The following is a 120,909-nucleotide window of genomic DNA, read 5'->3' on the forward strand; positions in this document are numbered from 1 at the left end:
TGCCACCACACCCAGCTGACTTTTTGTATTTTTAGTAGAGACAGGGTTTCCCCATGTTGGTCAGGCTGGTCTCGAACTCCCGACCTCAGGTGATCCACCCGCCTCGGCCTCCCAAAGTGCTGGGATTAGAGGTGAGAGCCACCGGGCCCAGCCCTAGTCACCGTCCTAAATGCTAGATAGTAGCCCATCAGACATGTTTCCCACATTCTGCTCTCAGTAGGCTCCCAGGTTGCCTCCAGCTCCTTGTTACCCAAACAGCACTGCAGTGAATATTTTCACAGTGTCCCATAATGCCATAATGGACCTGTCAGAGAATCTCACTGGTGTATATATTTGGAAGATTTTCAGGGATCATCCCGGAGTGCAATGGCGCAATCTTAGCTCACTGCAACCTCTGCCTCCTGAGTTCAAGCAATTCTCCTGCCTCAGCCTCCCAAGTGGCAGGGATTATAGGTGCCCACCACCAAGTTCAGCTAATTTTTTTTTTTTTTTGTATTTTTAGTAGAGACGGGGTTTCACTGTGTTGACCAGGCTGGTCTCGAACTCTTGACCTGAAGTGATCCACCCACCTCGGCCTCCCAAAGTGCTGGGATTACAGGCATGAGCCACTGTGCCTGGCCAATAATATGCATTTTTTTTTTTTTTCTTTTGAGACAGAGTCTCCCTCTGTTGCCTAGGCTGGAGTGCAGTGGCACAATCTCAGCTCACTGCAACCTCCGCCTCCCGGGTTCAAGCGATTCTACTGCCTCAGCCTCCTGAATAACTGGGATTACAGGTGCCCACCACCACACTCAGCTAATTTTGGTATTTTTAGTAGAGACAGGATTTCACCATGTTGGTCAGGCTGGTCTCGAACTCCTGACCTCGTGATCCGCCCGCCTCGGCCTCCCAAAGTGCTGGGATTACAGGCGTGAGCCACCACACCCAGCCTGAAAATATGCACTCTTAATTCCACTAAATATCTTGCAGAACGTCTATTCCAATGTGTCCTCCCATCAGCAGCTTCTCCCACAACCTTGACAGCACTTGACTTCCTCCTAATGTTTGTCAATTGGATGGGTGTAAAGAGATGGCTCGCGCGTGTTTGATTTCTCTGGTTAGTCACTAGCGATTGTAAGCGTGTCTTCATATATGCATTAGAACCCCAGGCTTCCTCACCTGTGAACTGCTTGTTTATACCTGGTGCTACTTTTCCAGTAGGGTTCCTGTGGACTTCTTCGTCTCAGGCTCCTTCTGTGTTGAATGTCTTCCATTTGTCCTTCCAGATCCACTCTCTATCCTTCTCCAGGTTGTTCTGTGGCCTGGGAGGCTGAGCGGTATGACTGCATCAAATTGCTCCCTTGCCATCTGGCTTCCAGCCCTCCAGGAAGAGAGGGAAGTGAGGATATTAACTCCCTGGCCCCTCCCTGCAGAGTGGCTGTGGGCTAGCTGACCCCTGCAACTGAGTATCACAGCTGCTGTTGGGAGGTCCTCTCCCTGCGGTCCTGGAGGTGGTAACAGCTCCCCACTCTGGGATGCCTGGGTTCTTGCACCATTTCTCGTGGCTTCCCTAAGCCTGTTCACACCTTTGCAGCTAGTCCCTATATTATGAAATCTTGCGCTTACCCATTTTTGGGTGTGCCATCTGTTGCTTGCTGGGAGCCTACCTGATACACTGCTGTTGAACTGAAATTTATAATTTTCATGCAATTTCACAAATTTTTTTTGGCTTTTTGGAACGTGCCTTGGAGGCCTTATTTAACAAGCTCTTCAGCCGGGCGCGATGGCTCACACCTGTAATCCCAGCACTTTGGGAGGCCAGGGTGGGTGGATCATGAGGTCAGGAGAAGGAGACCAGCCTGGCCAACATGGCGAAACCCTGTCTCTATTAAAATACAAAAAAATTAGCCTGGCATGGTGGCTCACACCTGTATTCCCAGCCACTTGATAGGCTAAGAAAGGGAATCGCTTGAACCCGGGAGGCGAAGGTTGCAGTGAGCCGAGATCGCGCCACTGCACTCCAGCCTGAAGACAGAGCAAGACTCCATCTCAAAAAAAAAAAAAAGAAGAAGAAGAAGAAGCCCTTCTATACTGGTAGTATAGATTTTTCTTTCTTTCTTTGTTCCTACTAGTTCTGTAATTTTACATTATATGTTTAGGTCTTCAATCTATCCAGCATCCACCTTTGTCTGTGACGTTAGGTATGAATCCAGTGTTACTTATCTTCATAGAGAGCCAGTTTTCCCAATAATGTCTTTCTTCTACCAATTCGAGATGTTACCTTTATTGTATATTAAGTTTCCATGTATGCACAGTTCTGTCTCTAAGCTCTTTATTCTATAACATTGGTTTATCTGTCTGTTCTTGTATTGTTACTGTGCTATTTTTATTACTATGGCTTTGTAATCTATTTTAATGTCTAATAAGGCTAGTTCCCCCTTCCTCCAATTTCTCCTTTCTTCCCCATTTTGACTTTTATCTTGCCACATATACTTTTTTTAAAGTTGTTGCATTGTTTTTAAAAACCCAGTTGAGGCCGGGCGCAGTGGCTCACTCCTATAATCCCAGCACTTTGGGAGCTTGAGGCAGGTGGATCACCTGAGGTCAGGAGTTCAAGACCAGTCTGGCCAACATGATGAAACCTCATCTCTACTAAAAATACAAAAATTAGCCGGGCGTGGTGGCACCTGTACCCGCAGCTACTCGAGAGACTGAGACAGGGGAATTGCTTGAACCTGGGAGGCAGAGGTTAAAGTGAGCTGAGATTCTGCCATTGCACTCCAGCCTGGGTGACAGAAGAAGACCCTATCTCAAAAAAAAAAAAAAATCTATTGAAAATTTTATTTTTATTGTATTGAATGTATATGTTAATTTGGAAATAATTTTTTTTTTTTTTTTTTTTTTTTTTTGAGACGGAGTCTCACGCTGTTGCCCAGGCTGGAGTGCAGTGGCGCGATCTTGGCTCACTGCAAGCTCCGCCTCCTGGGTTCACGCCATTCTCCTGCCTCAGCCTCCTGAGTAGCTAGGACTACAGGCGCCCGCCACCGCGCCCAGCTAATTTTTTGTATTTTTAGTAGAGACGGGGTTTCACTGTGGTCTCGATCTCCTGACCTTGTGATCCGCCTGCCTCGGCCTCCCAAAGTGCTGGGATTACAGGCTTGAGCCACCGCGCCCAGCCAATTTGGGAATAATTTAAGTTTTTTCTTGTATGTTCTTCATGTGTTATTGTGGTGACAGCAGGTTAATACACGTGCCGAAGCCTCTCATTAGGTTGAATTTTTTGTTTGTTGATGGTGCTGATTTTCTGTATGGATGAGCATATTGTTTTATCTCTTCCTTTCCAATTCTTGCAACTTTTAATGTCTTTTTCTGTCTTGCACAGTTTGGCTAGCATGCCCAGGATGATTCTGAACAGCAATAACAGCAGTATAACGGAGGCTTCTAATTACCCCTAATATCAATTATCTCCTTCTTGCTACACCAGGGGTCCAGAAACATCTCCTATAAAGGGCCAGATAGCAAATATTTTAGGCTTACCAAGTCATACAGTCTTTATCATAACTACTCAATTCTGCTGTTGCTGCACAAAAGCAGTCATAAATGCCATATAAACAAACAAGCATGGCTGTGTTCCAATAAAACTCTATTTACAGGCCAGGATCCGTGGCTCATGCCTGTAACCCAGCACTTTGGAGGCAAAGGCGGGTAGATCACTTGAGCACAGGAGTTCAAGACCAGCAAGAGAAACATGGTGAAACTCTGTCTCTACAAAGAATACAAAAATTAGCAGGGTATGGTGACTTGTACCTCTAATCCCAGCTACTTGGGAGGCTGAGGCAAGAGGATCACTTGAGCCTGGAAGACAGAAGCTGCAGTGAGTCAAGATCATGCCACTGCACTCCAACCTGGGTGACAGAGCCAGACCCTGTCGCCAAAAAAAAAAAAAAAAAAAAAAAAGCTGGCCAGGTGCAGTGGCTCACACCTGTAATCCCAACACTTCGGGAGGCTGAGATGGGAAGATCACCTGAGGCCAGGAGTTCGAGAACAGTCTGGCCAACATGGTAAAACCCCGTCTCTACAAAAAAAAATACAAAAAATTTGCTGGGCATAGTGGCGCACGACTGTAATCCCAGCTACTTAGGAGGCTGAGGCATGAGAACTGCTTGAACCTGGGAGGTAGAGGTTACAGTGAGCTGAGATTTTGCCATTGCACTCCACGGAATGTGTCATGACAGGAGGGGCAAACATCTTGAAACACGTGATGGAAGCCATGGGTTGAAACGATGGAGCAACAAGGTGGAAACAGCTAGAGTCCAGAAAGATTTCGTCATAAATCAGAGCTGAACTTTTGCTGAGTGTTTTTTCTGCATTGTGTAATTGTTTTCTTTTGTACACCTTTAATCTGTTTTTCTGTACTCTCTAAATCTACTATATTAACATTAACAGATTTTTCTTATGTTAAACCATCTTTGAATTATTGGCATATATACTACTTGAACATGTTATCTTTTTTATTTTTTTATTTTTGTTTGTTTGTTTGTTTTTTGAAATGAGTCTGGCTCTGTCGCCCAGGCTGGAGAGCAGTGGCACGATCTTGGCTCACTGCAAGCTCCACCGCCGGGGTCACACAATTCTCCTGCCTCAGCCTCCCAAGTAGCTGGGATTACAGGTGCCCACCACCGTGCTCAATTAATTTTTTTTTTTTGTATTTTTAGTAGAGAGTTGGTTTCACCGTGTTAGCCAGGATGGTCTCCATCTCCTGACCTCATGATCTGCCTGCCTCAGCCTCCCAAAGTGCTGGGATTACAGGTGTGAGCCACCACGCCTGGCCATGTTCTCTTTTTTAATGCTGCATTTGATTTGATAGGCTAATATCTGATAAAATAATTTTAGGCCGGGCGTGGTGGCTCGTGCCTGTAATCCCAACACTTGAAGGTGGATCCAAGCAGGCGGATCACTTGAGGCCAGGAGTTTGAGACCAGCTTGGCCAACATGGCAAAACCCCATCTCTACTAAAAACACAAAAATTGGCTGGGCACAGTGGCTCACGCCTGTAATCCCAGCACTTTGGGAGGCCGAGGCGGGTGGATCACAAGGTCAGGAGTTCAAGACCAGTGTAGGGAGACTCCCTGAAACTATTGCTACAGAATAAAGATGAAATGCTCCTGATTACTGTAAATACAAAATTGCATGCAGAATTGTGTAAAGACAATGCCAGATTGGGCTGCCAGAATGAGCCAACAGCACGTGATGTGCTTCCCCCTGCAGAGATCTATGAATGGATGTGCAGTCAGGGAGGTTTCACATCACCAAGATTCCTATCCCAGAAAAGCAGATGTTCATAGCTCTGGGAATGGAATGCGACCCTTGTGTAGAGCCTATAAATGGACGCATGAGGGGCGCCTGTTCATATTCATAAGATAGGGTTATAAACGCCCTTATCTTGCCACAGCTCTTCTAGGTCTCTAGCATTAAGGCATACTCCTGAGAATTTTTGGTCTAACCGGTTGTCTAGCTTCAGGTCCTGTTTCTATTGATTGTTTGCAACCAGCTTTTGCTGCATCTGTTACTGCTGATTAATATCTTGCTCATCATAGGTTAGGGATAGACTGTGTTTCTGTTTTAAGGCTCTGTTAGAAATTGCTGACGCACACACTATATTGTAAGTTGTTTTCTCTGTACACTGTACTTCTACATACAGATGTTATGTTAAAGAATTACTTCATCCCCATGTGACCATCTCACCTCATAATCAAACGACCCTAAATCCCTCACTAACCTACCCCTGCCCTCACTAAACTTAATAACAAATACTGGTATATCCAGTGCATTTGCAGCATCACAGGACCAGAAGGCAGTGACTCCCTGGACCCAGCTTTCACTATTTTGTGTGTGTCTCGACCTGCCAATCCATTTGGGAACAATGAAGGAGTTCCGTTGCATTGTGGGTTGCTGGCCAGATCCTGCAATAGACCAGCCTGGCCAACATAGTGAAACCCTGTCTCTATTAAAAATACAAAAAATTAGCCAGGCGTGGTGGTGGGCGCCTGTAATCCTAGCTACTTGGGAGGCTGAGGCAGGAGAATAGCTTGAACCCAGGAGGCAAAGGTTGCAGCAAGTGGAGATTGCACCACTGCACATCAACCCGGGTGACAGTGTGAGACTTCATCTCAAAAAATAATAATAATGATAATTGGCCGGGCATGATGGTGTGCCCCTGTAATCCCAGCTACTCGGAAGTCTGAGGCACAAGAATTGCTTGAACCTGGGAGGCAGAAGTTGCAGTGAGCTGAGATCACACCACTGCACTCCAACCTGGGCAGCAGAGCAAGACTCTGTCTCAATTAAAAAAAAAAAATAGAATTTTACATTCCTGGTCATTATAATGAAAAGCCTCCATTTGGAAATTGTTAGAGCTTGATTAATGGCCCAGTATTTGCTAAATTTTTTGAGAATGTCTGAGTATACTTGAAAAGAACAGGTATTCCACTGGGTATGGGGGCTTATGGCTATAATTCCAGCTGTTTGGGAGACTAAAGCAGGAGAATCGCTTGAGCCCAGGAGTTTGAGACTTGCCTGGGCCACATAGCAAGACCCCTATCTCAAAAAAAAAAAGGGGGGGTATTTTGTATTTGACAAGTACAGTGTACTAAATGTGTCCATTAGATCATAATAGTTCAATCTGGGATTCAAAACATCTTTGTCCTTACTGTTTTGTCTGCTTGATCTATCAATTACTGAGAGAGATATTTTATAATCTATTATGAATGTAAACTTGTCTGTTTTCTTATACCCCTAAAATTTTTGTTTCACATATTTTTGTGGCTATGTTATTCAGTGCATGCATATTTAATACTGGTGTATCTTCCTGTTGAATCGAACTTTTTATCATTAGGAAGTGATCCTCTTTTTTTTTTTTGAGACGGAGTCTCGTTTTGTCGCCCAGGCTGGAGTGCAGTGGCGCAATCTCGGCTCACTGCAAGCTCCACCTCCCGGATTCACGCCATTCTCCTGCCTCTGCCTCCGAGTAGCTGGGACTACAGGCGCCCGCCACCTCGCCCGGCTAGTTTTTTGTATTTTTTTTAGTAGAGACAGGGTTTCACCGTGTTAGCCAGGATGGTCTCGATCTCCTGACCTTGTGATCCACCCGCCTCGGCCTCCCAAAGTGCTGGGATTACAGGCCTGAGCCACTGCGCCCGGCCAATCCTCTTTATCTCTAATAATACTTTTTGTCATAAAGTGTACTTCATGGCTGGGTGCGGTGGCTCACGCCTGTAATCCCAGCACTCAGGGAGGCCGAGGCGGCTGGATCATGAGATCAAGAGTTCAAGACCAGCCTGACCAAGATGGTGAAACCTCGTCTCTACTAAAAATACAAAAATTAGCCAGGCGTGGTGGCAGGCGCCTGTAGTCCCAGCTACTCGGCAGGCTGAGGCAGATAATTGCTTGAACCCGGGAGGCAGAGGTTGCAGTGAGCCGAGATCATGCCTGGGCAACAGAGTGAGAGTCCATCTCAAAAAAATAATAATAATGAATAAAAATAAAATAAAATAAAGTGTGCTTCGTATGATAGTCATTTGGTTGGAATTTGACCAATGTGTCTTTCATCATTTTGCTTCCAGCCTGTTTCAGATGTAGTTCTTGGGCATATAGTTGGATTTTATTTTTTATTCTGTCTGGAAAGTTTTTTTGTCTTTTAACAAGATAACTTGGTATTTTGCATTTAATAAAATCAGCAACATACGTGGATTCATAACCAACCTTTTGTGTTTTTTCTTATCTACCTCGAGTTTTTTTCTCCTTTATTCTGTTCCTTTAGTTTAATATTTTTTCTTCATTTTTCCTGCTTATAAGTTTGAAAGTTATAACCCGGCTTCTAAGAGATTTGCCTAAAAATTACAATAATGGCAGGAAAAACACTGTATTTGCTTTACTGTTTTAAATCGGGAAGTGTTATGTAATTATATCCCCTATGTCTCTACTTATGTAATCTTTCTCCTTTCTAAAGTTATGTCTGTGTCTCCTTTTTTTCTCCTTCATATTTATTTTATTTGCCTTTTTTTTTTTTTTTTTTTTTTGAGACAGAATCTTGCTCTGTTGCCCAGGCTGGAGTGCAGTGGCACAATCTTGGCTCACTGCAACCTCCACCTTCCTAGTTCAAGCAATTCTCCTGCCTCAGCCTCTTGAGTAGCTGGGATTAGAGGCGCTCACCACCACACCCGGCTAATTTTTTTGTATTTTTAGTAGAGGTGGAGTTTCACCACGTTGGTCAGACTGGTCATGAACTCCTGACCTCAGGCAATCCGCCCATCTCGGCCTCTCGAAGTGCTGGGATTACAAGTGTGAGCCACCACGCCCGGCCTTATTTGCCTTTTTAAGCATCAAATTTTACTTTTATTGACCATATGTACATTTTTATTTTCTAGTTCATTATTTCTGCTTATAATTTTGTAAGTTCTTTTCTTCTACTTTAGGGGATTTATCTTATTGTTTCAAGTTTCCTGAGTTGAAACAGCATATTTCAAGTCAGCCTTTCTTGCTTTTAATAAAAGTGTTTATCTTTGAGACCAGCCTGACCAAAATGGTAAAAATCCCATCTCTACTAAAAATATAAAAACTTAGTCAGGCATGGTGGCAGGTGCCTGTAATTCCAGCTACTTGGGAGGCTGAGGCAGAAGAATCCCTTCAACTCGGAAGGCAGACATTGCAGTGAGACGAGGTCACGCCATTGCACTCCAGCCTGGGCAACAAGAGCAAAACTTCATCTCAAAAAAATAAAAAATAAAAATTAATAAAAAATAAAAGTGCTTATCTCTACCTACATTTTCTCCCGATAACTACTTTGACCACCTCACGGTTTCAGCATATACAGTACTCTTGTAATTCATTTCTAAATCGCTTGACTTTTTCATTTCGATTTTCTCTTAAAAACTCAGAATTACTTAGGAAGTAATACAAAAAAAGATGGTGAGAAAATTGTATGTTGATAGATCTCTTCTTGGCTGTAGTTTCATGTTCATTTCTAACCTTATTTTACTGTGGTCAGAGCATTGTTCCTTTTAGGAATCACTTGAGGTCTTGTTTATGGGTGAATACTTCGGCAATTTTTGTTCACAATTCCATGTCTGTGAACGCTGCTTCTGTTTGCTGTAATGAATGCAAAGGACACCAGTGAGTTTCATTCAAAGTTGTTGAAGCACTCAACAAATTCGAATGGTTCTGCCAGGCGTGGTGGCTCACGCCTGTAATCCCAGCACTTTGGGAAGCTGAGGCGGGCAGATCACCTGAGGTCAGGAGTTCGAGACTAGCCTGGCCAAATGGTGAAACCCCGTCTCCACTAAAAATACAAAAATTAGCTGGGTGTGGTGGTGCACTCCTGTGATCTCAGCTACTTGGAAGGCTGAGGCAGGAGAATCACTTGAACCCGGGGGACGGAGGTTACAGTGAGCTGAGATCGTGTCATTGCACTCCAGCCTGGGCAACAGAGCACGACTATTTCACCAAAAAAAAAAAAAAAAAATTAGGGTGGTTCTGTTCCTGGGGGTATCGCTCCAAGTAGGATGGTCTCCAGTAAGATGGCTTGTTTACAGCTGGGACACAGAGAACAGAATAATTTGCCCAAACTCACATATCTCTAAATAACAAAGTCTGGCCATTCTGGCCCAAAGCCCATAGAGTTATCATAATGCTACAATGCCCGCCAAGGCTTCCTAATGCCAACCAGCCCACTCCTGCTTCCGAATCCCCAATAACCAGATAACTCATAGAACGTTTAGGTATATTTCTTTTTACTCTTAAAAAAAAAAAAAAAAAAAGTTGACAATGATAACGTGCAAACTACAGAAAGCGCCACGGGTTTCAAGCCCCCCACCTTCCCAACATCATCCTATCCTTCCCCTTCCCTTAAAATCCTACATGAAAATCCCCGAGAAAGCAGAAGAGGCCCCCAGACGGGCGGATTCCCAACCCCGGACCCCTGCGGCAGGTCGAGGCACTGAAGAAATAAATTAAAGGAGAGGTGGCTCCTGACTGGCCTTGTCCAGCTCTGTCTCGCAGACCCAGCGGTAGGGCCTCTGGCAGACGTCGTCGTTCCAGCGGCCGTCGTCGGTGAAGTGGGCACAGTCCTCCCCTCCCCCGAGCCCGTGGCCGTACCAGTCGTCCGGCTGCTCCGGTCTCCAGTTCCTGGGGACAGAGCCAGCTGTGGGCCCCAGGAGGTCGGACCCGCGGCCAGGTCGCTCCAGACCCCTCCGCCCAGGGCCCCAGGCGGGAAGGCGGCCGGACCCAGGCCGAGAGAGGGCGCGCACTCACTTGAAGCCCGTCTCGTAGTCCGTCCCGTCCACCCACTTCCAGGGCCCGTTTTGGTCGTGGAGGCCCATCCAGGTGTTCACAGGACCTATGTGGTGCTGGACAAATTTCTGAGGAGAGAGGAGGCGGGTGGTGATCTCTCCCCGAGGCCAGCCGGCCTCCCAGACCCTCCGGGTCCTCACCTGCTCCTCCCAGGACGTGACCACCACCAGGTGCGCGTCCTCCAGCCGGCAGTAGTTGTCGGCGTCGGCCCAGGCCTTCCCGGAGCGAGAGAACCAGTAGCAGCTGCGCTCGTGCTCCACCCAGTTGACTGGGCAGCAGGCCCTTTCTGAGCCTGAGCGGGAGAAACCGGGCGCAGGGGCTAAGGCGCTGCCCGAGGGCGCCGGGGAGGCAGAGAGCGGGCCGGGCTGGCCTCCTCACCATTGCCCTGGAGCGCCGCCATCTGACAGCTCAGGCTCCGCAGGTCAGACACGAACTGCTTCACGTGGAGCAGCAGGCTGGAGTGATCTGGGAAGACGGGAGGAGGGGAGCGAAAGGAGATGCGGGACCCGCGGGGAGGGAAACGAGGTCAGCCCCACATCCTCCTGCTGGGACCCGAACACCCATCGCAGTGCCACAAACAGCAGTGGAGTTGGCCTGAGAGACCCCCATACACACACACTCCTACACACACAACACACCCTTACACACACTCACACAGACACACAACTCATCCTAACCCCCATACACACAGACAATACACAAAACACACACAACACACCTTAACCCACATACACAAAACACACAAATACACACAACACACCCTCACACACAAACATGCCCTAACCCACATACACACGCAGACAACACACAAAACACAACACACCCTAACCCGCAGACACACATGCAGACACACAAAACAACACACAACACACACACACAACACACCCTAACCCACCCACAGACACAACACACCCTAACCCACAAACGTCCACAAAACACACAACACACCCAACACACCCACACACAACACACCCTAACCCACATAGACAACACACAAAACACAAAACACATGCAGACACAACACACCCTAACCCACATACACAGAACACACCCAAACACAGACACACAACACACCCTCACACAAATACACAGCCACACAACACGCCCTCACACACAACACACACGTACACAACACACACAACACGCCCTCACACACAACACACCGTAACCCACATACACACAGACAACACACAAAACAACACACGCATAACACACCCTAACCCACATACACACAACACACAAAACACACCCTCACACAGACACACCCTAACCCACATACACACCACACACCCTTACACACCCACTCACACACAAAACACCCACAACACACACCCTCACACACACACAGAACACACCCTAACCTACATACCCTCAACACACACCTTCACCCACACTCTCACACACGCACACAACACACACCCACACACACACCCAAACACACAAAACAACACACCTTCACACAGACACACACACCCTCACTACCATACACACATTCACACAACACACACAACACACCCTCACCCACTACACACACCACACACACACCCTCAGCCACATACACAACACATATATACTCTTTCACACAAGCACACACAACTCACATTTACACACAACACGCACATACACACACATAACATGCACATTCACACACATATACTTACACTCACGTACACTTACACATATACTTACAGTCTCACACACACGCAACACACTAACACACACACGTTCTCACACACATACACACACTGATACACACTCACATAAACACACAGACTCACACTCGCACACACCCATCCGCACTCCCTCTCATTCACACAGACTCACACACACTCCCGCTCATTCTCACACACACACACACTCTTTCACCCACACTCCCTCTCATTGTCACACACATCCACACACTCACTCTCATACACTCTCTCACACACACACTCCCTCTCATTCTCACACACATCCACATTCACTCCCTCTCATTGTCACACACATCCATACACTCACTCTCATACACTCTCTCACACACACACTCCCTCTCATTCTCACACACATCCACACACTCACACTCTCACACACTCACAGACTCACGCACACACTCCCTCTCATTCTCACACACATCCACACACGCACACTCTCACACACTCACAGACTCACGCACACACTCCCTCTCATTCTCACACACATCCACTCACTCACACTCTCACACACACACACACACTCCCTCTCTGACCTTCACTCAAGTCCTTCTGCTGTTTCTCCAGCTGGGACTCCAGCGACTTCATCTTTCTTCCCACATTGCCTCCTGCGGGAGAGACTCGCTCAGCGTCCCGACAGCCCCCCAGCCCCAGCCCCAGCCCCAGCCCCAGCCCCGCCTCAGCGCCCTCACCCTGGGTGCTCAAGCCCTTGACCTGGGCCTCGGTGCTCGCTGTGAAGTTGCTGAACGTCTCTCTCAGGCCCCGCAGCTCCCGCTGCAGCTGGGCGTCTGGCCAGGAGAGGGTGCAGAGAGAACAAAATGGGAGCGCTGTGTCCACCACCACCGCACCCACCACTCCTTCGCCACGGTACCCCGTCAACACCCCCCAATGTTGCCCCCTTCCCTGCCCACCCCTGGGGCACCCACTTTGGGATCCGATCACACAGACAACCACCAGCAGCAGGAGGCTGAGGCCCAGGGAGAGCAGGAGGAGGCGAGGGCCGGAGCAGAGACGCCGCAGGAGGGACTGCGGAGGAGGTGGCCCTGCGAGAGGAGGGGGTGTCAGGAGCGCGGGGACAGAGGGGAGCCTGGCACAGCTCCGGGGTCCTGAAAGGGGAGCAAGCTAAGGCGGCCCTAGTAGTCTAGGAGGAACCATGCACATGAAAAAATGCGGGCGGTGGGCGACCCTGCAGGGCCAGAGGCAACTGGAAATCGGGGAGAAAAGAGGGCTGGGGAGGGGGGCTAAGCGCTGAGCCGCCCCATCCCACTGAGGCCCTGAGCTTTTGCTGACACCTAATGGCATGACTGCGTCACTGCAGCCAATCCAGGAGCCTCGGTCCACCCCCTCCTCCCGCGCCTTGCAACGCAAGTGAGTGACCCGCGCCTCGGAGCCGCTGCTGCTTCCCCTGAAAGTGGGAAAAGGCGGGAGGTTTCTTTCTCTGTCCGTGAATTCCACTCGTCTTTGGCTGCGCGCAGGGAGAGAAGGTGCAATAGCTACCCTTCAGGCCCTCAAGTCTTCCACCCAGCAGGGGGAAGAGACACGTTAGCCCTGTGTCCTGAGAGTTGGAGGGTGGGGGGCCCGCCTGGGGCTCTCCCTGGCCTCTCTCCTCCGCTGCGGACCCTCCTTCCGTCAAAACGCGCTGCACCCCATCCCCCAAGATCTTCAGCCTTGCCCAGCCTAAACAAGTGCCTGCTCGGAGGACAAAGAAATGGGTCAAGGGGAATTTGCTTTTGAAGCAAGAGGGTGTCGTTCTCCCTCAGGTCAGAGATCCCTCATCCCCCGTCACAGAATCCTCAGACCCTTCGCAGAAACCTTTGCCCACTTCACCAAACTGATCACTGACACACACAGGCACGCGCACACGCACACACGCACACACACACGCACGCACGACCAGGGCTCCCTGGGTGGTGTTGGAAGGGGAAAGGAAGAGGGGCCTGACTTCGTCATAGAAAGCCAACAGTGACCTCATCTTTCCAACTTCCAGCTGTTCCCACACCCCCTGGGTCTACCCCCAGTGCCAGGAGGCACAGGAAAGCTTTGGGCAGCTGTCACCAAGAAAGGGAGTCCAACTCCACACCCTGCCCCTCTCTTGAGAGGGGCAGCTCCGACACTTTTTCCAGTGTTGGGAGAGGGAGACAGACGCAGAGAGAGCCAGGCTCACGGGCAAGAGTAGGAGCTGTGGCTGGGGGGTGGAGAACCGCCAAATTCTCGCCTTGTAGAGGCAGGGCAAGGCGGCCCTCACCTTTTCCGAGCTGATGGTGGTCACTCTCCTCATTGTCCAGATGCTGCAGGTCCTGATACTCCTTGGTCATGATAGGGCTGGTGCTGGAGCTGGGACTGAGTCAAGGCTGAGGCTGGGGCTGAGGTGGGGGCTCACGAGGACTAGAGCTGGAATGAGGGGCCCATCTTTTTACTCCCATCTGATTGACGGCTCCATGGAGACCTTTCTTCTTTCTTTCTCTCTTTTTTTTTTTTTTTTTTTTTTTTTTTTTTTTTTTTTTTGAGACGGAGTCTTGCTCTGTCCCCAGGCTGGAGTGCAGTGGGGCGATCTTGGCTCACTGCAACCTCTGCCTCCCAGGTTCAAGCGATTCTCCTGCCTCAGCCTCCCGAGTAGCTGGGACAACAGGCGCCCGCCACCACACCCAGCTAATTTTTTGTATTTTAGTAGAGACGGGGTTTCACCGTGTTGCCCAGGCTTGTCTTGAACTCCTGAGCTCAGGCAATCCGCCCTCCTCAGCCTCCCAACGTGCTGGGATTACAGGCGTGGGCCGCCGCGCCCGGCCCAGACCCTTCTTCTTTCCTCCGTCCACCCCCAGGCCTGACATCCAGAATCTGTCCTCTGATGTTTCCCACCAGCACCCCCCACACAGCCTGGCTTTCCTCCACAGCCCTGCACCCCCAGCCAGCCTCCCGCCGCCTCTCGACCCGTTTTACTTGCTCGGGGTCTCAGGGTCTGACTCCCAGGTTCTTCAGTGCTGTGCAGATGCCGGACTAAGGAGGGGGGCTGAAGCTTGGAGAATGGGGGTGGGTGGACAGCCGTGGACGATGGAGTGGGAGCGGGCAGGGTCCATAGGAGGGCCCTGGGCCCCGGTGTCTCTGTGTCTGCGTGTCTGTGTGTCCAAGCACTCCAAACGTGGCATCTCCAGTGCCCGGGACTTTGGACAGTAAACAGGGGTGGAAATGGATTGGGACTTAGGGGAGTGTGGGGGCGGGAGTGGGGGATGGGTTGCCTCTGCTCTCCTCCCCAGGGAGGAAAATCATGTTGCCACCACACAGGCCAGTCACCTTACTCTTCCGTGCACCGTTTGGGAGGGGTGCCAGGCCAGGAGGCGCTGGGGTGGGATTTGCCATATCCCCCCTCCCTCCCCGTTTCGCTTCCTGCCTCTAAATTCCCCAGAACTATTGGTGTCTCCAAATATCCCTGAACAGGATCAGAGGAACCGGTTCTCTGCTCTTGCCCAATCCAGGCCTGTGACCCTGGCACATGAGCTGCAGGCCCCAGTTCCCTGCGGGGCCGAGCCCCAGGCTTCCCAGCTCTGGCCTGACTTGCTTCCCTCTCCTGGGGAGTAAAGTCTTCCAAGCAGCATGAGGGCCGGTTTGGTTCCGGGAGAGGCAGGCGAGCCTCCGCTGGGACTGGTGCCAGCAAACCTCCATTCGCTGCTACTCTGTGCCTCAGGTCACTGCGTTCATGAACTTCTCTCATTATCCCCAGAGCACATCACATTTCACAGATGAGAAAGCTAAGGCCCTATAAGGTAAGAGCTTGCCCAGGGTCATGCTGCAAGGACGCAGCAAAGGGTAGACTAGAACCTGAGCAGCCTGACTTCAGGCACTGCGTTCAGGCCCCAAAACCACACCCAGAGCCAGGATCCCATCCGGTTGACACAGCTGGGCTCCAGTGTCCCAGAGATGCTAAACCATGGTCCCTTACAGCCCCACGGAGCTTCAGAGAGAGCCATGTGAATTTGAATTATGCTCACTTGGAAATCAGACAGTATTAAAGATAATCTTGGCTGGGCGCAGTGGCTCACGCTTGTAATCTCAGCACTGTGGGAGGCCAAGGCGGGTGGATCACCTGAGGTCAGAGGTTCAAGACCAGCCTGGCCAACATGATGAAGCCCCGTCTCTACCAAAAATACAAAAATTAGCGGGGCATGGTGGTGCATGTCTGTAATCCCAGCTACTCAGGAAGCTGAGGCAGGAGAATCGCTTGAACCCAGGAGGCAGAGGTTGCAGTGAGCCAAGATCGTGCCACTGCACTCCAGCCTGGTGACAGCAAGACTCCATCTCAAAAAAAAAAAAAAAAAGATAATAAATTTAAGCTGGCTACAGTGGCTCATGCCTGTAATCCCAGCACTGTGGGAGGCCAAGGTGGGCGGATCACCTGAGGTCAGGAGTTTGAGACCAGCCTGGCCAATATGGTGAAACTGCGTCTCTACTAAAAATATAAAAATTAGCCAGGTGCAGGCCTGTAATCCCAGCTACTCGGGAGGCTGAGGCAGGAGAATCGCTTGAACGCGGGAGGCGGACGTTGCAGTGAGCTGAGATCGCGCCATTGCACTCCAGCCTGGGTGACAAGAGCAAGACTTTGTCTCAAAAAAAAAAAGGTAATAAGTCTCACTTTAGGTCCAAATGTGAAGTCATCCAAATCCTACTTTACAGTTATTTCAGTGAGAAAACAAGGCTTGAATTTTGAGAATTTTCAATGATGTGAGATATTCAGGAACACATCCCTTGCATAAAATGTGACAGCTCTGTGTGTGCCCTCCTTTGTCTGTGTCCTGACAACCATTGTGTCATTTACATGTGCTGGGACAATGGCCAATGATTTTGTTGACTGTTGGGCTGTTAATTAAACATCCTCTAATATAATCACTTACAATCTGGCTTATTCAGGCAAATGAACCTACATTATTTCGGTCGGAATAGTGGTCACCTGGTTGGGTGCGGTGACTCATGCCTGTAATCCCAGCACTTTGGGAGACCGAGCCAGGCGGATTAACTGAGGGTCAGGAGTTCGAGACCAGCCTGGCCAACATGGCAAAATCCTGTCTCTACTAAAAATACAAAAATTAGCCAGGTATGGTGGCAGGCACCTGTGGTCCCAGGTACATGGGAGGCTGAAGTGGGAGAAATGCTTGAACCTGGGAGACAGAGGTTGCAGTGAGCCGAGATCATGCCACTGCACTCCAGCGTGGGCGCAGAGAGAGACACTGCATCTCAAAAAAAAAAAAAAGAATTTTTTTTTTTTTTTGAGATGGAGTCTCGCTCTGTCACCCAGGCTGGAGTGCAATGGCGCAATCTTGGCTCACTCCAGGCTCCACCTCCCGGGTTCGTGCCATTCTCCTGCCTCCTCCTCCCAAGTGGCTGGGACTACAGGTGCCCGCCACCATGCCTCCCTCGCAGAAATAGTGACTAGCCGAGAGCACAAGAGGCGCTTGGGGATGATGGAAAAGTTCAGCTCCTGGGTCTGGATGCTGGTTACACCGTGGTGGTGTTCAGCTTGCAAAACTGCAGAAAGCTGTGCACTTATGATATGTGCATTTTTCTGTTTGCACATTATACTAGAGTAAGAGACTTTCAAATCTGATTTCTACTCTATAACCCTCATTCCCCAAACTCATTGATTAGGGGGCAGGGCTTGGATCAGTGCTAAAAAACACCCTCCAAAGCCAATAACATTTATTCTATTATTATTAATATTATTATTAGAGATGAGGGTCTCACTGTGTTGCCCAGACTGATCTCAAACTCCTGGCCTCAAGTAATCCTCCCTCCCCAGCCTCCTGAGTACCTAGGATTACAAGTTCGTGCCACCACACTTGGCAAAGCAAGTAACTTTAGAACGGAAGTCAGAGATGGAAGGGAAACAAATAATACCATGTACCAGGCCACTAACTTCCAGGCCCTCTGCAAAATACCAGAGATAATACTGAAAACGAAAAAGTAGCTAAAAACAAAACTATGCCACAATGGCAGTAGATCGATGCCCTCTGAGAATTCACGCATCCTTTACATTTATTCCTTTAAGAACATGTTAGGCCGACTCTGGTGGCTCACGTCTGTCATCCCAACACTTTGGGAAGTCAAGGCAGGAGGACTGCTTGAGGCCAGGAGTTTGAGGCACACGGGGCAACATAGCAAGACCCCATCATGCCTGTAGTTTCAGCTACTTGGGAGGCTGAGGTAGGAGGATCACTTGAGCCCAAGAGTTGAGGCCACAGTGAGCTATGATGGTACCACAGCACTCCAGCCTGGATAATAGAGTGAGATCCTGTCTCAAAATAAGTAAATAAATTAATTTAATTTAATTAAAGATTATAGTCCAGGTGCGGTGGCTCACACCTGTAATCCCAGCACTTTGGGAGGCCGAGGTGGGTGGATCATGAGATCAGGAGTTTAAGACCAGCCTGTCCAAGATAGTGAAACCCCGTCTCCACTAAGAATACAAAAAAAAAAAAAATATATATATATATATATATATATATATATACACACACACACATATATGCCAGGTATGGTGGCGGGCGCCTGTAATCCCAGCTATTCGGGAGGCTGAGGCAGGAAAATCACTTGAACCCAGGAGGTGGAGGTTGCAGTGAGCCGAGATCGAGCTACTGCACTCCAGCCTGGGCGACACAGCGAAACTCCGTCTTGGGAGAAAAAAAAAAAAAATTATATACCTTGGTTAGGGTAACCACTCTGTGGTTTATCCCTGTGTATGTTAATAAATGTGAATGCCTTTCTTGAAAATAAATTTTTTGGCTGGGTGACAGGAAAACACACCTGTTATCCCAGCACTTTGGGAGGTCGAGGTGGGCAGATCATGAGGTCAGGAGATCGAGAACATACTGGCTAACGTGGTGAAACCCTGTGTCTACTAAAAGTACAAAAAAAAAAAAAAATTAACCAGGCATGGTGGCGGGCACCTGTAGTCCCAGCTACTTGGGAGGCTGAGGCAGGAGAATGGTGCGAACCCGGGAGGTGGAGCCTGGAGTGAGCCAAGATTGCGCCACTGCACTCCAGCCTGGGCGACAGAGCGAGACTCCATCTCAAAAAATAAATAAATAGCCGGGCGCGGTGCCTCAAGCCTGTAATCTCAGCACTTTGGGAGGCCGAGATGGGCAGATCACGAGGTCAGGAGATCGAGACCATCCTGGCTAACACGATGAAACCCCGTCTCTACTACAAAATACAAAAAAAAAACTAGCCGGGCGAGGTGGCGGGTGCCTGTAATCCCAGCCACTCAGGAGGCTGAGGCAGGAGAATGGCGTAAACCCGGGAGGCGGAGCTTGCAGTGAGCTGAGATCCGGCCACTGCACTCCAGCCTGGGCGACAGAGCGAGACTCTGTCTCAATAAATAAATAAATAAATAAATAAATAAATAAATAAATTTATTTTTTGGCCAGGCACCGTGGCTCATGCCTGTAATCCCAGCACTCTGTGAAACTGAGGCAAGCAGATGGCTTGGGCTCAAGAGTTCAAGACAAACCTAGATAACATGGCAAAACCCTGTCTCTACCCAAAAATACAAAAAATTATCCAGGTGTGGTGGCGCATGCCTGTGGTCCCAGCTACTCTGGAGGCTGAGGTGAGAGGATCGCTTGAACCTGGGAGGCAGAGGTTGCAGTGAACCAAGATCATGCCACTTCACTCCAGCCTGGGTAACAGACCAAGACCCTTTCTCTACATGCCTGTAGTCCCAGCTACTTGAGAGGCTGAGGCAGGAGAATGGCTTGAACCTGGGAGGCGGAGGTTGCAATGAGCCAAGATCGCGCCACTGCACTCCAGCCTGGTGACAGAGCGAGACTCCGTCTCAGAATAAATAAATAAATAAATAAATAAATAAATAAATAAATAAATATTTTTCTTTAATAAAAATTAATAATGTTTTCAAATATTGAAGAATTTTAAAGGATATGGACCTTGGATTTTCCTTGTGGAGAAAGTCTCATGTATTAATTTTGTATTGCTGATAACAAAGGAAGGCCCATAAAGAGTTGCAGTCGGCCGGGCGCGGTGGCTCAAGCCTGTAATCCCAGCACTTTGGGAGGCCGAGGCGGGTGGATCACGAGGTCAGGAGATCGAGACCATCCTGGCTAACATGGTGAAACCCCGTCTCTACTAAAAATACAAAAAACTAGCCGGGCGTGGTGGCGGGCGCCTGTAGTCCCAGCTACTCAGAGGCTGAGGCGGAAGAATGGCGTGAACCCGGGAGGCGGAGCTTGCAGTGAGCCGAGATCGAGCCACTGCACTCCAGCCTGGGCGACACAGCGAGACTCCGTCTCAAAAAAAAAAAAAAAAAAGAGTTGCAGTCAGGGCAGTGGTGAGGTCGGATCTGTGAGCTTAACAACAGCCTGGCCTTGGGGCGGGTGATGGCTCAGAGATGGTTTGCCCAGAGGCAGGGAGATGATCAGGAGGCTGCTGCGTTGGTCTCAGTGAGAAAATGTGAGGCTAGAGGCCAGACGGGGAGGGCCAGATGAGCAGAACTTCAGTAGAGGAATGACGTAGACCTGGTAGCTACTGAATGTGCACTCAGGAGGGGACCAGGGAGGCGGGGGACAGTGGCACAGCTGCCCAGGGTCCAGAGGCTACTGTAGATGGGTCTGGAGTCTGAAGAGACTTGTGAGCAGGAGCCTCTGAAAGCAGAGTGGGCGAGGTCCACGTGTGGCAAAGTGCCCCGTGGTGACCCCGCCCCGTGACAGGGCATGGTGGAAAGAAAGCAGCCGAGCACAGTCCCTGCCAGTGGGAGAAGCAGGAGGAAGCACCCAGGACTGCCAGTCATCCAAGCTTCAGGGCCAGCTCTGGGGACTATGAGTACCAAGTTAAATATTGCTCGGGAGGCCGAGTGCCGTGGCTCACGCCTGTAATCCTAGCACTTTAGGAGGCCGAGGTGGGCGGATTGCCTGAGCTCAGGAGTTGGAGACCAGCCTGGGCAACACAGTAAAACCAAGTCTCTACTAAAATACAAAACAATTAGCCGGGTGTGGCAGCGGGCGCCTACAGGCGCCCCAGCTGCTCTGGAGGTTGAGGCAGGAGAATTGCTTGAACCCGGGAGGCGGAGGTTGCAGTGAGCCAAGATCACGCCACTGCACTCCAGTCTGGGTGACAGAGCGAGACTCCATCTCAAAAAAAAAAAAAAAAAAATATATATATATATATATATAGAGAGAGAGAGAGAGAGAAAGAGTTAGGTTAGCACGATCTCAGCTTACTGTAACCTTTGCCACCCGGATTCACGCCATTCTCCTGCCTCAACCTCCCAAATAGCTGGGACTACAGGCGCCCGCCACCACACCTGGCTGATTTATTTATTTATTTATTTATTTATTTTGTATTTTTAGTAGACATGGGGTTTCACCGCGTTAGCCTGGATGGTCTCGATATCCTGACCTTGTGATCCGCCCGCCTTGGCCTCTCAAAGTGCCGGGATAAGAGGTGTGAGCCACCGCGCCCAGCCAAAAAAATATATATACATATTGCTAGGGAGAGATAATGAAATGAACTTCCCATGAGGGTAAATCAGGAAGAGTGGAGTATTTTCAGGTTGGGGGAGGCCTGAGCAGCTGGTGAACAGAGGAGAAGGGCTGGAAGCAAGAGGGCTTCTGGCTGCTGAACAGGAAGCTTGCTGAAGGCCTGAGGCTCCAGGAAGGATGCTCGTGCTGCAAAACCAGCCTGAGGCCCTCCATCAGCCGGACCTGCTCCACCTTGCCCTCATCTGGAAAATGGGTTCATGCCCGGCTCAGAGTGCTCATCAAGGTTAAACGGGATAATGAGTGAAAAGCACCTAGCGCAGTGCCGGCACACACCAGGTACTCAGCACGTGCTAGCTGATTTCAGTTTCATTCTCAGCAACACAGCCATGAGTTGCATTAGACCTCCAAGGCCTCTTCCAGTGTGGGAGGAGGAGAAAAGGGGGAAGATTGGGATCAGAATGGCAGAGGATGTCTGTCCCCACACCCCGGAGGGTGGTTAGCAACTTCGCTGGGACAGAGCTGGTGGCCCGGGGGTTGTCTGAGTTGAGACAGTCCCTTCCCCTGCTATGGAGAAGGAGGGTTCTGAGCTCCCTCAGTCACTGCCAACCCTCTCGGAGCACTTTCCAGCCTCATGGTTGGGATGGGCCTGTGCACCCAAGGGCTGAAGCTAGACCTCCTCCCAGGCCTGCAGGGAGTCTAACATCCGCAGAGCTAAAGAAGAGGCACCTGAACAAACAGGCAGGAGGGGCAAAGCAGGGGCTCTTCACGAACTTCCCAGAGAGGGCAGCCGATGGCCCCATATCCAGAAAAGGCTGAGCAGCAATTGGGTTGAGATGAAGCAGGGGAGGGTGAGGAAAAGGAAGGCTGTCCTCCAACCTTTCGGGCTGGAGGGCTGTGCACTGGGGCAAGGGAAGTGCGGGATCACCAGTGCTGAGAGGAGCAGACGGGCCTCTGCACACAAGTTTAAATCTGAGCTGACACAACCCACCCCAAGAGCTTCAATATCCCGTCTCTGCAGTTGACAAGAAGCTGGCCTGCAGAAATGGGTGCCCAAGCTCCGTGTCTCCAGCAGGGTCTCTGTCCTCAACACCACTCTGTCCACCCCAGGCACACCCACCTTTTCAACCTTGGGACAGCCAGGATTCTCTGACCCAGAACCCTCTCTACACCACTTTCCTACTTTCTTTTAGAGACAGAGTCTCACCCTGTCGCCCAAGCTGGAGTGCAATGGCACGATCTGGGCTCACTGCAAACTCCGCCTCCCGGGTTCAAGCGATTTTCCTGCCTCAGCCTCTGGAGTAGCTGGGATTACAGGCGCCTGCCACCACACCCAGCTTTTTTTTTTAAAGTAGAGACGGGGTTTCACCATGTTGGCCAGGCTGGTCTTGAACTCCTGACCTTGTGATCTGCCCACCTCAGCCTCCCACAGTGCTGTGATTACAGGCGTGAGCCACCATGCCTGGCCTGCTTCTTTCCTACTTTTTGAGGGTAAAACTTGTAAAAACTCCAAATGATTCCAGGCTTTAACTTTTGGGTTTATCCATATCTGAAAATAGACCAAGAGGCCAATGACAATAATTGCTACCATTTTCTACTATGCGTCAGGCACTGTGCTGAGGGCTTTACATGTACTTTACCATTAATTCCTCACAGGTATCCAGCAAGGTAGGTAGTTATTTCCATTTTACAGCTAGGTATACTGAGGCTTAGAGAGGTTAAGCTCTCCCCAAAGTGACAGTGACTCCACCATCATCCCTCATCCTAACCCCAGCAACAGCCTAGCTGGCTCTCCATTGCCCCCTGCTGTATATTCCCCTCCACACCTGCTCAGGGACAAACCCGTGTTCCCTTCACAGCCCTCCAGCAGCTTCTATGCCACTCTGAATAAATCCACGGAAAGTCCTGTGTGCCAGGCCTCTCTGACTTCTCTGACACACCTTCTGTTTCTCTCTGTCCTCCACTTCAATGGTCTCCTTCTACCCTTCAACCTTTCAAATTGATTCCTTCCAGACTGTTCCTCTCTCTACTTGGCACACTCTCACCACCCCAGTCTTTGTTGTCCTTCAGGCCTCAACCCAAATGCTGCTGCAAGGGGCCTCCCTGACTGCCCGGTCTAAACCAGCAAGGGCCATCACTCTCTTTGCATAATAGCACCCATCATTGTCTAAACGCTCTGTGTTCACTTACTCCCTATATAGTCTGTCATCTCCACTGGATGGACCCAAAGTTCCCTAAGGACAGGGATGTTGCCTTCCCAGCATCTAGAACACTGCCTAGTTCCAAGGAACATCCAAGTAAGTATTTACTGAAAGAAATAAAAAGTGTGGGGAGTAGAGGAGCCAAGATTTGAACTGACGTTGTTTGGGAGCCTGGGGCTCCAGTGCACTATATTACATTGCCTTCTCAAGCGGCCAGGGAAGAGCTCCCATGGCCTTGGAAGAATACAGCCCCAGCTGCAACCGTGCTTCCCCTGAGGAATAATGCGTGGAGGGAAACAGGGAGGGAACTTTTTTTAAAACAATATGTATTTCTATATTTATCTGAATTGTTGTCAGGTACTTGTATTAATTTTAATTTACAAAATAATGCATGCAGGCCAGGTGCGGTGGCTCACGCCTATAATCCCAGCACTTTGGGAGGCCAAGGCAGGTGGATCACCTGAGGTCAGGAGTTCAAGACCAACCTGACCAATATGGTGAAACCCGTCTCTACTAAATACAAAAAATTAGGCCAGGCGCGGTGGCTCACGCCTGTAATCCCAGTACTTTGGGAGGCCAAGGCGGGCGGATCACGAGGTCAGGAGATCGAGGCCATCCTGGCTAACATGGTGAAACCCCGTCTCTACTAAAAATACAAAAAATTAGCCGGGCATGGTGGGGGGCACCTGTAGTCCCAGCTACTTGGGAGGCTGAGGCAGAAGAATGGCGTGAACCTGGGAGGCGGAGCTTGCAGTGAGCCGAGATTGCGCCACTGCACTCCAGCCTGGGGGACCGAGCGAGACTCCGTCTCAAAACAAACAAACAAACAAAAAATTAGCCAGATGTGGTGGCATGCACCTGTAATCCCAGCTACTGGGGAGGCTCAGGCAGGAGAATTGCTTGAATCCGGAAGGCAGAGGTTGCAGTGAGCCGAGATGGTGCCACTACACTCCAGCCTGGGCAACAAGAGCAAAACTCTGTCTCTAATAATAATAATAATACATGCAAAATTATGTGATTCTACCCCTTCCAGGTCAACTATGTGATTCTGCCCCTTCTAGTTTAACACGCAGATGCATTACCTACACATACCTTCCTCAGCTCCTAGATTTCTCCCTTCTGCTCATGATAGAGAACATTATCACAGCCTCAAGCCATCTGCTATTACATAGAACCAAGCTAAGAGAAGGATTATTTGAAAAACATCCAGCGACAGGCACAGTGGCTCACGCTTGTAATACCAGCACTCTGGGAGGCCAAGGCAGGCGGATCACCTGAGGTCAAGAGTTTGAGACCAGCTTAGCTAACACGGTGAAACCCCGTTTCTACTAAAAATACAAAACAAAAAACAAAAAAATATAGCTGTGCGTGGTGGCGTGCGCCTGTAATCCCAGCTACTTGGGAGGCTGAGGCAGGAGAATCACTTGAACCCGGGAGTTGGAGGTTGCAGTGAGCCGAGATCGTCCCATTGCACTCCAGCTTGGGCAACAAGAGAGAAACTCCATCTCAAAAAAAAAAGGAAAGAAAAGCATCCTTTGAAGCAGTGCTTCTCCACCCAGTGAGACATCAAAATCACCTGGGAGCTTTCCAGAAATGCCGACCCCTGGTCCCCATCCCCAGGATCCTGTTGGACTCGGTCCTGCATGGAAAATTCTGCAGGGCAATCCATGGCTATTGGTTGAAGTGACACCCCTTCAGCGATCTCTGCCTCTATTCTTGGACCAGTTTAGGCTTGGACAGCCACGCCATCCACACAATCACTACCCCTGGGCTGGTCTATTGCATGCAACTCTCAACTTTAGTCCGGAGTGGCTACAAAAAATGCCCTTTTGCACTGTTTGGGATTTAACCACCACAACTTAGGGCCCTCTGCCTCAGCCTTACCCACTGGAGCCCCTGAAAATCAGAGAGAGAAAGGAATAGTACCCCAGCAGGTGCCCCCCAAGGTTCATCTGTGCCACAGCTGAGGCCTTCCTGCTGAGAGCTTACCAAACACATGAAGAAGGCAGAAGGCTGAGAGTCACCATTCTACATAGCAGGATCTGAGAAGCTTCAGTTAGGACTTAGGGCCAGGAAAATATGACTCCCTAAAAGAACTAAAATTCTTTCTCCCTTATAATAAAGAACTAGGTAATTGATCATTTCCTTTTTTGCCATGGCTATCAGGAAGCTCAGAGATCACATTTACCCTCATGGCTCGTATACATTTCTCCAGTTTTCATCTTTGGCATTTAGATTCTTATTTTCCTACCCTCATTATTTAAAAAGCTGCCTCAGATTTTTCCCATAGAGATAAGGCATAAAGGCCGGGCGCGGTGACTCACGCCTGTACTCTTAACACTGTGGGAGGCTGAGCCGGGTGGATCACCTGAGGTCAGGAGTTTGAGACCAGCCTGGCCAACATGGCAAAACCCCGTCTCCACTAAAAATAAAAATACAAAAATTAGCCAGGCGTGGTGGCAGGCGCCTGTAATCCCAGCGACTCGAGAAGCTGAGGCAGGAGAACCGCTTGAACCCAGGGGGCGGAGGTTGCAGTGAACCAAGATCGCACGATGGCACTCCAGCCTGGGCGACAGAGTAAGACTCTGTCTCAAAAAAAAAAAAAATCATTTCCAGAGCCTAGCTCTGTCCACAACTCCATGAACATGAATGAATGAAGTTTCCTCTCTATTTTCCTTTAGGGACTGTTATGCTACCCAACAGGGCTGAGACAGCCCAGCGGGGATCAGAGCTGGACTAAGTTTGCAGGGCCCCAGACAAGTTCCAGCCTCCCGTCTCCCTCCACACCCAGGTCCCAAATAACCAGGCCACACACCGAGTTTCAAGTATCTGTCTCTTCCTTTCACTCTCTCAAAAGAAAAAATAAATAAATTGCAGAAGGCGGCAGCATTTCCAGTCTTCCCTGGCTCCCGGACACCCGACCCCCGACCCCTGCCCCCCACCCTCCCTCCCGCATTTCCCACTCCCTAGACCCATCCCTCCCTTTTCCCCAAAAAAAATTCCCAGGAAAAAAAAAAAAAAAAAAAGCCACATTTAGACCTTCCACTCATGCAAACCGGCAAAGAAAAAAGGTGGGGGCGTGTGGAAGGCAGGGGCCCACGGTGGAGTCCCCTGCTTCTCCCCCCAAAAAACCACCTTTGAGAAGAAAAAAAGTGGAAAAAATAAATGAGAAATCAAGGGACATGGGGAATTGCGATGAGGGCAGGGGTGACCCCAGACCCTGCCTCAGGAGAGAGCGGAGGCCTGTGGCCCTGCATCCCTGCAGCGGGTGCTCCTCGAGGGGGCCCTGACTTCTGGAATGTGTGTGGGAGAAGATGGGGGAGGGCAGGTGGCCCCCGGTGGGTCTGTGTGTGCATTGGGGGCGGGCAGGGGCGGGGATCCTAAGGAGCAAGGGCTCGGAACCAGGAGCCCAGCTCCCCACCCAGACCCCAGGTTCCTGGCATTCAGGAGCCCAGTTCTGGGGTACGGGGATACATGCAGAGGAGTGTCCCCCCTCCAATAGGCTGGATCCAGTTAGAAAGGAAATAAATAAGAAGGGATGGGAGGGAGGCCAGGGGGAGCCAAGGGCTTGGGCAATTCAGTCCAGACCAAGGGCCCAGGTGATGGAGGCAGGGCGAGTCCAGGCCAAGCCAGGGCAGGAATCAGAGTCTCTCTCGGGCTGGAACCCAGATGTAGGGGCCTGAGAGGTCCTCGATGACACGCTTCACCTTGTGGTAGATCTCCTCAAAGCTGTCACCCTCCACGATGGCTGGGAGTGGGGTGGAGCAGGTAGTAAGGCCAAGGAAGGGCCAGAGGACACCTGGCCAAGGGAGTGGCACCAGCCCAGAGGAAGGGGCACCTCTTTCTAATTCTCCAAGCCATGAGCCATGAGGCTGTACCCGCCCAAAGGGGCACCTCTTTTTTTTTTTTTTTTTTTTTGAGACTGAGTTTCACTCTTAGTGCCTAGGCCGGAGTGCAGTGGTGCGATCTCGGTTCACTGCAACCTCTGCCTCCAGGTTCAAGCAATTCTCCTGCCTCAGCCTCCTGAGTAGCTTGGATTACAGGTGCCCGAAACCACGCCCTGCTAACTTTAGTATTCTTACTAGAGACAGGGTTTCATCATGTTGGCCAGGCTGGTCTTGAACTCCTGACCTCAGGTGATCCACCTGCCTGGGCCTCCCAAAGTGCTGGGATTACAGGCGTAAGCCCCCATGCCATGCCCACAGGGGCACCTCTTTCTAAACCATCCACTGGGAGTGGCGGGGGAGCTCTTTCTAATCCGAGCAAAGGCACCCTACCTGCTGGCGACAGCCTTGCTGTGGCCTCACCTGAGAAGCACTCTGTGAACTCCTGCTCCAGCTTGGTGGCTCTGTCGAAGGCTTTGCGGGCTTGCTCCTCTGTGATCCGCTTGTTAATCTCTCTGTGAAGAGGGAGGGAGAGCAGGCCTGAGACTGGGCCCACCTGACCCTACCTTTTACCTCCTCTATCTAGGAATGTTAAGTTACAACTAGTATTCTTCTATTTGGAGCACATAGCAAAAAAAAAAAAAAAATACAATTCCCAGTATCCTCTGGGGCCACAGATGAGACCCCCCCACCCGCAACCGCCCCAGCCAGGTGTGGCTACTCCAGGGACATTTCCAGAGCTTCATCCTTCCAGCCTTCAGCCCCAGAGATGGGATTCGGACTCCAACTCCCAACAGCCCCGGAGGCCCTGACTCGTCCCAGCTGGTATACCCCAGGGGCTGCTGGGAGATGTAGTCCCGTCTAGCCCAAGGCAGGAGAGGAGGGGAAAGGCCCGATTCCCCGCATCCTCTGGGTTCCAGGTCTCCTGGATTCCAGGTTCTGCTGGGTTTCAGGAATCCCCCTCTGGGGTTGCTGAAACCGCTGTCCAGCGTTCTGAAGGGAGAGTTGACTGCAGAGGCCTAGTGAGGCCCAGGGCCACATGTGTTGGGGGAGCAGAGGGGAGGCCCCCAAGACTATACTCACAGCACATTCTCCAGGGAGCGGGGGCGAATGAAGATGGCGATGGGGTGCAGGTGGGCCGCCTGCAGCCGCCGCACGGCATTGGCCGAGACATCGAGGATGCAGTGCTTCCCCTGGGGGCAGGCAGGGTGGGCGGAGGGGGGCCAGCAGGTGGCGGGAAAGGACAGACAGCAGTGCCGGAGGGACATGGGACGGGGAGAGGTGGGGAATGGGAGGTTGGCCGAAGGGGAGTGACATGGATGTCAAGAAACACGGGGGCAGAGAGTCAGGCAGGAAGAGGGCAGGGACAGAGTAAAAGACAGAGAAAGGAAAGGGAAGATGGAGAGCACGGGGAGAGGGCAGGGACAGGACAGAATGGAGGAAGGGAGGAGCACCAGGCAGACAGGGACCGAAGAGATGGTGGCAGAGCCGGGGCAGCAGTGAGTGGGGCGGGGTGTGTAAGGCAGAGGTGACACAGGCCGGAAGGAAAGCCAAGAAAAAGGAGAAAGGAAGTAGGATAGAGGGAGGAGGGAGGGGAGGACGGACAGAGGACAGACAGATGGAAGGAACAAGGAGACAGATGGGAGGGAGGGAGGCAGATGGAGAAAGGAACCGTGGAGGGAGGGAGGGCAGGGTGGGGAGCAGTGGGGAAAGGAAAGGAGTTAGCAGAGGAGTGGGAGAAGGGAGCGGGACCCCAGGAAAGGGTGAGGCAGGGGAGACGACCAGAGGGGAGTCAGGAAAACGGGAGGGACCCAGTGGGGAAGGCCAAGCCACCAAAGACAAGGCCATAGGAAGAGAGGAGAAATGGGGCAAGGAGGAGGGAGTGGGGAGAGAAAGAGGCCAGATGGTGATGGGAAATTTGGGGTCAGGAAGCGAGGGAGGCGGGAGAGAGAGCAGGGGCAGAGAGCAGGCGGTCAGAGTTGCCCAAGAGGAGATGGAGGTGGAGGAGCGGAGTCGAGACCCAGCAGGGAAAGAGACAGAGAGAGAGAGAGTTAGAGAGAGCTGGAGGGAGGCAATGGGGTGGGGAGAGGGGAGAAGGAAGAGGACCAGGTGCCCGCCAGGTCCTACCTGCTCTGCCACCTCTCGCACGGACTGAACGCTGGTCCCATAGAGGTGGCTGTTGTACTGGCCGGCCTCAATGAACTTGTGCGCCTGAATGTCCTTCTCCATTTTCTCCCGAGACGACACAAAGTGGTAATCCCGGCCATCTATCTCATACTCCCGCTTGGGCCGTGTCGTATCTGCCAGGAAGTCACCCCACCCCCCAAAGATCTAACCACCATCCCTCTAGCTTAAATCCTGCCTACTTCAATCAAATCCCCACAGTGCCCAGCTGGTCCTTTGGTGAAAGGGAGCTTCCAGGGAGACCAAGACTGCGGAGGGCCAGAACCGCTTCCCCTAGCACCCTCCAGGGCCTCCAAGTTTCTGGCCTGGGCATGGGTACTGTGAAATGAGAGTGTGGTTGAGAAGCACCCCTTCTTGCAGACACCCTGTATCCCCCTACACACCAATCCCCCAAAGGCTCTACCTATGGCCCCAGGGATGGGCCTCCTCCATCCCACCCCCACCTCCACCTTCTCCTCCATCCAAGGCCCCAGCACTCACGGGGAACACAGGATCCAAACTTGTCGGGGAACTCGGAGAGAAGATCATCGTTGGCGCGGTCCTTGGTGGGCCCAAGGATGATGATGGGGCGAGCATAGTGCACTGCGGAGAAAGCCTGGCTTAGGCCGAGCAGAGGGTTGGGGGAGCAGCAGGCGCTGGGGCCAAGGCAGGGGCCAGGGCTCACCTTCCATCTGCGTCACTGTCTCGTAGCTCAGAACCGAGTCTTCTCGACCTGGTGGGAGGTGGGGCATCTGCAAGGGGCTCTGAAACAGGGGACCTGGAGCCCTGTCTCCCCCTTGAGGATATCAAAAGCAGCTCAGTGCTTCTCTCACCCACATCTTCCCGAACTGACCCCACCTACCCTGTGATCCAGAGCTGGAGCCCCAGTCCTAGGAAGAAAAAGCAGGCCACGGGGTTAGTTACAAGCTCAGCTCCATGAGCCCTCACGCTTCCACCCAGGCTCACGCCCTCCTCCACCTACCTTGGCCTTTAACCTTGACCACTCTCGTCGCTCAACCCTGTGGGATACATGGAGAGATAGGCGGGTAGGGGAATGCCCAGTGAGGAACCCTGCTGCCCCCACGCTCCAGGCCAGCTGACAGCCCTGGGCACTGTGCTCCTCAATGAGGAGCTGTCCTTCCCAAAGGCTCATGGGAGCCAGGGTCCCCAGGAGGGCCCAGCAGACAAACCGCTAGGAGTTCAGAGGGCAAACGCATCCCCTGTTGGCTGCCCACCCTGGGGGACCTTGGAAACTTCAGTGCCTGTGGCAAGAAGGCTATAGAGCCCAGAAGCCTCACCGCCGTTTGCTGGGGATGAACCCAATGTCGTCGGTCTCACTGTCAGAGTGGACCCGCCGTGCCTGCCACCACTCCTCGTCACTAGCATCGATGACATGCAGCACGTCCCCAAAGCGGAAGCTCAGGGCCTGGCTCAGGAAGCCGCAGTCCTTGGTCTTGTCGTAATCAAACAGGGCCCTGGAGGGCAAGTGGCTATTGGTCAGAGCCCAGCTGAAGACTCCAAGAAGGATGCCCCAGTCACCCTTCAGTGACAGAGGTCTGCAGATGGCCCTCCCATGAGTGCAATGGATACCGAGGAACCCAAAACTGTGTGGGGACCAAACGCTGACTATCACTCATAATCACCACAACTGTTAGCCATCATTCAGTCCACACTGAGTCCAGTTTCCAGAGGGAGGGCTCGAACTCAATCCTCTCAAGAAAGCAGTTTGCAGTACACATGCACGTCATAAAGTCACAGGGGTACAGCCAGGCGTGGTGGCTCACGCCTGTAATCCCAGCACTTTGGGAGGCCAAGGCGGGTGGATCACGAGGGCAGGAGATTGAGACCATCCTGGCTAACACGGTGAAACCCCGTCTCTACTAAAAATACACACACACACGAAAATTAGCCAGGCGAGGTGGCAGGCACCTGTAGTCCCAGCTACTCGGGAGGCTGAGGCAGGAGAATGGCGTGAACCCGGAAGGCGGAGCTTGCAGTGAGCGGAGAGCACGCCCACTGCACTCCAGCCTGGGCGACAGAGCGAGACTCGCATCTCAAAAAAAGTCACAGGGTAACCTTCAATCTGCCCAAATTCATAAAAAAAAGAAAGGTCCCGTGTTTCCAACTAATGATTACCCTTACCAGTATCAAATCTCCATCAATAAGTCACAACCCCTGGGGTCAGAACCAGAGAAGGAATGAAGATGCGCAGGAAAGCAATGGGCCTGGAGAGGAGGGAGGAGACCCTGGGCCCCCTGGGAGTGTGACAACCACATGATGCTCCCCCTGGGAGCCACCACATAACCCCTGTCGTCACTGGGAGTCAGAACAACGTTGGGGACCAACTGGCCCCAAGCAGGGAGGAAGGGCAGAGCAAGGGCTCAGGTGGGAGCCAGCATCCGGGTGGCCGGTGATGCCATTCAGCAAGAGGGAAACTGCTGGCACAGCAGGACAGAACACAGTTCCACAGCAGGATGGTGAGCTCAGTGTGGGACATGTTGAGTGTGGGATGCCTGTGGGACATCCCAGTGGAGGTGGCCAGAAAGCAGATGGCCAAAAGTGCAGGTCTTGACCTCCAGAAAGAGGTCAGCCAGGGCCAACAGCTCCGAGAGACATCTGCAGAGCGGAGTGGCAGACGAGGCCATGCAAGCCACAGGGCCAGACGGGGAGAGAAGTAGGGGGTGACCCGCGGGGGCGGGACGGAGATGTGCTTTGGCAGAAACCTAAGCCACAAAAAGAGTCAATGGAGACGAACCCTAAGAGGGGAGAAAATGCCACTGGAGAGACGGGGGCAGGCACCACGGAGCTGCAGCCCCCTTCTCTGGAACTGCCCACAGTACCGCTGGAGAGACAGGGGCAGGCACCACGGAGCTGCAGCCCACCTCTCTGGAACTGCCCACAGGGATGTGAAGGCTGGGGCAACACTCCAAATACCCTAGAGGACCATGCTCCACCAAGCATTAACCTTCGAGAAGCCAAATTGTGCGGTGGCCTGGGAGTCCCGAGGAAGTGCTGGGATGACCAGGGGCTAGAAGGCAACTGGGATACTTGGGGTAGAGGCTATTTTCCCATCGACAGGGAGTATTTCAAACGTTAACCTGTGCAGTGAAGCCCATGAACCCCTGCTGCGCCTCAGGCCTGGGGTGGGGAGTCAGAGGAGGCAGGGTAGAGAGGAGGAGCGGCTGAGGCCTGGGCCAGGCACGGAGTGCCCAGGAACGCAGAGGGGCGGAGGAGCCCAGCCCAGGGAGCCTCTGACCTGATGTAGAAACCCCTTTTGGGGTTGCTCCGCAGGGAGGCAGTCCCTGAGCCCAGGCTGCTGTTCATGAGCTGTTCCCGGAGGTCGTGGATCTTGGCCTCGAATCGGCTGTACTCTGAGGAAGAACAGGGAGGTTCCTGAGCTCTGTCCCCATCCTACTGCCACCCCTGTCCTCCCGTACTGAAGCCATCAGCTGAGGAGGCAGAGTTCTAAGGGCCATTTTAGCTCACAAGACAGGAACTTCTGGCCTGGTACCTTCTGGTTTATACTGAGCGATGATCGTAACCGTCTGACCTGCATTCTTCAGGGCAATGGCGGCCTGCTCATGGCTGGCATTTCGGAGGTCAACACCGTTGACCTAGAGAGAGGAGGACAGGCTGTGTCACCAGAGACAGAAGCCAGCACTTCTGGGTCCAGGTGGAGCAGGGAGTGGTCCCGCAAGAGGACTCGGCTGCAGCCCACCCAGGCCCCTCCCCAAGAGCTCTGCGCTCTGCCCTGAGGGGAGGGGGTGGTGCAGGTAGGGGCAGGCCTTCCCTCACCGACAGGATCTGGTCCCCCTTCCGCAGCTCCCCACTGAGGTCTGCAGGGCCCCCGGCCAGGATAAAGGAGATGAAGATGCCTTCACCGTCCTCGCCACCCACGATGTTGAAGCCCAGGCCCGTGGAGCCCCGGTGGATCACAATTCGCCTCGGTTCTCGGGGAATGTCTTCCTCCCCGAGCAGGTCCTTGGCCACTGGGGAGTAGCGCCGAGGGGAAGTGGGGGTCATGGCTGTGGGGTAATCGGTGCCCAGGTAGCTGCTGTGACTGATCTCGTTGTCCAGGTGCTGAGAATAAGCTGAGGAAGACACAGGGCAGAGATGAAAGTGCCTGGAGGGAAACAGCATCCGCCACCCAACCTTCTCCCCAGGTGCCAGGAGAGCCAAAGTCAGGTGGAAGGGAAGTTGTTCTCTCAGAGACGCCGGGGTGGGGTGGTAAGGGGATATCGGATCACAGTGACGTCAGGGGTCAGGAATTTAGAGGTGACATCACAGGCTGGTTGTCCTAAGGGATAAAGAATTTAAACATTATATGTCCTCAGTATGCCAGGGATGGGGAAGTCAAAGGGAACATTAATATTACGCTTTGGGAGTTTTCTTTTGGTTCCTGTGTCACTCAAATCTCTTAATCCATAAAATTCTTCTCCCTCTTTTTCCCCCCAACTCTGCCATCCATTTGTTAAGAAAAACTAGGTCATTTCTCTAAAAGAATTTCCCACATTCTATGAGGGAAATTCTTTTTTTTTTTTTTTTTTTGAGACGGAGTCTCACGCTGTTGCCCAGGCTGGAGTGCAGTGGCGCGATCTCGGCTCACTGCAAGCTCCGCCTCCCGGGTTCCCGCCATTCTCCTGCCTCAGCCTCCTGAGTAGCTGGGACTACAGGCGCCCGCCACCGCGCCCGGCTAATTTTTTGTATTTTTAGTAGAGACGGGGTTTCACTGTGGTCTCGATCTCCTGACCTTGTGATCCGCCCGCCTCGGCCTCCCAAAGTGCTGGGATTACAGGCTTGAGCCACCGCGCCCGGCTTTTTTTTTTTTTTTTTGAGAAGGAGTCTCAGGCTGGAGTGCAGTGCCGTGATCTCAGCTCACAGAAGCCTCCGCCTCCCAGGTTCGAACGATTCTCCTGCCTCAGCCTCCCGAGTAGCTGGAATTACAGGCACGCACCACCACGCCCAGCTAATTTTTGTATTTTTAGTAGAGATGGTGTTTCACCATGTTGGCCAGGTTGGTCTTGAACTTCTGACATCAAATGATCCACCCGCCTATGCCTCCCAAAGTGCTGGGATTACAGGCGTGAGCCACCTTGACCAGCCTAGGAGGGAAATTCTTTTTTTTTTTTTTTTTTTGAGGCGGAGTCTTGCTCTGTCACCCAGGCTGGAGTGCAGTGGCGCGATCTTGGCTCACTGCAAGCTCCACCTCCTGGGTTCACGCCATTCTCCTGCCTCAGTCTCCAGAGTAGCTGGGACTACAGGCACCCACCACCACTCCCGGTTAATTTTTTTGTATTTTTAGTAGAGACGGGGTTTCACCGTGTTAGTCAGGATGGTCTTTATCTCCCGACCTCGTGATCCGCCCGCCTATGCCTCCCAAAGTGCTGGGATTACAGGCGTGAGCCACCGCACCTGGCCCTATGAGGGAAATTCTAACAGGGAAATTACTGCTTACCCTCCTGTGGTTTGTTTAGCCTATGCCTCTGCCCCTGTATCTCCTGTAAACTGGCAGTTCATGCTGGAGGCTTGATCAGTTTCAAGTTCAATTCAGAGGTTTTTTTAGTAAGTCCTGTATACTTCATAGGTAGCGCTATGTTCTTCCTACAGCATCACCACAGGATACAATGTCTGGTTGTCTTTCTGTCAGGTAAGATTAATGGTAGGTTCAGGGTCGTCAGCCCTGTCCATCCATTATATGGCGCCCCATCAGCCTTTCAGGTGAGTTTTAGCCACATTGACAATCACCGCCTGGTTCTGATATGTATCAGGGACTGCAAAACGGTGATATTCTACTTCTTTCTTTCTTTGGAGTGGGGAACATTTATTAGTGGGAATTCTTCTTTAAAAAAGAAAAATCTTAGCCAGGCACAGTGGCTCACGCCTGTAATCCCAGCACTGTGGAGGCCAAGGCAGGCAGATTACTTGAGGTTAGGAGTAACCTGGCTAACATGGTGAAATCCCGTCTCTACTAAAAATACAAAAATCGGCTGGGCGTGGTGGCTCATGTCTATAATCCCAGGTACTCAGGAGGCCGAGGCAGGAGAATTGCTTGAACTCAGGAGGCGGAGGTTGTAATGAGCCAAGATTGTGCCACTGCACTCCAGCCTGGGTGACAGAACGAGACTCTCTCAAAAAAAAAAAAAAAAAAAAAAAAAAATCCTCCAGCTTGGATAACATGGTGAAACCCTATCTCTACAAAAGACCAAAGTTAAACGTTACCTGAGCATGATGGCACTCGCCTGTAATCCCAGCTACTCGGGAGGCTGAGGTGGGAGGATCGCTTGAGCCCAGGAGGCGGAAGTTGCAGTGAGCCAAGATCATACCACTGCACTCCAGCCTGCTGGGTGACAAAGCAAGACCTGCCTCCAATGACAACAAAAAAAAACCAGCCCTGTGTCAACCTATTGGTTACTCTCTGAGGTAGTCTGCACACTAAAGGGAGGATAAATGCATGCCTCTCTCTGCATGCCTCTCTCCCTTTATTCACCAATTTCAGAATGAATGAGATTGCCTAGCATCCTCCAAAAAAAAATTTTTTTTTTTGGGGACGCAGTTTCACTCCTGTTGCCCAGGCTGGAGTGCAGTGGTGCAATCTCAGCTCACTGCAACCTCTGCCTCCCAGGTTCAAGCGATTCTTCTGCCTCAACTTCCCGAGCAGCTGGGATTACAGGTGCCCGCCACCACGCCCGGGTAATTTTTTGTGTTTTTAGTAGAGATGGGGTTTTGCCATGTTGGGCGGGCTGGTCTCGAACTCCTGACCTCAGGTGATCCGCCCGCCTCGACTTCCCAAAGTGTTGAGATTACAGGCGTGAGCCATCACGCCCGGCCAAAATATTTTTAAGTATTATTATTACCTTAAAGGTTTTAATATATTTAATGAGTTTTCACTGGCCAGTAGAAGCCTCTTCGATTTGGATCCTGTCTTTGCTGAGAACCTATTAGTCTTGGATACCTTCCTTGCTCTCTAGTATGAAAGAAGTTAGCAGCTCATCTTATACATTTATTGCCAAAGATTTTAAATTGACCCTTCTTCTGACGCTCCCAGGTTCCTTTTGGTAGGTTATGGTATTTAGGAACAGTACCATGTGATTTTAATATGGTTTTACAGTATTATTTCATATTTTGTACGGGCTGCCACACCTCATTATTCTTTTCCAAAATGTTTTAGCTTTTCCCCCACACAAATTTTTCCAGTCGAATTTTAGTATCAACCTTCCAAGTTCCCAGCAGGGAAACAACATTAAAATTCTGATTAGGATTGAAGGGAATGTAGAGATTAATTTGGAGCCGGTTGAGATCTTTAGCATATTAAGTTTTTCCATCCAGAAACAACAGTGTGACTCTTCACCCCTTCCAGTCCTGTTTTACGTCTTTCAGTAAAGTCTTGTCATTTTCTTCATACAAATCTTACATTTCTTGTCAAGTTTCTATTTCTAATAATTTTATAGAATTTTTTTCTATGGCAAAAGGGGACTTTTTATTCACTACATCTTCTTATTGCTGGGAAGTTACTAATTCCTGTTATTTATCTCACAAATAGCCACATTCCTTTTTTTTTTTTTTTTTTTTGAGACAGAGTTTTGCTCTTGTTGCCTAGGCTGGAGTGCAATGGCACGATCTCAGCTCACCGTAACCTCCGGCTCCCAGGTTCAAGCAATTATCCTGCCTCAGCCTCCTGAGTAGCTGGGATTACAGGCATGCGCCACCATGCCTGGCTAATTTTGTATTTTTAGTAGAGACAGGGCTTCTCCATGTTGGTCAGGCTGGTCTCGAACTCCCGACCTTAGGCGATCCACCCGTCTCGGCCTCCCAAAGTGCTGAGATTACAGACGTGAGCCACCGCGCCTGGCCTGTTTTTTTTTTTTTTTTTTTTTTTTTTTTTTGAGATGTAGTCTCACTCTGTTGCCCAGGCTAGAGTGCAGTGGTGCCATCTCAGCTCACAGCAACCTCCACCTCCCGGGTTCAAGCAATTCTCTGCCTCAGTCTCCCGAGTAGCTGGGATTACAGGCATGTGCACCACACCCGGCTAATTTTTGTATTTTTAGTAGAGACGGGGTTTCACCATGTTGGCCAGGCTGGTCTTGAACTCCTGACCTCGTGACCCACCAGCCTTGGCCTCCCAAAGTGCTGGGATTACAGGCATGAGACACCACACCTGGTCTTTTTTTTTTTCTTTTCTTTTTGAGATGGAGTCTCACTCTGTCACCCAGGCTGGACTGCGGTTGCACGATCTTGGCTCACCACAACCTCTGCCTCCCAGGGTCAGGTGATTCTCCTGTCTCAGCCCGCCACCACACCCAGCTAATTTTTTTTTGTAGTTTTAATAGAGACAGGGTTTCTCCATGTTGGCCAGGCTGTTCTCAAACTCCCGACCTCAGGTGATCCACCCGCCTCAGCCTCCCAAAGTGCTGGGATTACAGGACTGAGCCACCACGCCCAGCCAACAAATAGCCACATTTTAACTTCCCATAGGTATTCAGTTAATTCACTTACATTTTGATCTAGATGCACAGTAGTATAATTTACAAATAAAGATAACTTTTTTTTTTCCCTTCCAAATGTAACTATTCTTCTTGTCTTGTTACACTGTCTGAAATCTCTAAAGTAGCAATTCTCAACTACCATAATTTCGCTGGGGCAATTCTGTCACAACATTTTTTATTGTTATGACTGAGGCGGAGGAGTACCACTGTCATATGATAGACAGAGGCCAGGAATGCTGCTTAATATCCCACAAGGCACAGAACAACCCCCCACAATGAATAGTTATTGGGTCCAAAAATGCCAGGAGTAACACTGAGAAACCCTGCTCTATAGCAATGAAGGATAACAGCAGTGGGAAGAGGCATCCTTGCCTTCTTCGTAAGTTCACAGAGGCTGGGCACGGAGGCTCACGCCTGTAATCTCAGCACTTTGGGAGGCCGAGGAGGGCACATCACCTGAGGTCAGGCTTTGGAGACCAGTCTGGCCAACATGGTGAAACCCCGTCTCCACTAAAAATACAAAAATTAGTTTGGCCCGCCGGGCACGGTGGCTCACGCCTGTAATCCCAGCACTTTGGGAGGCCAAGGCTGGTGGGCCACGAGGTCAGGAGATCAAAACCACCCTGGCTAACATGGTGAAGCCCCGTCTCTACTAAAAATACAAAAAATTAGCCAGGCGTGGTGCCGGGCACCTGTAGTCCCAGCTACTTGGGAGGCTGTGGCAGGAGAATGGCATGAACCCAGGAGGCAGAGCTTGCAGTGAGCCAAGATTGCGCCACTGCACTCCAGCCTGGGCGACAGAGCAAGACTCTGTCTGAAAAAAAAAAAAAAAAAAAAAAAAAAACCATACATATATACATACATACACACAAAATTAGCTGGGGTGGTGGCACATGCCTGTAATCCCAGCTACTCGGGAGGCTGAGGCAGGAGAATCGCTTGAACCTGGGAGACGGAGGTTGCAGTGAGCCAAGATCACACCATTGCACTCTAGCCTGGGCAACAAAAGCGAAACTCTGTCTCAAAAAAAAAAAAAAAAAAAAAAAATTAGCCGGGCGTGATGGCGGGTGCCTGTAATCCCAGCTACTCGGTAGGCTGGGGCAGCGGAAACACTTGAACCTAGGAGGCAGAGGTTGCAGTGAGCCGAGATCGCACCACTGCACTCCAGCCTGGGCAACAAGAGCAAAACTCCATTTCAAAAACAAAATAAAAATTAAAATTAAATTTAGGCCGGGCGCGGTGGCTCAAGCCTGTAATCCCAGCACTTTGGGAGGCCGAGACGGGCGGATCACGAGGTCAGGAGATCGAGACCATCCTGGCTAACACGGTGAAACCCCGTCTCTACTAAAAAATACAAAAATCTAGCCGGGCGAGGTGGCGGGCGCCTGTAGTCCCAGCTGCTCGGGAGGCTGAGGCAGGAGAATGGCGTAAACCCGGGAGGCGGAGCTTGCAGTGAGCTGAGATCCGGCCACTGCAGTCCAGCCTGGGCAACAGAGCAAGACTCCGTCTCAAAAAAAAAAAAAAAAAAAAAAAAAATTAAAATTAAATTTAAAAATAAGTCAATGGACACACTGCTAAAATTGTATCATTATAAAATGTTCATTACCGGTTCCTGATAACTAGTCTTCACCATCCTAAGGAAAATTCCTCTGTTCCTAGTTTACTAAAAGCTTTCATCCAAAAGAGATGGTGAATTTCACCAAATGCCTTTCTCACGTCTATTTGAGATGATCGTATCGTTTTCTCCTCTCGCTCTGTCACCAGTCTGGTGGGCAGTGGCACAATCATTGGCTCACTGTAGCTTCCAACTTCTCGGCTCAAGTGATCCTCCAGCCTCAGCCTCCCAAGTAGCAAGGAGTATAGGTGTGTGCTAATTTTTTTTATTTTTTGTAGAGACAGGATCTCGCTATGTTGCCTAGGCTGGTCTCAAATCCCTAGCTGGTCTCAAATCCTCCTACCTTGGCCTCCCAAGTGCTGGGATTACAAGCATGAACCACCACACTTGGCCTCCCTTAACATTTTAATATATGAATCATACTGAGAGATTTCCTAATGTTGAGCCATCTTTAGTTTTCTGAAACAAATCCTATGTTATTTCCTTAACATGCTGCCATGTTTGGTTTGCTACTATATTATTATAAAGTCTTATATCTCTATTCAGAAGCAAAACAGGTCTATACTCTCCTTATTTTACGTTATCCTTGTGACCATTTGAACTGACCTTATAAAATGAAATGTGAAATCTTTTATCTTTCCTATACTCTGGAAGAGCAGAAGAATTATCTATTCCTTGAGAATTTCATAAAATTAGCCATAAAACCAAACAGGTTTTGTGCCTTCCGTGGGAGAGATCATTGACGATCTTTTCTAGTTCTTTTATGGTAATTGATTTTCCATCTCTTCTCTGACAACAGCAAGGATCAGAGGTTGTGGCTATTTCTTTTTTTTTTTTTTTTTTTTTTGAGACGGAGTCTGGCTCTGTCGCCCAGGCTGGAGTGCAGTGGCCGGATCTCAGCTCACTGCAAGCTCCGCCTCCCGGGTTTACGCCATTCTCCTGCCTCAGCCTCCCGAGTAACTGGGACTACAGGCGCCCGCCACCTCGCCCGGCTAGTTTTTTGTATTTTTTAGTAGAGACGGGGTTTCACCGTGTTAGCCAGGATGGTCTCGATCTCCTGACCTCGTGATCCGCCCGTCTCGGTTGTGGCTATTTCATTGGGAATATCTGAAGAGGGACAGCTACAGGGATGTCATGGGACTGCATGTCATGGGTTAAACGGGATGGGTCATGGGGAGCTTTGGCGTTTGAAGGGCTCTCACAGGTTGTGATGTCTGGGGGAGCATAGCTGTCACTCAGGTAGGCATTGCTGGGCTTGGCCACCTTTAGGTAGACAACATCATACGTGTTCTTCAGGGCTGCCACAGCATCTTCATGCATGACATCCTCTAGCCCCACACTGTTGACCTGGAGTCAAGGAAAGCAAAGCTCAGACAAAGCCACAAATGGCCCAAGACAGATGGACTGGGATGAAGTGATGAACTTGCGCCTGCCAGGGCTAGTAGGTGAGACCCAGATTTGGGCTAGAAAATGGACTAGATGGGGTCCTCACCGCCAGGATCTTGTCTCCAATCTGCAACCTCCCATCCTTGTGGGCAGCACCCCCTTCGATGATCTTTGTTACATAGATGCTATTATCTCCTGGGATGTGCTGGTTCCCTACGCCCCCTGCGATGCTGAAGCCAAGACCTGGATGGAGGGGAGGCCAGAGGTGGGTGCCCAGGTGCCCAGGAAGCAGGCTTGGGGGCACAGGACAGTTGGGATGGGGGAACAAAATGAGTTACTACCTTTAGGCCCCTTGATGAGCTTGATCTCCATGACCTTCTCAGCTGGGGGCTTCCGGCGCATGACATAGAGGCGAACGATGGAGCCTGCCTCTTTGAGGGCCTCCACCGCTGCCGAGTGGGTCACCTCGCGCACGTCCACTTCATTTACAAACAGGATGCTGTCGTTGACCCTGGGAGCAGCAAGGTGGGCCTGAGCCAAGAGCTTCCTGCTGCCCTGGCCCTCCCTCTCCAGGGACCAAGCATCCTAACCCCTGTATCCTCTCCTCACCTGAGGCGGCCATCCTGGGCCGCAGCCCCACCAGGAATGATCTTGGTGATGAAAATGGACGGGTCGTCACCGATGTGTGGGTTGTCAGTGCCACCTGCGATGCTGAAGCCCAGACCTGAGTTACCCTGGGCGAAGGAGGGGAAGAGGGTCAGCTCCCCTCACTGCCCAAGTCTGGCAAGGCAAGTGGGGTGGGAAATGGCTTGGAGCAGCCAGAGCAGGAAGGGATAGGGTGAGGGGCTGGCCACGCAGACCACATGGGCAGAAAGAAAGGTACAGATGGGGGGCCAAGGGGACTGCCAATGGAGGAGCCTGCTCACCCTTTCCAATGTGATTTCCTCGTATTCCATCTCCCCCTCGGTCCCGTTCACCTGCAACTCCAGCACGGGACAGAAACACAAAAGCAGTGAGACAGACATTCCTGCCTCACAACCTGCCCGTCATCTGCTTCCCTCCCTTACTCCCTCCTTCCTTCTGCAATGGCCCTAGCCCCAAAATCTAAACAACTCACATATCCTGGGGCTTCTAGGGTATCTGTGTTGACAATCACAGGGGGAGAATTGGCCTGTTTGGGGAAACAAGAGACAAAAAGCCACCTGAGCCTTGACTCGAGAGGGAGCCCGTAACGGAGGGTCCCATCAGCGTGGCTACCCTTTCAGCCTCTTAGCCAAGCCCACTCTGCCACGCTGAGAGCTGCTCAAGGGCCCAGTCTCACTCCACATCACACACACACGCACACGCGTGCACATGCGCACGCGCACACACACGCACAGATGCACAAGCACATGGATCTAACTCTGCCCAGCCCGGGGCCCCCTGCATGTGGAAGGAGGTGTAGGAGAAGCGGGAAGGGAGACAGCCAGACGGAGAGGGGAGCAGCAGATGGCAAAGAGTGGGGAGAGGGGGGTAGGCTTGGGGGAAGGGAGCTTCTCACCGGATGTAACACCACAGGGTGTTACATGCCTTATGTGCTACACATGGACAACCCAGGGATCATGTCCACCGGGTCCTGGTACCCACTTCCTGCCCCATCCCCCCCAATCCCCCCATAACTACCCGGATATTATCATAATCCTCCCCTAGACTTGTCCCTCACCTTCACACACATTTGCCCTAAACCCTGCACCCCGGGAATCCGGGGTTCCCCCAGCTGCAGACCCCTCCCTTGGTCTCACCAACCAGACGTCCAATCCACCCCTTCCTCTAGGGACCGTGTTGCCTAGCAACGGTATCTAGGACCAGCCAAGACCCGGGGAGACCCACCTCCAGGAGGCCCCGTCGTCAGGACAACAGGGGGGTGGGGCGTGGCCTGAGGCCGACCAAACTCCTGAGCGCAGAAGGTTTCCGCTAGCCCCGCCTCTTCTGCCCTGGGCCCCGCCCAGCGTTAGCCAGGCCGAGAGGAGGCCGGGCTGAAGAGGTTTGTGGGCGCAGCGCATTCTGAATAACCTGCCTTCCTCGCTCCCCTACGCCCCTCACCCTACGCAGTGCAAAGGACGTCAGGAAGGGGGAGTGGTGAAAGACATCCGGGTCCTATCCCGCTCATCTATTCCCTCCCCCAACTTCATTCGGGAAGGGGTTAAAGTGGGGCGTGCCCAGGTCCCTGACGTCAATCGCCTGGTCTCTAGACTCCCAGGCGGGGCCAGCTTTAGGCTGGTCCTAGGGGCTTCCCCAATTGCCAGGGCAACCGAAGCCACGTCTCTATGGCAATGGGGGGAGGCCGCCAAGAGCCTCCTTCCGGGGTCCCCAACCTACTTCCTCCTTAAAGAAACATGTATTTGCAGTAGCCCAAGCCCAAGGATTCCCCAGTCTCCTTCCCGCTCTCCCCGTCCAAAGGGGTCCCTCCCCTCTCCTAGTGCTATTTCCCAAGCCTACAAACTACCAACCATTTTCAAGCTGTATCACAGATTTCACACCCATAAATCGATTAACACCACCCTCCAACCCTTCACATCTCAGCAAATGCTGTTGTCCAACCAACAGCCACTGACTGCCAAAATCTCATCCACGTGTTCATCCTCCATCCCATAGCCTATCCTCAATCCCCATCCCATCCCTATCCTGGAACCTCCTTCCCAGCACACCCACCTTCATCCACTACGACATTCATTTGCTTCCCATCCCTGTCTCTGCCCGCATCCCACACGCTCCATCTCCATCCCTGTCTCGCCCTTCAACATCCATCTTCCAACCCTAGCCTCCAGCCTCCATTCTCCATCCGCTTCCCTGGCCCTATCACACCCTCCAGCCCCATCCCTTACCAATGTCGTGGCCTCATCCTCCATCCCAATTTCTTTTTTTCTTTTTTTCCCGAGACAGAGTCTCGCTGCGTCACCCAGGCTGGAGCGCAGTGGTGTGATCATAGCTCACTGCTGCCTTGAACTCCTGGGCTCAAGCAGTCCTCCCACCTCAGCCTCCTGTGTAGCTACAGGCACATGCCACCGCACCCAGCTACTCCATCTCAATTTCTGATTCCCCAGAGAGTGTATCACCATTCTCCCTTACCCTGCCTTCATACCCTCAAGATTATTCTCAAGTAACAATCTTACACTTCTCAATCAACTCCCCCTCTCTTCTGAAAATTGGGGCTTCTCTTGTTCCCCAGGTGAGGCCTTGTCTTGAGACCTCCACCCCATGCTTATGGCCTCCAACACTCTCTCCCTCCACCCTCTTCTGCTCCTAAGCTTTGATCCACAGTAGCTCTGTACTAACTACCACCCCTCAGGCTCCCTACCTCCTCTTCCCCCTGCTCAGGGATTTAATGGCCCTGCCTTACAAAAAGCATCTGTAGTCTTCTTTCCCTCACTCCTAGCATCCACAGAATTCACACAAACACTCTGTACCATCCCTGTCTCCAGGGCCTTCCTTTCCTTGCTCTGTCAGCTCCATTCATCACCCTGATTTCACAGTCTTATCCCTATCTGGCCCCTGACCCAGGACCTCTTACCTTCCTATTCCCCAACTCCTATCTTGCCAGTTCTCACTCCAGAACCTGCTTGCCCGCTCCCTAGGCTCAGAGACCTCCTCCCCATGCATCTTCTTGGTGAAATGTCAGCAACCTCCCCCTTCCCAGAGCATCCCACAACATCCTAGAATCCCCACCCTGACCCCACGGTGTCCTCTCAATCTCACAGCTTGCCTGGTGCTCTCCAGTCCTCCCCATCCTGTGTCCCCAGAAGAGAAGACGGAGGAAGGGGAAGATGGAAAGTGGCCTGGAGGATGGAAGTTCCCAGAAACCAGGCCTCCCGGGGCTGGAGAGAGGAGGACGCTGTGAGCAGAGAGGAGAAAGGGAAACAGGTGGTGGGGGATGATGGAGGGGGCAGAGGGGGACAGAAAGAAGATATGCAGAGGTGAGAACCCAAGAGGATGAGAGATGGGAGGAGGAAAAGAGAGAAGGTGAAGATGAATAGGCAAGAGGGAACATGGGAAAGGGGAGCTGGCTGATGGAGGGAGAGGACTGATGAGGGAGAGGACTGATGAGGCCGCAGCGGCCTGAGCTGGGGATCAGGGAGAGGGAGAGGAGAATGCGTGGGAGGAAGAGAGAGACAGCATCAAGAGCCAGCCCGTCAGCCAGCGGGGAGGAAAGGCTGCAGAGCGGGGAGAGAGCTCAGGAGTGGAGCAAAGGCTGGGGCAGGGGACGAGGCAGCAAGGCCCCACCATGTGAAGTCTCAGGCCAGACAGATGGAAAGGGCTGGAGACTCGGGGACAGGGCGAACCAGGCCCAAAGGCGGAGGTAGGGGGAGGAGGCGGGGAAGGGACAAGAGCAAATGAGGGCAGCAGGCGCTTGGAACAGAGCTCTGGACACAGAAAATGGAAACGGAGGTTGGGGGTGTGAAGGGATGAGGAGGTCTCAGTCGTGGGGGGCTTCCTGGGGGATGCACACACCTCAACACACACACATACAGCACACGCACACACACGCATACAGCACACGCACACAGGCACACGCACACAGGCACAGGCACGCGCGCACACACACATTCTTGCCTTAGGCTGGACATCCACTCCCATTGGCCTGGCCTGTTTCTCCTCTGTGGGACCAAGGTGTTTCCAGCCCCCCAAACGCCCCCTCCCCCAGGCCCCAGGAGCCCACGTCCCAAACCCCCACCCCCAGTTCCAGCATCCCCCCCACCCCACCACGGCTCTCTCTCACCCTACCGGCCCTTGGGGATTGCTGCAGCTCCGAGGCTCCGAGGGCCGCACTGGGGAGGGGGCCACCAGGGTCTCCTACCTTGAAGGGGGAGAGGTGGGCGTGGCCCACGACCCCGTGGCCAGCCTCGAGGTGGGACAAGTTCCTCTCCGCCACGTGCACCAGCTCGGGGGCGTTTACCTGGTTGGGGAGGTGGGCCGGGCTGTGCTCCAGAGGGGGCGTGTCTTCATCTTGGTAGCGGTATTTCTGGGGATGGGGACGGAGGTGTCACTGGGGCCGGCCCGGTGCCTCAGGCTCCAGGCTGGCCGCCCTGGCCGCCTCCTCTTCCCCCAGCCAGTGCAGTGCGGAAGGCCCTGGGGCCTGACCAGCTCCTCCCCCTCCCTCTCCTCTAGCCCATTGGCTCCCCTCTCTCCACTCTCCCGACAGCCCCCTCTCCCGCCAGGGCCTCAGCACCTCTCATCAATTCCAGGTCCCAATCAATCCCAGGTCCTAATCCTACCCCCCAACTCCTACTCCTCACATCCTGGGACACCAGCCTTCTGGCGGGCATAGCCCCTCTGGCATCTGTGTCTTCACCCCTTTCCCTGCCACCTTCATCTTCGGGTCCCTCCAGCTTCTCAGAGCTCTAGCCCCCGACACTCACACCTCCATTCTCTGCATCCAGTCCCCAACTTTCTTGCTTCTCTCACCATCTCAAACTCACTCTTGTTCTAGCCTCCCCTCCCCTATCCCTCTGGCTGCTCCTACTCTGCATGGCATCCTCCCCGCACCCCACCTCCATGGCCTCAGTCTCCCCATTGCAGCCTCTACCCCACAGGTGATTGGCTCTCCTTTACCTTGCACTCCTTAGGCAAAGACTGAAGTCAGCCCCTTCCACCAGAAGGTACTTGGCATCAGCCCCCGAGATAGGACAAGGCTAAGCCTGTCCAGTTCACTGCCCTTGCTGGTTTCCAAGCAGTCAACAGAGGGGCCCCGGGAGTCTGGCCCTACCCCTACAACAGCCCACAGCCCAGCCAGCTAATCCGGATATGCTAGAAGGGCATGGGCTGGGGAGGGAAGGGGAAGAAGAGAGACAGCAGGGCTCAGGACAGGGGCAAGAATGGGTGCTTCCTGGTCTCCCTCTGGTCTTTTGGGGTGAAAGGTCCAACATGGCCCCTGACTCCGTGCCCAGTTAATCAGCTGCCATCCCAAGGGCCTCCTGTGCTAGCTTAATAGGGACAACAGTAAAATGAGATTAACTGGGGGCCAGAGAAGGAGGAAAAGGGCAGATGGAGACAGCAGAAGAAGACAGCGATTCTGCCTGGGCCGTTCCACATCCGCCTCTGCCCTCTCCTGCTCCTCTCCTCTGGAACGGGCCTCCACAGAGACAGACCCTCCAAGCTTCAGGTTCAGGAAGGGGAAGGTATCATATGCAGGGTTCCCTCAAGGACTGAAGAAGACAGAATGCACCGCCCAGCACACATGGGTAAAAAGAGAAGGCACGGTAATCCCAGCACTTTGGGAGGCTGAGGCAGGCAGACTGCTTGAGCCCAGGAGTTGGAGACCAGCCTGGGCAACACGGTGAAACCCCGTCTACAAAAAATACAAAAATGAGCCAGGCATGGTGGTGCACGCCTGTAGTCCCAACTACTAAGGAACCTGAGGTGGGAGAATTGCTTGAGCCCAAGAGGTGGAGGCTGCAGTGAGCTACGATCACACCACTGCACTCCAGCCTGGGCAACAGAGTAAGACCGTGTCTCAAAAAGACAGAGAGGCCAGGAGCAGAGGCTGATGCCTGTAATCCCAACACTTTGGGATGCCGAGGTGGGCAGATCACCTGAGGTCAGAGACCAGCCTGGCCAACATGGTGAAACCCCATTTCTACTAAAAATACAAAAATTAGCTGGGCGTGGTGGCGCATGGCTGTAATCCCAGCTACATGGGAGGCTGAGGCAGAAGAATCACTTGAACCTGGGAAGCGGAGGTTGCAGTGAGCCGAGATCATGCCACTGCACTCCAGCCTGGCGACAGAGCGAGACTCCATCTCCAAAACAAAAAAGAGAGAGAGACAGAGAGAGCAGAATTTCCCTCCCAAAAGTTTCTGAGAGGCTGAGAGTGCCCTAATACTTAGAGGGCAGCAGCTGCGAGATCAAACGGGAGGAAGCTTATCAAGGTCAATGGCCAATCCTAGAGTATGATTCTGAAAATGTTAAGGATGATGAATCAAGGCTGAGACTGTAACACAACTCTGGCTGTAGAGTAAGGGTACAATAAAAGAATGGGAGAAGGGAAGTGGTCCTGTCAGCACGAAAACTCTCAAACCCAGAAGACAGAGACAACGCGAATCAAGAAGCACCCTGATACATTTAAAGAGTCTTAAAGAAGGAAAACAGGGGCTCAGCAAGATTGAGTCTATTCTCTGGGCCACAGACTTGGAGAGGGAATCCTGAACTCCAGATTTCAATCCGATGGGCACAAAAAGTAGAGAAGGAAAATAGAACACACAAAATAGCCCTGCTCAAAGGCTGAGCTGTCTTGAATAAAGGAGTTCTATGAACCGACAGAGAATGTTCATTCCACATCCTGAGAAGGTGGTCTTCTACCTGGGCAGTGCACAAGCTGAGGGGCAAGCCCCAGAATTGAGGAGACCTGGGGGAAGGGGTGGAAGCCACTCTCTGCTATCCACTCTTTCTTCACAAGGCCTCCGATTCCCTGCAAGGTAAATTAGGACCAAAGCCCCAAGTTTTGGAGTCTGGGGGAGGGTTTGAGTCCAGTGCACCTCTATCTTCACTCCACCTCAGAAAATTCCTGAATCTGAGGAGGAAATGTCAGCGTGCACCCGAAGAAAATGGAAACATGAGGAGGGCCATTTCATCATTTATTCTAGGGAGGAAATGAAGGTAAATTTATATCTCAGCGAGCCCCCAGTATCTCTCCCTGCCCCACCCCCATGGAGGGAGGGTGGTGTCTGGCACTGAGGAAGAGGCTCCTCAGGATTGGGAGGCAACATGGGGAAAATGGGGAACAAGAAATGGGTACCAGGGTTTCCAGAATGTGGCTGGAAGAGGTTAGGGACTAGGTTCAGTCTCTGGAAATTTTCGACGTACGTGTGGGGGGTGGGGAAACGTCTGGAGGGGTCGGGGTGGGGGAGAGTAATTCTGAAACTGCATACTGGGGGCTGGGGAGGTGGCGGATCAGCACCTCTCAGTCCTGGATTACAGGGCAATTAAAGCAGGATGGGAAAGGAGGACCCCCCCCCCACCCTTTATCCTACTGGGACTCAGGGCCCTAACCCACAACAACTCAGATGCTACTGGGACATGTCTGCACCCCCAATATATTAGGGCTTAAGACAAGTAAAACGCCTGGGGAATGGGGGACACGGACGGAGTCGCTGTTGTTCCTTCCCCTTTGGCCCCCTCCTCACCGGAGCCCCAGTTGCACAGAATGACCTGGAACGGAGGCTTGCACCCCCAAAACATAGGGGTGTGAGTCAAAGTGAATGGTAAGAGGGACGACCCACAGCGCCTGTCCGCAAGAAGTTGCAACCCAGAGACCCCGCACCAAGCAGAAGGAAGAGCGACAGCGCTTGAAGCTTGCACCCTGATATTTGCGGGGGTCCGGGAAGAGGGGAGCGGGGCCGGAGCCCATATCGCGGCACGTACCACGCAGAGACACATGGAGGCGAATCTGTTCCGAGCCGACATGGAGAAGGGGAGGGGGACTGAGGGAAGGGGGTGGGTGGAATATCAAGGGTCCCGGGGTTGGGGGAGGGGGAGGGGCAGAGGGGCGGGGGCTGCGGCGGCCGCGGCGAGAGGAGGCTGCGGCCGGAGGGGGGGGAAAGGCGCCTGCGCAGTAAGGGAGAGCGTCACGTTGGGAGAGAGAGGGGTGAGGGGAGACCCTTTTAGCCACCAACTCCCCTGGTTCATGCTGTTTCTCTGTGGACTTCACTTTCCACTGTACTTCTATTCTGACCCCTCTATAAATAGAGACAGACTTAAATTTGCCAGTTTATCTCTCTAGTTCTCGGGGACTCCTTATTCCATCCCATCTAATGCCCCAACCCCAACATCGCGAGACCCCTAACCATTCTGAAACCTCACTGGACATCTCGTCATTACTGGACTCCCAGAGTCCAGGGAAGCAAACAGCACTTCTCTCACAAGAACCCCCAAGGGATCTACACTGCTTCTCCCACCAAACCCCCCAATCTCCTCAGATTCCAAGGCATCTCCTATTCTAACCAGCATAGTTCTCCCCTGCAGTCCAGCCCCACCTGATAGGCAGCCCATGATTCTTCAAAAGTTTAAAGAACCACAGATCCTTGTTGTGCCCCCAAATTAGTATATGCTAAATCATCCCTTTCCATATCACATCTATCCCCCAATCCACTAACAGGTACCTTGCAGTTAGTGCAAATATTACTCTTGCTCTAATATAAATATCCAAATAACAAGTCCTCCAATTTGTTTGGGATCCCCTGTCCAAACCCCCGAATCTAGTAAGATACTCATGACTTCCTAATGTGCCAGTCTCCAATTCCACACCAGAACCCAATTTCAGGAAATATTTAATCTACTTTAAAGCAGACCCTCCAAATTCAATTGCAATCTCATCAATTTTTTCCAAAATCCTTATAAAAAGAAATTTAGGCGGGAGGATCGCTGGAGGCCAGGCGCTCAACACCACCTTGGGCAACACAGTGAGATCCCACCTCTTAAAAAAAAAAAAAAAATTTGGCCCGGCGCAGTGGCTCATCCCTGCAATCCCAGCACTTTGGGAGGCCAAGGCAGGTGGATCACGAAGTCAGGAGTTCAAGACCAGCCTGGCCAAGATGGTGAAACCCCATCTCTACTAAAACTACAAAAATTAGCCGGGCGCAGTGGCAGGTGCACGTAATCCCAGCTACTCGGCAGGCTGAGGCAGGAGAATCGCTTGAACCTGGGCAGCAGAGATTGCAGTGAGCCGAGATCGCGCCACTGCACTCTAGCCTGGGCGACAGAGTGAGACTCGGTCTCAAAAATTAATTAATTAATTAATTAAAAGTATTTTCCTTTTCCTTTTCTTTTTTTTTTTTTTTTTTTTCTTTCTTTCTTTTCTTGAGACAGATTCTTGCTCTGTCGCTCAGCCTGGAGTGCAATGGTGTGATCTCGGCTTACAGCAACATCTGGCTCCCGGGTTCGAGTGATTCTACTACCTCAACCTCCCGGGTAGCTGGGATTACAGGCGCCCGCCACCACACCCGGCTAATTTTTTGTATTTTTAGTAGAGACGGGGTTTCGCCATGTTGGCCAGGCTGGTTTCGAACTCCTGACCTCACATGATCCACCCGCCTCGGGCTCCCAAAATGCTGGTGTGAGCCACCGCACCCGGCCTTTTCTCTCCTTTTCTTTAACCCTGAGGTTCATAGATTACACCCTTTTCTGGCTACCCAGAACATCTCCACGATTCTGAATTCCAACTTTGTCGGTAGATTGCTCCCAAATATATCTTCTCCACACTCAGGCCTCAAAAAATACACACCAAAGATATGGCCGGCAATTTGCAATTACCCACAAGTCGTCCAGAACACTCCCAACCTCCTCCTTCAGTTCTCTTTAGAGATTTCCATTTTCTCCCAAACAACTTAACCTGAAAGCCTCTCTTCCAATTGAACGCCCGGTTCTCCCATTGAAGGCCCACCTTTCCAGCTCTTAAAACCCAGTGAGGGGTCTCCTCAAATCGGCTGACTTCTATAAAATGCTCACACATGGTAGAAATGACGACTTCCCTAGAATCTCACCCAAGCGAGATTGACCCCGTTGATCGGCATCTGTTACATGCGCCCCCAAGATGACCCCCAATGTCCTAGTTTCATATCTGGTAGGAAGGCTTGGATCACCAGAGGATCCAAGGAGTCAGTGCAGAAGGGGCTGGACTCAAAATTCCTTAGAGAATAGAAAACTTACAGGCCCTGCTTATCCACCAGTGGGCGCTATGGCCCATAAAGACCCTTCCCCATCCCCCATTTCCCTTTTCCCTCCATTTTCCGTTTCTCTGTTGCCTGGCAACGCAGCAATCAAGGACTTTGCTGTCGCCTAGCAACCGTCTCCTGGGAACACAGAGCTGAGGTAGGAGGGGTGCTCTGATGAAATCTGAACAGACCTCCATCTTAGGAAAATTGAGACGTCAGACTTCCCAACCCCCGGATTCTCCTTTCCAAAGACCCCCGCGCCCTGAAGTTACTTGGACAATAGCTCCTTAAACCCTGTCTCCTTTACGCACGGGGGACCACGCCACGCCCATCCCGGGTCAGCCCCGCCCTCATTTCGGTCAGGTAACCCAGCCCCAAGGTTCCTCCTCTTTCCGAGGGTTACTGCCTCCCTCGATAGGAGTAAGCCAGACTCCGCCCACCTGCCCGGGAGGCCACGCCTCCGTCCACTTCCCGCCCATTCGGTCCCCCTGCCTCGCCCACACTGTCCCTCCGCCACGCCCCTGCCGGCCAATGAATGAGGCCGTCGGCCACACTGCCCCGCCCCCGGCATCTCGGCTTTGCCCAATAAGGACCACCCGGAGGGTTTAACCGCTTCGCTCCTGGGGCTCTGGCAAATAGCCTCAGTCTTTCCCCCACTGTATCCCCACCCCCACTTGTTCTGCTCCGCCCTCCGCCACCCTCGCCCGGCCCTCCAGCCCGCCACGCAGCTTCAGTCGTCGCCGGTTACCATGGCAACGGCGGCAGCAGCGCGGGGAAAGGGGGAGGGACGGGGGCGGAGTGGGAGAAAGAGATGCTCAGAGACGAGAGATGCTGGCAGAGATAAAGGCACCAAGAAAGGCAAAGTGATCGCTGTAGAGTGGAGTTTGCATACAACACAGGGCCTAGCACGTAGTAGGCTTTCAATAAATGTTCCTTAAATTACTGCGGCAGGAGTCTAAATATAGGCAATGAAAGATGGAAGACTCAGGCAGAGCCGGGGAGCTCAACGACCGCAAAGCCTGAGCACTCCCTACCCCATCCAGCATTTGGGGAAGCAGGAGCCATGTGCCCCCTGCAGGCTCCTCTTGGGCTATCCTCCGCTGGCTGCCCTGGATAGAGATGAACCACAACTCCCAACATCGCCATGGGCAGCAACCCTCTAACATTGAGGGATCTTGTGCCTCGGGGCCTTATGGGAGTTGGAGTCCCTGTCATCCCGAGGCTGACAAGTTTTCCAGCCAACGAATGTGGCAAGCCTGGGTCTCCACGCCTCTGTAAACCCCAAATGCATGATCTGCTCTGTAAGCCTCCTTCCTTCAGGGATGCTCAACCCTGGGCTCTATGGAAGAAGTAGGAGTCTGGAGTGGGTAAGGAATAAGGCCACCCACCCACCCAGAATAGCTGCCAGTGCAGGCAAGCCCCTCACCCTCGCTCCCATTTGTGTGTTCACGTGTTGGAAGCAGAGCCCACACATTCCAGCGGGCTTTCTATTTACACCTGGATACAGGGGACCACAGCCACGGAGCCTAAGGCCAAGTGGCAGGCCTAAGGGCAGGAGACAGCAGGAACAGAGGAAACCAGGCCAGAGAAACTGAGGCATAAAAATCCACCGAAACTACAGGGATGTGGGGAAGAGGCAGCCTGGGAAAAAGCCCGAAGCCCACAGAATGAGGGACAAGCAAGTCGCCCTGGTGGAGAGAGTGTGGGGGCTCCAAATCTAAAGGTCCTCAGCCCCCAATCTCTTCCAACCATCCTCACACGTGCACAATGCATGTGTACACACATGTGTGAGTTTGTGGCAGGGAACATGTGTGTCCTCAGCTCCCTCCCATGAAAAGCTGCAGTTCCCACTAAATATAACCCCCTCCCCAGCCTGTGACTCACCCGGACCCCGCCTCCCCCGGCCCCCACTTCCTGTCCCACCCCCCAGCCCCCAGCTGCCTGCCACCCGCCCAAGCCTCCCTCCACACACCAGGCATCCAGCTCTCCAGTCCCAGAGTCTCCAAGCAGAGCCTAGGTATCCGCATCCCACCAGGAGCTCGCCTGTGCTCCATCCAGGATCTCCTGCCTTTGCCAGGCTCCAACCAGAGGGACACTCTTGCACAGATCCCCACCGCTGCCAGCCCTGCCCTCCTCCTACACCTTTTCACCCCGGTAACCTCAGTACCCTCGGTCATAAGTCCTCAGGGACCCTTAAATCCTGGTGTCCTCCCCCATCTTGATCCCAAGCGTCAGGGGTATCTGGAACAGTCCCCCCATCTGCTCTTCTCCCTCTTTCTTGACCAGGGCTAGATACAGTGTGGGAGGAGATGGGGACATTGGGCCCCTGCCTTTGGGCCACCCCCAAATTGTGCACCACCCACCCGGTCCCCCTCCTCAAATCACCTCTCTCCCTAAGCCTCTCATCCTCCTCCTCAGAGGCTGGCAAGCTCGGCTGCTGCAATCTTCTGCCTCCTATGGGAATACCCCCACATCCTTGCCTCACCTGGTCCATTCCCTCAGGTAATCCCATGCCAGGGCCCCAGCCCTCTGACAACTTCTAACTACCTCCATTCTATATGACTGAACCCTAAATTAACAGTTCCCTCAAATTGAGAGTGCATCCCTAAATGCAGCCACGAGATGCTTGTTCCAGAGTCTGAAGGCCCACCCCTTCCCTGCCAGCTAACACCCCAGACCAGTCAGGCACTCACAACCAATAACCTTTACCCCCATGCCAGGAGCCCCCCAAAACTGGACAAGGCCCTTGGAAGCCAGCTTTTCCCTGGGGAGGAAAGAGGAACCCCCCCAGCATAGCCCACCTTCCCACATACACCAGCAGGACTTCCTTGTGAGCCAGGCTTCTCCTTAAATAAGTCTCCCTCAAACAGCGCTGGTGAACCCCGAAACCCACCAGGCCCCCCAAACCATGGAATATCCTAAATTTTCCATTTCCCTACAGGTACAAAGGGATCACTCCAGGGGGCACCTGTGGCCAAATCCAGCATTTTCTCAGATGTGAACCCCAAAACTAAATTAAGACCCCCAAATACATCTTACTTCTGATGCTGCCACTCCAGGGACGCCAGTCCCAGATAAGGCCTACTAACCCCTCCCCACAAACTCATGCCCTCCCCCCAGTTTATAGCCCCCCCATCATGCTTACCTTGGTTGTCACTATACAGAGACAGTCCATGTTGGGGGGCCTGGCCGCGGCGGCGGGTAAGGGGCTCTGACTTCATCGGAGTTTCGTTCCTCCCCTCCGTGGGTTCTCACCCCTCCCCCCTCCGCACCCCACTTTTGCAGGGGGGGCCAGGATGGGGGGAGGGGTGAGAGGGGAAGGAGGGGGTTGGAGAAGGGAAGGGGAGGGGAGCGTGGGAGGGGAGGGAAGGGGGCCCTAAAAGGGGCTCCCCAATGGAGGGGAGGGGGCTTGGGGAGCACACCCCGATTCTCAGGAGGGGCGGGGGCACCGGGGGCTGGCAGCCCCGGAGTTCGGGGGCTGGGGCATGAGCTGGGGTGGGGGAGGGGAACTGGATTTCGGGGAGCCCCGGGGTAGGGGGGGATCTTGCCAAACGGCCAGGGGCTAGGGGCCGTGGCGGGGGAGTGGGGTGGGGGGGTTGGAAACGGCAGCGGCCGAGGGAGCCGTGGAGCCGAAGAGGGAAGGGGAGAGAGGAGGAGAGAGGAAGCAGGGGGAGGGAGGGAGGGAGCTAGGAGCCAGAATGGGGGGGTGCCTTGGCAGAGTTAACTCCTTCCGTGCTGGCAGGAACCCGGATAATGGGAAAGGAGATAGAAGCAGAAGCACAGAGGCCCTGAGGCAAACATGGAGACCTGGCCAGCCACCAGCGATGACAGCAAAGACGATGAGGCTGGATTTCATTTCTTAGAGAAGGAAGCACCTATAGTTGGGCTGGGAGCACCCATGGTTATTTGAATACGGGAGGGAGGCCACGACAGGCGGTAGGGGGTCGGGTATGAGGGAGGGGCTGCAGGAGGCAATCCCTGGGGGCCTAGTTCTGCCTCAGGTTTCTCAGGGGGAAACCTAAAAAGCCTTAGACTCTTTAGTGCCTGAAATTGAGGCAGCCAAAGAAAAGGAGGAAGAAAGGGAGAGGGGGTACAGGACCACAGAGAGTGCATTCTCGGTGCCCCAAGTCCCTGGGCCACCGACTCAGTCTTTCGTCTGCAGGGCCCCCAAGTTTCTATGTAATATTAGCAATATTTGCCTCACCCCTCCAGCCCTGCCTGCCCCTCAGGAAGTAAGGCGCTCGCCCCCACCTCCTTACCTGACTCTCTGAGAGGGAAGCCTCATAATAGTCCAGGATGTCTGCCACAGAACAGAACTGGGTTACCTCCCCATTCCAGGCCTCTCCAGACACATCACCCCTGTCATCACCGCTGCTGTCCGGCTGGCAAGGGAGGAGCCCTTTCAGCCAAGGCTGGTCCACACTCATGGAGGACACCATAGGCATGACCCTGCATGGGGCTCCAGCTTGGACCAAATGATTTCCAGGCTCCCAAACAGCCCCCGAAGTTCAGTAACGGACAGCCCTTGGAGGCCCAGGTCCCTCAGAAAACGGGCTACTCACCCAGCAAGGCCTGGAAGAGGTCGCTATGCAGCACTGTGAGGAGGGGGGGTGCCCACCGCAGCAGCGGGGGTGCCAGGAGCCAGAGGGCTGACCTGGGAGCTAGTGCGATGCAAGGAGAATTGGGACAGGGAAGAGGCCAACACAGGAAAACGAACACACTGTCACTTCATCTCCCCAGCCTGTGCCCTTCACCCCAAGCCCTATGGAAAGATTCAGGGAGAAGGATCCCTGAGCCCCAGCCCCCCACTTCAATCCCAGACCTCCCCTCCACAAGGACCCCTGTTTTTCACCTCTTGGTCTCTGGGACATCTCTCTCTTCTCTCACTTTAATCTCCCTAATCCTCCAGGATTGGAGTTGAGCTGCTTCTCCCCACTAAATTCCAGCTGTGAGTAAAGTAGGCCATCTCTGAACCGACCAGCTGTCCCATTCCCCCAGGTCCCAAGGCACCAGCGCCGCCACCATCTTGCTGCACACACCCTGGCCCGTCTCCCCATAGGCAGGCAGAACCTAGCCACACTGTCCTAAGAAGCCAGCAAAGAGGGCCTCCTCACAGAGGGCTCCAGCAGCTCAAAAAGAAGCTGACCCCAGCTCTCTCTCCTCCAGGGCCTCCTCTCACCCCAATGAGAATTGCAGAGAGAGGGGTAGAAATTGTTTGGAACTTCCTGACCTAGGGCTAGAGAAGTTGGGGTTTCACAGGTAAGAGGCAGGAGAATTCCTGCAGTTCCTCTCAGGCCCGGGAGGATTCCATCTGCCTAGGCACATGGTCTCTGGAAGTAACAGAGGGCAGAGACAGAAGGGAATGTTCAGGAAGATCTCAGAGGCTTTATTAAGGGAAGCGCAATGAACCTGGCGGGGCCTTCCCACTGGGAAACTGTAGCTGCTTCAAGAGTTAGTGAAATGGTTTACGTCTCAGAAGAATACACTTAGGGCACTCACACCCTAGCTTGGGTGCCCCCCCCCCCCGCCCACCGTGCCCTCCCTTTTGTGTTGGCCGAGACAGATTTCATCAGGAACCTTAGAGTCTGTCTTTCGGTGCCTCTACTTCTGCCATCTACCTTACACTTCTCTTTCCCTACTTCTCTCTTCTAACCCCACCGGAGAAGCCCTCCCTTCAGTCCACCTCCATCCCTCTGGCTGCAGTGACTTAAACCCCTTCCTCTTCTGTCCCATCCTATCCCATCACCCCGTCGGAGGACTAGACTCTAGTTCGGACGGGCGGGATTAAGGAGTTTGGGGGAGACGAGAGACGCTTGGAGATCCCCCTAGGTCAGCGGAACGCAGGGCCGGGCTCCAGGGAACTACAGCTCCCAGCATGCCCCGGGGCCCGCAACCGCCGCCGCCCGGTGCACTCTGGACGATGAGTCAGGGCTAGGAGGTCCAGGACTTGGGCGTACAGGACGCCAGAGCTGGGTCAGCGCTCCGTCCAGCGACGGCCGGAGAGACTCGGAGATGCAGGCAGCTCGGATAGCCCCGAGCTTGGGGCGGCAGCTGCTGAGGCTCGGGGGCGGAAGGTCTGTGTATGGACAAGAGGAACGGGGGGCAGCGGCCCTGGGCACTGGGCCAGGACTGAACCCCCACTCCCCACAGCTCGCGACCCACGGCGCTCCTGGGGCAGCCCCGGCCCGGCCCTGCCCGGCGGCCCTATGCCGGAGGTGCCGCTCAGGTAAGTCGCGGCAGCCTTGGCAAGGGGGTGTGGGAGCAGCGGTCCGCTTAGGCGCCCGCCTCCCGCCGTCGGCAGGGGTCTCCCTCTTGGTGCCAGGCACCTGCCCACAGCTCTGTCGCCGAAAGTAGGGGAAAGGGCAATCCAGGGTGCCCTAGGGCGAAACTAGGGGAAAGGTCACCGCTTCGCGCCGCCTCCCAGCGTGGTCTCGCCTGTGCTCCCCTTGGCACAGCGGAAGTCCCTTCCCTGGACTTGCTAACCATCTCTTTTCCCAGCTGGCTCTGGACAAGTCAGATTCCCACCTCTCTGACGCTCTGAACAAGGAAAAACCGGCCAAAGCGGTAGGTACCCCCAAGGCCAGGTGGGCCTTAGCCAGAGACACTCACCCCAACTAGAGTCCTGAAACTCGCCTCTCTCTGCCCAGGAATCTAAGTCCTTTGCTGTGGCGATGTTCAAAGGCCAGCTCACCACAGATCAGGTGTTCCCATACCCGTCCGGTAAGGGAAGGGGTAATCAGAGCTGGGTGGGGCCAGGGTGGTTTCCCCTGCCAGCCTGGCTTGACCAGCCTGTCCCCCACCCCAGTGCTCAACCAAGAGCAGACAGAGTTTCTTAAAGAGCTGGTGGAGCCCGTGTCCCGTTTCTTCGAGGTAAGGAATGACTCGGGGCTTGGTCCCTGGTGGGGTGGATGGAGATGTTAAGCTCAAAAGGAGCCTGGATGTGGGACCCTGTGCCTTCCCCAGGAAGTGAACGATCCTGCCAAGAATGACACTCTGGAGATGGTGGAGGAGACCACTTTGCAGGGCCTCAAGGAGCTGGGGGCCTTCGGTCTGCAAGTGCCCAGTGAGCTGGGTGGTGTGGGCCTTTGCAACACCCAGGTGAGGGCACCCCATTGCCACATCCCAGTATCTCATACTCCAGCTTGGCAGACTCAGCTCCTTTACCATCTCTAGGGTCAAGGTCTCTTCTAAGCATCTGCCCTGGGTGCCTGTGGGATGGATGTTAACTCTCCAAACATAACACAATTTACATGCAGTCCTCTAGGGCTGAACCATGGGCCTCCCCCTGGTTCCCAAGTCCTTACAAATTTCTAAGTTGGGGATTGCCTAACAATAGACTAGTAGCAAGTCCTCCTACCTAGACCTAAGACAGACCAACATTCTCTTCTGTGCCCTTTGCACGCCCCACTTCCTTTCCACACACTGGGGATGGCCCAGGTCAGGCACTGCCCTAGGTCAGGAACTGCCCTGTTGCCCACACTCTCCTGTTAAGGTCAGGTCCCTCTGCAGCCAGTGACAGCCCCAGATCCCTGCTTCCCCTCCAGTACGCCCGTTTGGTGGAGATCGTGGGCATGCATGACCTTGCCGTGGGCATTACCCTGGGGGCCCATCAGAGCATCGGTTTCAAAGGCATCCTACTCTTTGGAACGAAGGCCCAGAAAGAAAAATACCTCCCCAAACTGGCATCTGGTGAGGCAACCCTAGGAGACCCAAGGATTGGGGGAGTATACTGAGCCTGGCACAGATTAGGCCAGTTGGCACTCAGATTATCAGATGGCTGGGCATTTCAGTCGGGGGAAGATTCTGGGGAGGCATCACGGTGTGCTGGTTGGGACATGCAAAAGAAAACTGGATACTCCCAGGTGTTAAAGGGGAACTGCCTGCTGGAGGGATGGGGAAGTGGGCCGAGGGGACTTTGAAGCTCGTCAGAACTTGGGGTAAAGGAGCTCTCTCCCCAACAGGGGAGACTTTGGCCGCTTTCTGTCTAACCGAGCCCTCAAGCGGGTCAGATGCAGCCTCCATCCGAACCTCTGCTGTGCCCAGCCCCTGTGGAAAATACTATACCCTCAATGGAAGCAAGCTTTGGATCAGGCAATCTGCCTCCCATTTCTCCCCTTATCCTCCGCCCAATTCCAGGCCCCGCTGCTCCCCGTCCTCCATGCCCTGAATGTCCCTCATTCTTCCACAGTAATGGGGGCCTGGCAGACATCTTCACAGTCTTTGCCAAGACACCAGTTACAGATCCAGCCACGGGGGTGGTGAAGGAGAAGATCACAGCCTTTGTGGTGGAGAGGGGCTTCGGGGGTGTTACCCAGTGAGTGAATTTGGGTTGGGAGAGCTTAGGACTGAAGGGCAGGACTGGGTTCCTGGGCAGATGGCTGTTGCAAGTCACCCGGGGATGTGTGCAAAAGCCAAAGCAGGTGGACTGAATGTGGCCTTTGGGACTAATATGTATGCAACTGAGCTAAAGTTTTGGCTCCAGCAACCAAGTCCAACACAAAATAAGACATAGCCAGGCCTCCTTAGCCTTCAGGGCCGGGGGTAAGTGTTGGCTGTAGCCTCTAATAGTCTAGGAGTTGTAATTCCTCCCTAGTGCATAAAGAGCAAAGAAGCAGTTTTTCCCCACTGACAACCTGTTGAACACACCTCTGCTTTCCCACATTGCCCTGACACAGTGGGCCCCCTGAGAAGAAGATGGGCATCAAGGCTTCAAACACAGCAGAGGTGTTTTTTGATGGAGTACGGGTGCCATCGGAGAATGTGCTGGGTGAGGTTGGGAGTGGCTTCAAGGTCGCCATGCACATCCTCAACAATGGAAGGTTTGGCATGGCTGCGGCCCTGGCAGGTACCATGAGAGGCATCATTACTAAGGCGGTGAGTACCCTGCCCAAGTCCCCAGGTAACCCGAACAGTAGTCTCACTGTCCCCCTTGCCATGTGTCCCTGATCACTTGCAGGCACTCCCTACACCAGAAACCCCTCCCCTACCAGCAGCCCCAGACTTGTTAGCTTAGGTCTCCATCCAGCGTAGACTGAACTCTGGTTGTATGCAAAGCCCATCCCTGTGGCGCAAGCCCAGCCCCTGTCTAGGGAGACTGCAGAACCACACTGAACCAAAGTGGAATACATGGACCCTCTTCCAGGTAGATTATGCCACTAATCGTATCCAGTTTGGGGAGAAAATTCACAACTTTGGGCTGATCCAGGAGAAGCTGGCCCGGATGGTTATGCTGCAGTATGTAACTGAGGTGAGGGCCTCCCAAGCTCCTCTCCCTGGAGCCCTGGGGCTTTCTTCCCAGTTGGGTCAGACTACAACCCCCAGCAGCACCTGGGGCAGTGGGTCTCCAGCTTTACACCAATGCCCTAGGGGATGCGGGGAGGCATAGTCAGCTCAGCTTCTGCCGAAGGAAGAGAGCAATGATGTTCTGCTCAGGTGCCTGCCAGCAGTACCAGAAGTTAATTCTACCCCATCCCTTACGTCCACCCCTTTTAAGAAAACAAATACTGGCCGGGCGCGATGGCTCACGCCTGTAATCCCAGCACTGTGGGAGGCTGAGGCGGGCGGATCACGAGGTCAGGAGATCGAGACCATCCTGGCTAACACAGTGAAACTCCGTCTCTACTAAAAATACAAAAAATTAGCCGGGCGTAGTGGCAGGCGCCTGTAGTCCCAGCTACTCGGGAGGCTGAGGCAGGAGAATGGCGCGAACCCGAGAGGTGGAGCTTGCAGAGCTGAGATTGTGCCACTGCACCACCCCAGCCTGGGCGACAGAGCGAGACTCCGGGAAAAAAAAAAAAAAAAACAAATACCTGGAAGCGCCTGATGAACTGACCCAGAACAACTATTTGCCTGACCTAACAAGCTAGGTCATCCCTAATCTTGGAGATCTGGGTGATGAAGCCAAGTCTGACAAAGCCCTTTGCAATTTTCCTTCCCATGTCCCAACCATGCAACCTCAGTCCATGGCTTACATGGTGAGTGCTAACATGGACCAGGGATCAACGGACTTCCAGATAGAGGCCGCCATCAGCAAAATCTTCGGCTCGGTGAGGTCCCAGGCATGCTGGGAGGGAGTCCAGTTTGGGAGCTCAGCTCCCACAACCAGTCTCATCTGTTCTTTGTCCCTAGGAGGCAGCCTGGAAGGTGACAGATGAATGCATCCAAATCATGGGGGGTATGGGCTTCATGAAGGTACAGGACAGTCTTCTGAGCCTCGGTTGGGCCAGGGGTGGGTAGGCACATCTCAGCAGGGGCATATAATTTGTGTGGCCCTGTGCTAGGAACCTGGAGTAGAGCGTGTGCTCCGAGATCTTCGCATCTTCCGGATCTTTGAGGGGACAAATGACATCCTTCGGCTGTTTGTGGCTCTGCAGGGCTGTATGGTAAGAGGGAGAATTGGGTGGGGGTAGAGGTGGGGAGGACAGTGAGTCCTGACTGCTGGACCCTCTTCCCCATAGGACAAAGGAAAGGAGCTCTCTGGGCTTGGCAGTGCTCTAAAGAATCCCTTTGGGAATGCTGGCCTCCTGCTGGGAGAGGCAGGCAAACAGCTAAGGCGGTAGGCTTAGGGTCAGGGCCAGGGGAGGGCAGGGCAGTGTATGACAACTAACCAGTCATTCTCCCTCTTCCTCTCAGGCGGGCAGGGCTGGGCAGCGGCCTGAGTCTGAGTGGAATTGTCCACCCGGAGTTGAGTCGCAGCGGTGAGCTGGTAAGTGGCCAGGGGTCCAGGAGAGCCTGCGTCAGGGACTGTAGCCGACAGCCCCTCTGAGCCCTGCACTGTCCCCATCTCTTCAGGCAGTACAGGCTCTGGAGCAGTTTGCCACTGTGGTGGAGGCCAAGTTGATAAAACACAAGAAGGGGATTGTCAGTGAGTGAGCTCTACACCCTTCCGCCCCTCCCTTTCCTCTCCTTGAGACTAATGCCCCCACCCCCACCCCCACCCCACCTACCCGGCAGATGAGCAGTTTCTGCTGCAGCGGCTGGCAGACGGGGCCATCGACCTCTATGCCATGGTGGTGGTTCTCTCGAGGTGAGGAGGCAGGCGGGGAATGCCTGAGCCGCAGGGGGCCTGGGCCTGGATCCCAGCCGGCCCAGATTTATTTTCATCTCCTGCTTCCTGCCAGGGCTTCAAGATCCCTGAGTGAGGGCCACCAGACGGCCCAGCATGAGAAAATGCTCTGTGACACCTGGTGTATCGAGGTGAGACTCGGGGCTGCCAAGCTCAGGTGAGGGCTAGAGGTGCAGGCCCAACCCTCCTTCCCTCTCCCCAGGCTGCAGCCCGGATCCGAGAGGGCATGGCCGCCCTGCAGTCTGACCCCCGGCAGCATGAGCTCTACCGCAACTTCAAAAGCATCTCCAAGGCCTTGGTGGAGCGGGGTGGTGTGGTCACCAGCAACCCACTTGGCTTCTGAATACTCCTGGCCAGGGCCTGGCCCGGTTATGTGCCTTTCCTCAAGCCAAAGCCCCTCTCCTTAGGGCCCTGGTTTGTCCCGGAGGGGGCCTAGTATTCCCAGGACTGTGCCTGCTCTCAAGAGCACTTACTGCCTCGAAAATAATAAAAATTTCTAACCAGTCATGCTTTGCTCCTGTGTGTCCGTTCTTTCCCTCTGCTGCCTGCCTCCCTCCCAAAGAAAGGAGCCAGAGGCGTGGGGAGTTTGCCTCTATTGCTTTATTTGGTGTTTTATACAAGTGACTAAAATAAATAGAGTAACAAAGGCAGCTACATGGCCCAAATCTCCCAGCTTCCTCAGGCTGCTGTCTAGGGTGCCTAACCCCAGGGTACCACTGACCACCCCCAAACCTGCACAGGGCAAGGCTATGGGTAACTGGAGGAGGAGGTCACATTCTGGGGTTAGAAGGGGCCCAACGGACGGGATTTTTCATATAAAAGAGAAAATGCCTATTTAAAAAGTCCCAAAAATGTAAGAAACTCTATTTTAACCCCCAAAAAGACTTATAAAAAAAAAAAGCTAAAAATAATCAAAGGTCCCTTGTCTACCCGAGGGAAGGGGGAGGAACCAGGCACTGCTGGTGAGAGTCACAGTGGCCACAATCTCCTGTATGGCAGCAGCTGCTAGGCTGAGCCCAGGCACTGTAAGAGCAAGCACATGATGGCCAGGACAGCCAGTCACACACCAGGAGCGCCAGGCCAAGCCTGGCCCCACAGTGGGCTACATAACATCCACAAAGAACTCACTGGGATTGCCCATGGCCATGTGGAAGCTTTGGCGGCTGGCTGTCAGTTCTGGCGGCACAGAGCCCAGGTCTCTGACTGGAGGGGCCCCCGGAGGCTGCACTGCTGGAGGGACTGGAGGTGGGGGTGGGGGCATCATGACCACCATCATGGGGTTGTAGGGGAGGGCCATGCCAGGGGGTGGTCCATAGGGATGGAGCCCCGAGTGGGCTCGGAGATTAGGGGCACCCCCAGCTGAGCCTCTGGATGGAGGAGGGCCCCCATCGCCAGTCCCACTTGGTTCCCCACCCCGCCGAAGGCTGCCCCCTCGGCTGGAGGGCTCGGACTCACTGCCACTGCCGGACTTGGACTCGGGGGCCCGCTCCTCGGGCCTCCCTGTGCGCCCTGCCCCCCCATCACTCCGGGTCGACCCACTGCTCCGGCTGCCTGTGGAGGGAGGGGAGGGGCAACTGAGTCCTCACCCAGGCTCCTCCCTGGCTCCCCTCTGATCCACCCTCAGACCCTGGCCGTACAGTTATGTGGGGATGACTTACCCTCACTGTGCTGGCTGCTGGCACTGCCCCCACCAAAGGTATAAGATGAAAGTTCATGGTACGGTGGGGGCTGCGGGCTGTAGGGGTGTGGGGCCGGGTATTGGTAGGAGAAAGTGGGCAGCAAGGGCCAGGGGGTGGCCCCAGGCAGAGGAGCCAGGGTGTCCTGGTCCGAAGCCCCACTGGAGCCATCGTTGTCATTGAGAGACAGGTTGACTAGGTCTGGAAAACAAGGGAAGTGAGGAAGAAATCACTGCTTCAAGAAGCTAAGGCCCCAAGACACGGAATGGAGAGGAACTGGAAAGTTCTCCCAGACCCACCCACGATGGGGCTCAAAACAGGGGTTCACAGGGGTCTCTGACAGGAAACTCCCATCTACTTCTGCCATGAGGGCAGGGGCACAGCCAGGGCCACCACTAGCCCATGTCTTTGTGGGACTCAGGAGGATGTGCACCTTCCCCCGGTGGACACAGTCCTGCACCTGGCGCGTGGCTTGTCCAGCAGCGCATGGATGGATGCCAGCCACGATCCTCGGCCAATGCAGGACCTAGTGCGGGACACACGCTGCTCGACCATCCATCGTGGCCCTGGCTGCAGTTTCTGGGCTAGGTCTAGGGTTGGAGAGGCAGAACAAGGCAGGCAAAGCCACACTCCCAGAGTTGGGGCAGAGGGACTCACAGCTCTCACAGCCACCACTGAGGTCTCCGAAGACGTAATAGCACTGTTCAGAGAAGGTGATCTTGTTGACGGTGTGTCGGATCAGGCCTGCTTTGAGCAGCCCGCTGGCATACTTGCGGGCCTCCCGCCGCTCAGGAAAGCCCTCCACGTGATGGTAGAGCCAGTCAACCACATCCGAGCCTGGGAGCATCCACAGTGGAAAAAGGCCTCAGGTTCTCCTTCCAACTCCTGCTCTCGCCTCTGCCTGTGCCACTCCTGGCTTTGGCTGCCTCCTCCTCCCTTTCTCCAACCACCTACCCAGGACCCAGCCGTACCCAGAAAGGCATTAGGGATGGTGATCTTGAGCCACATGCGGTCCCGGACTTCCAGTCCAGACTCTGGAGCTGCCATGGCCTTGGTCACCGATGCCATGTCCGTATGGATGGAGAGACCCCGGCCCTCACAGCCTGGCAGAGGAGACCACAGGGAATGAGAGTCAGGGATCACTCCCACAAAGGCAATGGGTCAGACCACTGCAGGACAGCCTTCTGCTGGGAGGGTGGGATGCGGTGGGCTGGTGGCTCACCATCAGGCAAAGAGGATCCAGATGTAATGGTGCTCATGGAGGAGGAGCCCGGATAGGCTGGGAAGGTGCCAGTCAGAGCCGCAGAGTGGGACACCCAGGCAGCAGGGTCAATTGGCTGGATGGGCTCATCTGGGACAAAGATGGCACCAAAATGACCCATTCTCAGTCCCCAAAAGCCAGCCCAGTCCCTCCCTGACTCAGCCTCCTGTTCCACCTCTGCCTGGACCCTCCTCCCACCCATTCCCCATGACCAGAGGTCCAGCCCCAGCCTCCTGGCCAGCCCCCACCCCCAACTTCAGGCCCCCTCCCTGAGTGTCACTCACTTCGCGGGAGAGTGAAATAGGCCTGAGGAGAGGGATCCCAGCACTTGGCCACAGTCAGCACAATGGGGCTACGGGGAAGAGAAGTCCAGTCAAGGGCGCAGGGGAAGAGGAGGCCTCAGGAGAGTGGGGGCCTGAAGCAAGGATGGATTAAGAGACACAAAGAGAAGGAGAAGCAAGCACATTGCGGCTGGGCTGGAGAAGGTGAGGGTGGAAGGCACCACAATGCGGATGACTCATCAACATGGAAAACTCTTAAAAACATACTGCCAAATGAGACAAGAGAGTACACGCTGTACAATTCCATTCACAGAAAGACCAAAAACAGGTAAAATGAAACCGTGCTGTTCAAGGATACATGCAAGAATGGTAACTATCGAGTGAGGCAAAGCTCTCCTCTGTTATGGTGATAGCCAAAGAAGTCAGGAGAGTGACCACCCCTGGGGGAGGGAGACATTTGGGAGCAGGAAGGGACATCTGGGGAGGAAGTTCTAGAATATCAGCAATCTCCTATTTGATGGTCTAAGTGGCAGTGACATGGATATTCACTCTAGTATTATTTGATACGTCACACATTTGTTTCACGTACTTTGTTTTTGTTTTTTTGTTTTTTGTTTTTTTTTGAGACGGAGTCTCGCTCTGTCGCCCAGGCTGAAGTGCAGTGGCCGGATCTCAGCTCACTGCAAGCTCCGCCTCCCGGGTTCACGCCATTCTCCTGCCTCAGCCTCCCGAGTAGCTAGGACTACAGGCGCCCGCCACCTCGCCCGGCTAATTTTTTTTTTGTATTTTTAGTAGAGACGGGGTTTCACCGTGTTAGCCAGGATGGTCTCGATCTCCTGACCTCGTGATCCACCCGCCTCGGCCTCCCAAAGTTGTTTCACGTACTTTGAATGTTATGTCTCAGCACTTTTTTTTTTTTTTGAGATGGGAGTCTCGCTCTGTCGCCCAGGTTGGAGTGCAGCGGCGTGATCTCAGTTCACTGCAACCTCCGCCCCCCGGGGTTCAAGTGATTCTCCTGTCTCAGCCTCCTCACTAGCTGGGACTACAGGGGTGCGCCACCACACCCACTTAATTTTTGTATTTTTAGTAGAGACAGGGTTTCACCATGTTGGTCAGGCTGGTCTCGAACTCCTGACCTCTGGTGATCCACCCATCTCGGACTCCCAAAGTTCTGGGATTACAGGCATGAGCCACCACGCCTTACTACTTATTAAAATTGCAAAACAAAACATAAAAGAGAAAAAAAAGAGGACTGAGGACCTGCAACCTGCTCGCCAACTTACCCAGGCTTGTGCACAATGTCCCTCAGCACCCGCACGGCGTCATCATTGCTCATGTTCTCAAAGTTCATGTCATTCACCTGGAAGCAGGGGAAATGGGTCAGAGGCATGGTGGGAGAGGCTGAGGGCTCCCGTGCAGGGCAGCTCGGTGGCCGCACCCCAGCACACCTGCAAAAGCATGTCCCCTGGCTCAATGCGCCCGTCGGCCGCCACAGCCCCACCCTTCATGATGGAGCCAATGTAGATGCCTCCGTCTCCCCGCTCATTGCTTTGGCCCACAATGGAGATACCCAGGAAGTTGTACTTCTCTGTGGAGAGAGGCCATGTGAGGAGAGGAGGCCCCCGCGGCAGGACCCCCAGAACCCTAGAGAGAGAGGCCATGTGAGGAGAGGAGCCCCAGCCGCAGGACCCTTGGAACCCTAGAGACCAGGCCCTCCCCACGCCCTAGCCACAGGCTCTCCCCATACCCATGTTTAGCGTGACTGTGATGATATTGAGAGACATGGTGGAATCTGTGACGCTGCTGAAGGACGATGTCTGTGGTGGGAAAAGAAGGAGCTAGAGTGCCCTTCAATGACCCAGGGTCAACCCTGGGGTGCTGCCAGTGTCCAGGCACCACCCAAACCAAAGCCTATGCCCCACCTTCTCCCAGCACCAGCCTTCCCGTGGGAACCCCTCACCCTCTCCAGGCGGGGTGGCCGCTGCTTCCTCCGCCGTCGGTGGCGCTTAAGGAGGCGGGAGGCACTGCTCTGCTCCGTGGAGCTGCTGAACCTGCCAGGAGGTTGGAAGGAGAGCAAACGTAGGCCAAAGTGGTCATGGGGCCAAGAGAAAGAACCAGAGGATTGACTGGAGGAGAAGAAAGGGGGCTGGGCGCGCTGGGGAGAGCTGTGCAGAGCCACACCTGCTCATGGTGTCCTCCTCGTCGGAGTCCCCCAGGCTGGTACTCTCCAGCTCACTGGTCATGAGGGTAGAGGAGCTCTCATATCCCGCCAGGTGGCGCTCCAGCCTTGAGGGGCCACCAGTCCTGTGGCCCCCAGCTGCATATGGACAGGAAGCTCAGGAACCAAACTTCCCCCTGCTCACCCCACCAAGGCTGGGGTCTGGCCCAGCCCTTCCCGGCCCCCAGGCCTGCCCCTCACCGCCATGCTCACTGCTCTCTCTCCTGCGAGGCCGCTCCCGCCTCAGTGACACTACTGACTCGGTTTCTGTCTCAGGCTCCAGATTCTCATGGCTGCTGGACACATTAGGGCTGGACAGGCAGAGATGGTTTCCAATCCACATCAGGAGAACAGGGTTCCGGATCCCAGGCGTACCCTACCAAAAGGCCTGGGTTCCCTCCTCACCTCCCTCCCTCGAAGTCAAGAATCAGAAGGACTCACTGAAAGGATGGAGGCCTTGAGTCCCCAATGCCGCTGGTCCTCTCGGGTGGCAAAGGGGGTAAAGGTGGGGCTGGAGGCGCCAGTTCTGCCCGAGGCTCGTGGGCTGGAGGAGCCATCTCAGGTTGGGGATTATCTGAGGACACCAGCTAGAAGGGTGCAAACAATAAACAGTGGCTCACCTGGGAGTCGGGGTGTGACAAGTTGCAGTAAGTGAAAGAACGAGAAAGGGTCTCAGAGAGCTGGAGAAGAGCAAAATAACCTAGCAAGTATTAGAGACTCCAGAAGGAGAAGGCTGATGGCCTCTCACTGGCTCTCCAAACAGATAGGAGGTAAACAGCCAGGGCTGCTAATACCTGGCCTGGGAGAGGGCTACAGAAACGGACTGAGGCCTGGGGAAGCTTGGAAATGCAGAGGGGACCCAGCCCTCGGCGTCTGCACCTCTTACCCAGGATACCACCCTTCCATTGAAGCAGGGGAGGCGGGCGTTGTCATCTGAAATTTCTTCCTTCACCACTCTGCCAAGAGACAAGGTGGAGGTCAGTGAGCTGGACCAACCACCCCCACCCCCACCCCCATCAAAGTTCCTCCCAATCTTCACCCGGCTCCAGGATGCTGACTTTCTCCCGCCCTGTTCAGGTCTTCTCTTACATTGAAAGAACTCACTCTGACACCTAAGAAATCTCCACTCAATCCCCTTTCCTTATTTCTCCTCTCCCTAACGCACCCTCAGGGGCGTAGTGCTGCTCCAAAGACTTGACTGAGTCTGATTCAAACCTCTCAGTACAATTTCAAAGGCAATCCCCTATGCTGATGCAGCTGCCTAAGATACCTATCTAATGAGACTGGCTGGTAGCCTCCTCTCAACCCCATCCCTGTTCCTTACAAACCTTCCAAAAAGGCCGGGTACGGTGGCTCATGCCTGTAATGCTAAAACTTTGGGAGGCTGAGGTGGGCGGATCACCTGAGGTCAGGAGTTCAAGACCAGCCTGGCCAACATGGTGAAACCTCGTCTCTACTAAAATATAAAAATTAGCCAGGCATGATGGTGGGTGCCTATAATCCCAGCTACTCAGGAGACTGAGACGGGAGAGTTGCTTGAACCCAGGAGACAGTGGTTGCAGTGAGCCAAGACTGTGCCACTGCACTCCAGCCTGGGCGGCTGAGCAAGAATCTGTCTAGGGAGGCGGAGCTTGCAGTGAGCTGAGATCCGGCCACTGCACTCCAGCCTGGGCAGCAGAGCGAGACTCCGTCTCAAAAAAAAAAAAAAAAAGGCCGGGCGCGGTGGCTCAAGCCTGTAATCCCAGCACTTTGGGAGGCCGAGACGGGTGGATCACGAGGTCAGGAGATCGAGACTATCCTGGCTAACACGGTGAAACCCCGTCTCTACTAAAAAATACAAAAAACTAGCCGGGCGAGGTGGCGGGCGCCTGTAGACCCAGCTACTCGGGAGGCTGAGGCAGGAGAATGGCGTGAACCCGGGAGGCGGAGCTTGCAGTGAGCTGAGATCCGGCCACTGCACTCCAGCCTGGGCGACAGAGCGAGACTCCGTCTCAAAAAAAAACAAAAAACAAAAAAAAAAAAAAAAAAAAAAAAAAAAACCTTCCAAAAAAAGGCTTCGGTCCTCAACCAAGTCTCTACTTTTATACTTGCCTTTAGTTTTCACTAATTCATTTCCAGAAGACTGTCCTTTCTTGAGTAAAAACACCCATTAGAGGCCAGGCATAGTGGCTCACACCTGTAATCCCAGCACTTTGAGAGGCCAAAGTGGGTGGATTACCTGAGGCCAGGAGCTGGCCAACATGATGAAACCCTGTCTCTCCTAAAAATACAAAAATGAGCCGGGCACGGTGGTGCACACTATAATCCCAACTACTCCGGAAGCCGAAGTAGGAGAATCGCTTGAACTCAGGAGGCGGAGGTTGCAGTGAGCCGAGATTGCGCCACTGCACTCCAGCCTGGGCGACAGAGTGAGATTCCACCTCAAACAAACAAAAAACAACAAAAAACAAAACCACCCACCATTAGATCAAACAAACAATGGAAGCTCCTCATTAGACTGAAAGCTCCCAAGAAGAGAGCAAGCTGGCACTCCCAGTCCCCTGTGCCTCATGTGGCACAAAATTCGGCAGGAAGCAATCTGCTCAGCCTGACAGATCCCAAAGCCCAGCCTTGGGGTCATCTCTCCAATGGGTTCCCTGTGGTGGACTGGACTTGCCCCTTCTTCTTGACCACGACATCAAACCATGAACACTTACTCTGATCAACACCATGTCCTGGCCACACACCACACACTGACACTTAGGCATTAACAAATACTGTCAACTAAATGAATAAACATATAAAGCATCAGACTCTCTGCCCTGGTTGTTTCTCTCTCTCTTTCCACACACACCCTTGCCGCCAAATTAGGACACCTTGTCTAATTAACCCATTAGCCTAATATGGTCATAAGAGCCAGGATATATATCAACTTAATCCATTTGCTGTCAATGTGACAACACAGCCCAGTCACTACCAATCTGTCTCAGCATCATGTAGGATTGTTCCCAACATAACACAATCTCAGCATAGCTCAGTCCACTCTTAAGACAAATTACTGTGTATCACCATAACCTTTATAGAGTAGTCAGCCTCAATACTAATGAGAATTACCATTCACCAAGAATTTACCATGTACCACACACCTGAACTAACCATTTCATTCTGTGATTTTCTCCATGTCACAGACGAGATCAAGACACAAAATTTAAATTAATTGTCCAAGATTGCACTGCTGACAACTAGAAGAACCTTGACTTAAAGCCAAGATAACTCCCAAGATAGTATCACCCTTCCCATGTCAAACAATCTTTCTAGCTAGAGTCCAGTTTGTTCAGTTCTTCTAAAACCCATGCTATCTCAACTTAATCCAGCCTGCCTTCAAAAAAGCAGAAGTTGGGCTGGGCGCAGTGGCTCACGCCTGTAATCCCATCACTTTGGGAGGCCGAGGCGGTCCGATCATGAGGTCAGTAGATCGAGACCATCCTGGCTAACACGGTGAAACTCCGTCTCTACTAAAAAATACAAAAAATTAGCCAGGTGTGGTGGTGGGTGCCTGTAGTCCCAGCTAGTGGGGAGGCTGAGGCAGGAGAATGGCGTGAACCCGGGAGGCGGAGCTTGCAGTGAACCGAGAATCAGCCACTGCACTCCAGCCTGGGCGACAGAGCGAGACTCTGTCTTTAAAAAAAAAAAAAAAAAAAAAAAAGCAGAGTTTGAGGACCCAGAAAGGGCTCAGCCCCAAAGACCATAAACACAAAAGGGCTTTCTCTGCATTATTTACATGCCAATCTAGTCCAAGATAGCCCTGAATGTCCAAATTACCCTAGGATAGCCCAATCTATTCTAGCACAGCCTACAATGTCCCCACACGCAGCTGTCTGCACCAATATAGACTAGAATACCCCAATACAGCTACCTGTACTAGCATGGGCACCAACAGCCTTGTCTGCCCCCATACTGAGTGCTCCAATAAAACCATGTCTAGCCCCAAGATAAACCAGGATTAACCAATACAGCCCAGTAGAGTCCATAATGGCCCAAGTTTGTTTTGTTTTGTTTTTTGGTGTTTTTTTTTTTTTTGGAGATGGAGTCTTGCACTGTCGTCCAGGCTGGAGTGCAGTGGCGCGATCTCGGCTCACTGCAACCTCCGCCTCCCAGGTTCAAGCGATTCTCCCTGCTTCAGCCTCCCAAGTAGCTGGGACTACAGGCGCCCGCCACCACGCCCGTCTAATTTTTTTGTATTTTTAGTTAGTACAGATGGGGTTTCACCGTGTTAGCCAGGATAGTCTCGATCTCCTGACTTCGTGATCCGCCCGCCTCGGCCTCCCAAAGTGCTGAGATTACAGGCGTTACAGGACTCCTGAGAACGTACTAAACGACCAGACGATAGATGAATTTACTCAGTACAGTCTAGAACACTCCAAAATAAACCAGTATGCCCCCACCTATTCCAGTAGAGCCTAATCGTCTCTAATCTGGTTTAGGATATCCTAGTCTGCCCGTGTGCCTCAATCTATCCAAGCATAACCTTGTCCATCCTGGGAGAGTCAACCTACCTCAGCATGGTACAATCTGCTCCACCACAGGCCAGAAAATCCTAGTGTGGCCCGAAGTAGATGTGTGCCCCTCCACGTCGCCCAATCCACTCTAGCAAAGCCCCCGTCGGTCCTATCTAGGCCTTGCGCTCACCCGAAATCCTGATCCATAGACTTGAAAAAGTACTTGGCGCCCGCGGGCCGCTGCAGGACGCTCTTGAAATCGCCGAGGGTGATGCGCTCGGCGGGGACAGGGATCTTCACCAGGTATGGAGTCTCTTCCTCATCCAGGTGGTAAATCACCTTCGTCTCCCCAACCCCACCGCCCCCAGCGCTGCTGCCCGCCATGGTCTCGCCCGCGCGCTCCCGGGCTCCACCGCCCACCCAAGGGGCTAATGGCCCCTGCCGCGCCTGCGCACACCCGCAAACCGACGCGCGAGCGCGGACAGGACGGACCCAGTACTGGAGAGAAGCAAAGGGAAAAAAGCAGGGGTCGGCAAGGGTGGCGGCGGGGGGCGGGCCGCGAGGTGCGACTCAAAGCCGCGGTCTCAGCGGCCGCTGCGCGCCACCGCCACCGACAACGCGAGCGTCCTCCAGGTCCCCGCCCACCTCTCCTCATGTCACGTGACCTAAGCCCGCCCACCCCGCGTTCTTCAGCCGCCCCCGTCACGTGACCCCCTCCCAGTCACGTGACCGCGTGACTCCTCCTAGTGCCCCCGCCACGTGATCGCTGCCTTCGGCAACGGTCTCCCAGCCCCCAAAGGTGTACCCCAGCCGAGGTCCTCCGAGCACCCAGGATAAGCTGGCCTGTGCCCTCAGGAAGCGGACAGTCGGCTCCCACCCGGCTTTACCCCACACCGGCGGGAGCGCGAAGCAACTCTGACCCTCAGGAGTGTGCGTGCAGGGAGTGAAGGTGGGGATTGTGGGGGTTCCTAGACTCGAGTGGGGAGGGCCAAATACAATGAAAGCTGTGAGGTGGCTTACTCAAGTATCTTGGGGTGGGAGAGGCCCAGTGCTGTGCCATCTTCAGACTGGACTGTGAGAGGTGGCTTTCAGCACCACGTCCAGCTAGTCTTCAGCCACCAAAGCCTCCCTCCCAAGCAGGACAGTGAGGGCTATAAACACAAAAGAGCCCACTCTGCTTTATTTACAACACGCAGGCTGTCTGTACAAACAGCGGCCAATATTATTAAAAACAAAAGAGGTGAGTGAGAATCATCACCTTTCTGCTTTCCTTCCTTGCTTGGCCAGGCTCTAGTACTCCACCTTTGAGCTGCCATGCCCAGTAGGGGAAGTCCAAAATTAAAAATACAACCGGTGTAGAAGAAAATAAATGGGGAGTGAAATAGAAGAAAAGATGAGGGAGGGGAGTGCTAATATTTACACTAGAGTTTTATAGACAACTGTCCCATTCCATCCCAATTCCAATCCTGACCCAGAAAGTGATGGTGGCAGGTCCAAGAGACAGAGATTATGTGTCTAGAGACACAGCCTCCCACCCGCAACCGTAATGGGTTCAATTTCAAGTTCAGAGTGGGGAGGACGGATAGGGTAGGAAAGTGAGACACTCATTTTCAAACAAGTCTCCCTTGGGAATTCCTGCCTTGAAGTGCGGACAGTATCCAAGCTCCAGGGGGTAGGCTGAGGACCCTGAGGCTCAGTTCCCAAATCATGTTATCATTTGGAAGTTCCAGGCTAAAGTTGGTGCCGTCAGGGCTCTCCAGATTTGGGAGGCCCCCCTAACCGCCGGGCCTCTGGCCTCAGTTCCTTGCATTTCTGGCAATAAAAGAAGTCAGGGACGTTGGTCTTCTTAATCTTAGCACAGGAGAGGTGGATCCACGTCCCACACAGGCTGCACTCAATCATGGGCCGCCCTGCAAAGGGCTTTCGACAGTAACACGTGATCAGATCCCATGAGTCATCACCTGGGGAAAAAAGGTTTGTTTGGTATTCTGCCTGAGCAGTTGCTGGATCCACAACACCCTCAAACCCCTCGCCCCAGCCCAAACCTCTCACCTGATTCTACCATGATGTCCTCATCCATGACCCGCATCTCGCCTTCACTGGAGCTGGCATCTCCATCTTGGCTTGTTTCAGTGCTGCCCACCTCCTTGCTTTCACTGTCAGTAGGAGGGACTCCTTCAGGGTGCACTGTGGCAGGGGGCCTAGGAGCCTCGGGGGGTGTTGGGAGCACAGGGGCTGGGGCTTCACCCCCTACCACTGTTGCCATCTCTTCCTCTTCTTCCTCTTCCTCTTCTTCCTCCTCCTCTTCAGAGTCTGTATCACTGGGGGGTGCCTGGGGAGGCCCAGGAGGTGGGAGTCTATCCCCCCGTTCTGCCTTTTTTAACTTCCGCTTCTTGCTCTTCTTGATTCGAGATCTCTTTTCCCCATCCCCAGGAGTTGGCCGAGGCCTCCGAAGCACCCCAAAGCCAGCCCCAGCTCCTGGCCCCAACTTTCGGTTCTTTCGGTCCTTCTTTCGAGGAGGATGGGAGAGGTCCCCCTGGGAAAGGGGCACGGGGGTAAGAGCAGCAGGGGGCCGGGAGGTATGTGTCAGGGATGTGGGGGACAAAGGAGATGCCACCTTGGGCCCATCGAGATCAAAGAGAGAGTCCTTGAGCTTCATCTTCTCAAGCAAGGTAGCACTGTCGGGGGCCTGCAGACGAGAGAAAGTGGACCTTGGGGGTCCTGGCTGGGTGGGACCTGCTTGGGCTGCCCTTCTCTTGGATGACTTTGCTTTCTTAACAAAAGTCTGGATGGTTCGAAGATCTGAGGGGGCCGAGTCCCAGCCATCACTGTCGGCCGCACTCTCTCCTCGCAATGGAGAGCTGGAGCCAGAGGCGGGCCAGTCACTTTCCTTAAAAGGGGAAAGAGACCAGGGTCAGCAGAACCCCAGTGTCATCTCAGCCCCTCCACAAACCCAGCTTGAAAAGGAGTGACTAGATTTACCCCAAAATATCCTCTACCTCAACCACTAAATCCCACTGTACTCCCAAAACTTCTCCCCACCCCAATTCCCATCAGCATGTCCTCGTGACCACTCCGTGTTACCTCCACCTTCGAGTCTTGATACCTCACCGCTGCCCCGCCCAGGGCCTGTGGAACACGGTGTCCCCCAGACCAGAGCCATATGTCCTTAGCTCTTTTTCTGTGTAGCCTCATTTGTTACCATTTTCATCTCCCTAAAATTTATCCATAAACACCTTCTATTCACAGCACCTCAAGACTGCCAAAATCTCGACCAGCAACTCCAGATCCCCCTTGCTTTTCACTGCTGTTCAAGCTAGCTAGCCCTGCCATCCACTCCCTGCATACCAGCTTTCCTACCACAGTCCTAAGAATCTCCAACTTCCCTCTAGTCTTACATATTTCTAGGGGCTTCCTCCTATAAAGCAGTACAGTTCTATTTGAACAACAGCCACTCTCTAGTCCCACGACACGAGCCTCAAGTCAGTAATTCTCTTGCCCCTACCTCTTTGCTAGGAGGGATGTAACCAGCATATGCCAAAACAAAACTGCAGAATTTGTTGAAATCCTCAATTGTTCTCCGCCGTTTCTCTGGTGGCTGAAAGGAAGGAGACATGGATCACATGGAAAGCCACACAGTTTAAGAAGGGCATTCCCAGAGACACAGTCCCTAAGTGAGGCGTCTAGAAAAGGGGGGCGGGGGCGTTGTCAGGCAGGGCTACTAGGCTGCAAAGATCAAGGAAATCTCACCTGAGTCTCTGGCTTCAGGGTCGGAGGTGGATCTGGAAAAGCAATAAAAGCTGAGTCAAGACACTACGAAACAGTCTGTGTAAAATTCCTCCTCTAAACCCTGTTGTTCCTAAGTGAACCCCCGGCTCTCCCAGGTCCCTCTGCCAGGCCAGCAGGCCCCCAGCTGTGTTGGATCCGCCCCTGCTCCCCCTTCCGCCCCGCGAGGGGCGGAGCCTGGGCGCGGCGCCCTCTGAGGCCTCGCTATAGCGCTCCCCTTCCCCCAACCGGAGGCCCGGCGCCCCGCCCCCCCCAACTCACGGTCTCTCTCGACTCCAGTCTACTCGGATCCCTCAGCGCCCCACCCCACCTTACCGCTCCCGGGTCCGCGTCCGGGCCGCCGCCCGCCGCCCCCGTCCTTCACATGCGTCCAGAGCCCCGAGTTCCTACCCGACCGCGCTCCACCGCCTCAGGCCCTCCGAGACCGCACACGCCGCCCGCCGGCCCCCAGGGTCCAGGATGACCACGCCGAACCGCTCCCCGCCCTCCGGCCCCTTCTACTAGAGCACGCGGCCCGGCGCGCCCCTCACCCCCACCCCAAACACACACAGGCACACGCATCCAACGCTACTTCACGGCCGGGACAGACCCGGGAGCTCTAACCCGGACGCGGCCCCACCTGCCCCCCCCCATACCGCGCTCCCCACAATTTCGCCGTCCCTCCGCCCCCATCCGGGGCTTTGGCCCCTCCTCGTTTCGAGCTCCCCGGGCTCCCCGCCGGGCCCCCCGGCCCTGTTCCGAGCCCTCTCCGGCCGCCGCCGCCCCCCCTCCGCCCCCGTACTCACCACCCAGTCACTAGGCTATGGACCCCTCAACTCCAGCCCCTTCCCCCCAACCAGCCACTCTCTCTCCACAGCAGCCACCGTTGCTGCCACCGATGCCCCCCTCACCCTCAGCAACTCCCAGGCTCTAACCCTCGCGGACCAACCCTAACCCCCCCGCAAGTCGCCGGTCTTAACCCCCCCACCCCGCCCCACCACCCCCTACAACTACCCAGCTCGCCTCGCTTCCTGGCTCGCTCTCTCCACAACTACCCCCCGGTACAGGTCCGTCTGCCGTAGACAATACCCAGACCCCCTCTTCTCCCCACAACTACCTGCCCACCCCTCCGACAATCACCGGGCATTCTCCGGCGGCAACTATTCGGAGCTCCCGTACCACCGCCACAAACTACCCCACCTCGGCGAACTACCGGGCCCCTCACTCAGCCTCTTCTACGTCCTCCCTCCTGAGCAACTCCCGGCCACTGGATTTCCCCAACCTTCCAGTTCCAGGGCCCCAATCTGCCGGTGGCCCTTTCGGGCCCTAACCCCCGAGGCTCCGGATTTCAAGCTCCTATCCCCCGCACCCCCACACCGTCTGATCTCCAACTACCCCAGCCCAGTCTCCCACTCCTCTTTCTCCAAGGTCTCTCAACTCGTCGCTCTCCCACCTCCAGGGCCAGCCTCCCGACCCCCTCCCCGAACTCCCCCGCTGGGCTTCGGGGCTCGACCTCCAAGTTTGCCAATTGATTCCTCGTCCGCCCCCCCGCCGGCTCAGCGCTCCGCGCCGGTCGAAAGCTCACCTTCGGGACTGGGTTCCGCCATGGCTTCCAGCATCGCCCCCTCCCCTCCTCCCGGTCCGGCGCCCCCCTCCCCGGAGCCGGGTATCCCGGTGCCGCCTCTAGTGCTCGATGCTCCCACTGCTTCGCTCCACAGAAGTGTCCGCCTCAGCCCGGTTGAGACTCGAGTCCGCTAGCCGCTGCCGCCACCTCCCTCTACCACTGCCTCCCGCACTCCCGGACCGGGCCCCCTCCCCCCGCGCCGCCGGCCGCCTGCTCCCTCCTCCTCCTCCTCCTCCTCTCTCCTCCCTCCCTCCTCTTCTCTCCCTCCTCCCTCCGCCGGCGCCGAGGCGCAGTGCACCAAGGGTTTTGTAGTCCGTCCGGGGACAGCGGAAAAGGGACCGCATGAGCCTCCGGAACTTTGATTCCCAGAAAGCCACAGGCTGGCGCAGGCGCCCCAAGCCGCTCCCCTCCCCCGGGGAGTGGCGGGGAGACCGGGAGCCAGAGGAGAGAGCGGAAGTGCGCGCGCCGGCCCCTGGGAGATGTAGGCTGGGCGGGACCAAGAAAGAAGAGGAAGAACGGATTAGAACTCTCGGCCACCATACTGCCTCGTTCTGCAGCTTCTTTCTCCCCCGAGGGACCGCCCCACTTCCGGCCTGCCGGAGAAATGATTGCTGGGAGATGAAGTATTCCTGGCGATAATGGCTCCCCCTCCCAGTCTTCTCCCTCCCTGATTCCACTCTGCTGAATCCCACACACCGGCAAAAGTCTAGCCAAGTGACATGCAACTGAGAACAGCCGTTTTACTAGCTTACACACATGAAAATATCTTCCTTAATTAGAATGTTCTAGCAAATGTGGATGTTCACCTAAAGCAGGTACTTTGGAACTTTCTCCACAGGAACCCACAGTAAAAAAAAACAAAAGTTTTACCTGAGCATTTTTAAAATTCAGTTTCACATACATGTCATAAAACTAAAGTTTCATTAAATGATCCTCAGTATTCCATTCCATCACAAAAAAGCACCCTCTTTTTGCAGACAGGGAAAAGCCCAACATGGACAGAATAAACCAAAATATACTTCTATTCCTCCAGCTTGTACCCAATACTCCTTTCCCCACCACTGAAACCCACTGACACCTTGGAAAGACTAAAAATCAGCGGGACGAGGGGAGCAACACAAGGCAAAATTCAGTTCAGCTTGGTGGTTTCCTCTTTATTGATGTGCCTCCTACCTTTCCCCCCACAATTTCAGTCCCTTCCAACTACCCCCAAAAAAGAAGGTAGTGAAAGGAAGGGATTGCTGGGGTTCTGAGCCCCTTGGGCAGTCAGAAAGGGAACAGAAACCAAAACAATCACTGGATGTGAAGAGACTGACAATCAAGAAGTCTAAAGCAGGATGGGAAAGGCGGGCAGAGAAAGGGGAAGAAAGGAGAAAGGAGAGGTACAAGATGCCAACTCCACCATTACCCCTCCGAAGAGAGGCTGGAGAGAAAACTTCAAACATTAAGAAGTGCCCGTCCTGAATAAGGGAGGTGGTGTTTGAGCCTGAAGGAGGAGGAGGTCAAGAAAAGGGGGCCACCTCTCTCTTTGTAGAATGAGACCCCCCTCCAGCTCAGGGACAGCAGCTTCAGAGACCGTAGACACTCTCGTCACTGTAGGCAATGTAGAGAAAGAAGTCTTCTTCATGGTGTTCCTGGGATGAAGGCAGAAAACTGTTCAGCAACTGGGCTCCAGTTCCTTAAACCAACCACGACCCAGACACTTTCTTCTAGAACCAGAAACCAGTGCCCGACTCCTTCACTGACTCCAAGGCCTAGCACACGAGCAATATAATCTCTGCAGTCCTGGGCAAAAAAGGCCTCAAACTATTTTCTGCTGCTTTGGAATGGAGAGGAAGACTGGGAAGGGTCCCGAACAGTTTCTCTAGTTCACTGTTCTCTTTCCTTCTCTCTACTCCTACTGTTCTGTCCCAACCCCCAAACCACGGCTATTATGAAATGTTAAGGCAAGCGAGGAAGCTAGTCCAAAATACTGATGTAACAACACTTTCTTCCCCTCACGCTCTTCCAAGATTCCTCTCCAAAGCCTCCACCACTTCCCGGTCACCATACCTGGTAGAGCTGACCCATTGTGGCACTGGTGGGTGGAATGACATTGTTGACAAAGAAAAACAAGGCATCCTCAGCTCGGAGATGAATTCGCTTCCGGATCAAGAAGTAGAACTGACCAACTGCAAAAGATACAAGGTGCAAGAAAGTCACAGAGGTCAAAAATGCCCCCAAAAGAACAGCTGCTAGGTGGAGCCTTCTCCCGCAGAGACTGCACTCCCACCCACGGGAAGCAAGCCTGAGCCTTGGGTCAGGTTCCCACCTGTGAGATCAGAAGGCACCAGGTATTTCTTTTTGTCCAGGTCTCCTATCCGAGCTTTGGGAGCCTTTTCTACTATCACCTGATAAAGAGACGAAAATTAGCAGACAGAAGGAATGCAGCGCCAAAGCTGCACCTGTCAGGAACTCAAGTAACAGTATTCCTAGTACCTAAATCTACCCCAGACTCATCTCTTTGTCTTTGTACACGCGGTGCAGCACTGAGTCCCAGAGATCCTGACCTCACTGACTGGAGCTTATTTAAATATCCAGGATCCATCCACCGAATAGGGCGTCACCATAAACAACTATCTTAATCACGGAGATGACTTGTCTGGGTCCACTAGTGATTCAATCTCGCAACCTTAGCTAGTTGGGGGTATGGCCATTTGAGGCTCAGGCTGTCAAACTCTCTAAGGCCTCCACTCACACAAATGCTAAGGTTTCTCTCTCCTGTCCACATCCCTCTCAACCCCACGTCCACCACTACCCCACTCCTTTCATCCTCGGTCCCAAGGACAGCAGTTTCAGGCTCGCTCCCAACCCCAACACAGCCAGCAGCCTGATCCCTGCGCTGCCCGTCCCAGATCCAAGGCCAGGCTGTGGCGTCAGCGTAAGCGTCCCGCGCCCTCGGCCCTGGCTTCTGTCCTCACCGGCACCCGGTCCGGGTATTTCTTTCGGATTTTCTCGCCCTCAGAGCGGCGCTTCTCGAACGGATGCTCTTCTTTGTACACGAACTTCATCCTCCCGGGAACCGGGCTGGACCGGGCTGGGCTGAGGGAACCCGGGGGGGCCGGGACGGGGGGCGGCGGCGACGGCGGCGACGCGCGGGCGGATTCAGCGGAGCGATCCACGAATTTGCGCCACTTCCCTATTCACCAACCCCGCCCCCGACTATCGGGGACGGCCCCCCCACTAAGATACGCCACTACCTCAGCGGTGCTAACGCTGCTAGCGTAGCACCACCCACTGACCGGCCCCCTCACGCCATTAGCGTAATCGCTTTGGAATCAATTTGTGGGCTACGCAGGCGACGTAGCAAAGACGGTTGGCTTTTGGTCATGGAAAATAACTCTAAATCTGTTCCCCAACCTTCCCCTCAACGAAGCTGGGGCTGAAGAGGAGTAAGATATGGTAATCATCATACGAGACTTGCTTCTCCAAGTTCCTTTCGGAAACAACGTAGAGGAACAGCAGAGACAATTACAAGGTTAGCTATTCACGAACCGTATTGCTACGCTGAAGGCGGCCGTTGACACCAAAACAAAGTAGTACCCAAGTGGCGGAGATGATCTCCAGAAGTAAGAGGTCAAAAAGAAAACAGATGTTTGGAGAGATGTACAGAACGCTTAAGTGCCAAGAATGAGTAGACCAATAGGGACTGGAGAGGAGGTTGGAGGGGTAGGGACTACGCCAGCGCGGAGGAACACTGCACGGTTTGAGTGAAATCATGTGATCTCAAAGAGGGCGGAGCGTCACGTGGCGGGTGCGCGAAGTAGGGCCGGCTTGGGAGGGCGCCGGGGAGGCGGGGCCGGCTGGGCGACGGCGGCGAGTGGGGACCTACGCCTCCCCGGACTGCGGAGGTCGGGGCGCCAGCCGCCTGGGGCCAGCGCCCGCTTAGCCTGTCCACGTCAGTACCCCGGACGAAGCCCGACGTTTCTCCAGCTCTACGCCCTTTGGCCGTCCAGGTTTCTCCTTACTTGCTTTCTAGCCTGCTGCTCCGAAGGTATCTTTCCACTCCCCACCAGCGCGCACATCCTCGGCCCTTCCCGCCAAAGCATCTGGTGGCCACATTCATTATTGTATCCCCATACTCACCACCACCTTTCCCCCTGCCCCTTGAGTCCAACAGCAGTCTCTTCCCCCTCTGCTCGGGGGACAGGGTGCATGTAAACAAAGTTCCCTCCCTTCACTTCCCAAAACCCCAGAGAAGGACCTAGGGCCGTTTTGGTTTCAAAGTTATAATGCATGGTTTAAAAGAGAAGAAAGGAAAAAAAGACACAAAGCTGGTTACAGGTCTGAGGGAGTCTAAGGAGAGAAAAATAGAAGGAGAGGAAAGGGGGGACAAATTTAGGGAAAATCCAGTGGCCCAAAATCCCAGTATCCCACCCACAGCCCAGCCCTTGGAGCAGGAGTGAAGAATTAGATCAGTTTTGTACAAGAGTTTTAAAAAAAAATCCAATCACAACAAAGCTGACTTGGCTTCTCTTTGAGCCTCCTGGATCACCGTATGTCTGTCACTCTGGCCAGTCCTGCCTCTTCACACACACTGATTCGGTCTCCTAGGCTTCCGCCTGTATCCCAGTCTGGGGTTTCCAAGGAGTGTGAACACGAAGTTAAGAGTGAGGCTGCTTCAGAGCCCCCGGCCCATGTGTCCATCCAGACTCCAAGTGGAGTGTAGGGCTCCCAGGGCAGAGAGGGGTGGGAGGGGCAGACCCTGCCCAGGCAGTCCTCACATTGGACAGGGCATCAGACGGCATCCCAAGGGCTCGTCCTCCCTTTCCCCCCCACCCCAACTCAGGTGGAGGGGGAGCAGCTGTCACCAGAGCCGATGTTGGTGAAGGTTTCGGCTCAGCACAGAACGAACATCAGCGGTGAACCTGGGGTGACAATAACTTGCATTGGTAGAGTACCTTATAGTTGATACCCTCACAACACTCATGTAAGGCAGCATCACTGGAGATGTGGGACCTAAATTATCACCATATTCATGATTACATAGGTTCAATTTGCCCACAGCCTACCCGCTAAAGTGATGAGCTTTTAAGTAAGAAGACCTGGTTCCAAATGTTAAATTCTTTTTTTTTTTTTTTTTTTTTTTTTTTTTTGAGACGGAGTCTCGCTCTGTCACCCAGGCTGGAGTGCTGTGGCCGGATCTCAGCTCACTGCAAGCTCCGCCTCCCGGGTTCACGCCATTCTCCTGCCTCAGCCTCCTGAGTAGCTGGGACTACAGGCGCCCGCCACCTCACCCGGCTAGTTTTTTTGTATTTTTTAGTAGAGACAGGGTTTCACCGTGTTAGCCAGGATGGTCTCGATCTCCTGACCTCGTGATCCGCCCGTCTCGGCCTCCCAAAGTGCTGGGATTACAGGCTTGAGCCACCGCGCCCGGCCCCAAATGTTAAATTCTTAAGGGAAGAGAGTTAAAACAGGACAAACGTTTTTTATTCCCTCTGAGGATCCCCCACCTCCTCCTTTCTTCAGATATCCAAGTGTCCAGAGCCCACTTCCCTTACCTGAGGGCATCCAGCATCGGGAGCAGGTTGAGAAGGGCTGTGTCGCTGGGGTCACTGAACCACGATTTGATGGGGATGGCATTGTCTAGGGTGGGTGAAAATGCAGATGAGGAGAAACAGAATTCAAGAGACTGGGTGTTTTTACCTTCTTGGAGGGAAGGAGGAATTATTATTAAAAACATATACTTCCCACTACTGGAAGTCAACAACCTAAGTAAAACTCCTGATTTATGCTCCAATATTAAGTTTTAATCACCAGGTCTCATACTTATTGATGCTTCTAGTCAAACTAACTGCCATTGTGCCTCACTTGAAACACACTTGGCCAGGTGCAGTGGCTCACAGCTGTTAAACCAACACTTTGAGAGGCCGAGGTGGGAGGATCACTTGAGCTCAGGAGTTTGAGTCCAGCCTGGGCAACACAATGAGATCCCTTCTCTACTAAAAATCAAAAAATTGGCCAGGGGCGGTGGCTTACGCCTGTAATCTCAGCACTTTGGGAGGCCAAGGCGGGCGAATCACAAGGTCAGGAGTTCAAGACCAGCCTGGCCAACATGGTGAAACTCCGTTGCTACTAAAAATACAAAAAATTAGCTGTGCGTGGTGGCAGGTGCCTGTAGTCCCAGCTATGTGGGAGGCTGAGGCAGGAGAATCGCTTGAACCTGGGAGTCGGAGGTTGCAGTAAGCCGAGATCACGCCACTGCATTCCAGCCCAGGCAACACTGTGAGACTCCATCTCATAAATAAATAAAGCTGGGCATGGTGGTGCACGCCTATAGTTCCAACTACTGCGGAAACTGAGGCAAAAGGATCACTTGAGCCTGGGAGATTGAGGCTGCAGTGAGCTATGATCATGACGCTGCACTGCTGCCTGGCCAACACAGTGAGACCCTATCTCAAAAATAAAAAAATTTATTTAATTTTTTTTTTGAGATGGAGTCTCGCTCTGTCACCCAGGCTGGAGTGCAATGGTGCGATCTCAGCTCACTGCAACCTCCGCCTCCCGGGTGCAAGCAATTCTCCTGCCTCAGCCTCCCGAGTAGCTGGGATTATAGGCACATGCCACCACGCCTGGCTAGTTTTTTCTATTTTTAGTAGAGACGGGGTTTCACCATGTTTGTCACACTGGTCTTGAACTTCTGACCTGGTGATCCACCTGCCTTGGCTTCCCAAAGTGCTGGGATTACGGGCATGAGCCACGGTGCCTGGCCAAAAATAAATTTTAAAAAAGAAAAAAATGATATAAGAAATCTGACTTATGAAATGGACATATATGGTATCTCACTTGAAACAGAAAAGTAACTTGCATTTGGACTTTTCGCAAACTAGGGATGATCTAGGCAATCCCAGCTCTCAAGGACCAAAGCCCAGGTCTCCTGGAAAAATACCTTCTCAGAACCATGTTCTGGTCCTGCCAGCCTTACCACCTTCCCCCGTACCTGGATGGCTCCTGTAAGCCCCTGGGGAGTTATCCAGGATCACAATGCTGGAGAGGTCACTGTGGACCACAGAGAGGTCCTTGATGTAGCTGCCCAACTCCAAAGTGCAGTGCTGGAAGGCAGGGGATTATGTAGTAGGCCTCTCTCCAGGATTCTTTCCTCAAACCCAGATCCCTCCCTGGTGGCCTCCCTCCCAAGTCACACTCTTAGACTGGGATTCTAGCTTACCTGTCTGTAGTATCTCCTCTTAAGAATGCTTCTGCTGTTGTCCAGTTTATCTGCCACAGCAGAGCCATAGATCTCCATGCTTGCTGTAAACACCACCAGCTCGTACCACTGGCTCACCTGAAATAGATTGGGGGAGAGGGCGATGCCATACAAGGTGATGATTCCTTTAGACATAGTTATCTTTCAGAAGGGCAACAGCATAGTCCTTCAGGCCTTCCATCAACATCAAATGTCTCGGAGGACATGAAATTCTGAACCCCCAGCCCAAACCTCCAAACTCAGTGTTAGGCATCCTACACTCTTAAGATTCAGAAATGCAAGCAAAAGAGAAAGATGCTGGCAGAAAAGAATTACATCAGCACAACAGATGAACCCCAAGTACTGAAAGCCACTTCCCCACCATTCTACATCCTCGCCTCTCAAAAACTGCTCTTACCCATTTCTCCTCACCCCTTCCTCCAAATCCTCCGAATCCCCAGAGCCCTAAAACCACCCCTTCATTACAGAGCTCCCTTTAGCTCTCCAAAACTCACCACTTCCAGGAAGAAATCCACATGGGGCCTCTTATGTACAAAAAACCGGACAGGATGTTTGTCTATTACCACCTATAGAAGAACAGATGGGCTGGGGGAAGTCATGACCACCACAACCCAGGCCTAGAAAATGCCCCACCCACCTGCTTCCCTCCTCCAGGCTGACACTGGTGCCAGTGGATGGAGACAGATGCTCTGGGACTGGGAAAGGGAGTCCAGGTCTGGGCAGAGGAACAGATGGAACCATTTCATCACTCCCCACCACCACACACCTTGAGGATGAAGTCAGGAGGCGTACCAGGCCGGACTGTGGGCCTCAGGACCCCATCATGGTGGGAGTGAATAAGTGTCTCATCCAGATCCAGCACCAGGATCTTCCTCTTCACCTGGGCTGAACCACAGTGGGGAAGAATAGTATTGACCAACCTCTGGCCCAAAGCTGGCCCCTACTTCACCCTAAAGGAGGCTTCCCACCACATACTTACCTAGCCGATTCCGGGACACAGGAGATAAGGGGAGGATATCATATCGAACAGTTTGGTACTGAATTACCTACAAATAGCACAAAAGAGTATTGAAACCCTTTATAAGGAAGTCTTCCCCAGTAACAGTAACAAGGAGCACATACTGAACATTTACCACAGGTACTGTGTATGTAATTTAGGATTATTATTTTTTTTTTTGAGATGGAGTCTCGCTCTGTTGCCCAGGCTGGAGTGCAGTGGCGCGATCTCGGCTCACTGCAACCTCCGTCACCCAGGTTCAAGCAATTCTCCTGCCTCAGCCTCCCTAGTAGCTGGGACTACACGTGCGCGCCACCATGCCTGGCTCATTTTTGTATTTCTAGTAGAGATGAGGTTTCACCATATTGGCCTGGCTGGTCTTGTGATCCTCCTGCCTTGTGATCCTCCTGATCTTGTGATCCTCCTGCCTTGGCCTCCCAAAGTGCTAAGATTACAGGAATGAGCCACCACGCCTGGCCTTTTTCATGTAATCCTCAAAACAACCCTAATACTACTGTTATTCCTGTTTTAAGGTTGAAACTGAGGCCACACAGCTAGGAATTATCTTGTTTCTCTCCCTAATTAAAATGAAAACTCCATGAGAATATGATTTTGTCTAGATCATGGCTGTATTCACAGTTCCCAGAACACTATAGCAAAAGTGGTCAGTTAATATTAGTAGAATCAGCCGGGCATGGTGGCTCATGCCTGTAACCCCAGCACTTTGGGAGACCAAGGCGGGCGGATCACAAGGTCAAGAGCTGGAGACCATCCTGGCCAACATGGTGAAACCCCGTCTCTGCTAAAAATACAAAAATTAGCTGGACGTGGTGGTGCGTGCCTGTAGCTCCAGCCACTCAGGAGGCTGAGGCAGGAGAATGGCTTGAACCCGGGAGGCAGAGGTTGTAGTGAGCCGAGATCAAGCCACTGTACTCCATCCAGCCTGTTGAGAGAGAGACTCCATCTCAAAAAAAAAAAAAAAAAAAAAAAGTAGAATCAATGAAGTGATAGAGCCAGGATTATACCAATGTAGTTCAATCCAAGAACCTGCCCTCTTTTTTCTTTCTCTTTTTTTTTTTTTTTTTTTTTTTAAGTCTCGCTCTGTTGCCCAGGCTGGAGTGCAGTGGCATGATCTCGGCTCACTGCAACCTCCACCTCCCAGGTTCAAGCAATTCTGCCTCAGCCTCGTAAGCAGCTGGGACTACAGGTGCGTGTACCACACCCGGCTAATTTTTGTATTTTTAGTAGAGATGGGGTTTCACCATATTGGCCAGGCTGGTCTCAAACTCCTGACCTCATGATCCACCTGCCTCGGCCTCCCAAAGTGTTGGGATTACAGGCGTGAACCCCCGGCCCGGCCGAACCTGCCCTCTTAACCATGATACTATCCTGCTACACTGAACAAAGAAATGACCCCCACAATGCAACCTTCACCCCAAGAATTATTTGTAGCAACTACCATCATCTCACATTGGGAACTGAGAGCCTCAGATTCCCTAGTGCACAGGGAGTAGGAGTCAGGAGGAGATTCCTGGGTCCTTAATGGGAATATAGAATAAGGGAATCCAGAGGTTGTCAGGTCAGCTAAGTTCCTCTGGCTAGAAGCCACCAGGCCTATTTTAACCAGCCACCTGTCCACTTCTGTCTCTTGTAGCCAAGTCACAAGTTCAGAGAACCTCAGCCCTCTGAACAGTCCCCTTATCCTGGTACCCAGGGCGAGGCAAAGAACACTGGAAAGCCCCTGCCAGGCTGACTGGCAGGGTTTGGAGAAGGCCAGAGTGAAGTCAGGGCTGTAAGTGAGAGGTGAATAAGGGACAAGGACGTCACCACCTCATCCTTCCAGCTCTGCTTCTCCAAGCCTTCTCTAGAGGTTCCTATTTCCTAATACGCACATCTCCCTATGCAAAGTCTGGCAATTCCCTCCTCCACACTTTTCTTCAAAGGCACAAAGCCTCTTCAGTGCATACCTAGGCCCCAAGCCACACCAGAACCAGGATCTCCCTTGTAAACCCAAAGGGCTCTGTCCTGCTAGTCAAGATCTGCCCTTCTTTTCTCCCTGGGCCATGATGAGGTCCGAAACAGCTCCGGTGTCCAGCCTTGCTATCTCGGGTTGCATATGCTGGGCATGTAGGGAATGCTCCAAGCATCTGCCAGAAAGGGGGTGGGGAAAGAAACCAGATTGGAAGGGAAGGGAGGACAAAAGACTGTGGGGTCAGTGCTGCCCAAAGGAGAGCAATTTTGGAAGTAACCTGTGGATGAGCTGAAGCACCACTCCCCATACCCAGAAAACTGATGTGTTAGAGCGAGAACGTCAGAGAAGATGGCAGTCAACCCATAAAGAAAACGCCAAGAGGCCAGGCGCAGTGGCTCAATCCCAGCACTTTGGGAAGCCAAGGCGGGCAGATCACTTGAGGTCAGGAGTTTGAGACCAGCCTGGCCAACATGGTGAAAACCCATCTCTACTAAAATTACAAGAATTAGCCAGGTGTGGTGGTGGGTGCCTGTAATTCCAGCTATTCAAGAGGCTGAAGCAGGAGAATCGCTTGAACCCAGGAGGTGGAGGTTGCAGTGAGCCGAGATCGCGCCACTGCACTCCAGCCTGGGCGACAGAGCAAAACTGTCTCAGAAAAGAAAAGAAAATCTCAGGAGATAGTCCCACATATATCCCAGCATCTCTGACTCTAAATTTTTCTTGGCTCCTAGCTCGTCTCTGGGCCACAACCTAGAGCCACAACCATCCTGTACTGTTCGCGCCCTGAATCAGGAAGTGGAAGCAGACTGGTAAAGTAGAGAATGAATCCAAGATCAGACCCATTCTCCCAAATCAGTTAAGTCAACCACCACTACCACTGAGGGCTTTCTGGAAATTCCCTGGACCCCAGGTCACCCCAACCTGGGTTTATTCTTTCAAACTGTATTGAGGTATGCTAAGGGATACAGACCAGAGTACAGACCCAGAACCTTTGTCTCTGCTTACTAAATTCTCCCCAGACTCCTTCCGAGGATTCTCCCTGGTGGTGGTGAGACCACAAGAGCACATTCATTTAAAAGTGCTGTTAGCTGAAGGAGCTCTGACCTTGGAGAAAAGCTAAGGAGGAGGGGACCCAGAGATGCTTGGGTCCATCCAGACAGTATCCCTCAGAATGCTAGGCTCTCCTGGACAAGCAAACATGTCCTCAGATTCAAGCCTTACAACTGACCAGCGCTGTCCTCTGACAGGGACACCCAAACTTTAATGGTGGGCACAGCACCCACCTTGAACTTCCTCCCACAATTAAAGAGGCCCATCATAAAAGTATCTGCTTTAGTCCTCTAGAAATCCAGATACCTACACTCACACTATGAAATACATTTTCAGTCTTTTTGGAAGAGTTCCCTTAATGGGAACCTCAGGGGTTTCTCCTTCACACCCAGGGCCAAGTTCCAGTCCTTGTTTGTAACAAGCCCTCCCACCCACCTCCACCCTTGACACACAAGTCTGTCTGTCCCTTGTTATGGGACCAAACACAGAGGTTCCAAATAGGGTCTTTCACAAGCCCACATCAACAGATCTGGCTGTCATCAAACAGGTGTTCCCCGCCTCTCCGTTTCTTTAGCAACAACTCCAGCTTTCTTAAAAGAGCGCCCCACCCACCACCTTAGCCCCCAAGAGTTACCAAATCCTGACCCATCTAGCCCCATCAAAACCCCCAAGGGCTAGGTTCTATTACAAGGGTCTCCGTCCTCCCCAGCCCAAGCCCCGCTTAGGGTGCCCAATTCTCTGGCGAGAAAAGCCCCAGTCAGGACTCCCTTCCTAGGCCCAAACAGAGGCCCGACACTCCGAAAACCCCTGACCACCACGGACAGACGTCCCCAACACCGCCAGCGCCCACCCTGGCTCACCGTGCGGATCTGCCTCCGCAAAAGGTAAATGAAGAAGCTCCAGAGCTTGGCGGCGAAGGCCACGAACGTGCGCAGCCCCAGCAGACACTGCGTCCGCATCATCCCGATGACCCCGGCACCGCCGGCCCCGGGGCCCCCGCGGCCCAGCTCCGCCAGCCCCCCGGGGGCAGCCCCCCGCCGCCGGGAGGGGGAACGGGGGCCCCGAGTGGCAGGAGAGGCTGCAGAGAGGGGCACGGAGCGGGCGGCTCAGAAAGCCACCCCTGGCGAGGGGAAAGCCCAGCGGAACGGGGAGCTGGGGGACAGGCGTGGGCAGCCCGCGGGGGCCCACATGGGCTGGGAGTGGCACCGACGGCTTCGGGGAGGTTGCGGGCCGAGACAGGTCGGGCTAGGATGGGGTCCTCCGAGACCAGGAGGGAAGGGGAAGGATAATTGGGGGAGGGGGCTGTGGGGGAGGGGGCTAGGGAAAAGGGAGGAAGGGAAAAGGGAGGGGGAGGGGAAGGGGGAAAGCGGAGAGTGGCCCGCTGCGCAGGCGCGCTAGGGGGCTGCCCGCAGGGACGGGGAGGGCGGGGGCAGTGGCGCGCAAAGGGCCGCGGCAGCGGAGAACGGCCCTGCAGAGCGAAGGAGCGGGGGAGGGGGAGCCGAAGGGCGCGGAGCACTGGGCCGGAGCGGCCTCCCCCTCCCCAAGCTCGGGGGTCCTTTAGCCGCTGGGGAGCGGGGCTGCAGCCTCTGCAGCTGGGTTTCCCACTCTGACAGGCGCCATTTTACCGCCCAAAGGACTCCCTCCTCCTGTCTTTCCCCCTCTCTTCCCCTTTGACACTGCTTCCGGTGGTGACGTGTATTCGCTTCACCGGGACTAAGTTCCCCCTGCGCGGTCTATGGGGGTAGGTATAAGGAAAGTCAGAAGCACTCCGAACGGGGCTGCAGTATTGCGCACGCGCAGAAGGTGGCCGCGGGGCGGGGCCTGAGGCGAAGCAGGCCCCGCCTCAAACTGCGTGGGCGGGGCGGAGGCCGTCACTTGTCCCCGCAGTTAGGACCCTCGCGGGGGGTTTATGGGTCCTCTTCCCCCTCCCACTGACAACTGCCCCAACTGCTCTTCCCGTCCCGGTCACAGTGAAGATGTAGAAGGGGTCGTTGTCCGTACGACTGTGCGCCAGGGCTCGGGGAGGGGCGCCCTCCTCGTGAGCGCCCCCCTGGGAATAGTGAACATAATCACCTCTCATTCCAGACTATGTTAGGTCTTAATGGTGGGAGGACGCTCGAGTGCCCCGCCCGTTTCACCCCGAGGGGGCGGGACAGTGGGTCGTGACGCTATCAGAGGGCGCCAGAGCAGGGACCGGACGCGAGTTGGGGATGTTGGACTCGCTGTTATCCTTGGGCGGCCTGGTGCTGCTTCGGGGTGAGAGCCAGCGGCACAGTGGGGTTCGGGTCTGGCTGAGGGGACGGAAGTGGAGAGGAAGGGCCATGGGTCACAGGCTAGGTGTGGAGATCGCGACGGGTTCGCGAGGGTGGTAATCCTAGCGCCCTCACACTCGATCCGTCCCTCGCTGTGCAGATTCCGTGGAGTGGGAGGGGCGCAGTCTCTTGAAGGCGCTTGTCAAGAAATCTGCACTGTGGTGAGTATCCCACGGTGTCTCCTCAGCCTACCCTGGATAGGGAACCTGTGCCCACTCTTTGACAGTCCCGCCTCATCTCTGCCTTAGTGGGGAGCAAGTGCATATCCTGGGCTGTGAAGTGAGCGAGGAAGAGTTTCGTGAAGGTTTTGACTCTGATATCAACAATCGGTAAGTACCAGTTGGAAAAGATTTGATTAAATTGGAGACGTCTATTGCTAAGGACATTTATTTATAACAAGCGCAGAACCTGGTATATAGTAGCAGTTCCTTAAATATTCATTGAAGAATTGGATATGGGTCTTTCAGGAGGCAAGACTTAGTAAGAGGAGTAATGAGGAGTGATGAGTATTTGGAGAATCCAAAGCAAAGATCATAGAAGTTGAGAGAGAAATAGCCTGGAGATAGGGAGAACATGTGGGAAGGGTATTGCAGTAATCCATTAATCCAGGTTCGTTATTAAGGTGCATATGTACCGAGCACCAACTATAAACCCGGTGATGTGCAAGATACCGGAGCTAGCAGTGAATGAGACAGACCTGTTCCTGGCCTAATGAATTTTAGGGAATAATGGTAGAAAGTGATAGAGACCTGGGCAGTAGAGATGGAAAGTTTAGAACACATGTAAAGGACTTTAGTGGGTAGCATTTCCAGGATTTATTGACTAATGTGGGGGAGAAGAAAGTATTGAAATAAGGAAGTCCCTAAACCCAGCCACATGCCTGATCAGGAGACATTAAGAACCATTAGTAGGATGCTTTCTACTTCCTAGTCCGGGCAACTCAGTGAATGGTGATAGTAGTTTACATCTTATCTGTTGAGCCTCTAATTTTACATCAGCCATTGTTGTGATAGAGGTGGTGGTGTATGTTAAGATGGCATTCCATGGCCAGGCGTGGTGGTTCACGCCTTTAATCCCAGCACTTTGGGAGGCTGAGGCGGGTGGATCACCTGAGGTCGGGAGTTCGAGACCAGCCTGACCAACGTGGAGAAACCCCATCTCTACTAAAAATACATAAAATTAACTGGGCATGGTGGCACATGCCTGTAATTCCAGCTACTCGGGAGGCTGAGGCAGGAGAATTGCTTGAACCCAGGAGGCAGAGGTTGTGGTGAGCAGAGATCGTGCCATTGCATTCCAGCCCAGGCAACAAGAGCGAAACTCTGTCTCAAAAAAAAAAAAAAAAAAAAATGGCCAGGCGCGGTGGCTCAAGCCTGTAATCCCAGCACTTTGGGAGGCCGAGGCAGGCGGATCACAAGGTCAGGAGATCGAGACCACAGTGAAACCCCGTCTCTACTAAAAATACAAAAAATTAGCCGGGCGCGGTGGCGGGCGCCTGTAGTCCCAGCTATTCAGGAGGCTGAGGCAGGAGAATGGCGGGAACCCGGGAGGCGGAGCTTGCAGTGAGCCGAGATCGCGCCACTGCACTCCAGCCTGGGCAACAGCATGAGACTCCGTCTCAAAAAAAAAAAATGAGGGCATTCCACAAGAGAACCAGAAGATAAAAAAGAGATATCTGGGAAAAAAAAAGTTCTGCTACCTTTGCTGGTCTACCTTTCCTGAGCTGTTATTTTTTTCTGTAGTTGGTACTCCATGACTTAATTTTTTACTTTCTTTAAGCTGTTCTACAGGCAGGAACCAAGTCTCATGTCCTCTGCTTTCTCATTTTTTATCCAGAGTGATAAACTTTAGGTGCCACACTCAGGAAATATGTGATAATGGTGATAACTAACATTTATGAGGCATACACTATGTGTCAAGCACTGTGCTGAGTGCTTAGAGGTTGGCATCTCATTTCACCAATGAAGCAACTGAGTCTTAGAGATCATTTATCATTTAGCTGACCTTGGGCAACAAGTCGCAAAGCCAAGCTTGGAGGTCAGGCTGTCAGACACCAAAGTCTGTGCTCTCAATCATTGCTATCTCTCAGTAATATTCTTTCACTAATATTTAGGATATTCATGAAAATTGAGAAAACAGAGCCAAAAAGATCAGAGGATGAACTTTGTGATCCTCTGGGGGGAAGGAGCAATATTATATTGTGTCATGTTTTCCCTTTGCAGGCTGGTTTACCATGACTTCTTCAGAGACCCTCTCAACTGGTCAAAAACTGAGGAGGCCCTTCCTGGGGAGCCGCTGGGAGCCTTGAGAGCCATATGCAAGAGGACAGATCCTGGTCCTGTCACCATTGCTCTCGATTCACTCAGCTGGCTGCTGCTTCACCTTCCCTGCACCACACTCTGCCAGGCCCTGCATGCTGTGAGCCATCAGGACTCCTGTCCTGGTGAGACCCCTCCTTCATTATTTCCCCTCATATATCTCCCTCTGCCAAGGAGTGTGCCCCTTTTCCTTTCTACCCTAGAAGAAACATCTGGGTTCTCCAGTCAGACCTTTTTTCATTTTTTTGAACTTTTTGTCTGGTTTTTTTTTTTTAACTTCCCCTTAATGCCATCTACCATTTGCTTTTTTTCCTCCAAGTTATTTTTTTACTCATTTGTTTCACTCATTCATTTATTTAACAAATCAATAGTAAATACATATAATATGTCAGGTACAATTCTAGATAATGGCAAAATACAGACTGACTGTAGCTGGGTCCTTGCCTTCCAGGAGCTCGAAGTCCCATAAAAGATGGAGATAAGTAAACAGGCAGTTACACGATGGTCTGATAAAGGCCATGATAATATAGGACATGCACAGGGTACCTTAAAGAAGGGCCCTCTCGGCTGGGCGCGGTGGCTCACACCTGTAATCCCAGCACTTTGGGAGGCCGAGGTGGGCAGATCACAAGGTCAGGAGATCAAGACCATCCTGGCTAACACGGTGCAACCCCATCTCTACTAAAAATACAAAAAAAATTAGCTGGGCCTGGTGGCGGGCGACTGTAGTCCCAGCTACTTAGGAGGCTGAGGCAGGAGAATGGCATGAACCTGGGAGGCGGAACTTTCAGTGAGCCGAGATCGCGCCACTGCACTCCAGCCTGGGTGATAAAGCGAGAGTCCGTGTCAAAAAATAAAGGCACTTTTGAAGAGCAAGCGGTCAGCCAGGCAGATTTGGCCGGGCAGGGGCACTGGGACTAGCCCTGAAGTGCACTGTGGGTACTCGAATGGACTTAGGAATCAGACGCCCAGCTTTGTATTAAGGTGCTTGACTTTCACTTGCTTCACTTTCCGCTGTATATGGGGGAAGGTACAAGGGAAGTATTAGGATAAACCACTATATTGCCATTTCTTAGATCAAAAATTGTTAAATATTGGCTGGGCACGGTGGCTCACACCTGTAATCCCAGCACTTTGGGAGGCCAAGGTAGGTGGATCAGCTGAGGTCAGGAGTTGGAGACCAGCCTGGCCAACATGGTAAAACCCTGTCTCTACTAAAAATACAAAAAATTAGCTGGGTGTGGTGGCGCACTTTTGTAATCCCAGCTACTCGGGAGGCTGAGGCAGGAGAATCACTTGAACCCAGGAGGCAGAGGTTGCAGTGACCTGAGATCACACCACTGTACTTCAGCCTGGGTGACAGAGAAATACTTCATCTCAAAAAATAAAAACTAAAAACAGTCCAGGCGTGGTGGCTCACGCCTGTAATCCCAGCACTTTGGGAGGCCGAGACAGGTGGATCATGAGGTCAGGAGTTCAAGACAAGCCTGGCCAAGATGCTGAAACCCCATCTCTACTAAAAATACAAAAATTCGCCAGGCGTGGTGGCACACGCCTGTAGTCCAGCTACTCGGGAGACTGAGGCAGAATTGCTGAACCCGGGTGGCAGAGGTTGCAGTGAGCCAAGATTGCGCCACTGCACTCTAGCCTGGGTGACAGCAAGACTCCGTCTCAAAAAAAAAAGAAAAAAATTGTTAAATGTCAGTGATTTCATACGGTTTAACCTAAAAATGCTGACCTTTGTAAGGATTCAAACATTGTGTTAAAGCGTTTAGCATAGTGCCTGACACTCTCTAAAGGCACTGACTGAGATCTTGGGAAGTTCCAGAAACTACAAGTACTTCCGTGTGTAAGAGATGAGGCTAGAAAGTAAGTGGACACCACCTGCTAGAAGTGTTCATTCCCTCCTGAAGGCGGAGGAGCTGCTGAAGGATAGAAGTTAGAGCGGTGCCTTGATCAGCTTTACACGGGGATGATAGAGGAGATTAAGGTGTGGGCTGGAGGAGGCTCAGAGCACAGTAGTGAGATTGGCCAAGGGAAGTCAGGATTTTGGCAGCACTGTGATGGAATTGTGGGGCTCTCTCCTTTTCTCTTCACTGTTTGCTCCCAGGCCACCAACCTGAATGCTCCCTACTATCCTACATGTCTTGTCCGTCTCTAGGTGACAGCTCCCCGGTGGGAAAAGTGAGTGTGCTGGGCTTGCTACATGAAGAGCTTCACGGACCAGGCCCTGTGGGAGCTCTCAGCAGCCTTGCGCAGACTGAGGTGACCCTGGGCGGTACAAAGGGCCAGGCCTCGGCCCACATCCTGTGTCGGAGGCCCCGACAGCGCCCAACTGACCAGGTCAGAAGAACCAACAGGGAAGGACTGGAAATTGGGGGCAGAGAAAGGAGTGGCACGATGGGAAGAACAATGAAAATGCTGATATTTCAAGGAGACTTTAAAAACAAACTTTTAGGGGCCGGGCGCGGTGGCTCAAGCCTGTAATCCCAGCACTTTGGGAGGCCGAGACGGGCGGATCACGAGGTCAGGAGATTGAGACCATCCTGACTGACACGGTGAAACCCCGTCTCTACTAAAAAATACAAAAAAAACTAGCCGGGCGAGGTGGCGGGCGCCTGTAGTCCCAGCTACTCGGGAGGCTGAGGCAGGAGAATGGCGTAAACCCGGGAGGCAGAGCTTGCAGTGAGCTGAGATCTGGCCACTGCACTCCAGCCTGGGGGACAGAGCGAGACTCCGTCTCAAAAAAAAACAAAAAACAAAAAACAAACTTTTTTTAGAGATGGGGTTTCACTGTGTTGGTCAGGGTGGTCTCAAACTCCTGGGCTCAAGTGATCCTCCCACCTCAGCCTCCAAAGTGCTAGGATTACAGATGTGAGTGAGTGTGCCCGGCCCTCAGGGAGACCTTTTTTAAAAAAAAGCTGATTGGGTATCTCTCTGTGTTTTCCATCACTTACCTCATTTAATCTTCTCAGCTATGGTGTAAGGTAGATTGTTTTATTATCACAGTTCTTCAGGTGGGAAAGCCAGTACAGGGAGGGTTTTTTTTTCCTTGTTTCTTTTCTTTTTTTTTTTTTGGACAAGGTCTCACTCTGTGGCCCGGGCTGGTGTGCTGTAGTGCAATCATAGCTCACGGCAGCTTTGACCTCCCATGCTCAAGTGATCCTCCTGCCTCAGCCTCTGGTGTAGCTGGAGCTGGGAACACAGGCACGTAGCACCACAGCCAGCCAGCTTGTTAGTTTTTTATATAGGTGGGATCTCACCCTGTTGCCCAGGCTGGTCTTGAATTACTGGGGTCAAGCCATCCTCTGGCCTTGGTCTCCCAAAGTGCTGGGATTACAGGTGTGAGCCACGGCACGCGGCCCAGGGAGGTTTAAATTTAAGTCACTTACCAAGATTATAAAGTGTAAGTGGGGCCCAGGCAAGGTGGCTCATGCCCGTAATCCCAGCACTTTGGGGGGCCAAGGTAGGCAGATTGCGTGAGGTCAGGAGTTTGAGACCAATCTGGCCAACATGGTGAAATCCCATCTATACTAAAAATACAAAAATTAGCCGGGCATGGTGCGCACACCTGTAGTCCCAGCTACTCTGGAGGCTAAGGCAAGAGAATCGCTTGAACCCGGGAGGCAGAGGCTGCAGTGAGCCAAGATCATGCCGCTGCACTCCAGCCTGGGCAACAGAGTGAGACTCCTCAAAAAAAAAAAAAAAAAAAAAAAAATGTAAGTGGGGCTGGGCAAGGTGGCTCACGCCTGTAATCCCAGCACTTTGGGAAGCAGAGGTGGGCAGATCACCTGAGGTCAGGAGTTCAAGACCAACCTGGCCAACATGATGAAACCCCGTCTCTACTAAAAATACAAAAATTGGCCGGGCGCGGTGGCTCAAGCCTGTAATCCCAGCACTTTGGGAGGCCGAGGCGGGCGGATCACAAGGTCAGGAGATCGAGACCACAGTGAAACCCCATCTCTACTAAAAATACAAAAAATTAGCCGGGCGCGGTGGCGGGCGCCTGTAGTCCCAGCTACTCAGGAGGCTGAGGCAGGAGAATGGCGGGAACCCGGGAGGCGGAGCTTGCAGTGAGCCGAGATCGCGCCACTGCACTCCAGCCTGGGTAACAGCGTGAGACTCCGTCTCAAAAAAAAAAAATACAAAAATTAGCTGGGCATAGTGGTGGGTGCCTGTAGTCCCAGCTACTCGGGAGGCTGAGGCGGGAGAATCACTTGAACCTGGGAGGCGGAGGTGGAGGTGAGCCAGGAACATGCCACTGCACTCCAGCCTAGGCAACAGAGTGAGACTCTGTCTCAAAAAAAGAGTAAGTGGGGCTGCTCTGCCTAAGGAGTAGCCATCCTTTTATTCCTTTACTTCCTTAATAAACTTGCTTTCACTTTTGAAAATAAAATAGAGGCTGGGCACAGTGGCTTACACCTGTAATCCCCACATTTTGGGAGGCCGAGGTGGGCAGATCACCTGAGATTAGTGGTTCGAGACCAGCCTGGCCAACACAGAGAAACCCCATCTCTACTAAAAATTCAAAAGTTAGCTGGGCGTGGTAGTACGCGCCTGTAATCCCAGCTACTCGAGAGGCTGAGGCAGGAGAATCACTTGAACCTGGGAGGTGGAGGTTGCAGTGAGCCAAGATCACGCCACTGTACTCCAGCCTGGGCAACAAAGCCAGACCCTGTCTCAAAAAAAAATTAAAAGTTGAGGGCAGGGGCTGAAAGCAGTGAAATAGGTGATTGGGGGCTGAGGATGTGAGGTCCTAGAGTCTCTCTAGTTTCTTCAGTAAGATGAAAAAAACTCTTCTTTTTTCTCTCCAGACTCAGTGGTTCTCCATACTTCCAGACTTCAGCCTGGATCTCCAAGAGGGACCCTCTGTAGAGTCCCAGCCCTGCTCCGATCCTCATATACCCCCGGTATCTAAGAATGCCAGGGCCAGAACAAGGAAATGTAGTTTAGGGTCTGGTCAAAGGGGAGAGAATAAAAGCTGCAGAGGTTGGGGGTGGGGTCAGGGATTCTAGGGATGGGGCAGAGTGGCAGCATCCTTTGTACCTACAGGTGGATCCCACAACTCATTTGACCTTTAACCTTCACCTGTCCAAGAAAGAGAGAGAAGCCAGAGATAGCCTGATCCTGCCCTTCCAGTTCAGCTCTGAAAAGTAAGGTCGGGACCTGGGTACGTGGATCCCTGAGTAGAGCCCAGCATCTGGGCCACGGAGAGGTGGGGCAACAGCAGGTTATTGATTAACCTGACTTTATAGGGGCTGAAGTCCACCTCCAGAGACAAGTCCAAGTTCTTGATCCACCCATTCCCCCTACAATGGCCGAGGGCCTTTATGTCTCTTTTCTCTCCCTTAGACCCTTGGGTCACAGCTCCAGTTGTCCCCAGAGCACCCTGGGCCTGGGCTGAGCCAGACCAGACCCTTGGGAGGTGGCCCTATCCCTAGGCAGTGGTGCTAGGAGGACAGAAGGCTATATGGGCGTGGCAAAGGCTGGTTAACAAGGGCTTAGTGCATGCCTGCTGTTCTGTGCCCAGTGTGTGGGTGGATGAAGCAAGACTACAAGATCCTTGCCCCCAAGCTGCTAGGAACTTACGGTTTTATTAGGAGAGCTGTACAAGGGTATCTATTCCAGTACCAAATGGTGCTTCAGCTCTAACATGGAGGTGAGAGAAAGGGACTTGGACCAAGAAAATGACATGGAGGCCTAACAGGTTGCCTGAATGAGAGTCACAGTCACCTGGAAGAAAGTATCCAGACCCAACCTGTCAGCTACCCTCACCAGCACCAAATCTTCCCTTCTCAGACAGCAGGCTCTCCTGCGGCCTAGGCCAGGCCAGGCTACCAGCCACATCTTCTATGAGCCAGATGCTTATGATGACCTGGACCAAGAAGACCCAGATGACGACCTAGATATTTGACTGGTCAGATTTGATTAGATTGTAATTGGAGGGGGCACAGGAAGACTTTGGGCCCAGAACCATCTTTCTCTTGTTTGTGTTAGCCTTACCCTGTCCCTACCCCACCTTGGTTCCCCTTGTCTATGGATCCCTGCTCTGTGAGCCAGGAAGCAGCGTCTCATCAGGACAGAAGGTAGGATGAAGACATGGGATAATGTGAGAGTAGAACATCCCCGTACCTAATAAAATCTTTATTTTTTTATTAAAAAAGAAATACTTTGGTAGCTATTTAAATAAGGGGGGTGGGAATGGATGTCAAGATACAAGCACCTGCATCTTTTAGTCTATTGTCAATGGAGTCTGGGGGCCAGGAATGGTGTGCAGGCCACTGGGGCGCTAAGTGTTCTGAACTGAAGTAGGTGCAGTAAGGTTCCAAGCTCCCTGCGAGGATCCAGACGGGAGGAAAGCAGAGGCCCTGAAGGGAAAAAAGCCTGCTTCCCAAAACTTACTTTTTATTACTGTACAAAAAGCACACACTCCCTCTTTTTGTCTCTCCCACCAACACCCCCCACCCCCCACCCCCCACCCAGGAGGACTATACATGGAGTGCAGGGACAGAGTGACCAGGAGGCCTTTGTCCGGCACCCTGCCCACAGGCTGAGCTCAGCCCCAGGCCCTTTCAGGCATCTAGACACGCCCACAGCCTGTCAGGCTGGGGCCAGGAGATTCCAGGTCACACATACTCCTTGGAAGAGTTGGACTTAGGGTAAGAGCGGGGTGCATGGTACCCAGCCTTGCTCTCATTCCTAGGACAGGAACAGGAGAGCAGTGCACCTCCCAGGATGACTAGGGCAGACCCTGCCCAGCCAATAAAGATGGCAGGACCAAACTCATACCTGTGAAGAGAAAGGGGTGGTTAGAAACCCTGACCTGCCTCTGCCCTCCTCCCTATCCCGGGACCCCAGACCTGTCCCCTTAGGAGGCAGGGTTCCCAGACTTACTTAATGTTGGTAGGGATCAAGGGGTTATAAAAGTCTGTGACAATCTGATGGCCATACCAGGAGCAAGCTATCAAGGCGGCAAGACCTGGAGAGAGAATGAGGGTTTCGGTATAGTGGGACCCCAAACGGGCACCTTGCCCAGCCTCGCTCCTCCCAGATGGGAGAACCCTGGGGCTCACCTGCCACGATGAAAATTATGCCTCCACCCATGGCTATACGGGCCTTCTTCACTTTGTCGTCTCCCCCACAGCGTGTGCACTTCATGCCCATCGTGGCCACAAACATGGCCAGGAAGCCCAGCACCAGGGAGACCACCATTAGGGCTCGAGTGGCCTGCATAGCCGCTGCGGGCGAGGGGAAAGGGCGCCGTCATTGCTGGAAATGCAGGTGGCTCCAGCCTTCGTGCAGCCGACCGCGCCCACTAACCCCTGGACCCCGTCTGTCCGGCGCCGTGTTCTGCCGCGGGCCAGGGGCGCCCAGGTGTCCGAGGCCTGGGCCAAACGGGCAGGTCCCCGCCCATCCCAACAGCGCGGCCTTCCTGCTCCCGCCCCGCCCTCTCCGCTCAAGGATCCGCCCGGGGCGCCGGGGTTTCGGTGAAACTGCCTTGTATAGGGGGAAGGGTGAAAGGGGCAACGAAAGGAAGCCGAGACGGTGGCCCGAGCCCCGCGCGGCGCACATGCCAGCCGGCGGCCCTGCTCTGAGCCCGCTATCGAGGCCACCGGGTTTGTGGCTTCGGCTAATCGGCCGATAAGATTAGAGGCCGCAGGCGGCGGCCCACTGTGACCAGCCGCACCGCCCTTCGGCCCTCGGCGCGCCCGGTGCCCCGCGACCCGGGGTCGTTTCTGTCTGAGAAAAGGGCGGGAGATGACGGAGTCCGTGGCCTGCCCAGGGATTGGGGAGGGGACGGCTCCGGCCTAAGAACCGCTGCTCGGAGCCAGGGACTAGGCTGGGTTGGGGGGCGGAAGAGGACCGTGGGCGACCGAGGTGCGCGCCCACGTGCAGCCGCCAGAACCCCGGCCCGTCCCCGCCCAGCCTCGCCGCCCCCACCCGACCACTTCCTCGTCCTGCAGCTCCCCGGCAACCCAGGGCGCCCAGCGTGGGGCTTCGGCTCTCCCACGCGCGCCACCCCGCCACCTCGGTCCGGGGCGCGTCCGCCCCGTCGGTCCCGCGGCCTTACCGGGCAGGGCGAGCACCGAGTCGTACATTTTGCAGCTCATCATCCCCGTGCTCTGCGTGACGCAGTCCATCCACAGCCCCTTGTACATGGCCTGGGCCGTGATGATGTTGTCGCCCGCATAGGAGCTCATCTGCCACTGCGGGATGGCGGTGCAGGCCACCAGACCCACCCAGCCCAGCAGGGCCATGGAGAAGCCCAGCAACTGCAGGCCCGAATTGGCCATTTCCGCCCTCAGAAAACACTGGGGGCGCCGGGCGGGAGATCCTACAGTAAAACAAACGACACTTGGGGGGCAGCCCCACGAAAGAAAACTTGAGGTAGAGTTTTCCGGTCACCCAAAGAGACAAAAAGAGTTTGGGTCAGGTGAATGCAAATCTTGTCACCGAAGTACACACAAATCGACCCCTCCAGTGAAGCGAAGGCCTCGCAGCAGAGGGAATAGGATACGCCGGGAGGGTGATTCCAGACAAAAGCGGTCCCCGAAGGCCAGGCGGTTCCCTCCGGCGCTCTCGGCGACCCTAGCCAAACAAAAGGTGGAGGGGCCGTCTGGGCGCGGTTCTGGGCGCCGGCAAGTCCCAAAGTATCCTGGGCTGTTAGTCCGAGGCTGCGGTGCGCAACAGAGGTGGCTCGGAGGTGAGCCAGCAGGTGCGGGCGGACAGGTGGGGCGCACCTGAGTATATGTAGGGCGTCGGGGGCGCGGCCCGCGGGCCCTGGGAGCGCGGGAGGGGAAGGCGGGACCGGAGGGGCGGCCGAGGGTGACCTGACGTCATCGAAGGGACACTCACCTGAACCGGAAGTCGTGGCCCCCACCCCTCCTTGCCCAGGTGAGGAGGAAGAAACCTGAGCACCAGGGTCACGCCCCTTCGCTTGCCCGGTTTTGACCGCCGCTGGGGAGGAGGCGGTGGCTCCCCGGGAGTCCCAAGCTCCGAATCAGCCCCTCCGGACTGGATTTCCCTCGAACACCGGGATGCCCCTTCCCTTCTTCCCAACAGGTGCGCCTGGGACGCTGCGGGGCGCCCCTGACCAGCCTCGGCGCCGCCCTTTCCCCGCCGGGTTCTGTCCAAAGTGCTCTCTCCCCGGCCCTGCTTTCGCCCCCACCCGCTGCTCTCCTTTTTTTTCTGTCTCCTACCCTAGTCGATCCCACCTTCGGGGACCCTGGCCCGATCCCTGAGAGTCGCCCCCTTCAGCACCCGCTTCACGGTCCCGGTTCTCTGGCTCTGCTACAGACACCCGGCTTCTGAGCGTGGCTCCCCAACAGCCCCACCTGCCTGTGCCCCCATTCCAACCCGACATGACTTACAGCCTGAACCCTTTGCACTCAACCTCCCCACCTACCACTAGCCCCTCCGGCATCAAGGATCCTAACTGGAGGAAGAAACCACTGGGACCGAAAGCCGGCCGAGGGTGGGGAGCGGGGTGAGGGCTAGGTCAGAGTCTTGGCCACACCCATCGTTCCCCTCCCTTAGAGTCTTTTCAGACCTATCCTCCACCTTTCCCATCCCTCCCCCACACTCGCCCGTTTCTCTTTCCCTCCCGAGCACTGCCTATTGCTGTGCACACCCTCACGCCCTCACTGTTCCGTCCTCCCTATAATCTGGCTCTCTAAGGTGGTCGTCCATGGTCCCTCACCCTGCAGTTTTGCTCTGTCTCCCCAAAGCGTTGCTCCCTCCTTCCTCCTGGCACCCCTTCCAGCCTTTTGCTCCTTCCTCCTTCATCTTTGGTCATCTCCCCTTCCTGCCTTTCCTGCTTTGGAGCTCCCTATTTTACTCCTTGTCTTTTTTGTTTGTTTGTTTGTTTGAGAGGGGAGGGGTCTGTGTTACCCAGGCTGGAGTGCAGAGGTGCAAATCTCAGCTCACTGCAGCCTCGCCTCCCGGGCTCAAGCGATCACCTCGCCTCAGCGTCCCCAGTAGCTGGGACCGCAGGTGCACACCACCACGCCCAGCTAAAGTTTTTGTATTTTTGGTGGAGAAGGGGTTTCACCGTGTTGCTCAGGCTGCTCTTGAACACCTGAACTCAAGCAATCCCCCCACCCCCGCCTCCTAAAGTGCAGGATTACAGGCGTGAGCCACCGCACCCAGCCCACTCCTTGTCTTTTCGTTTACCTTTGCGCCTTGTCTCCAGTCTCCTTGGAACCCAGCATCAGCAATTACTCTTTCTTTCCCCTTCTTAGGTGCACACTGCACTTTCCCCACCCACCCTGCCCAGTTTCCTCCCAATCTTCCTACTACCCTCCAACCTCCTCATACTTCTCAGATTCTCACATACCCTGTTTATTCTGGCTCTGTCTCATTTCATTTTCCCCTCTCCGTTTTTTTACCTCAACTCTCTCACGTTTTTTTATCTTTTTTTGCCCTCTCAAACATTTTTCTCCTTCCTTCATTTATTCTCTAAACATATTAAAGGCTCCCTTACGCTAAGCTAATTGACCTGCTTTTGTATAAAATGAAGACTTTCATGAACTTTTTTTTTTTTTTTTTTTTTTTTGAGACAGAGTTTTGCTCTTGTCACCCAGGCAGGAGTGCAATGGCGTGATCTCGGCTCACTGCAACCTCCACCTCTTAGGTTCAAGTGATTCTCCTGCCTCAGCCTCCCAAGTAGCTGGGGGTACAGGTGCCCACCACCACGCCCGGCTAATTTTTTTTTTTTTTTTTTTGACACGGAGTCTCGCTGTCTCCCACACTGGAGTGCAGTGGCGCGAACTTGGCTCACTGCAATCTCCGCCTCCCAGGTTCACGCCATTCTCCTGCCTCAGCCTCCCGAGTAGCTGGGACTACAGGCGCCTGCCAGCATGCCCGGCTAATTTTTTGTGTTTTTAGTAGAGACGGGGTTTCACTGTGTTAGCCAGGATGGTCTCGATCTCCTGATCTCGTGATCCACCTGCCTCGGCCTCCCAAAATGTTGGGATTACAGGCGTGAGCCACCGTGCCCAGCCAGTTTTTGTATTTTTAGTAGAGACGGGGTTTCACCATGTTGGCCAGGCCAATCTCGAATTCCTGACATCAGGTGATCCCAACCCACCTCGACCTCCCAAAGTGCTGGAATTACAGGCGTGAGCCACCACTCCCAGCCATGAACTCTTTGTTATTCATTTTTATTGTTGTATTTTTGGATTAATGGACTTTTCTGGATTAATGTACCCTTAGAGACAGGGTCTCACTCAGTCGCCCAGGCTAGAGTGCAGTGGTGCAATTACAGCTCACTGCAGCCTTGAACTCCTGGGCTCAAAGAATGTTCCCCCCGCCCCCCGCCAACAAATAGCTGCAGTTACAGCCGTGTGTCATCATTGTTCTGGCATTGTTTGTTTTTTGAAACAGGGTCTTGCTCTGTCACCCAAGCTGAAGTGCAGTGGCGCGATCTTGGTTCACTGCAACCTCTGCCTCTGGGATTCAAGCAATTCTCCTGCCTCACCCTCCCGAGTAGCTGGGATTACACGTGCGCATCACCACGCCCAGCTAATTTTTTGTATTTTTAGTAGAGACGAGGTTTCACCATGTTGGCCAGGCTGGTCTCAAATTCCTGACCTCAAGTGATCTGTCTGCCTCAGCCTCCAGAGTGCTGGGACTACAGGCATGAGCTACTGCAACCGACTTTCCTTTTTTTTTTTTGAGATGGAGTCTTACTCTGTCCCCCAGGCTGGAGTGCAATGGCTCCATCTTGGCTCACTGCAAGCTCCGCCTCCTGAGTTCACGCCATTCTCCTGCCTCAGCCTCCTGAGTAGCTGGGATTACAGGCAACCGCCACCACACCCGGCTAATTTTTTTGTATTTTTTTAGTGGAGACGGGGTTTCACCATGTTAGCCAGGATGGTCTTGATCTCCTGACCTCGTGATCTGCCCATCTCAGTCTCCAAAAGTGCTGGGATTACATGTGTGAGCCACCACACCCAGCCTTTTTTTTTTTTTTTTTTTAAATTTTAAAAGACTAGTCAGGTGCAGTAGTGAGAAGGGGACGAGAGTAGAAAAAGAAGTTCCATCTGTAACTGATTGTGAACAATCAATTGAAATAATTCACTACCTTCAGACCAGCTGAGATTTTCTTGAACATTTTCCTTTGAGCCCTAAGGAAAATGTTTGTCATCACTATACGCGGCTTCTCTCCAAACTCACTGCCGCCACCCTACACCAGCCCAAGGCTGGACACGGCAACTGCCTCCAAACTAATCTCCCTGCTTCCACACTGATCCTTTTCAACTCTATTCTCTGGAGTGACCGCTTCTTACCCACTCAGAGCTTTGTCATTTCCTGTTTAAAATCTCTCACTGACACTCGTGTTCTCGCCAGTAAGTGCCACACCATGGCTGACCTGACGGCCTCAACCACACTTCTCTCTGTTCCTGCCAACTGAATTGCCTTTGTACAGTCTGTTCTCTGGGTCTGGAAGCTCTTCTCCATCCACTCCCACCCACCTTCCTCTATCCAGCTAACCAACTCATCCTTCAGCTATCCCTCAAATATCACTTCTTTTAGAAAGCCTGGCCTGACCACCCCACCCCAAACTGAGTCAGATCATCTGCATAGTACTCGCACAGCTACCAGTACTTTGCTTTCAAAGCTCTTTTCGCAGTTGGAAAATACTATATTTACTTTATGTGCTTATTTATTCAGTATCAATAACCCCAACCCCACTGTACTGTATGGTCCAAGAGGGTAGAGATTTGTCTGGGTTTTATCACCAGTAAATATTTGATGAATGAATAAATTGCAAATAAATAATATTTTCATTCACTGTTCAACAAATATTTTCTTTTTTCTTTCTTTTTTTTTTTTTTTTTTGAGACGGAGTCTCACTTTGTCGCCCAGGCTGGAGTGCGGTGGCACGATCTCGGCTCACTGCAAGCTCCGCCTCCCGGGTTCACGCCATTCTCCTGCCTCAGCCTCCCGAGCAGCTGGGACTACAGGTACCCGCCACCACGCCCGGCTGATTTTTTGTATTTTTAGTAGAGACGGGGTTTCACCGTGTTAGCCAGGATGGTCTCGATCTCCTGACCTCGTGATCCGCCCGCCTCGGCCTCCCAAAGTGCTGGGATTACAGGCGTGAGCCACCGTGCCCGGCCTCTTTTTTATTTTTTTTCTTTCTTTCTCTTTTTTTTTTTTTTTTTTGAGACAGTCTTGCTCTGTCACCCAGGCTGGAACGCAGTGGCGATCTTGGCTCATCACAACCTCTGCCTCTCAGGTTCAAGCAATTCTTGTGCCTCAGCTTCCCAAGTAGCTGGGATTACAGGCATGCACCACCATGTCCAGCTAATTTTTAAAATATTTTTAGTAGAGATGGGGTTTCACCATGTTGGCCAGGCTGTTCTCGGCCTCCTGACCTCAGGTCATCCGCCCACCTTGGCCTCCCAAAATTCTAGGAGGGAAAATAGCTGGGACTACAGGCGTGAGCTACCGCACCCAACCCTCAACAAATATTTCCTAAGTGTCTATAATGTGCCACACATGGCCAGGCACAATGGTTATGTCTGTAGTCCCAGCTACCCAGGAAGCTGAGGTGAGAAGATCGCTTAAGCCTATAAGTTCGAGGCTGCAGTGAGCTGTGATCATGCCACTGAACCCCAGCCTGGGCAACAGAGGGAGATTCTATCTCTAAAAAAAAAAAAGGTGTGGCCAGGCATGGTGGCTCATGCCTGTAATCCCAGCGCTTTGGGAGGCAGAGGCAGGAAGATCACGAGGTCAGGAGTTAGAGACCAGCCTAACCAACATTGTGAAACCCTATCTACTAGAAATACAAAAAATTAGCTGGTGGCAGGGGCCTGTAATCGCAGCTACTCAGGAGGCTGAAGCAGGAGAATCACTTGAATCTGGGAGGCACAGGTTGCAGTGAGCTGAGATCACATCACTGCACTCCAGCCTGGGCAACAGAGCGAGACTCCATCTCAAAAAAAAGGGGTGGGGGCCAGGCAAGGTGGCTGTAATCCCAGCACTTTGGGAGGCTGAGGCAGGCAGATCACGAGGTCAGGAGTGCGAGAACAGCCTGGCCAACATGGTGAAACCCCGTCTCACTAAAGATACAAAAAATTAGCTGGTCGTGGCGACACATGCCTGTAGTCCCAGCTACTCTGGAGACTGAGGCAAGATAATTGCTTGAACCCAGGAGGTGGAGGTTGCAAGGTTGCAGTGAGCCGAGATCGCGCCATTGCACTCCAGCCTGGACAACAGCAAGACTCTGTCTCGATTAAAAAAAAAAAAAAAAAAGCCAGGTGCAGTGGCTCATGCCTGTAATCCCAGCACTTTGGGAGGTCAGGAGTTCAAGACCAGCCTGGCCAACATGGTGAAACCCCGTCTCTACTTAAAATACAAAATTTAGCCAGGCATGCTGGTGGGTGCCTGTAATCCTAGCTACTCGAGAGGCTAAAGCAGGAGAATTGCTTGAACCCGGGAGGCAGATGTTGCAATGAGCCAAGATTGCGCCATTGCACTCTAGCCTGGGGGACAAGAGCAAGACTTCGTCTGAAAAAAAAAAAAAAAAAAGGATCAGTCACTATAGTTGACCCTGGCAATACAGCAGGAAACAAAACAGATAAGGATACTGAACTCATGCAACTTATTTTCTAGAAGGAAGAAGCAGACAATAAAGACATAAACAAACAGTGCATGTTTTGAAGGCAATAAAGCAGTGTAATGTGATGAGGTTCAATCTACTCTAGGATGAGGTCAGGGAGAACTTTTTGAGGAAATGACTGTTAAATAATAAGCCAGCGGCTGGGCGCAATGGCTCATGCCTGTAATCCCGGCACTTTGGGAGGCTGAGGCAGGTGGTTCACCTGAGGTCAGGAGTTCAAGACCAGCCTGGCCAACATGGTGAAAACCCATCTCTACTAAAAATATTGTTAAAAATTAGCCAGGCATGATGGTGTGTGCCTGTAATCCCAGCTACTCAGGAGGCTGAGGCAGGAGAATCGCTTGAACCTGGGAGGCAGAGGTTGCAGTGAGCCGAGATCGTGCCATTGCACTCCAACCTGGGTGACAAGAGCAAAACTCCATCTCAAAAAAACAAAAAATAATAATAGTAAGCCACGAGGGAACCATATTATAGGCAGAAGGAACAGCAAGTGCAAAGGCCTTGTATGGATTGCCCCTTTGAGACTCATACTAATTAATTTAAAGCAGAATTTCTCAACTTTGACACTGTCAACATTTTTTCTCCCTGCTATCTCTATTGCCATTTTGGGCTAATTTTTTGTTGTCCTGCATATTATAGGATATTTAGGAGCATCTCTGACTTCTTACAATTAGATACACCCTCCCCTGCACCTAAGTGTGACAAAAATGTCTCCAGATATTGCCAAATGTCCCAGGGAGGAGAGGAGCAAAATGGGTCCCAGTAAAGTGTGACTGGTGAGCATCATTGTGGATTTTTTTCCTCTAATGGCCTTGAAGTAAGTAGTTGGATAACAGGATCCAAGTAGGGACCAGACGCGGTGGTTCACGCCTGTAATCCCAGCACTTTGGGAGGCTGAGGCGGGCGGATCACCTGAGGTCAGGAATTTGAGACCAGCCTGACCAACATGGAGAAACCCTGTCTCTACTAGGAATACAAAATTAACCGGGCGTGTTGACGCATTCCTGCAATCCCAGCTACTCGGGAGGCTGAAGCAGGAGAATCGCTTGAACCTGGGAGGCAGAGGTTACAGTGAGCCGAGGTCTCACCATTGCACTCCAGCCTGGGCAACAAGACTGAAACTCCGTCAAAAAAAAAAAAAAAGTAAAAAAAAAAGGATCCAAGTAGATGAATAGTTGAAATTAACTAGAGTTGGGTGTTACTAAAAAGAGGAAGAAGGAGTTTTATAATATTTTCATGATAGTGATTGTGTTAGATTATATATATAAATTGGGTAAGAGGGAGAGCAAACACAAAAGAGTTGGTGGATAGTGAAAAACTGGTAGGGTCAATGGTTTAGAGGTCCCCTGAGGTGAAGGAAGTGAGGATACATGAGGCTGGGCATGGTGGCTCATGTCTGTAATCCCAACACTTAGGGAGGCTGAGGTAGGTGGATCACATGAGCTCAGGAGTTGGAGACCAGCCTGGGCAACATGGCAAAACCTCATCTCTACCAAAAAAATACAATAGCAAAAAGTTACCCAGGCATGGTGGCTGGCACCTGTAGTCCTAGCTACTCACTTGAGAGGCTGCGGTGGGAGGATCACTTAAGTCTAGGAGGTCGAGGCTACTGTGAGCCATGATCATACCACTGCACTCCAGCCTGGGCAACAGAGGGAGACCCTGTCTCAAAAACAGAAAAGAAAGGGCCGGGTGCGGTGGCTCAAGCCTGTAATCCAGCACTTTGAGAGGCCGAGGCGGGCAGATCACAAGGTCAGGAGATCAAGACCATCCTGGCTAACACGGTGAAACCCCATCTATACTAAAAATACAAAAAAATTAGCCGGGCATGGTGGTGGGCACCTGTAATCCCAGCTACTCAGGAGGCTGAGGCAGGAGAATGGCATGAACCCGGGAAACAGAGCTTGCAGTGAGCCAAGATGGCGCCACTGCACTCCAGCCCGGGCGACAGAGCAAGACTGCGTCTCAAAAAAAAAAGAAAGAAAGAAAAAATAGAGAGAGAGAGAAAAGGCTGGGCGTGGTGGCTCATGCCTGTAATCCCAGCACTTTGAGAGGCTGAGGCGGACAGATCACGAGGTCAGGAGATCAAGACCATCCTGGCTAACATGGTGAAACCCTGTCTCTACTAAAAATACAAAGAAAATTAGCCGGGCATGGTGGCAGGTTCCTGTAGTCCCAGCTACTCGGGAGGCTGAGGCAGGAGAATGGCATGAACCCGGGAGGCGGAGCTTGCAGTGAACAGACATTGCGCCACTGGGCAACAGAGTGAAACTCTGTCTCAATAAATAAATAAATAAAATTTTTTAAAAAGCAAAAAAAAAAAAAAAAGAAGTGAGAATATGTGAGTAAATGAACTAGAAGGCCAGAAATGATTATGAAACATTCCTGGCTTGAATCTAAAAAATTGGAAGAAGGCCAGGCACAGTGGCTCATGCCTATAATCTTAGCACTTTGGGAGGCCGAAGCAAGCAGATCACTTGAGGCCAAGCAGATTGCTTGAGGCTTGAGACCAGCCTGACTTGTTAACATGGCAAAACCCCATCTCTACTAAAAATACAAAAATTGGCCAGGTGTCGGAGGCCTGCAGAGAGCCGAGATCATGCTACTGCACTCCAGCTTGGGTGACAGAGCAAGACTCGGTCTCAAAAAAAAAGCCAGGCGTAATCCCAGCTTCTTGGGAGGTTGAGCCATGAGAACTGCTTGAATCCAGGAAGCAGAAATTGCAGTGAACTGAGATCACACCACTGCACTCCTGCCTGGGCAACACAGCAAGACTCTGTCTCAAAACAAAAGAAAAAAATTGTTGCTAGGCATGGCAGCTCATGCCCGTAATCCCAGCATTTTGGGAGGCCAAGGCCGACAGATAGCTTGAGGTCAGGAATTCGAGACCAGCCTGGGCAACATGGTGAAACCTATCTCTGCTAAAAATAAAAAAATTAGCCAGGCATGGTGGTGGGTGCCTATAATCTCCGCTACTCGGGCGACTGAGAATCGCTTGAACCCCAGAGGCAGAGGTTGCAGTGAGCCGAGATCATGCCACCGCACTCTAGCCTGAGCAACAAGAGAGAAATTCCCAGCACTTTAGAAGGCCGAGGTTGGCGGATCACTTGAGTTCCGGGGTTCGTGACCAAACTGGCCAACATGGTGAAACCCTGTCTCTACTAAAAACACAAAAATTAGCCGGGCATGGTGGTGCACACCTGTAATCCCAGCTACTCAGGAGGTTGAGGCAGGAGATTCGCTTGAACCCAGGAGGCAGAGGTTGCAGTGAGCCAAGATGGTGCCATTGCACTCCAGCCTGGGCAACAGAGTGAGACTCCATCTCAAAAAAAAAAAAAAAAATTGGGAGAGTTTGTTTTTAGAGATAACAAAGCCTAGGGTAGAGGTCTGAGGATGGGCTGAAGAGGAAGATCACTGGAGAAGAGACTGAGGAGCGGAGAGGCCATGATGGATTGCCCTGATGGATTCTGAAGTTATCAACGATGATGTGAGGAAAATAGGTGAAAAGAGGAAGAGAATGAGCCACAGGTGCTAACATTATCAGTGAATGTGGCTGAACAACCAGGTTTGAAGACCCTCGCAACAAGTAGAGGCAGCAGATCATATAGTTTGAGACATTAATTTCAAAGAGCAGAGGATTTTGAAAGATGAAGAAAGAATAAGGGTCTAAGGCCGGGCGCAGTGGCTCACGCCTATAATCCCAGCACTTTGGGAGGCCGAGGCAGGCAGATCACGAGGTCAGGAGTTCGAGACCAGCCTGATCAACATGGTGAAACCCCGTCTCTACTAAAAATACAAAAATTAGCTGGGCGTGGTCGTGCACGTTTGTAATCCCAGCTACTCAGGAGGCTGAGGCAGGAGAATCATTTGAACCCGGGAGGCGGAGGTTGCAGTGAGCCAAGATTGCACTACTGTACTCCAGCCGGGGTGACAGAGCGAGACTCCATCTCAAAAATCAAACAAAAAAAAAGGGTCTAGACGCAGCACTAGGGAGCAATACTCATACTTGACTCTGCAATATGCAAAGACCGATGAACAAGTCTCTGTAAAGAGGGTTGCCAGGGAAGTGTGCCCTCCAGACGCCAGGTTCCAGTAAGGTCTAGGAAAGGGAGGTTCAGAGAAGAGGATGGACTTACAAGGATGATGACAGACATTGAGTCCAGAGGTAACAATGGAAAAGTTTGAAAAGTCAAGTCTGGTTGGAAGATTGGGTGATATTAGGGGATATACACAACAGTATGGGATGGTAGATGATGACATTATGAGTTAAACAACCTCGTATGAAAACCCAACCAACTTGTTTGTTTCTACAGGAAAATGTTCTGAGTTCTGAAAACTGATACATAAATTAACTTTGGAAACTTGCAGCATTATTTATAAAGTAATTGGTCACTGATTAGATTTAAGGCAGATGGAATATTCCAGGTTCTAATTCTGCTTCCTTCAGGACTTCATCCTTGGGCTTTGACCATCTCATCTATCGAATAGGAGTGATAATGTTTTTGCCTACTTGGGAAACAAGAGGCTGGGCTAAGTGTTCCACTACAGTTCATTCTGGAGTAAATATTTGAGATACAGATTTGGGAAAGAAGTGAAAAAGTGACCAACTCATTTATGAGGCTAGGGTAATCTTGCCCCTGAAATCAGTTAGGAATAATATAAGAAATGAATTTGGGCCCGTTTAATCTATGAATATAGACCCAAAAGTCTTTAATAAAATATTACTTAACTAGGCTGGGAGCAGTGGCTCACACCTGCAATCCCAGCACTTTGGGAGGCTGAGATGGGCAGAACACATGAGGCCAGGAGTTCAAAACCAGCCTGACCAACATGGTGAAATCCCGCCTCTACTAAAAATATCAAATAATTCAGCCAGGCACGGTGGCTCACGCCTGTAATCCCAGCACTTTGGGAGGCCAAGGCAGGTGGATCACGAGGTCAGGAGATCGAGACCATCCTGGCTAACACGATGAAACCCTGTCTCTACTAAAAATACAAAAAATTAGCTAGATGTGGTGGCGGGCGCCTGTAGTCCCAGCTACTCGGGAGGCTGAGGCAGGAGAATGGCATGAACCTGGGAGGCAGAGCTTGCAGTGAGCCGAGATAGCACCACTGCACTCCACCCTGGGCGAAAGAGCGAGACTCTGTCTCACAAAAAAAAAAAATTAGCCAGGCGTGGTGACGCACGCCTGTAGTCCCAGCTATTCAGGAGGCTGAGACGGGAGAATCGCTTGAACCTGAGAGGCAGAGGTTGCAGTGAGGTGAGATGGTGCCACTGCACCCCAGCCTGGGTGACACAGCAAGATTTTGTCTAAAAAAAACAAAACAAAAAAATTACAAAATCCATCAATGTAGTTTATCAAATAATAGACTAAAGGAAAAAAATCAGCAGGACACAGTGGCTCTTGCCTGTAATCCCAGCACTTTGGGAGGCCAAGGTGGGTGAATCACGAGGTCAGGAGATTGAGACCATCCTGGCTAACATGGCGAAACCCCATCTCTACTAAAAATACAAAAAATTAGCCAGGGGTGGTGGCACACACCTGTAGTCCCAGCTACTTGGGAGGCTGAGGCAGGAGAAACACTTGAACCCAGGAGACGGAGCTTGCAGTGAGCCAAGATCACGCCACTGCACTCCAGCCTGGGTGACAGAGTGAGACTTCATCTCAAAAAAAAAAAAAAACCAAAAAAGCAGAAAAAAGAAAAAAAGAGAAAAAATCATATGGCTATTTCAAATGAGAATTTTAAAGGGGATTTGATGAGGTTCAATATCTGCTTATCATAAAAACCCTTAGCACACAAAGTTTAGGTAGGAAATTCTTATACTTAAGGAATAATGTTAGACTGATCTCTTTTATTGGGAGGCTAAGGCAGGTGGATCACCTGATGTCTGGAGTTCGAGAACAGCCTAACCAACTTGAAGAAACCCCACCTCTACTAAAAATACAAAATTAGCCAGGAATGGTGGTGCATGCCTGTAATCCCAGTTACTCAGGAGATTGAGACAGGAGAATTGCTTGAACCCCAGAGGCAGAGGTTGCAGTGAGCTGAGATAGCGCCATTGCACCCTAGCCTGCGTAATGATTGAAACTCCGTCTTAAAATAAATAAATACAATAAAATCAACAGAAAGACTGTAGAACCAACAAGGGTATTCATAAAGGTTGTTGTGTACAAAATTAACCTATAAAACAAATAAACAAAAAAACCACCAGTATTTTACTGCACCAGAAATAACCAACCAGAAAATGTTAAGAAAAAAAAAAAAGAAAAAACAAGGCCAGGCACAGTGGCTCATGCCTGTAATCTCAGCACTCTGGGAGGCCAAGGTGGGTGGATACTTGAGCCCAAGAGTTTTAGGCAGGCCTGGGCAACACAGGGAAACCCTATCTCTACAAAAAAAAAAAAATACAAAAATTTGCTGGGCGTGGTGGTATGTGCACAACTGTAGTCCCAGGTACTTGGGAGGCTGAAGTGGGAGGATTTTTTGAGCCCAGGAGGTCAAGACTGCAGTGAGCTGTGATTGCACCACTCTACTCCAGCCAGGACAACAGAGTGGCACTCTGTTTCAAAAAAAAAAAAGAAGAAAGAAAAAGAATAATAAAAATAACATTTGGCCAGGCGCGGTGGCTCAAGCCTGTAATCCCAGCACTTTGGGAGGCCAAGGCAGGTGGATCACGAGGTCAGGAGATCGAGACTATCCTGGCTAACATGGTGAAACCCCGTCTCTACTAAAAATACAAAAAACTAGCTGGGCGTGGTGGCGGGCGCCTGTAGTCCCAGCTACTTGGGAGGCTGAGGCAGGAGAATGGTGTAAACCCGGGAGGCGGAGCTTGCAGTGAGCCGAGATCGCGCCACTGCACTCCAGCCTGGGAGACACAGCGAGACTCTGTCTCAAAAAAAATAAAAATAAAAATAAAAAAAATAACATTCAATGGCCAGGCCCGGTGGCTCACACTTGTAATCCCAGCACTTTGGGAGGCCGAGGCGGGTGGATCACAAGGTCAGGAGTTGGAGACCAGCCTGTCCGTCCAACATGGCAAAAGCCCGTTTCTGCTAAAAATACAAAAAATTAGCCAGGCGTAGTGGCACACGCCTGTAGTCCCAGATACTCGGGAAGGTGAGGCAGGAGAATTGCTTGAACCAGGGAGGTGGAGGTTGCAGTGAGCCAAGATCTCACCATCGCATTCCAACCTGGGCAACAGGGTGAGACTATGTCTCAAAAATAAATAAATAAATAAATAAATAAATAACATTCAATTTGCATCAGTGACAAAATTATAAGGCATCTAGGAACTAACCAAGAATTCCTAAAACTTTAGTGGAAAAATGTTTTTTAGTTCTCATAAAATACATAGATGACAGCCTGAATATATAAATCAATAGTCCATGCTTTCGAATGGGATGACTTAATATTATAAATATATCGACTGTCCTTAGAATAACTTATAATTAAATGCTACCAATAAAAACCCAACTGGCAGCCAGGTGTGGTGGCTCATGCCGGTAATTCCAGCACTTTGGGAGGCCGAAGCAGGTGGATCACCTGAGGTCAGGAGTTCAAGACCAGCCTGACCAACATGGTGAAACTCCATCTTTACTAAAAATACAAAAATTAGCCCATAATGGTGGCTTATGCCATAATCCCAGCTACTTGGGAGGCCAAGGCCGGAGAATATCTTGAACCCGGGAGGCAGATGTTGCAGTGAGCTGAGATCGTGCCATTGCACTCCAGCCTGGGTGACAAGATCGACATTCCATCTCAAAAAAGAAAAGATAGGCTGGGCGCAGTGGCTTATGCCTGGAATCCCAGCACTTTGGGAGGCCGAGGCGGGCAGATCATGAGGTCAAGAGATCGAGACCATCCTGGCCAACATGGTGAAACCCTATCTCTACTAAAAATGCACAAAATTAGCCTGGTGTGGTGGCAGGCGCCTGTAATCCCAGCTACTTGGGAGGCTGAGGCAGGAGAATCGCTCGAACTCAGGAGACGGAGGTTGCAGTGAGCCGAGATGGCGCCATTGCACTCCAGCCTGGGCAAAAAGAGCGAAACTCCATCTCAAAAAAAAAAAAAAAAAAAAAAATCCAACTGTTGTTTTATTTTTTTTTTTAAAAAAACATTAAATTTATGTAAGCAAGTTTTTTTTTAAAGGATCTTGTTAAGTGTATCCCCAAATTTGTATAGAGCAATAAAAAACAACAAATATTAAGTCTATAGTGAAAAGAAAGAGTAACAGCCGGGCACGGTGGCTCACACTTGTAATCCAGCACTTTGAGAGGCTGAGGCGGGTGGATCACTTGAGGACAGGAGTTCAAGACCAGCCTGGCCAAGATGGTGAAACCCGGTCTCTACTAAAAATACAAAACAATTAGCCAGGCATGGTGGTGGGCACCTGTAACCCCAGCTACTCAGGAGGCTGAGGCAGAGGAATCCCTTGAACCCAGGAGACAGAGGTTGCAGTGAGTCGAGATCAGGCTATTGCAATCCAGCCTGGGCAACAAGAGAAAACTCTGTCTCAAAAAAAAGAAAGAAAGAAAGAGTAACAAGAAATCTCTTGCCTTTCCTGGAAATTTAAACTTGCTACAAAGTATCATAAAAATCAACTTGTGCAAGAACAGACAAATACATCAATGGAACAGAATACAAATTCAGAGACAGACCCTTACATCATACATCAGAATTTCATATATGATAAAAGTGGTTCACTAAAGAGAAAAATAAATTGGATCCCTAACACCTAAAACAAGGATGAATTCCAGAAGAATCAAGAAGACACCTAAATGTGAAAAGTAAAACTGTAAAGTTACTGGAAGAAAATGTAAAAGAATACATCTGTGGTGCAGAGTTGGGAAAGAATATATACAAATGATTAGCAATCACAAACCATAAGGAGAAAAAAATGGTCATTTTCATTACACTTAAATTAAGAATTTCTATTCTGGCCAGGAGCGATGGCTCACACCTATAATCCTAGCACTCTAGGAGGCCGAGGTGGGTGGGTCACCTGAGGTCAGGAGCTCCAGACCCACCTCACCAACATGGCGAAACACCGTCTCTACTAAAAATACAAAAATTAGCTGCATGTGCTAGCTCACACCTGTAATCCCAGCTACTCAGGAGGCTAAGGCAAGAAAATCACTTGAACCCAGTGGGCAGAGGTTGCGGTGAGACAAGATTGCGCCACCGCACTCCAGCCTGGGTGACAGAGCCAGATTCCATCTGAAAAAAAGAAAAAAAAAATAAATCTATTTCATGAAGTTCACAAAGGAAAAATTAATATAGAGATAATAGAAAAGGAGAAGGTATTTGCAATGCCTAAATCTGACAAGTAACTGATCTCTCTCTCTCTTTTTTTTTTTTTTTTTTTTTTTTTTTTTGAGACGAAGTTTCGCTCTTGTTGCCCAGGCTGGAGTGCAATGGTGTGATCTCGGCTCACTGCAACTTCTGCCTCCCTGGTTCAAGTGATTCTCTTGCCTCAGCCTCCTGAGTAGCTGGGATTACAGGCGTGCACCACCACGCCAGTCTAAATTTGTATTTTTAGTAGAGACAGGGTTTCTCCATGTTGGTCAGCTAGTCTCAAACTCCTGACCTCAGGTGATCAGCCCACCTTAGCCTCCCAAAGTGCTGGGATTACAGGCGTGAGCCACTGTGCCCAGCCTGATCTCATTTTTTGTTTGTTTGTTTGAGAGGGATCCTCGCTCTGTCACCCAGACTGGAGTGCAGTGGCATGATCTCGTCTCACTGCAACCTCCACCACCCGGGTTCAGATGGTTCTCTTGCCTTAGCCTCCCTAGTAGCTGGAATTATAGGCACCTGTCACCGCGCCTGGTGACGCCTGGCTGATTTTTGTATTTTTAGTAGAGGCAGGGATTCACTATGTTGGCCAGGCTGATCTTGAACCCCTGACCTCAGGTGATCTGCCAGCCTCAGCCTCCCAAAGTGCTGGGATTACAGGCATGAGCCACCACACCCAGCCAGTGCCATATTATTTGTTGTGGTTGAGAACTGGAGGCCCAGTGGGTGCTCCTCAGTGGGACTGTGAGCAGGTAAAGTGTGATGCAACTCATGCTGTAAAGTATCGTGCAGCCATAGCTTTGATCATCATACAACACAAGTGGATTTTAAAAACATCATGGTTACTGAAAATAAGATCAGAGTGAAATATATAACAAGATGCTATTTACAGAAATTTAAAATGTTTGGGCCGGGCGTGATGACTCACACCTGTAATCCCAGCACTTTGGGAGGCTGAGGTGGGCAGATCACTTGAGGTCAGGTGTTGAAGACCAGCCTGGCCAACATGGTGAAACCCCATCTCTACTTAAAATACAAAAATTAGCCAGGCACAGTGGTGCGAGCCTGTAATCCCAGCTACTCGGGAGGCTGAGGCAGGAGAATCACTTGAACCTGTGAAGCAGAGGCTGCAGTGAATGGAGATCACCCCACTGCACTCCAGCCTGGGTGACAGAGTGAGACTGTGTCTCATAAAAAGAAGGAAAAAAAAAGCTTTGCACACAAAATGATGTATATTTTGTAAGAGCACAAAGAAAAACAAATGAACATTTAATGCATTGCAATAATCTACTTTTTTTTTTTTTCTTGTGAGACGGTCTCACTCAAGTGATCCTCCTGTCTCAGCCTCCTAATCTGCTAGGATAACAGTGGGATTACAGGTGTGAGTCACCACACCCAGCCTGGAATAATTGACTTTTGAAGGAGGAAAAATGAGAAATGGATATGGAAATAGATAATTTAAAAAAATAATAAGCATTTGGGTGTGGTGACTCAAGCCTGTAGTCTCAGCTACCTGGGAGGCTGAGGTGAGAGGGCTGCTTGAGCCCAGGAAGTGTAGGCTGCAGTGATCCATGACTGTGCCTCTCACTCGAGCCTGAGCAACAGAGACCTCAACTCAAAACCAATAAAATTGCTGGGCGTGGTAGCTCACGCCAGTAATCCCAGCACTTTGGGAGCCCGAGGCAAGTGGATCACCTGAGGTCGGGAGTTGGAAACAAGCCTGACCAACATGGTGAAATCCCCCATCTCTACTAAAAATACAAAATTAGCCAGGCCTAGTGGCGCATGCCTATAATCTCAGCTATTCCGGAGGCTGAGGCAGGAGAATGGCTTGAACCCAGGAGGCGGAGGTTGCAGTGAGCCAAGGGTCGCTTGATTGCACTCCAGCCTGGGTAACAAGAGCGAAACTCCGTCTCAAAACAAACAAAAACAAAAATAAAAATGAGAAATAGATCAATGAAGACAGTGTGATAAGAACTGTGTCATTTGTTCAGTCTTCTGTGCTGGAACTCAGGGATCAAGGTCCCCAGAAGCCGGAAATGAAGTGAACCTGTGGAGCAGGAGCTGGGTGGGGAAGCTTTCTCTGAAGGAAGAAGAGGAGTCCTTTGGCATTCCGGATTTTTTTTTTTTTTCTTGAGACGGAGTCTCACTCTGTCGCCAGGCTGGAGTGCAGGGGCACGATCTCGGCTCACTGCAACCTCCACCTCCCGGGTTCAAGCCATTCTCCTGCCTCAGCCTCTCGAGTAGCTGGGATTACAGGTGTGCATAACCACGCCTGGCTAATTTTTGTATCTTTAGCAGAGATGGGGTTTCTCCATGTTGGCCGGGCTGGTTTCAAACTCCTGACCTCAGGTGATCCGCCTTCCTCCGCCTCCCAAAGTGCTGGGATTACAGGTGTGAGCCACCGCGCCCAGCCGGCATTCCATATTTTGCAGGGGATTAGTGCAGCAAAGGGATCAAGAAGGGGTGTAACGGCACAGCGTGTTCTGGGTACAATAAGGACTTAGGCATTGCCCAGAACAGGAGGCGAAGGAGATAGAAGGAGAGGCAGGAGAGATAGGTTAAGCCAGAGATTGGAGAAGAGAGACAGGAGTTCACTCTGAAAAGGGATTTGAACTTGACAGTTGGGGCAATAGAGACAGTGACTTCTTGCATGAGAGATGAGATTGGACCTTTGAAAATTGTTCTCTGCCCTCGTCATAAAGGAAAGAAGAGCAGGAAGACCAGTGAGGGTGATGGTGATCTGGACTGAAGTGGCAGCCGCCACAGGGAATATCGGATGAATATGAGAGAATTTTGGAGGTCAAAGCACCAAC

General features: G+C 52.5%; 9 protein-coding genes and 2 long non-coding RNA genes across 33 annotated transcripts; 4 read left to right on the top strand and 7 right to left on the bottom strand.

Annotated features, from left to right (window-relative positions):
* Window positions 1-8,918: 8,918 nt before the first annotated feature.
* Window positions 8,919-15,179, bottom strand: LOC105473127 (asialoglycoprotein receptor 1). 5 transcript variants are annotated; one of them, XM_071082264.1, is made up of 10 exons: window positions 14,956-15,179; window positions 14,260-14,405; window positions 12,941-13,057; window positions 12,707-12,802; window positions 12,551-12,622; window positions 10,705-10,791; window positions 10,467-10,618; window positions 10,288-10,394; window positions 10,014-10,161; window positions 8,921-9,126 (listed from the first exon to the last, which is right to left on the bottom strand). In XM_071082264.1, exons 2-10 carry the CDS (start codon window positions 14,327-14,329, stop codon window positions 9,091-9,093), a joined length of 885 nt encoding a protein of 294 aa, XP_070938365.1. In that variant the 5' UTR covers window positions 14,330-14,405; window positions 14,956-15,179; the 3' UTR covers window positions 8,921-9,090. The 5 variants fall into 5 exon arrangements, with proteins under 5 accessions (XP_070938366.1, XP_070938365.1, XP_011725078.1 ...); XM_011726776.3 differs by having other exon boundaries at window positions 8,923-9,126; window positions 14,952-15,179; XM_071082265.1 differs by lacking the exon at window positions 12,941-13,057 and having other exon boundaries at window positions 8,919-9,126; window positions 14,952-15,179.
* Window positions 15,180-26,510: 11,331 nt separating this feature from the next.
* On the bottom strand, window positions 26,511-57,694 carry LOC105473169 (discs large MAGUK scaffold protein 4). 11 transcript variants are annotated; one of them, XM_011726855.3, is made up of 22 exons: window positions 56,760-57,694; window positions 56,470-56,568; window positions 56,167-56,207; window positions 46,156-46,221; window positions 42,340-42,393; window positions 42,149-42,199; window positions 41,832-41,956; window positions 41,564-41,733; window positions 41,329-41,465; window positions 41,039-41,183; window positions 33,534-33,829; window positions 33,250-33,352; window positions 32,995-33,109; window positions 31,037-31,213; window positions 30,721-30,757; window positions 30,601-30,628; window positions 30,424-30,471; window positions 30,240-30,341; window positions 29,703-29,875; window positions 28,659-28,768; window positions 27,999-28,090; window positions 26,511-27,439 (listed from the first exon to the last, which is right to left on the bottom strand). In XM_011726855.3, exons 1-22 carry the CDS (start codon window positions 56,776-56,778, stop codon window positions 27,333-27,335), a joined length of 2,295 nt encoding a protein of 764 aa, XP_011725157.1. In that variant the 5' UTR covers window positions 56,779-57,694; the 3' UTR covers window positions 26,511-27,332. The 11 variants fall into 11 exon arrangements, with proteins under 11 accessions (XP_011725157.1, XP_070938369.1, XP_070938368.1 ...); XM_071082268.1 differs by having other exon boundaries at window positions 42,149-42,207; window positions 42,339-42,393; window positions 56,760-56,793; XM_071082267.1 differs by having other exon boundaries at window positions 42,149-42,207; window positions 42,339-42,393; window positions 46,057-46,221; window positions 56,760-56,793.
* LOC139359435 (uncharacterized) lies at window positions 52,138-54,954 on the top strand. The gene is made up of 4 exons (XR_011615353.1): window positions 52,138-52,270; window positions 53,415-53,694; window positions 54,326-54,409; window positions 54,849-54,954. It is a non-coding gene; the product is annotated as an uncharacterized lncRNA (long non-coding RNA).
* A 151-nt stretch (window positions 57,695-57,845) lies between the features above and the next one.
* LOC105473163 (acyl-CoA dehydrogenase very long chain) lies at window positions 57,846-63,479 on the top strand. Its single transcript, XM_011726805.2, has 20 exons — window positions 57,846-57,981; window positions 58,058-58,133; window positions 58,406-58,471; window positions 58,555-58,627; window positions 58,713-58,777; window positions 58,871-59,005; window positions 59,452-59,596; window positions 59,869-59,998; window positions 60,096-60,221; window positions 60,583-60,781; window positions 61,050-61,154; window positions 61,867-61,953; window positions 62,036-62,098; window positions 62,188-62,289; window positions 62,365-62,462; window positions 62,540-62,612; window positions 62,699-62,771; window positions 62,861-62,933; window positions 63,028-63,103; window positions 63,175-63,479. The coding sequence occupies exons 1-20, from the start codon at window positions 57,920-57,922 to the stop codon at window positions 63,313-63,315; spliced, it is 1,968 nt and encodes a 655-aa protein (XP_011725107.2). The 5' UTR covers window positions 57,846-57,919; the 3' UTR covers window positions 63,316-63,479.
* A 75-nt stretch (window positions 63,480-63,554) lies between these two features.
* On the bottom strand, window positions 63,555-73,522 carry LOC105473235 (dishevelled segment polarity protein 2). 7 transcript variants are annotated; one of them, XM_011726989.3, is made up of 18 exons: window positions 73,077-73,520; window positions 69,295-69,364; window positions 68,850-68,995; window positions 68,610-68,719; window positions 68,372-68,507; window positions 68,151-68,241; window positions 67,938-68,007; window positions 67,639-67,778; window positions 67,474-67,550; window positions 66,194-66,261; window positions 65,871-65,999; window positions 65,620-65,751; window positions 65,306-65,485; window positions 65,109-65,174; window positions 64,631-64,849; window positions 64,428-64,523; window positions 64,101-64,211; window positions 63,555-63,995 (listed from the first exon to the last, which is right to left on the bottom strand). In XM_011726989.3, exons 1-18 carry the CDS (start codon window positions 73,268-73,270, stop codon window positions 63,874-63,876), a joined length of 2,157 nt encoding a protein of 718 aa, XP_011725291.1. In that variant the 5' UTR covers window positions 73,271-73,520; the 3' UTR covers window positions 63,555-63,873. The 7 variants fall into 7 exon arrangements, with proteins under 7 accessions (XP_011725291.1, XP_011725250.1, XP_011725246.1 ...); XM_011726948.3 differs by having other exon boundaries at window positions 64,101-64,523; window positions 68,622-68,719; window positions 73,077-73,522; XM_011726944.3 differs by having other exon boundaries at window positions 64,101-64,523; window positions 73,077-73,521.
* A 516-nt stretch (window positions 73,523-74,038) lies between these two features.
* On the bottom strand, window positions 74,039-79,006 carry LOC105473288 (PHD finger protein 23). 2 transcript variants are annotated; one of them, XM_011727004.2, is made up of 5 exons: window positions 78,574-79,006; window positions 76,637-76,668; window positions 76,392-76,484; window positions 74,939-75,776; window positions 74,039-74,847 (listed from the first exon to the last, which is right to left on the bottom strand). In XM_011727004.2, exons 1-5 carry the CDS (start codon window positions 78,617-78,619, stop codon window positions 74,633-74,635), a joined length of 1,224 nt encoding a protein of 407 aa, XP_011725306.1. In that variant the 5' UTR covers window positions 78,620-79,006; the 3' UTR covers window positions 74,039-74,632. The 2 variants fall into 2 exon arrangements, with proteins under 2 accessions (XP_011725306.1, XP_011725317.1); XM_011727015.3 differs by lacking the exon at window positions 78,574-79,006 and adding an exon at window positions 78,237-78,467.
* Window positions 79,007-79,408: 402 nt separating this feature from the next.
* GABARA (GABA type A receptor-associated protein) lies at window positions 79,409-81,426 on the bottom strand. Its single transcript, XM_011727062.2, has 4 exons — window positions 81,236-81,426; window positions 80,587-80,665; window positions 80,328-80,446; window positions 79,409-79,909 (listed from the first exon to the last, which is right to left on the bottom strand). The coding sequence occupies exons 1-4, from the start codon at window positions 81,323-81,325 to the stop codon at window positions 79,844-79,846; spliced, it is 354 nt and encodes a 117-aa protein (XP_011725364.1). The 5' UTR covers window positions 81,326-81,426; the 3' UTR covers window positions 79,409-79,843.
* Window positions 81,427-82,114: 688 nt separating this feature from the next.
* Window positions 82,115-90,424, top strand: LOC139359436 (uncharacterized). Its single transcript, XR_011615354.1, has 3 exons — window positions 82,115-82,308; window positions 89,222-89,345; window positions 90,316-90,424. It is a non-coding gene; the product is annotated as an uncharacterized lncRNA (long non-coding RNA).
* Window positions 82,525-90,532, bottom strand: LOC105473303 (CTD nuclear envelope phosphatase 1). Of its 2 annotated transcripts, XM_011727054.3 has the most exons (9): window positions 90,401-90,532; window positions 86,501-86,567; window positions 86,288-86,406; window positions 86,016-86,087; window positions 85,483-85,599; window positions 85,255-85,366; window positions 83,816-83,900; window positions 83,126-83,182; window positions 82,525-82,888 (listed from the first exon to the last, which is right to left on the bottom strand). In XM_011727054.3, coding segments are annotated over exons 1-9 (732 nt in total). In that variant the 5' UTR covers window positions 90,503-90,532; the 3' UTR covers window positions 82,525-82,887. The 2 variants fall into 2 exon arrangements, with proteins under 2 accessions (XP_011725356.1, XP_011725346.1); XM_011727044.3 differs by having other exon boundaries at window positions 82,525-83,182.
* An 880-nt stretch (window positions 90,533-91,412) lies between these two features.
* Window positions 91,413-100,337, top strand: LOC105473290 (elongator acetyltransferase complex subunit 5). The gene is made up of 8 exons (XM_011727031.2): window positions 91,413-91,796; window positions 91,953-92,013; window positions 92,101-92,181; window positions 94,075-94,295; window positions 96,332-96,513; window positions 98,985-99,080; window positions 99,223-99,323; window positions 99,970-100,337. Exons 1-8 carry the CDS (start codon window positions 91,751-91,753, stop codon window positions 100,082-100,084), a joined length of 903 nt encoding a protein of 300 aa, XP_011725333.2. The 5' UTR covers window positions 91,413-91,750; the 3' UTR covers window positions 100,085-100,337.
* A 308-nt stretch (window positions 100,338-100,645) lies between these two features.
* On the bottom strand, window positions 100,646-103,619 carry LOC105473315 (claudin 7). The gene is made up of 5 exons (XM_011727078.3): window positions 103,577-103,619; window positions 102,242-102,759; window positions 101,244-101,408; window positions 101,065-101,149; window positions 100,646-100,959 (listed from the first exon to the last, which is right to left on the bottom strand). Exons 2-5 carry the CDS (start codon window positions 102,462-102,464, stop codon window positions 100,797-100,799), a joined length of 636 nt encoding a protein of 211 aa, XP_011725380.1. The 5' UTR covers window positions 102,465-102,759; window positions 103,577-103,619; the 3' UTR covers window positions 100,646-100,796.
* Window positions 103,620-120,909: the final 17,290 nt, after the last annotated feature.

The sequence above is a fragment of the Macaca nemestrina genome, chromosome 17 (assembly GCF_043159975.1).
Source record: "Macaca nemestrina isolate mMacNem1 chromosome 17, mMacNem.hap1, whole genome shotgun sequence".
NCBI classification, from domain to species: Eukaryota; Metazoa; Chordata; class Mammalia; order Primates; family Cercopithecidae; genus Macaca; species Macaca nemestrina.

What these genes read in the sequence shown, in the direction of transcription:
- GABARA (XM_011727062.2), bottom strand. Translation starts at nt 81,325, where the DNA reads ATGAAGTTCGTGTACAAAGAAGAGCATCCGTTCGAGAAGCGCCGCTCT. An exon ending in AATACCCGGACCGGGTGCCG is followed by an intron (nt 80,666 to 81,235) that starts GTGAGGACAGAA and finishes TCTCTTTATCAG; the next exon opens with GTGATAGTAGAAAAGGCTCC. An exon ending in CAATGGGTCAGCTCTACCAG is followed by an intron (nt 79,910 to 80,327) that starts GTATGGTGACCG and finishes CCTTCATCCCAG; the next exon opens with GAACACCATGAAGAAGACTT.
- LOC105473235 (XM_011726944.3), bottom strand. Translation starts at nt 73,270, where the DNA reads ATGGCGGGCAGCAGCGCTGGGGGCGGTGGGGTTGGGGAGACGAAGGTG. An exon ending in CAGTGGTGGCTGTGAGAGCT is followed by an intron (nt 65,175 to 65,305) that starts GTGAGTCCCTCT and finishes GTCCCGCACTAG; the next exon opens with GTCCTGCATTGGCCGAGGAT. An exon ending in CTGGACAAGCCACGCGCCAG is followed by an intron (nt 64,850 to 65,108) that starts GTGCAGGACTGT and finishes CTTGTTTTCCAG; the next exon opens with ACCTAGTCAACCTGTCTCTC.
- LOC105473290 (XM_011727031.2), top strand. Translation starts at nt 91,751, where the DNA reads ATGTTGGACTCGCTGTTATCCTTGGGCGGCCTGGTGCTGCTTCGGG. An exon ending in GTCAAGAAATCTGCACTGTG is followed by an intron (nt 92,014 to 92,100) that starts GTGAGTATCCCA and finishes TCTCTGCCTTAG; the next exon opens with TGGGGAGCAAGTGCATATCC. An exon ending in GACAGCGCCCAACTGACCAG is followed by an intron (nt 96,514 to 98,984) that starts GTCAGAAGAACC and finishes TTTTCTCTCCAG; the next exon opens with ACTCAGTGGTTCTCCATACT.
- LOC105473169 (XM_071082267.1), bottom strand. An exon ending in CTCCAGCTCTGGATCACAGG is followed by an intron (nt 30,472 to 30,600) that starts GTAGGTGGGGTC and finishes ACCTCCCACCAG; the next exon opens with GTCGAGAAGACTCGGTTCTG. An exon ending in GTTCACAGAGTGCTTCTCAG is followed by an intron (nt 27,440 to 27,998) that starts GTGAGGCCACAG and finishes CCCCACTCCCAG; the next exon opens with CCATCGTGGAGGGTGACAGC.
- LOC105473315 (XM_011727078.3), bottom strand. Translation starts at nt 102,464, where the DNA reads ATGGCCAATTCGGGCCTGCAGTTGCTGGGCTTCTCCATGGCCCTGCTG. An exon ending in CTCGGTGCTCGCCCTGCCCG is followed by an intron (nt 101,409 to 102,241) that starts GTAAGGCCGCGG and finishes CCTCGCCCGCAG; the next exon opens with CGGCTATGCAGGCCACTCGA. An exon ending in CATAATTTTCATCGTGGCAG is followed by an intron (nt 101,150 to 101,243) that starts GTGAGCCCCAGG and finishes TTCTCTCTCCAG; the next exon opens with GTCTTGCCGCCTTGATAGCT.
- LOC105473288 (XM_011727004.2), bottom strand. Translation starts at nt 78,619, where the DNA reads ATGCGGTCCCTTTTCCGCTGTCCCCGGACGGACTACAAAACCCTTG. An exon ending in GACGGACTACAAAACCCTTG is followed by an intron (nt 76,669 to 78,573) that starts GTGCACTGCGCC and finishes TTGCTTTTCCAG; the next exon opens with ATCCACCTCCGACCCTGAAG. An exon ending in CCCTGAAGCCAGAGACTCAG is followed by an intron (nt 76,485 to 76,636) that starts GTGAGATTTCCT and finishes CCTTCCTTTCAG; the next exon opens with CCACCAGAGAAACGGCGGAG.
- LOC105473303 (XM_011727044.3), bottom strand. Translation starts at nt 90,502, where the DNA reads ATGATGCGGACGCAGTGTCTGCTGGGGCTGCGCACGTTCGTGGCCTTC. An exon ending in TGCGGAGGCAGATCCGCACG is followed by an intron (nt 86,568 to 90,400) that starts GTGAGCCAGGGT and finishes TGCTATTTGTAG; the next exon opens with GTAATTCAGTACCAAACTGT. An exon ending in CCGATGCTGGATGCCCTCAG is followed by an intron (nt 83,183 to 83,815) that starts GTAAGGGAAGTG and finishes TTGTCACCCCAG; the next exon opens with GTTCACCGCTGATGTTCGTT.
- LOC105473163 (XM_011726805.2), top strand. Translation starts at nt 57,920, where the DNA reads ATGCAGGCAGCTCGGATAGCCCCGAGCTTGGGGCGGCAGCTGCTGAGG. An exon ending in ATGCCGGAGGTGCCGCTCAG is followed by an intron (nt 58,134 to 58,405) that starts GTAAGTCGCGGC and finishes CTCTTTTCCCAG; the next exon opens with CTGGCTCTGGACAAGTCAGA. An exon ending in TGGCTCTGCAGGGCTGTATG is followed by an intron (nt 62,290 to 62,364) that starts GTAAGAGGGAGA and finishes TCTTCCCCATAG; the next exon opens with GACAAAGGAAAGGAGCTCTC.
- LOC105473127 (XM_071082264.1), bottom strand. Translation starts at nt 14,329, where the DNA reads ATGACCAAGGAGTATCAGGACCTGCAGCATCTGGACAATGAGGAGAGT. An exon ending in CTGTGTGATCGGATCCCAAA is followed by an intron (nt 12,803 to 12,940) that starts GTGGGTGCCCCA and finishes TCTCCTGGCCAG; the next exon opens with ACGCCCAGCTGCAGCGGGAG. An exon ending in GGCGGCGCTCCAGGGCAATG is followed by an intron (nt 10,619 to 10,704) that starts GTGAGGAGGCCA and finishes TCTCCCGCTCAG; the next exon opens with GCTCAGAAAGGGCCTGCTGC.